General features: G+C 33.5%; 2 protein-coding genes across 5 annotated transcripts; both read left to right on the top strand.

The window, feature by feature from the left end:
* Nucleotides 1–10,942: 10,942 nt before the first annotated feature.
* On the top strand, nt 10,943–58,594 carry MFS18 (major facilitator superfamily transporter 18). The gene is made up of 13 exons (XM_076511967.1): nt 10,943–10,991; nt 15,728–15,780; nt 21,134–21,260; nt 27,288–27,504; nt 27,886–27,985; nt 30,966–31,039; nt 33,022–33,193; nt 34,133–34,229; nt 37,464–37,551; nt 40,612–40,646; nt 45,633–45,804; nt 52,933–52,962; nt 53,226–58,594. Exons 2-13 carry the CDS (start codon nt 15,731–15,733, stop codon nt 53,372–53,374), a joined length of 1,311 nt encoding a protein of 436 aa, XP_076368082.1. The 5' UTR covers nt 10,943–10,991; nt 15,728–15,730; the 3' UTR covers nt 53,375–58,594.
* A 12,326-nt stretch (nt 58,595–70,920) lies between these two features.
* LOC143255777 (neurensin-1-like) lies at nt 70,921–109,665 on the top strand. 4 transcript variants are annotated; one of them, XM_076511969.1, is made up of 4 exons: nt 70,921–71,120; nt 74,831–74,974; nt 96,755–96,897; nt 107,785–109,665. In XM_076511969.1, the coding sequence occupies exons 3-4, from the start codon at nt 96,808–96,810 to the stop codon at nt 108,610–108,612; spliced, it is 918 nt and encodes a 305-aa protein (XP_076368084.1). In that variant the 5' UTR covers nt 70,921–71,120; nt 74,831–74,974; nt 96,755–96,807; the 3' UTR covers nt 108,613–109,665. The 4 variants fall into 4 exon arrangements, with proteins under 4 accessions (XP_076368084.1, XP_076368087.1, XP_076368083.1 ...); XM_076511968.1 differs by lacking the exon at nt 74,831–74,974 and having other exon boundaries at nt 70,931–71,120; XM_076511970.1 differs by lacking the exons at nt 70,921–71,120; nt 74,831–74,974 and adding an exon at nt 95,370–95,598.
* The last annotated feature ends 12,171 nt before the right edge of the window (nt 109,666–121,836 follow it).

The raw sequence follows: 121,836 nt of genomic DNA, 5'->3' as shown, positions 1-121,836 counted from the left end.
TTTCGATTTCCCTTATTTAATTAGCAAGCTAAAGAATGTGTATCGTGTACACAGTTTTGATATTTCTAGACAGACACATTTTTAGCATGAAGGAATCAAGACATGATGTAGAAGATATATCTTTGCTTCCAATATTCGTCAATCTGCAGGTCACGTATTCTCAATACGGATCATATGGGTATTAAAACTTTTATTAAAGTAGAGAAGAACGTTTCGACCTGTTTTAGGTCATCTTCAGAAGGTCGAAACATTGTTCTCTACTTCAATAAAAGTTTTAATACCAATACCAGTCGCTTTGAGAATACATTTTTGCTTCAAGTGGGTTTCTTGTCATCACAAATCTTCAAGTCATGTACATTTTATTTTTAATTCATTTTCTAGTAAAGTTTATTTTCATTTACTTTTATATAACTACGCTTTCTTCGTTTAGTTTTTAATTTTATACAGATATATGTTTATTTAATTTTGACGTTACAATCTAATAGTCCTACAACTAAACGATCGATTTTTCATCTTTAATAAAGAAAGAGGTTATTTTTTATTTACTCTCACCTCACGTGTTCTTTCTTTCGGTCCACCTATGAAATATAAGTACTCGAAAATCTAGTTGTTGGTCAAAGCTACTTGAGGGCTACTAGCCGTCCCTAATTTAGCAGTGTAAGACTGAAATATCACCACCAACCGCCAACTCTTGGGCTACTTTACCAACGAAATTGACCGTCACATTATAACGCCCCACGGTTGCGAGCATGTTTTGCAGAAATGCCAGGCCCTCTAGTTATTGCAGAAATCAAGTAAATCTGGATTGGATTTATCCTTGAATAACCCCGTGTAATTTCATGATTGATCATGTACAGAGAATGATCTATGTTATTCGAAATAATAAAAAAAGTTCCCATTAGGTTAGCTTCGAGTTTAAAGTTTTGATTAAAACATAACTGGAAATGTTTTGTTTTATTTCACCTCTTACTAAAACGCAGTTTTAATACTTTTTTTTATAAAACAAAAGTAATTGCGAATTTAATCAATTGTCGAATCATTAGTTTCATATCAAACTATACCTGGTGAAATTATCAGTAGTATATGAGGCATGATCTTCAAATTACCGAACGATCAAATTAAGTTCAAAATCCTAGGTGTTTGGTCTGTATGAAAGTAACTGTATGTAGTTGTTTTATGTGTGAATAACGACCTTTATACTGAGCTTTAGATAAAAAATCTTATTCACTTCGATAATGAAAACTAGTTGTGTTGATGTAAGGAAAAATAACTGCACATAATTTCCACGTTCTTCATACTGTCATCGAAAAGACTTATTAATTGAACAAACTCAAAACTTTTCATATGCGAATAGATTTTATTTGCCTACCAGAAACTGAAATATTTTAATTATGAGAATTTCTTTATTTGACATGTCACCATGAAGTTAAATGGTTACAAGGCGTTAGAGTTAATTTAAATGTCAACTATTCTTAAAACTACTTTCGTTGGAAAGAATATTTTTGTAGCTTCTATATTAATATTGAAATCATATATTAGTCATCAGCTAGGATATTTTATTCCAACACTTTCATTTGCACTATCCCAAATATAAGTATATAAAGATATATGTGTGATTGTGTATGTGTATTTTAAGCTAGAACCGTGCGTATTTTTGTTCCAGTTATCAATCTTAAAAACAATGATCCTGTTCATCATTACCTATCGTGAATTTTTTCACAAACTGAAGTTTATTATCAGCTGGTATGTACTCCAAGTTAACCATTGCATTATTAACAAAACTTATATATTGAATAGTACTGAACTTTAAACGCAGACGAAGTATTTTCTTTTAGTTTAAAGATGAAATGATGCATTATAATTTGAAAAAAAACACCTGTAAGGAATGACCGGTAGGTTAGTTGTTAGGGTTCGGTTTTATCACCAGTTGCAAATAAATTTATTTAAGTCTAGGTATACAGTAATAAGTCGAGTGTACAAGTCACCAACTTGAGAAAGTTTGTAATTAAAATAAAGAACTGACTTGGAGACTGAGATAAAGGCAACAAATAATACTTTAATACACAATACTAAAATCCACATTCATCCATATCTGTATTAACAAAACTGCTTGAAAATAACGCTACAGTGGGTCAACAGTAAGTGTCTGGATTGACATTGCCAAAATTCGATGTTTGCTTCTCATGATGGACAGAGATCATTATTTAGTTTTGAGCTAGAATAAAATAACAAACACGTTATAAACGTTAGCACAGATAGCCGCAGAGAGAAAAACGATAAGATAAATGAAACAATACAAAAGCTGTCACATTCAATACAAGCCAAAAGTTCATTGGCTCACATAACTAATCAAATAATCAGTCAAAGACAGTAATTACAATGAATGAGCATATTCCCTCTTAAAATTATGTTTGGTGAACAGCTTATTCGAACTAAAGTTAATCTCGAAACTAAGAAAAGGAAAAAATGAAACGAACTTATACTGCAAATGTGAATTCACGTGTCTTTGTGATAAGTGAAGTTCCAATTACAGCACGAATACGTTTTTAAAAGTAAATACTTCCTCATTATAGCTTGAAAAAGTACTCATGTATAACTTATATTCATCTGTAAATGATATTTTTTAAGTACACAAAGTATTCCCTCTTTATAACAGTGATTAATTGTTTCATAAACTGTTTTTCGAATGTCAAATCCTGATTTGTATAAATGCGATTCCACGAACATACCAGAACGAAACTTAATGCATACCTTGTGGGCCAACTAATAATTTCATCCTTCTATAACTAGTTTAAAATGTACATTCAGTTAAGTATAGTCAACATTTATTTTCTAATATTCAAGCTCTGCTCATAATTATGTCATTTTCGTAAATCGTGTGTCGTTAAGTATGTGTTAATTTTCCAACTTAGGTAAAGTTTAAATATGGCAACAGCTAGAAGCGTGTATCAGTTTTTTCCTGTGGCTATTCTCTGATTGAGGTGTAAGTACATCTTAAGGGGTCATATGTATAGTTATTCAAATTACTATGAGTTGAGAGTTTTCTACTGTTTAAATTATTGGGAATAAGGACTTATGGTTATATCAATAGTTATGCAAATTGCTGTGACTGAGGTTTTTCCAGTGTATATATTATTTGGAATAATGTTTTAGGATAAAACAACTTACTCCAGCTCCAGTAGCCAGAAAACTCACAAGGAATTTAACAGGTTAAACTGCAACACATATTATCACGAATAAGGACTGATTTATCTATAACTGTTGTCCATTGCCAGTGCTCAGCCTATTTTTTGCATAACGTGTAAGAAACCTGTGTTTTGAAACAAACAAACAATCATATATACTTTTGATATTATAGATAATATCTGCGCATAAATTATGGAAATATATGTTAAATAAGTGATTTTCTTTAAGCCTAAATACAACATCTACTGGATCTCATTCTAATCCATTGCTGGTAACATATATATAAATATCAATATCTAGAGAATTTCATATAATCCGTTAGTAGAATGTCTTTCATAAGTATCCTCAATGGAGTTTCAAATATAATACGAATTATTATAGAAAAAAGCAGGCAAAATACATAAAGCTTAAGATGATTGTTCTTAAAAATTCTTATCTTTACTGTTCATTACACTTGCACAACTAACCATATTTAAATGAGGCATTTGCTAAGAAGGATTTAATTATACACTGTTGAATAAAAATAGATATTTCATTTTATGTAGATGTTACTATAATTTATTTCAATTTACAATTAAAATATGTGACATCCATGAAGCTGTTGTTTTGTTAGGTATTTTTTTATGCATTTTTCTTTCTCGCGATGATATAAAAGATAAAGGGCAATATTCAGGAATTGCAAAAATACGGTCTCCCACCTACCCGTACACATTCAAGTAAAGGATATACGCGTTTAAGGAACGAAAGTAATTACCACTTTCGATGTTCGTAACGCATGATCAAAATAACCATAAACTGTAGCTACTTGCTCAATACACCTTAAATTACATGAAAGGGAAAATCTGTCCGAACCATTTAAATACGTTGAAAAACATATACAAACTGTGTGAAGTTTTTCTTGCCGTGGGTTTATATATATACGTGTTTGTGTGTTCAGCATTGCATCGTATAAAAACCAATTAATCAAACATAGTTTTTACAGAACTCCACTGGACATTTCACTGTTTGAAAAACCGTTGTATCACAAGTAATTAAACAAAGCTTTTAAAGTATTGCGTTGAAACTGTTTAAAAACTGTGATTTTTCACAAGTAATAAACACATTTTTTACAGAACTCTGTTGAATATCACATTGTTTAAAACTGTGTTTTATTAAAATTGATCCACTTGGATATCGCTATTAGTGTACCAGATTTCTGTCTCTATAGCCTATTTACAACTCTAAAATCTACTAGTAATAACGCCTTTCTACGGACGACTGCTTGCACCAGTTATTACTAATCGTACTATTCATACCTCGTTGAAAGAGAAGAAAAAGTGAACATTTTTTGAAATAATTTTTTTGTGTTTGTGGAAAGTACTGCATGAGAAATGTGTTTGGACTGTTCTCTCTAGTCATTTGCAACCCATTGCATCAAAACGATTCAACGTACAGAACCTCAAATGTTCATAAGTTTTACTGATACAGACTGTAATGTTTTATATGTTAGAAGTGGTACCCTTTATTGAAAAAAATAATAGTTTTTTAAACATTCAAGTTTCACAGTACTGTATTTAAAAATCACATAAATAACGATATAATCAAACCCTTACGTATAATCCTAGTGAAAGTCGTGTTCTTGTTGTGAAGAGAGTACTTCTGTTTAAAATTATGTTCCGGTATGAAGAAACGGTTACTGCACATATTTGTTTTTTTCAATTGTCTGAATCTTGAAATCCCAAAATGTACTTTTGTTATGGATTTTTGTTTATGGTGCCATTCAATAGGTGGCAAAGGAGTTTTAGTTACATACATAGATAATGACATACATGATGCGCCTATCATAGTAAGATGCACAAATCTAATAATTATATGATAAGTTTATCCTTGAAATTACTACAGTTTAATACAGAATGGTTTTATAAAATGATACCTGATCAAAATAACGAGTTTGTTAATGATACCGAGAACATATTACAAGATATTCTATTCATATAAACAAATAACTGCATTTTGTCAAAGTGTTTGATAAAATATTCGCTGCTTAATGTAGTATGAACATAGCAATATTAAATATTTCTCATTTGATAACTCCTTTCATTTTCTGGTTATTTTTGCTTTGGAGACATACCCAGGCAGTTTCTTTATATCGTTAACTGATGTATGATCTATAATTACCAAACAATTATGCATTTGCTCACTATCTTGTTTTTTCATTTCGTAATTTTCATACAAAGTTAAACAAACAGAACTTCTCTTAGATCTCTCAATCTGTCAAATGAAAATTAGAGATAGCGATGAAGCAGGTAGCGCTTTGTCAAATTTTCACTGATGTTGTGAATGTCCACGACTACTTCGGATAGTGAATCAGTTTTTGTGAGGTCATTTCATTTATATTAGGTCTAATTTCAGACAAATAAATTATCATCTACTCATTAACACAAATAAACCTTTCTTTTTTCTGGTCTTTAATATTTGTCAGAGCTTAAAATCCCTGTTCAGAACAATATGTCGTGGAGAACTGTAGTAGAATGGATAATGCTCTTGGAGAGATGAGTGGATATTGTTTCTGGTTGTATATTCAAAAAGAGTCCAGTGACATACTCCCGTGTCGTGGAGAACTGTAGTAGAATGGATAATGCTCTGGAGAGATGATGGATATTGTTTCTGGTTGTTTATTCAAAAGAGTCCAGTGACATACTCCCGTGTCGTGGAGAACTGTAGTAGAATGGATAATGCTCTTGGAGAGATGAGTGGATATTGTTTCTGGTTGTATATTCAAAAAGAGTCCAGTGACATACTCCCGTGTCGTGGAGAACTGTAGTAGAATGGATAATGCTCTTGGAGAGATGAGTGGATATTGTTTCTGGTTATATATTCAAAAAGAGTCCAGTGACATACTCCCGTGTCGTGGAGAACTGTAGTAGAATGGATAATGCTCTTGGAGAGATGAGTGGATATTGTTTCTGGTTATATATTCAAAAAGAGTCCAGTGACATACTCCCGTGTCGTGGAGAACTGTAGTAGAATGGATAATGCTCTTGGAGAGATGAGTGGATATTGTTTCTGGTTGTATATTCAAAAAGAGTCCAGTGACATACTCCCGTGTCGTGGAGAACTGTAGTAGAATGGATAATGCTCTTGGAGAGATGAGTGGATATTTTTTCTGGTTGTATATTCAAAAAGAGTCCAGTGACATACTCCCGTGTCGTGGAGAACTGTAGTAGAATGGATAATGCTCTTGGAGAGATGAGTGGATATTGTTTCTGGTTGTATATTCAAAAGAGTCCAGTGACATACCCCGTTTCGTGGAGAACTGTAGTAGAATGGATAATGCTCTTGGAGAGATGAGTGGATATTGTTTCTGGTTGTATATTCAAAAAGAGTCCAGTGACATACTCCCGTGTCGTGGAGAACTGTAGTAGAATGGATAATGCTCTTGGAGAGATGAGTGGATATTGTTTCTGGTTGTATATTCAAAAAGAGTCCAGTGACATACTCCCGTGTTTCATTTTCAAGGTGCAATCACCCGAAATGTATGCTATTTCCTACTCCTCATCTAATGTCGGATCTGAACAGTTGGAATTCGTAAAGGGGTCTCTAACCTAGTCGATTTTTTCAGTAAGCAACGATGGGAAGTACTGATCAATCTTTTCTGCCAGTGTTGCAAGATGTTCCTGCATGAGGCCATACAATTCATTACTCGTTTTAAAACTTTTTACCAATGGGAACATCAGTGTTGCATCGCTCTTCCGAGCCAGAATTTAAGCTTTATTTGAATGCAGTTAACTTGTCTGTAGTGGTGAGAATATTATCATTGCAGCCTTGCATACTGGTTGAGGCTGCACACTCAACCAGGAAAAGATATAGTCCAAATATGCCAGTTTTACACATTAGTAATTCTCATCCAGGTTGTGGTACAATGGGTTCCCTTCTTGTTCCAAAATGCCTTTAACTCAATTCCAACATCCGGTTTAAAACATTTTCATGAGACAGCCAGCGAACCTTGGTGTGCAGAATTAGGCATTGGTAGTCTGATTCCACGTCTTTGCAGAGTTGAGCAAATAACAGCGCCTTTAGTGGTTTTGCGTTGATGAAGTTTACGATGCGCACAGCGTGATCTAGAACTAACTTCAAATCAGCAACAAAGGTCTTGCTGACTAATGCCTTTCTGTGTGAAAAAAACAGTTATTTGATGTTACAGCTGGATTTTTCTTTTTGATGAGTGATACAAAGCCTTTCACATTCCCTATAATAGATGGGGCTCCATCCTTACAAATTCTAACATGCCCCCCGCTAGTACAGCTGTAAGCCTACGGATTTACAACGCTAAAATCAGGGGTTCACTTCCCCTCAGTGGGCTCAGCAGATAGCCTGATGTGGCTTTGCTAAAATTAAAAACACACAAACACAAACAAATTCCAACACAAGGATCCCATGAAATCTCAAAATTTTCCAAATACTCAGACAAGGTTTAGAAAATATCTTTCCTCTGGTAACTTTAAACTGTGTGACTGTTTGTCTGTTTTCCAAATACTCAGACAAGGTTTGGAAAATATCTTGTCCTCTGGTAACTTTAAACTGTGTGACTGTTCGTGATTGGAAATGGATCTGGCATAAGCAAGCAGCTTCGCTTTTCCACTAATGTCACTCGATGCATCAACTTGAATGGCAAATTTAGAATTCTTCATATTTTTGGAAACACGCTTCTCAGTATTAGCTGAGATATCAACTATTCTTTTGCGAATTGAATTATCAGACAAAGGAATTTTCATAACTTCTTGCTCACCATCACCACCAAACAAAGTTTTCACAACCAAGCAGCTGGCAGGTAAAATCAATTTTTCAGCTATTATATGTGGTTTCGTCTGTTAAGTAATTAATTCAGCCACTTGGTAAGATGCAATCTACATCTTATCTGAGACTGACATTCGTTTTTCAAAATATGATCGTTGGAATTTCTTCTCTTCCAAAAGACTTTCAAAATATTTAACATCTTTGTTTGCCAAATTTCCATGTTTTGACAACAGATATCTTTTCATCTTGCTTGAGACCTTATTGACATTGAAAAGCTTCTCACCACAGCTGAAACACAAAGGCTTAGATGCGTTTTTACCTCCAGGCCATGTGAAACCGAGACTCAGATAGCTATCCATATATTGTCGACAAAATTTTTTTTTTTTTTAGGTTTGCTTGGACCTGCTTCTGTTGTCGAATTCAACGAACCTTCTTCAGCACTCTGTTCAACCTGCAGGTACGGTTTTGAAGATGGCAATTCTAGATCACAAAGTAGACTCGGATCTTTCTCATCCTCACTTAATGCTCTTGCTCTCACTTTAGAAAAATTTCTATCCGTGATATGCAAATAAAAAAATTCATGTTCATTTTTGGCACATGATTTTTTTTGAAAATGTCTCTATATTTTTTATTGTCTTTGAATCTTCCCACCACACCTGCCATCCTTTCGCTCTACATCGTTTGCAAACCACTGTTTTAGAGAATGGTATGGTCATACAACCTACACAGCTGATTGGTTTTCTGAATAACTGGAATTCATTTGATTTTAAATTTTTAATCCATATTTTTTGTTAATCATGATCCAATTCTTGACCCTTTTGATTATATTTGTTTTATTTAGCCAGTGGTATTTATCCAGTTTCAGTAAGTTAGCCTCTTTTCTTAATAATCATATGAGGAGACAAAACACGTTGAAGATTTGATGAGCATTCCAAAACCCATACGTTTGGTACCACCATACAACTTACCATACAGCTAATCCCAAATTTAAAGTAGTATTGCTAGAAAACAGCTGCAAAGTACAATCAAGACTTGTTGAATAAAAGAAACAACCTGCTCTCTTAATTGGAAGAAGTCAACCAGTTACAACTGGAGTTGACACAGAGGAAGAAAGAATTTGTCTGGGTTTGAGACATTATTCATATCAACATCACAGTTAGTCATTGGTCAACTGCTCCTACAGAGAATATCCAGATGAGGTTACAAAGAGGGAAATTGGCCTAGTAGTTGTTGATGGTCAAGCGCACATTTTGCATTTATCTATATATACAGTTTGGAGGGAGAATAACACAGAACCAGTAAGAGTGACTGTCCATCTACCAAAACAGTTACAAATACCTCATTTATATTTTAAATGAACATTGTTTGTTGTCTCCAGCCCCTTTACTTCTTTTCACGAACTTAGTTACTCAGAAAACTCAGAACTACGCTGTAATAAATATCCTGATCTTATTTCCAGTTATTTTGAGGAAGTATCTTATCACTCTTGAAAGAAATATGGAGGACCTAAAATTATCACAACACCAGCAAACTAACATATTCAAATCAAAAGTAACACCAGATATACTATATTGTGTTCAATGTTTTATTTTAATTATTTACTTCTCTTTGGTTTTGTTTTTTGCGTTTTTCTTACTGTGTGAGAAAGGTCATCTCTTATGATGAGCAACGTGTGCTACCACAAATGGTGACCACCTCAAGGAGCCTAAATCGATATTCTTGTTAATTTTACAGGAATATGGACGCAGAATACAAAGTTCACACAAGTCACAATTTTGCTTGCCTTTCGTGACCCCGCACTCCTTCTCTAAAAATGTGCTTTAGACATTTCCTCTTGGAGAGATTTGCGGGAAAATGGACCTTGTATAGGCCTCTTCTGCGCTCCTCCTGGACCCTTATTTTGCATCCCAAGGAGAACCAACACCCCTAGTCTACGAGATATTTATGTAATTAATAGAATAAACTGTTTTCGAATGTTTTAGAGTTTTTATTATATTTTTGAAAGTTTCTGTTTGTTTTTTTTTGTTTTTTGGAATTTCGCACAAAGCTACTCGAGGGCTATCTGTGCTAGCCGTCTCTAATTTAGCAGTGTAAGACTAGAGGGAAGGCAGCTAGTCATCACCACCCACTGCCAACTCTTGGGCTACTCTTTTACCAACGAATAGTGGGATTGACCGACACATTATACACACCCCACGGCTGGGAGGGCGAGCATGTTTTAGCGCGACGCGGGCGCGAACCCGCGACCCTCGGATTACGAGTCTCACGCCTTACGCGCTCGGCCATGCCAGGCCTAAAATAAAGGAAATAAAATAGTTTGTATGTAATCTATACAAACTATATATTATATAGGAGAATCATCGAGTGGGCCTTATTCAAAACAGTCCCGCTATGTCCCGGTGGTAAAGGCGATACTCGTAATTCGAATGTCATAGGTTCGAATCCCCGTCACACCAAACATGCTTGCCGTGGGGGTGTTATAAAGTCACGGTCAATCCCACTATTCGTTGGTAAAAGAGAAAAGAAGAAGCCCTAGTCTTACACTGTTAAATTGGCTATAAGAGTAGCCCTCGTGTAATGGTGATCAAACAAACAAACATGTAAACACATTTTTCCTTCGTTCTAGTCTTACACTGCTAAATTAGGGACGGCTCCCACTTTCGTTGGTAAAAGATAGCCCCTTGGCGGTGGGTGGTGATGTAGCTTCCTTCCCTCTAGTCTTACACTGCTAAATTAGGGACGGCTAGCACAAATTCAAAACAAACAAACAAACAAACACATTTTACTGAATTTCTTGAAATTAGTAGAATACATTGTTCTTGAATGTTTTAACGTTTTTTAAATATTATTTTATTGGGTTACCTATTTTTGTCCCATTTTATTTATTAATTTATTGTGTACTGGAAATTTTAATAACATTACTCAATCCTTGGCCGATTTTACTGAACTAACTGAAAAACTAGCCTCTCGGAGGGTTTACGTATGTAGATTATATAGGAGAATCAACAGGTAGGCCTCAGTTAAAACATGTATGCACATTTTGGTGAATATTTCTGAGTGATAAAACATTGACAATTTCTTGTATCCATCTTAAACATTAAATTTTATTTTTGAAAACAAGACATTTACATATTAATTTGAGTATTTTCAAAAATCTAAGACTAAATAATAAATTCAAGGTGTAAGTGTACTGAAATTGAAAGAATGAGTAACTGAGTAAAGCATTTTAAGTAAGGATCAATATTAATTTTTATATAATAATAATATGGCTGTGTAAAGTCTATTTTCTGAATCAGGGTAACTTAAATTTAAAATATAAAAGTTTTTTTTTTTTTTTTGGTAGGGATTCTATTTGTCTGGAATATGAGGAAATCTCTATCCATTTTCTGTAGCTAGACATCCAGTACGTTTTTGATATGGTTTCTAACAGTACATTAAGTATGTTAAATTATTATAGAATGGGGAGGAGGAAATAATCTCAAGAGAGCTTTAAATTAGAAGGGCAAAAAACGGCCCTGATTAGAAGGAAGGGAGTATGAGAAATAGAATCTCAGGTTAAGGCTGATTATAAGGTAGAATGTTTTTTCTTGTAGGGTCTTTAACTTTGGTATGACACATTTTGTGTGTGTGAAAAATAAATTCTTTAAGGTGTTGCTGGTTAATGTATGTCTGTCATGAATTGTATTTAGTCAGTACTGTAGTTGTGCTCTTATCGTGCATTTTACCTTTTAATTTTCTTATACATATTGGCAATATCTTTTATTTTTTATTTTACTTTTTTAATGTTTTCATTGATAACTTACTTTGGTTATTCTGGTTTTTTATTCAAATTTTCTGATGAATACTGAAATTAATGTTACCACTTTGGAGGTTCTACGATACACTATGAGCACAATTAAATAGGCTTCAGTTTGGGGCAATTTGACTGAGGAATTTTTAGCCTTAATTTGTCAGGAGAATAGACATTATCTAAGCTTACCTTCTTTACCTGATAGTGCTTAATGTTTTCTTGAACCTTTTTGTGATGATGAGAATTTTGACAGCATTTATATTATTCTTTCTCCAGATTATGCCATACCTTCCTACACATCTTTTACAGAATCTGCTAGGCCTAATTTTTTTTTAAATATGATTTTTTCAAGTTTGTTTCATTTCCCCAATTTCTTACACTCCTGTTCCTTCTTTCCAGTATTTAGATTTCCCTCCTTCTCTTGATGTTGAGGCTCATACTGAGCATTTTGTTTCTCAGTTAAAAGCTGGTGCTAGCTTGTGTTGCTCTCTGCAGGCCACAGATCAGTAAGCATGGGCTTCCCATCAGGTATATTATCCCTTTCTCAATTCTCAGCAGTAAGAATCACTATTGTTAACATGAAAGGATTGATCCTGACAATCCTGTCAGTTTATTCCAGGACCAGTTTTCTGCATTCATCTATTCTCTTACTATTCTCCTGTGGTACTTGTCCACCATCCACTTTCTTTTTAAAGCATTTCACCATTCTCCTGATGTAGTTTTGGAAGATACTTTCTCCCTCCTTATCTCTACATTAGTGCAACTGTGTTCCTTGGCTTTATCACTTCACACTTGGTTTTTTTCTGTTTTGACCTTTTGGAGAAGGACATTGTCTTGTCTCAAATTCATTTACTGTCTGCTTACCTTTGAGACTTGCAGATGAATCCTTTTCTCTGAAAGTGTGTATTTGGAAATATTCCTGAAACTTAGGAGTCATGTGTAGAGCCTATGAGGCACTGTTTGACTTTATTTTTGGTTGCATGTTTATTTCACTCTGGACCCTTGCAATATTCTGGTGCATGTCTGACATCCTCCTGCCCTTTTCCTGTTCCTCCTACTAGGGGTTCAATGTTTTATGTTTATCAATGAAGGCCTCAGTGTTGCCAGGAGTACTGGTGACTGTCCTGTGGGTTCTGGTTCAGTGAGGGCTCATTTTACCACTTTTGTTACCCTCTGATGGGAATTCACTACTGGTCTTTGGGTTCCACAGAGTATTGTCAGGATTCCTCATCTATTTCATTTCCCCACCCTGTTGTTTCCTATACCCATATCCTTTGTTACTTCAGGATTTTACTACCAATTATCACAGAGAATTATAGAGCCTGTCAGCCATCATTCCCTAGGCTTTCACTCCAAGCTGTTTGTGGTCCCCAAGAAAACCATAGTCTGGTACCCTATGATCGATTTGTCCTGCCTCAATCAATTTCTGAATCTTCCCTATTTTACATTAGTGTCTTTTCTCCCTTTAAGGAAGTCTTTCTCTCTGAGTTTATGGATGACAAAGATAAAGATCTTGAATGCTTTTCTACACATTCTTTGCTGCATGTGCTATTTTTGAGTTCACAACCACAGGGCTGTGTACCAGTTTTGCACCTTGCTTTTGCACTTGCTTCAGGTCAGTGTATCTTTTAACAAGTGGTTAAAGATTTTGCACAACTTGTACATGCTCAAGGGTCTGAACTGTTAGTACCCATGGACTTACAGGGATAAAGCAGAAGGAGATAGTTGCCCATCTTTTCCATCCCTTCAGTTGAATAAACTGGGGGCAGATTGTTTTTTAAAGTAGTGCTTTCATGATCACCCATTTCACTGTCTCTATTATGGTGTTCTTCCAAACTCTCCAATGCATTTTATTTCCACGTTCCTCGAGTGGTGCATTGGAACCTTTGCCACTTTACTATTCTGAGCTACTGGGGTGGTGGGCCATGGAGGTATTCTCCTGAATGTAGTTTAATGCTAATAAATAAATACATATCATTTTAACTGAGAGTGGGATGGTGGTGTTATGTTGGTGCAGATGATGCTGTTTTTCCATTCATGTGCTCCTTCTCTGTACAGTGGGCTCTGATGGTTTATGTTGAACTCAGCTTCTGTAACTATCTAGAGGATGCAGTTGCATATCATTTACCCAGAGTTGGTGGTGCACTTTAATTCTGCACGGTCCTGTCCAAGGAGATGAGTTCGCACCTGGACAATACTAAATGAGCTCTATCTATGTATGATAGGCTTCGAGGATTCATATTGAATCCGTCTTCTGTGATGATCTGGAGAATGCATTTATATGTGAAATTATAGGAGTAATCCACTTCTGTGCAGTGGTATCTGAAAGTTTGTGAAGTACTTCAGTGCTTTACAGTCCTGTACAAGGAGATGCTGCTGCTTTAGAATTGACCCATTAAGTTGCAGTTCATCCCTTTGATAGGAATTCCTTATCATTCCATCACATGGATGTTAGTTCCTGGTTACTGATTTTGGATTTCAATAAGGACCAATCGGTGTAAGCTCTCACATATTTGTTACCTGTGTTTTTCCACTTTCTCACTCAGTTTGTCTCATAATCACAAGAAGAGGGATAATGTTGAAAGAGATGATGGTTCTCTCTCTGTTTCTCTACTCAAGGAGTTTTTGCAGACTGAGGTTGCTGTTAACAGTGGAGTACCAATTGGATTCAGTTTCTTTATGATCTACTCTCCACAGGGGCACATCTCTTACTACCATCATTAGGATGTTGGGTTCTGAATGTTTGGTTAGTTGACAATTGTGCCCATGTACCCATTTTGTAGATCCATTTGCACAGTATATGTTTTTATTCTACTGAACTTGAGGTGATGATGGGATGGAACCTCCTAACTACCAGGGATCAGATGTTATATTTCCAATTTTGTTTGGGTTTGGACTGAAGTTGATCTGTTGCATGTAGTCTGTGTGTCTGCTTTACCCACTCTACATCTTGGAGCACATCCATTTTTCCTTTCATACATGTTAATGTTAGAGGTTTCATCTACTGTCTCTCATCATCAGTATTTAGATAATGATGTAATGTGATTTGGATTCCAATCTAACCGTCTTCTCTCCTCTTTGGTTGTGCTCCTTCACTTTTTTTGCCAGTGCAACTCTTCTTAAAACTGGGTGATGAGTATGCCTGGTACGGAAGTGACGTGGTCTCTCATGTATGATTCTATTCAGAGAGAATCATCACTATAGGGTGTACTTCAGACATTTTTGAAGGTTGCTAATTTTTTATATTTCACACTGGTCTTTCCACTCTCATCAACATAAGATTCTAGCTGTGTGAACGAAGGAATGTACAGTATTGAAAAATTACAATTTTTCCTATACTGGAAATATACACATTTCCCATCCATCCTCCCTACTGAAAATTTGTTCTTCCTTTTCTGCCTGCTTTTGATGGTTCTGTAGAATCAAACAGAGAGAATCATATGCAGTAGGTGGGTTTGCCACACTCTTATTAATGAAGGATTGTTAAATAATAATTTGCATGTAAGGTGCTGTTGAAATATAATAATTGTGGAGTTGTTGGGAGTGGAAGGCTTGGGGTATGTAAAAAAAATTTGCATATAGAGAGCAGCACTGGATGAAAATAGCTGTTATATGCAAGAAGATGCAAGTACCTGTTGGAAATATATATTTAGTGTAGGAAAATTATAACTTTTATTTTTGAGATGTTATTTTTTGTTTTAAAAATTACCCAAAGTGGAATGGAATGCTATACAAACCTGGGGTAAATTTAAATGGAGTTAAAATGGATAATTTCTTTGACTTTTCAAATTACAATTAATTAAAAATTGGGGAACTTAACTGTAAGTGATTTCTGTGAAAAAAATGGATCTTGTCTCATCAAATTATCTTATAAGCTTGTATGTGTACAATGAAATATTTTTCAAATAAGCATTTTATCCAAAAGTAGAAATGGTAAACATATTAGAAATGTAAAGTAGTTTTTGTTTTTTTCAGAAAATGAATGAAGTAACAAATGAGAAGAATGAAGGACAATCCTACTGGACACAGTAATGTTTTAATGGAATACCTATTTCACAATAATAAAAAAATATATATTGTAATGAGTGGTCTACAGACTGTGTATCTTGAAAGTAAATAAAAACAGCAACTCTACTAAAGTATTCTTTTATTATTATATTTGATATTTCTTGTTTATTTTATTCTGTATTTCTTATTAACTTAATGTAGATAAATCTAATGTATGAATGCTTGTTAAAGTTACAGACTTTGAATTTTGATATTTAATTTTTGTAGTTTACATGTTTAAAGTTGTTAAAAATATTGTTTTCTTTCAAATATATTATACTATAAATATTTTAGTCACTTTTAACTTTTGCAGTATTGTAAATATTGTTTCACATACAGGATTTTTCTTGGTAGTGATTTAAAAGAACATGGATGTATTCAACTATATAAAGTGAGTGAAGTTATTATAAACACTAGACTTTTTTTAACAGTGCAACTTTTGGTCACATTTTCTTTGGAAGACATGTATCTTATTATGCATTTTGCCTGTTTACTCTATATATACTTCTGTAGCTTTAGCTGAAGATTTCTATAATTGCCAAGAATAGTATACCAAACATAGGGAGTCTATTTAATTAAATCTTTGAATTTGGTATATATTTAAATTATGTGTACACATTATTTCTATGGTTGCTTCAGTAGATGGAAGTTGGACAATGATACTGACAATAAGGCATAAGTTTTGGTTTTATTCATTATTTTAAACAAAATGTTTAGTGTCATAAAAGTGTTATATCTATGTATAGCTTAAACCTTCACTCAATTCTATTTGTTACAGAGTTCTAGATATTTCAGTTTCATATTCCTTTCCATATTAACTGGCACAGTATTAAAATCATAGAAATCATGGTGTTTGTTTTGTAATTCTGATTGAGAATACTTTTCAAACATAGTTGGTTTTTTTAATCCTGGCATAATTTATTTCATTAATAGTCTGATATTCCAAAAATATACATATTAAACAACTGTTCAGTGTTGTCACCACCAATATGTATCACTTAATCCATATTAAAAAATTGTATTGGATATTGCAAAATGTAACACACACACACACACACACACATATCCAAATATTTTGTAAATCTACACTTCAGCTTTTGAATTTTTACTTTGGGATCTTCTGTGGAACCTAGCACACCAGTGGAGATTCTTTGTGATAGCTGTTTGAATTGTTTTAATCAACTTGAAGTTATCCTTTCTTTGTTGTTTTAAATGCATAAAATATGTACATTGTTGGACTTGAGTTACTTATGGAAAGCTTGTGCTTAGTTTTTGAGATGGCTGAAGTTCAGGCTCTTCTATTATGTTTTCATTGAGGTTTTGGTAACTTTTATTATATATGTAAATTCTAGATTTCAGAAATGAAACTTGTCTCTCTGCACCATTAAGAGCTGATACCTAACATGCAACTGCCGTGAAATTTCCTGTGCATGCTATAACCTTGAACAAATTTTTACATTCGAGGTCTGTTCAAAAAATACGCGGACTGACGTCATAAAACAAAATGTACTTTATTTAGAAGTTACAGGTCTGGGACCCCTTAAAAGTACTCTCCAATGCACACACTTATCCCAGCAGTGTTTCCACTTGTTGAAACAGTCCTGGTACACTTCTTTTGTAATGTCCTCCAGCTCCTTCATCGCATTTGCCTTAATCTCGGGAATCGTCTCAAATCTTCTTCCTTTCAAGGGTCTTTTGAGTTTGGGGAACAAGAAAAAATCACAAGGAGCAAGGTCAGGTGAGTAGGGGGTGGGGAAGAACAGTGATCGAGTGTTTGGCCAAAAACTCACGACTTCTGAGGGCTGAATTTCGCAGCAACGCGGTGCATCTTCAATTTTTCAGTCAAAATCTCGTAACAAGATCCAACTGATATCCCACACTCTTTAGCAAGCTCCCTGACAGTCAGACGTCGATTTGCTCGCACCAGGGTGTTGATTTTGGTGACGTGTTGGTTGTCAGTTGACGTGGAAGGACGTCCAGGACGCTCATCATCTTCAATGGACTGTCAACCATCCTTAAAACGTTCATGCCACTTGAAACATGCCGTATGCTTCATAGCAACATCACCGTAAGCTGTGTTAAGCATAGCAAAAGTTTCAGTCGCAGATTTTTCAAGTTTAACGCAAAATTTCACTGCAAGTCGTTGCTCCTTCAGGTCATTCATTTTGAAATCCGCCAAACGAAAAAATGGCACTTCACTTAAAACCGCGTAGCTAATACACAAATGAAGATATCTGCAATCGGGAAATGGTGTCGTAATCAGCTGATCTGTGCGAACCTAGCGACATCAAGCGGATTCCCCTGAACCAACTGGAGCCGTGCAATTCAAACAGTCCGCGTATTTTTTGAACAGCCCTCATATGTGTATTGTATAGTCTATGACATAATAATCATAATTATGTAGCTCTCCACCAATAGAAGAGTGACACAACCTCAATGTGCAGTAATCACCTAACACTTGCACATAATTATAGGCTAATTTTTTCCTTGGTGCTACTCATGTTCAAATATGATTTTCTGTACATTTAAATCATAATATCAAAGTGATAGAAAACTATACTTATGAAACGTCATCACAACTATCATTGACCCATAAATGTTCTTTGTATTGAAGATTCCCATAATTGCCAAAGATAGCATACCCAACACAGGGAATTTCATAATTTCATTAAATCTTTGAATTTGGTATGTATTTAAATTATGTGTACACATAATTTAAGACTTATATTTTAATATAATTTACTGAATAAAGTACAATCTTACTGGACACAGCAATGTTTTAACAGGATACTTTAACTGGCACACTAGTATGAGATTGTAAATGCTACAGTATGCATTTTGCCTTACTCTCAGTAGGAGACTAATTGGGCCCAACCCTCATTTGAGATGTAGGACTTGGGTATTACCTGGAATGTGTGGTTAGGACAACCCATTATATTTCTCAAACAGTTTCTGGTGGATATGTAGAATTGGGTGGAACTTTTTGCCCTGGAATGTGGATGATCCAGCTGGGGGTAAAGGGGTATAAATTAGTGCAAGTTTACTAGTTTGATTTGATGGTAGCTTTTACAATATGATTTTTTTAATGTGTTATCTCATTTGCTTATAACAAACTATTTAATTTTAGCTCAACCAGTTTAGGTTGCCTTTTTCATGAATATGGCATACATTAAATGAAGCTCAAGTTCTAGTATAATCAGATGATAACCTCAACCTTCTCTTGTTTATTCTGCCACCTATTTGAGTAATCTTCATTTCAGTATTTAATATCTGAGTATTTCATCCCTTCTTCCATACAATAGCTGTATAAATACTTATTCTGTAATCTAACTTTTGATGTACAGTACTACTTATATACTGACCATTTTGCTCAATTCAGTAATGTGATATGGTATTCAAATTACATTTCTGATTGTGAAAACTGATCCCATTTTATGGATTTAAAAGTACTTTCTCACACCCACTTATGTTTATCATATGTCCTTTGATATGATTTTTATATATGTAAAAATGGCTGCTATGGATAGAGAAAGCACTATGTAGAGGAGCAAACAATGTTTTGGCCTTCTTCAGTCATAGTGATTTCTCTACCCATACCAGCCGTTTTTACATATATAATTTTCTCTACAAGTGGGTTTTCTCATCTTCATGGATTAATATGATTTTTAATAACTACAAATATTCCTTTACTTGTTTCTACCAGAAATGTAACTATACTATTGTCATCCTTATCTAACATAGTGTAATAAACAGATGTGTACTGTTTGACTAAGCTGTGTAGTATGCAGCTGTTTAGTAATACCTCTGAACCTTTACTTAATTATGTTTTTATATTGCATGGTATATTTATTTGCAACATGGTAATGTTTGAAATGCATCATACGTGTGTACTGTTTGGAGAAGTGTTGCAAGAACATGTGATTCAAGTTGTTCAGTTTCCTTTATGAACAGGAAGGTTGTATTTAAAAATATTTTATACACTTCTTTCCTTTTACTGATTTAGATGGTTTTCTTATACAGCATAATTTTATATATCAGCACATTTTGTTTATCCTGTGCATAAAGACTGAGTTTCTGTTTTGGGGAAAACAGTTTGTAAAGTTTGAAGATAAGTATTAATGGTGTTCATTGTACAGACCTTAAACCACCTGATTTTTTATCCATAAACCAGTGATGGTGGTTGTCAGACAACTGTTATAAAGTCTCATTATCAGTTCCATCCCTTCTGATCTTTATATTATTCTGGCACTAAATTTTGGCTCTGTAGCCACTGACCATATAAATTGCTCAGAAGTGACCATTATTTCACTGCTTTTTCCCAGAAGTGGGATACATGTGTATCTCTAGTTCATCTGGTCTGGCTTTCATGTTTGAGTGGGTGTTTTAGCTTATGTTACAATATAAGGCATACATCCCTCTTTAAATTAAAAGTTTTGAAATTAGCATGGAAGAGGTGTACATATTATTATATATCTGTTTCTAGGTTGTGTTTGAGACAAATTTTATCAGATAAGGTAATGTTTACAACATGTAAAGGCTAAGTGTATGTGTATATTGCTTACTTATTTCTTCACTTGCAGCTAACTATATTTTTCTCATTCTTCAGTATGACACCTAATTATATATTCCTAGCTGTAGTACCCAGGATTCCAGGCAGTTTAAATTCTCAGATCAACAACTGTTGTACTGAATTAATCCTGATAATTAATACATTATAGCAGTAATAAAGTCCACAAAATATACTGGACAGTTACAATCATTATGAATATTTGAAACACTATAGTGAACCATGTCATACAGTTGACTTCTGCATACATGCACAAGGGAAAATGAGGAAGACAGCTATGGGAATACTTTTCAGTATAATACTATAATTTTTATTACTGCATCCATCTTGACTGTGATACTGGATATTACAACACCTAAAAATGTGTAACAGAAATGTCAAAACCTCAATTACAAAGACATCTTTTGGTTGAGGAATGACTGTTGGATTATACTGATAGACATACCTTCAGAAAGCCTCATAAGGAGTAGTCAGCAGGTGTGATGTCATGAGATGTGATCAGGCATAATGTAATGTATATTGCATATCAATTATTGTGAATCACTTAGAAAAGTAAGCTGAAACTTTCCTTGTATAAAATAAGTTATCATACTTCCTGAAGATAATGGTTTGTTAATTTTTCAAACTTAAATTAGTGAGTTAATATTAGGATTTTTAATACTAAAATTAAAGTTTTATTCTATGTAATCACTTTTAAGAGAAAAATAATATACTAAGCACTGTTTGAGTACATTGTACTGAGTTGATACAGACATTTATTTCTTAAGGTCTGAGAAGTATCTGTGGGTGGCATTACTCTTCAGTGGAACCTCCATTTTGTACTTTGCTCGTGTTGCTATGCCAATTACCATGCCAACTGTTGCTAGAGAATATAGCTGGAACAAAGTCAACTCTGTAAGTTTTAAACTAGTATCACTGTTTTTAATTAAAATGCATTGTATATTGCTTTTTGTTTTGTTTAACTGGTAGAAATATGATCGATAAGTGTCATCATTCAGCTTATGTTTCTTCATTATTTTCGAGACTTCATTGTTTACCCTGTTGTCATAATAAGCAATTTTAAAAATATGGAGTTTCTTAAGTAACTTAGTACAAAACTTATCAGTTTCAACTTAGTGAAATCTGCAACAAAAACTCGCATACAAGTTTATGTTTAATTTCAGGATGTTATTTAAACAATGTTGTCATACCAGTGAAATAAAAGTTTTATATTAATATTATTGATTGATGGTAATGGTGAAAAAACTATTTCTTAATAGTTGGATAATGTAATTAGATTAAAAATGTTTAACATCCAAAGGGAATACTAGTATGCTTATTTTATTACCAAATAGGATTATGATCATAATTCTTTAATCGTTCAACTACAGCATAATGTACACATGTATGAATTGATTATATAGTAACCCAACAAAACTTTGTGGGAAAAAATGGAAGTGTGATGGGCTTTATTACCTTTTATGGAGTTCTGTCATCAATTTTATGTAAGTTCGGAGTTTCTTCATCTACATTAAGTTGCTAGCTGACACTTATTTTGAGTTAGTTGCACTTCAGCTTGTGCTAGTCAGATATAAACTGTCATAGTAATTTTATGCTCTTTCTTCAATTCTGGGTACATTTTGGGTAAATAAAGCTGTATTCTATTTGTTGTTTTTCTGCCTCCTACTTTGTGTATTTATGAGTTGTTTTTTTTATCTTATGAATTTATGTATGTTTAAGTTTATGCAAAGCTGTTTACCAGCATCATAGTGCTCTCTTACCAATCTGCAATACAGCTTACATTTAGTTCTGTCTGGTGTTAAAACTCCTTATTTACTTGTATGTAGTTATATACTCAGCTTAGATATGAGTAAAAACATCAAGATCTTCTAGCTGTAGTATGAGGAGTGACTTGGATGTACCTTTATTCCTAAGTAAAAGGACTAATGAGAAGTTTTGAATTATTGGCATTTGTGACATTTATTGTAGTGCCAAGTTGTATAAACAGTTTGAATTGAGCAGGAATGGAGGGGAATATTGTTCCCATTGTTAAAATAAATAAATATATGCATTGTCTCTCTTGTAATATGACCATGCACCCAAGAGAAGATTTAGAGAGAGAGACTGAACTGTACTATTTAGTCTTAACAAAAACACATGTAGAGACAATATATGAGTTTTCCCTGTGCTAAATATCCATCAACCATTAGTAAAATTAGTTTTTGATTTGATCTTGTATTTTTTTTTTACATAAAATAACTTTCAATAACTTCATAGCTTAAACAAACTCTCTTAACCTTCCATTCTTCCTTCTGAGAGAATGTTTATTTTTATCTGTGCAACCAGTGACACCATTACTATCATACTTATCCAAAGATGTAACTCTGCTATGATTCTTGGTATAATATAGACTAACTATAATTCTTGGTCTTCTTCCTCTTTCCAGTAAATTGCTACAAGTGAATGGCAGGTTCAAGATTGAAGGTGTTCAGATTCTTTCCACTTAGCTCCACCATCATCAGGTCCATAAAATGTTGCAATATTAGTCTGTGCTTAGTCAGTGTTGGTTCTTTGCATGGGAGAGAAGTTCCTTTTTGCCTTTTCAGGTGGCTTGGGAATGAAATGACCAGAGCCAAATAGATAAGAACCAAAATGTTCCTGAGGTCCTGCAAAAATCTGCAAAAATTCTGAGCAGTCACTGAAGGTAAGACGTTTAGTCTTATCACCTTGTAGGATACTGGATTCAAGTAATAATGCAATGAGTTCTGTGTAGAATTTATTTTTAACTGCCATACTGGCTTACACGGATATTTTATCCATCCTGTCCAAACTTAGAAAGCTGTTCCTTTTCAGTTGGTCAATCTTTGAGTTCAACATATGGATTAAAGTTGAAGATTTGACATCTCTCCTCAACTGTATCATGAACAACTTTAGCAAAAATGTTTCCATCTTTGACCACCTGGGACATACATTCTATGCTTTTGCTGTTTGATGACTCTTTTTCTCCTACTACCTGTTTGTTGTTCAATGCAATGCCATTTTGAGACTTTTAGTTGTTTGTTGCAAAATTTAACATGTCTTTGTTTAATTGGTGATGTATGAGATTTAGCATTGTGCTTTCAAGTTTGAGCATAGCTTTCACAAACATTGATTGGTTTGTGTGATTATAATGAGGCTGAGAGATGATGGCTTAATGTACAATTTTCTACAATTGAAGAAACAGAATAAAGTTCATTTTAGGCTTTTAGCTGTTGGTGCATGATACCCTAATTCATCAAATGGGTAACTGGGGTTGGTCAGTTTTGCACAAGAACCTTGATAGCCCTTTCCCAATGAACAACTTAACAGATGCCTATGAAACTTGGTCTCCTTTTAAACATTAGTACCATAGACCTTACTTTAGTTTTAAAATGAATAATAATAATAAAAGTAATTTTTTAGTTCTTTTTAAATGGTGCTAAGCACTTGCATTATATAGGTCAGAAATTTATCTCTGTTCTTATACAGTCAGTTCTAATGTGTATGTTGTGTAGTAGAGGTCAATCAAGTGACTTACATCTTTTGTTGGGATACTGTATCATTTATTTTGCCTGTTGTAACCTTTTCTACATCAACTGTGCACACAAGGTTTTTTGCTCTATAGCAATCATTATAGTGTCCATTCTCAGTGATACTGTATGTATGTATATAGCTGCATCTTTGATGGCTATATCATCTTATTCACTTAGCTGTTTAACTGTTAATAAAGCAAAAGGTGTAATTGGATCATAAAGGGTCCTGGGGCTAAAATATTTACAATGTTACTATTCAAAATTTCAAATATATTCTTCCCACAAGTTGCAGTGCCATTGTATAAATCAGTATTTGTTTAATTACTATTGTATCAGTGGAAGAATCATTGGTGGTGGAAAAAGTTATTCAATTTTAATAGTTCCTGAATTTCTTGTCTATGAACTTCACAAATATATTAGAAACATGTGCATCACTGTTTGTCATTACCATAACTGGCATAATTTCTTTCCTGTAGTTTAAATATTTTTTGGAAATTGCCTTCTCCTAATGTATTTCTCATTTTGTTTCATATTACTGAATTCCCAAATAAAAGGGGTGTTTTCTGGTTTTACCATGCTAATTAAATGAGCATGAAAACTATTTAAAAGGCCTTTCAGTTTTTTCATACTTACATATAGTGGTATATTTAAAGATATTACAATCAACCACAAAATCCAGTTGCAAGACTACAAATACCATGTATGAATTTGTTCTTGAAATACTGACAAAACATAATATTCTTTTATTCTGTAAACTGGCCACTGGTCTTTATAATGATCATATCTAAAAATCATGATTCCTGAAATTTAATGGGATGATTTTTCTTTCATTTTTGGTGTGGAATTCTTCATGTGTTGATTTGTTTCCTACGAAGGACTGGCAGGATTTTTATTGTTGTATATATCTGATGAGCTGCAGGTTTATTAAGGCTCAGAAGGGTTATGTTTAACTTCATATTTGTCAATCTGGGTACTTTATTGAGATTCAGAAGGGATGAAGCTTACCTCAAAACTAGAAAACTGAGTATTCTTTTGAAGTCCAGAAGGCAAGATGTGAACTTCAGAAACTTATAGGTTGGCTTGCAAACAAATGGTAATGGATTAATATAAGAAGCAACAGGTCGGATGGTTTGTTCTGATTTTTGTGTAATAAAAATGGTGATTAATACTATTTAACATATTGTGAGGACAGAGATCTGAATTGGGTATAATTTTTCTTGTATGTTAAACATTTTTGATAGTCTTAGAAGGTTATGTAAAAAGTAGTTTCTAAATAGGCTATTCAGTGAAAACCACTAGTAACATATGTATGTATGTATATATGTGTGTGTTTCTGTGATAGATAACCACAGATGTATGTATGTAAGATCAGGTCAAATATCAGGCATGGAGGAGGAAAACTTTGAAACTATGTCTTAATTGTTTGTGATAAAATACATTATAAAACTTAGTGTTTAGTTGCTCAGAAATATGAGTGACTGAAGTAACAAGCAAGTACTTGTGATTGCTTTAAAAGTATGATGTCAACCTACATTGGAATGAGATCCAATAAGCAAAAACTCTTAGGCCAAGTCCCAGACGTTTTTCCAATATAAGTAACCTTTTAGCAGTATTATCTAGAAGCTCTAAGATTCAAAATGCATGCTAGGCTTTATTTCTTTTTCATACAATTGATTTTCTAAAAAAATGCATCCAAGGATAGAACAGAGTATTAAGTGGTGCTAGTACTTCAGATAAAAGGTGATTTCTTTGTAGGGAGAAACTTTAAATCATACAAATAATTACAAACTGGTAGTTTCTTTAGATAAACAATTTTACACAATTTTGGAAATGAGACTGCAGAGAAATCAGTGCATTGAGCAGTAAAATACTCTGAAAATTTAAGCTTAATCTCATGTAATTTAAAATTAAGTAATGTTGTATTGAAAGAGGACAGAAGCTGAGACAAAAATCAACAGCAACTGGTCAGTGAGAAATGTTGTAAGTATGCTGAGGATGTCATACTTTTCAAACTATCACATTTATATCCTAATTGCCAAAGTTCCTCACCCACTTTTGTTCCCATGTGAGTAGATGCAGTGTTAAGAAAGAAATTACTGGTACTATACTGTGCATGTTTAACATTAATATATGTTGTGCTGTCAGGTTAAATTTATTATAATTTACTGTTTTCTTCACTTAGTCATACTTACTTTACAGCACTTTCACTCCCAAAAGTTTTAACCTACTGACTGTTGATTTGTCTTACAGGGTACAGTCCACCTGCAGTAGTTGAAAGCAAGTGTGCTGTATACAGTGTACATCTTGCAAAATTTTTCACATGCATTTAAAACAACTGTAGTAAAAGGATTAAAGATTTTCTTTTTTTTTGTTTTGTTTTTTTACATATTATCATGCTTCTTGAACTTCATGCACAAGTGTTATGTGTAAAAATGTGAGATATATAAAAATATGAATTACAAGTGCTTATATCACATGCATCATCGTATAAAACTACACGTATGCATGTGATTTCGATTTCAACCTCATGGAACTTGTTGTGCTATGGATGTTTGTGAATACTTACTAGCTAGAAGTAGAATTTCACAGACCACTCCTTGTTTGTGAATAACAACAAATGGCAGTCAATTTCATAACTAGTGAACAATATAATTTTTATGTTTTTTCTGAAATATTCCTGGATGTGGGACTTCAGTACAAGGTGACATCTCACGTTATTTGCATCATGCAGTATTCCACTTGCAAAATGCAAGTGTTATGTGGTACATGTTGAGCCATAATTTATGTAACAATTTTTTTTATTGGTATTAGTTTCTAAAGTTATATTTAAAATGTATTCAGAGTATTGTGTACTTAAATTTTTGTATCAGTATTGTGTAAATTTTGGAACATTTAATGTAGAAGCTATCAGTTCAAAGTCATTTCAAGCTGTTGCAATTGTATTAACTTTCCAGCATGGTGAGGTAAATAATATTCTATTATTGCCATTTTAATTTCACATTTTAAAAGTGTAAAATGAAGATTAGTGATCCAGTGTAAAAAAAGGTAATGAATCTAACAGAATTTGCAAAATTATATGTATATTATTTATGAACATTGGTAAGTTTTGAAACTGTTATTTGTTGGATATTAGATTGATTTCTGTACAAGGTTTTTTCCCTTACATTGAGACATGATCCCACACAAATGGAAATTCAGCCTATGAGTTTATTCTGTATGTTTTATATACTATTAAATATTTCTTGCCATAAGTTTTGAGGTTAAGTTGTTTTTTTAAATGATTAATTTTGTGTATTTAATATTTGTAATTAAATATATATAGATATACACTGTTTTCTGCTTCTTTATTTTGGTAAATTGTTGAGTTGTTTTAAATTATTTCTTTTCATAGGGAATAATTTTATCCTGTTTCTTCTGGGGCTATGCTCTTACCCAAATACCTGGAGGAAACCTTAGTGATAGTATGGGTGGAGATTATATTTTATTTGTAGCAGCCATTGGATGGTCCTTACTCACTTTTTGTACACCTGATCTCATTCATGGTTTTGGTCCATTTGATGTTATTTGGCCTATTGTTTTATGTCGCTTTGTTCTTGGGCTTTGTCAAGGTAAAGTTTCAGCTTAATTTTACAATTGATTGTGTATCTGAATAAATAATGAAATATGTATTTTTGTAGATAAAAATTATGTAAATGAATATAGTGAATACATAAACAGGAATATATTTCCTACAGTATCTTCCTTACTAATTGGTCATATAGAATTCTGTTTACACAGCATTTGTTATTGTTATATTGTTTTGTGTATCTGACAATTAGGAATTATATCTTTTGATTCTGTGGATTTCTCACGGTTATATATATATACATATATATTTTAAGATTCATCCCACTCTTGAGTTTTAAGTGTGTAGACATTTAATATTTAGACAGATATTCAAATATTGCTTTAGAAGCATGGTAACATAGTATTACTTTTTGGTATTAAAGGTGTCCATTTTCCAAGTGTTACTTCTTTGGTGTCAAAAAAGTTAAGAACAGCAGAAAAGACATTTTTTGCCAGTGTTGTGTTTACAGGTGCTCCTGTTGGGTAAGTCTGATTTTTTCAGTTAAAAATATATCAACTATGTTGATGACCATGACTCAAAAAAAGTGTCCAAACATAAATCCTTATTAGAAAAGGTCCATATGCCAAAAACTAGGTTCTGTTTTTCTTTATTTTCTTTGTGTACTTACTCTAAAGTATATTTACTTCTGACTTCTTACTTTCAAGTAATATTTAATGTTTAATTACATATTCTTGTAAGCTCTTGATAAGGGTTGTAACTGTTGACCCAGTTATGAAATTTCAGACTACAGATTTAAGTTAATTATAACAAGGTACAGTATCTTTTTATCATTACTTCAGTTTTTATTACTTAACTTAGGTTTATTAATTCATTACTTAGGTTTTATAGTTAAATAACCTCTTTGATCTACTTAGTTGCAAGTTTTCAGTACATATACCATGCACTGCATAATAGGTACCTTACTATTAATTCAGCTCAAGGCTAAAGAATATATTGGTTATTTGAAATACTGAGGGAAATGCCTATAAGTGATCTTCTTTCCTACATATCTTTGAATCACTAGTTGTTATATAAATAAGTAGAAGATTCTTTAGAATGGTGGAGCATGGACAATTTCTTAAATAGTTTGTTTACTTTATTGCTTAAACTTTTTTTTTTAGTTAGATAGATTTATTTTTCTTTTTTAAAGGATGTGCATTTTGATTGTACATCTCGTGCATGTTCGATTAAACAAAAATATAAGTTATGAAAATTCAAATACTATGCTTGTACTGATTTCATTGAGTCAAGCGTTATGGTTATCAATCTTGTAGGTTCTAAACAAATGAGAATACCTTAACCATTTATATGAACCCAGCAGTATTTCTCATATACTTCATATCATGTACTGTAGACCTAATACTGATGCATTTTAAGATTGTAGACTCAGTTTAAGCTTTTCCTACTTCTTTAAATTTTCTTGATTAAACAAGTTTTAAAATGTGATATTAAATTTGTTTAGTGTTTGTGAATACTAGAATTTTGATTTGGCTAGTACTTTGTAAGTCTTCATTATAAACTACTAAACAAATGTTGATGTAGTTGGCTGAATTATATCTCTCATCATTAAACTGTATTAGTTATTTATGAGAAAATGTAACTGTGGAAGTAGTAAAAGCAACATTGCAAAAGATTCCTTTTTTTTTAGGCCTTATAAACCATAAGCAAATTATATTAGCTAGGAAATAGTCTGAAGACAATATAGCTTCCTTCTGAGTTTAACACTTGCTACATGTTAAATGATAGATAATAATAATAACAATAAAAAAATTTAACAATTGAATGCAAAGCAGAAACTAACCTTAAATTTGATAAATCTTGTTTAACAATTCTTTTAATTTTGAAACCCAACATTGTAGTTTTGCAGTTGTGGCTATTTATATTTGCTAGTTACTTTAACACACTATTGTTTTGCAGTTGGTGTTATTGTAATTTTGGGTATCATTTAGTGACTATTTATTAAGAGTGTGTTATGTCTGATAATTACTGTGTCACGATAACACATACTTTTATGTATCCAGCAAGAAATTAGCAAGTTTGGTTGATACATCAGAATGAAATTTGTACTGACAGTGTATAAGACTGTTTACTCCTTACATTGGATAACTTGCTACTCCATCTTTTTTATTCAAACATTGTTTTATACATGTTTATTTTTTTACATATTTCACAACTTATAGTGTTAGACTATGCAAATATTGGAAAATTATTTTTTATTCACTGAAAGGAACATTAAGCATTTCACTTGATAATGTAACATAATTTTTGTGAAGAGCAAGGGACTGTTTGATTCTTTGGGGCTTTTCTTATGTAACCACCCTTCAGAAAAGTAAAAATTTAAAACTATTTTTTTATATTTAAGGAAATTATTAATTTTCCATTCAAATGTCTCCACTACTGACATTCATGCCTTATTCTGAAAGCTAATTATTCTCTTGAAAGTAAAACTCTCTTAACCAGAACCTAACATTTCATTTCTAGGCTTTGAACTTGTGACTTCATTTTCATTTACTTTCAGAATACAGTATCCAAAGGTCCTTGTAAACTTTAATAAAATCACCCCTACCTTCTTTTCCTCAATACAAAAAATAACTTGAGTGTTAAACTTTGTTATAAAATAATCCTTCCATTCCAGAAGTCATCTTAGTAGCTATCCTAATTTTATAGAATAAAATACAACATATGGATTCCATATGTAGTGGACTATACAAGAACAATTTGATAATTTAAATATTAAAGAAAGTGAACCTAAACTGATATTGTTAATTTGCCATAAAGTATTAATTTATCTAGATAGATATTTTTACTTCAATTTTTAATTTGGTTGCTTGTACAATGCTTTTCCATAATTGTAATTATACTAGCTGATAGGAGAGTGGTGGCAAACAGTTTGTGTCATTTCTTCAATAAAAACAAATTCAAAAATTTGGGAGCAACAGTTCAGTGATATAATATTAAGGTACTACTTATAAGAAAGATGTGTTCTAAACTTTGACTTTTAGATGTGTTAAACTGGAAATCTGTTTTCATTATTTTGTATTTAAGTAAACCACAAGTTTCAGAAAAGCTAAGTAATATGTAGCTTATGAATGTTGGATTGCATAATTCAGTATTAGACTGTTCATAGTATTATGTAGCAGTTGCAGACCTGATTAAACTGTATTGTGGATTAACAATGTAAGAGAAACTTGCATGGCTACTGAAAAATTAGTTTTGCAATGGTTAGTAACATGCACATAAGAATCATCTTCTAAAATTTATTATTTAGATTGATGTTCACTTGTTTAGCCATTTCTAGCAAGATATATACATACATACTTCTAGCTTAAAGTTAAAAGAAACATATTTAGATAAACTTAAAGTGAGTGAATAATTAGAGTAAAGAGCTTAAAAGTAACTAACTAGTTTTAGTAATGTTTGTGTATCTTTGTAGCATATCCTAAATATTTTTTTTAACTGCAGAATGTTATTGAATGGCAGCTTAGGATCTTATATGTTGAATCGATTTGGTTGGCAGTCTGTATTTAGATGTGCAGGTAAGTTTGTTTTCCTCATTGTGTATTTCCAGCTGCTACCATGCTAGGTATGATAAAAAATGTGTTGTACTAAGTTTATAGACAGAATAAATTTAAAAGTAATAAAAATTACAGATAATTATTATTAAGTTTTAACATTGGAATTATGCACTAAATTATCCTTGTTACTTCCATATTTTGTACTATTTCATTCATTTATTGTTCAGCAACTGTACATATTCCAAAAATGTTAAAATATAAAAATTAGATATTGAAAGCAATCTCTGAAAATGTAACTATATTTTATTTATGAAAATATTAGAATTGCTAAGTCTAATGTAATACTCTTAACTGTAAAGACTGTAATCATTGCTTATAGTTTTGTGACACAAGACAAATTATCTAATCAAGTCAGATAATTCCTATTTAGGACATTGTACTAGTCTTAAAATTCAGTTACTAATACATATAAGTTTTCACTTCGAACCAAAGATGACAGTCAGTGATGTTGAGAAAACCCACTTGTAGAGAAATATATATGCAAAAACGGCTCGTTTGGGTTGAGAAAATATTTTACATAGAAAAGCGAACAACGTTTCGACCCTCTTCGGTCATCGTCAGGTTCACAAAGAAAGAAAGAGGTAACTACTGGAAGCTGACCACATGTTTGGAAGGGGTTGTGTAACTGAGTGTCGGAATGTAGAGGGCGGTGTTACATGTTTAAATATATAATTTTATATTATTTATAATGATCACAGTACGTTAGCTCTGATATTTATAAGTTGATTGCAGTACATATAATCTCAGTTTAAAAACAGGTTGTGGTAAATTGATGGTTTAAAAGATCTAATTATGAATGCTTGTGATTTTAAAATTGTAAATTTATAGTTTAAAAAGAATCTGTTGATATATCATATACTTTGTATGCTGGCTGTGACCCTGAATGATTATATGACAACTAAGTTTGTGTGAAAGAGATTTTTATACAACAGCATTTGAAACTTACAGACAATGCTGAGTTTTATATCCAGTCTAGAACTGAATGTTCTATTGACAGTCGATGTCCAATGTGACCAAATTAATCTTGAGTTGATATTGTTACACCTCACTTAATCTAGTTAGCTTTCTTGACTGACTTTTTATTGGTGAAGATATGTAATGTCCATGTAGAAATACTAACATTCGAAGTTAATTCACTGATGTCGAACAGTTTGTAATGCTCAAAATCTATAAATGTTCCTGGTCAAATTCTGTAGTTTTCCATTAACCACATTTATAGCTTATGAGGCTTATAGTATACTGTCCATAGCCAACTAATAATAATACTGTCTCTCAGCACATTTGTTTATATAGTATAAGGTGAGATTCTTGAAAGTTCAACAGTGTTCAAAAACAAGTAAACCACATATTGTTGGTTCTTACTCTCAAGAATCTTCTACAAAATTAGAGAAGATGCAGGACTTGTGCAATACACAGCCAACAGTATGTGTCACTTATATGAAATTGAAACACAAGTATAATAGTGAACTTGTATATGGGTAACTCATCTGTAATGAAATGTTATCATGAATATTCAGCTTGTGAAATATTATTAAACAGTTGTAATGGATGTGTTAGGACTAAGCTGTGCATCTAATTTCATAAAGATTATGAAAAAGAAATTATCAACTAATTCATTATAAGATAATAATGCAAAGTGTAGTTTAATATAAAATAGTAATGAGAAGTTTTACTGGATGTGTTAGGACTAAACTTGGTGGTTTGGTTAATGTAGACTAGTAATGAGATACTTTATTTACTAGTTCACTGACATGAAATAATAATGAATAGTCTTAACTGTACATGAGTGAAATAACTTTGGTTACAGTGGTTTCATTTTAAATTTGAACAAATATGTATTGACTAAGCTGTTATATACTATAAACATAAAGTTTTTCACCATGTGTGTTAAAACTGAGCTTAGTAACTTGTTACCTGTTAGATAATATCAAAATTTCTTTTAGGTGTGTTAGGATTAAGCTGGGCAGTAGTACTACGATATATTATGCTAACCTACAAGAAAACATCTTATTCTTCAAAAGAATGTGAAGATGGTAAAATTGACATTGAATCTAAAGTTCCTGTTATGAAAAATTCTGTTCCATGGGTAGTTTTATTGCAAAGTCCAGCATTTTGGTACGTATTTTGGATTATTAGTTTAGAATCAAAATTAATAAATTTATTTGTTATAGTTCATATTTGTAGCTCTAAACATTGAAATTTTACAATTTTTTTTACTAATAGTATACTAAATAAAATTTAAAAAAGTTTATATCAAATGTTCTTTGACCTGTTATGATATTGGTTTTTGTAAAGCTTGCACTAACCCATCTGGCCTGTATAATCATTAGTATTGTTGAAAAATAAATTTATATAGCTTAAAATATATCCTAAACTAAAATTTATAACAGCATTGTAACTTTTTATTAATCAAAACTGAATTCTGTGAATCATGGTACTAGGGAGTTCAAGATACAGTGGTCAGCTACATACTATTTCACATTGCCAGGTTCAAATGGATGGGCATTTACATTGAAGTGCCTTGAATATATAGTTTAAAAATGTTTATTTTTTTATGGGTAGTTACATTATTTTTCACACACAGTTTTCTCTTCAATATATAAAATCAGGTTTGTATTTTTATTCATAAAATTCAGTTGGTGTTATTCAGTAGGAGGAAATGTTCTTAAGGTTGTAATAATATTTATACATATGTAAAGTTCATAATACAGGCTTATACAATTTTACATAGGTTTGTGAAGCTTAAGATAACTGATATAGAAAACAAATCAGGTTTATAGATACTTGTATTTTTATTTAAAAAACAAGCATCTAATATATAATTAAAAGAGGAATTAGTAAAATATCTGACCATTCTTACATAAAACTCGTAAAAGTTAATCTACCCAGTGTTAATAAGAACATGATACTTGAGAAACTAATTGTAATAATTAAGAGTTATGATGTGCCTAAAGGTTATATCTCTTCTTGATAGGAACTAAAATTTTATAACTTAGAGAAAAATTTTAATTCAACAAAAATGATATCTTTATTATTCATAACTTCTATTTTTAGGTCTATGTTGTTTGCACATTTTGCAGAAACTAATACATTCTTCATTATGATGTCATGGTTACCAGTTTACTTCAGTGAAGTATTCCCTGGTGGGAAGGTAAGTCTTTGTTTATGTTTATTTAATAATACTGCTCAGAATGTAACATTTTAAAAATTAGAACAATCAAAATATTTGAGATACATAATATACTGTAATTCTGGGTGATGAGAAACCCGTGTGAAGTAAAAATATATCTTGGAACGGCTGGTATGGGTATTAACATTTTTACTAATAAAGCAAAGTAAAAGTGTTAATACCCATACTCTAATTGTTGCAATTATTAACATTTCTGCTCATCTGTTATTGTAGAATGTATGATCTTAACTCTTTCAACAGGAGCTTGGTCAATTTGACCAACTACGTGACCACTTTGTACTCATTTCAATCTTTACAGATTTTCAGTGTATTGTGTATGTCTTTACAAAATTTGGCAGTCTTTCATTTCAGTTAACATTATCAGTCTTTCACATACAAAAAATCATATTTTTAGTGAAGTTTTTTAATTAACTAAAATAAAGATTTGCCCCTGAATATATTGAGTATTTGTTTTGAATAGTCCATGTGTAAAGTAATTTCCACATTAAGATTAAAAGTGTTTTATCTCAAATTTCCTTTGTGTAATCCATAAGACCTCCTAAATATATTTCAAACATTTTTTTCAGTAAAATTTTGTTTTATCTGTTATTTTCTCTATGCTATCTCTAAATGTAATTGGTCAGTTTCACTGACCTCATAACCACCAAAAAAATTGAAATAAACCAAGTTACCTTTTTTTATTTCAAATTGTAACATGAAACCAAATTCATTTATCCTAAGTAGCTTAAAGCTTGTAACAGTATACATCTATTTATAAATATATTTTATTTTTTGATTGCCCTTTCAACCATGTCTAACTATTACCTGCATCATTATAAGTTGTATATTACCTGGGGCATGATGTGTAGCTTCTATCATGCTATCAAATTACATTTCCCATGAGCTACTTACTACAGGGTGTTCACATGTGTGCTTTGTAAAACAGTTTTATTATTATTAATTTTAACTAACCTAAAAAAATTCATATTTTTACATTTTAGTTACTTTTATAACAGTAAATAATGAATAAACATGAAAAGCAAGAAGAAAAAAATTTTCTTGCCATTGATTGTTGAAAACACTAAAGCCTGTTTTTATACTAATGGTAGTAATGCACTAAATAATTTTTTGTATTAAATAATACACCAAAGAACACAGATTATTAGCATGTAAGAAAGCAAATAATTTCTTTTAACATTAATATTTTTTTTTTCTTTCTAACTATGGGAACAGAGCCATTACAAATTCATCCAAGCTAGCTGTTGGTATTCCTGTGACAATCAAAGCATGAAATTGATGCTTATCTGTTGAGAATGCAATGTGTTATTTGTTAGATGAAAATCTTGATTTTATATTGGTTATAGGTAATATATGATTAAATGTAACAGAGAACTATTAACAAATCCTGAATGAAAGAGAGGGTGTGAGAGGAGGGTTCTGATTTTCTATTTGATAGTCCTATAATCAAACAAAATTGAAGGCTATAGAATTTATGGTTTTTCTGAGCAATGATGATTGTATAATGAGTAATTTGTTTAATTTTGTACTTTTTTAAGGGGTAATGGATAAAATAGAGAAGACAAAAATGTATTGCACTGGGAGAAATTCATGATTGTTTTTAATATTGCCTTATATAATTAAGAACTTAAAACTTACAATTAAAATTTGGATTAATTGCTGATATTTTATGCTGTAGCAATTGATGTAACATAAAAAACAGTAGTTTATTGAAATTTTGAACATGAGACATTAAAACTTTGTTATGCATAGTAAAGGATTTCTGGGCAAGAGAGTTAAGAAGTTAAAATAACATACAGACAACAAAGGATCATTTAGTCCTTCAAAGCTGTCTTGTATAACTCTCTTTTAAGAAAAGTAATAATTTAAACATTCCCTTTGTTTTTCAGCATATCAGTTTCCCTTTTAAGCTTATTTTAGTTGCTGGTCTTTACTACATGTAATAGCAACTTGTTCCATAAATTGATCACAGTGTCGGAAAAATAATTCTTAGTGAAGTGTAGCAGATCATTTTGAGATCTTACGTTTCATCCTATTCAGGATATGTAGCACAAAAAATCAGAGGTCTTTATTCTAATAAATTCCTTGGATAATTTTGGAAACTTTAGTAAAATCATTTCTTTCCCTTTTTTCTCAAGATAACTATTCCATCCCAAGAATTACCCTATTAGTAATTCTAGCAATTCAGTAGTAGTCTGAAGGCCCTCAAACCAGTCAACATCCATTTCCTGATAAGAAAACCACAACTGTATATTGTTGGTCATTGTAATACCTGCTATTTAAAATGTATTTTTAAAACACGAGTCCTTTTAATATTAGTCTGCCTTGTTTCTCATTTTGGACACAATTGAAAGACATTCACATAAACACAGTTCAAATATGCATGAGATTTTTTTTTATATTTATATATAAAGATTTTATATACTCTTGACAATTTAATTTTAGTTTTGATTATATATTTGTTAAATCTAGTTAATATAATAAACTTGAGTGGATATAAGTATTAAAATTTATTTATTATGGTATGTTTTAAAATATACAAGAATAAAATGTTAAAGGCAATGACATTTTTTAGGCACATGGTTTTTACTTTTACCCAGATAATAATCCTCTCATTTGATTTTCATGTATGTCTACTTATTATTTTTTAATGTTAATCAGATGTTTTCCTTGATTACCCTTTCTTTTGTTTGTTTAAATGTTAATTTTTCATTGTTATATTGAAAATCTTCCTGATTTTGTTGTAACTTAACTCAAGTATGTATGTAAACTGTTATGCTTTACATATTTTGCTTTTGAAAAAAAATTAATTTCTTTTTATTAAGTGTAAAGTTTGTGTCATGAGATTTAGACTTGTGTATGCTAATTAGTCTTCTACCTTTAGGTTACAATGTATTTCTGCATTGCCTTTATAATTTTTGTAGGAAAGACTTATTGCCAAAAGAGATGTTATGTTTGAAACATTTAAATCTGTTGATGAAGGCACTGGCAGATTAATGGAATTATATATAATACACCTAAGTCAAAACTCTTTTACTGAATTATAGGTTATTTTGCTGTTTAAAATATCCTGTGAAACTTAAATAACTTAAATGCATTTTGTTGTATTGAAAAGAAACAAATGTAGGTATTGTTTATTTATTCTTCTTTTTACTTGTAATGGCTCTTGAACATTATTGCCAAACATGTTTGTTTCAGGGTTGGGTATTCAATGTTGTACCGTGGATCATCTGTCCAGTATTTGGACTTACAGGAGGGTGGTTTGCTCAGAAACTAATTATAAAAGGTAATGGTAATTGTAAATTAAATTATAAAAGAATAACTGTAATTTGGTAAATAACCAGAAAAGAATTGAAATTTAACAAATTTATGAGAGGTAGGTTATCTTAACAAATACAGAATGATAGTTTTAACTATAAATCTTTAAACAGCGTATTTAGTTGAGTGAAACAAAAGCTGTACAATATTTGTATTAGCTTAACAAAGGCAAAATTATAATTGTTTTGTTAAACCTATTAAAAATGTGTATAGTTGCACAAAACAATAATTGAATCATAGTTATTTCATTGTGACAGTATTAATTTCAACAGAATAAGAAGAGATACAGTTATTCAGTTGAATAACTAGAGAATTGTAATTATCCTAGTTGACAGAATAGAAAGAAACTAATTCAGCTGCAGAGAAAAAGGCTGATTGTTTTAGAAAATGGACAAGTAAGATGGGTTGAATAGTTGAGCTGAGAAATGAAACATGTTAATCAGTTTATTTGAACATGTAAAGAATGAATACTTTAAAAACTAAACAAATTGAATAAATACTTAAACCTTAACATTTATTGAGCTGCCAAAAATCAAAACAGTTTTTACTTGGGCTCAGTGAATAGCTATCATTTCAAGTTTAAAGAAAACAATTCCTGTTTTAGTTCTCTCTATAACATTACTGTCATGTGAATGTTGAACATTATGATTATGAGAATGATGAGTACTCAGGTTAGAAATAATGTTAAAAGCTTTGTTTTATTTGATTGTCAGCATCTGTATAAAACTAAAGTAACTCTATCAATCTATATCAAGTATTTACTTGCAGTAGATAATAGAAAAGCATTCAAAGCTGTCTTTAAGTAGATAAATTAATCTGATTACATTGACAATGAGGTAATTAAAGGTTAACATTCATATATTAATAACTCCAAATTTTCAGTTGTGTGTCACAACCTTTTGTAACATTCACACACACACACACACACACAATAAATATTTATATTTGTAAGCAAAATATTGATTCATTTGAATATTTTTTATTTCAAGTGCACAGAAAACAATGACTCAGTATATCAACAGTTTGAATGGATTTTTGGAAAGAGATGGAAAACCAAAAATGTATTTAATTTTGACTTTCAAATAGGAATATTAGTTAAAAAAAAAGGCAAAGTGGCAAAAAGGCAAAAACATTCAGTGTTTTTAATGTGGTACAGTGATGTACTTTACAGCCAGGAACAGTTTTTATTATCCTTTTATTTTAATAAAACATCTCAGACTAATCCTTATTTAGTTATCAGGATGTTTGCTCCACTTGCATCACCAAGCAAGTTTTGCTTATCCTGACTAAATATCACAGATTTATATAGGAATTTAAAGTTTTATGGATCATTTCAGTAGGTTTCTTCATTGACAAACCATAAAATTTTTTATCTCACTTACTTTCATATCCCAGTATAACTTAATGAAATCTAAAGTGCTTACATTCAATTTGTGAATCTGTAATAAACAATTTCATCTTTATGTAAGACCAGCACATTACAAAAAATGTAAGTAGTGTAGATAATAATTCAGAATTAAAATTGAACAAAAGAGAATCCTCAATAGCTGCAGCACTTGAAATTATTTCAGACAATAATAGAGTAAATTTTTTTTTTTTTCCTTTTTATTTGCTATAGTTTTGTGCACCAGCAATACCATATAGAGGGTGCACATATGCCCAATATGATTTTAATACTATTCAGGATCTCTACCAATCTACCATCAAATTAAAATTATTTTAGGCAGGATTAGAGTAAATTTATACATGAGATCGTGAGTATGGTCAAATAATTAATTGACAGGGTGTGACCTCCTGAGTTCAAAACCATAATTACATCTCATGTTGGTCAAGAAATGATGGAACTGTGAGCTGAAAGTTAGTGCTTGAAAAAAAACTTGAAGCAATAACATGAGCCACTATACCACAGCTAACAATAAATATTGTTATGAGGTTTTATACCAAAATTAGATATAGTGTGTTCATTTTTCCAAAAATAAAATTGAATACTCTCTTTTTTAAATTCATTTTGTTAAAATATTTTATATGTAACTCATTTATAAATTGATGGGGAAGCTTATGTGAAACTTTGATTGGTTAGATTTAACTTGCATGGTTTTATGTATTGTATATCAAATTGGTAAAACATCAAAAGAATGTTAAGATAGTTTGAGAACATACTGTTTTAAATTTAATTTCAAGCATCACATGAATTAGTTTTGTAAAGAGGACACAAAGTGTTGTCTACACCACGAGGCTTAGGAAAGCAAATATTATGTGATAGAACACATCTTATGCACAACAATCATTCAGAACCAGTTTTAAAGTTCCAGTTATTGTTAGGATTTAAATGTAGTCAGGCACATTTTATTAGTAGGTGGAAAGAAGAATCAGAAGAGACTTTTTATTATAGTTTATTCAAAGGAATTGATAAACTATTGGTAAAGTAGGAATAATGTGTAGTGAAACAGATTTTTAATGTTGAGGTGTCTGTTATTTATATATATAAATATCATTCAATGAGACTTGGAGCCCAAAAAATCTAATGTGGTTTAATGAGATTTAGAAACTTATAAGGTTTAACACCATGATATGATAGGGGTCCTTCAGAATGAATAATAGGAGTCAGAGAACCTTAAGAAGTTGATCTTATAGTATATCACAATCAAACAAAAATATGTTTGGAGATGCAACAATAATCAGAGGGACCTGATCAATCAAATAATAAAATTTACAGTGTTGAAATAGTACAGTAAAAAAACAAGCAGTACCTAATATAATAATATAGAGTGGAAGTTGGAGAATCATAGGTGGTGTTAATATGGCTTTTCAGAGGTCACATAATTATTTGAGGTAGTGGAAAACAGAGAACTATGTATGTTATGTTTGTTGTCTAATCTATCAAAATACAATAGCAAAATTAGTGTAATATATAGTGAAGGTATGAATTTAATGTATCTTATGTTTATGTATTTTATTCTTTAATTTGACTTTAAAGTGCTAGTTGAAGTATTATTACATACCACTATTAATATTTGTGTATTAACAGGATGGGGCATAACACTAGTGAGGAAGCTATTTGAGGTAAGTAATCAGTTGTAATAATTGAAGCTGGAATTTGTTTATAAAAATTATAAACTTGAAAAGTGACTTTAAAGTACTTGGTGAATTTACTTAATAAAGATTTGCAACGGTGTGATATTCTCATGTTAACTGATTTCCAACATAGTATTAGATAGGTCTCTTATTAACAACAGCATCAGTTAGGATATTTGTATAGTAATCTGTTTAAACTATGAACTAAGTGTAATATTCTATAAGCAGGATTGATCTTTGCAGAACTCTTACACTATGGTCTTTACTTGAAAATCTTTTTTTTTTTTTAAGAATGTGCAGATAAATTCAACAAGTAAATTTGATCTTTTTGAACAGTTGGCAGTGTCACCTCTTGACCTTTTTTCTCTGTCAGCATTCACTGACTGTAACAGACAGACACAAGTCTGGTCTTTGTACTTAATGTGAGTTTAGTGTTTTCAGGCATAGGGATCCTCCTTGTAATACTGGGTTCAGGGTGACACTACCCTGTTCCTGCAGTAGAGGCCTCTCTTCTCATTAATTCTGTTTGTAGGAGGTCCTTTCCATGCTTCTATGGTTGAGTTTGGGGACTTTATCTCGTAATATTGGCAACTGGACGTACATGTACTGCTCCTACAGTAAAGTGAATGTTCCATGTCCTCTTCATAATTCTACATGCAAGATATCTGTTCCCTGTACTTACAGTTGAGTGAGTTATGGTTTTGCTCGTAATACTGTTTACAGATATTACCCTGTTCCTATGGTCGAGTTGAAGCAATGCTGCATTCTTTTCATGCCAGATTTGTTTTTTGTTCTTCTAGGTCCTTTGATAGTTTTGGGAGTTTATCCAGTTTCAGCTGAAAACAAACTTCCTCTTCAAAACTTTGACTACTTTGGGTACAACATTGTTTACTTATGGTTAGGATTGATGAGTATATGTAACATGATTCATATGCTTTAGCCATTAGGTACATGTTACAGTATATTTGTTTCAATCTTTTTTGATACTCAGCCTCTTAACACTGAGGGTAAGTTATGCAACTGTGTCTGTCCAATTGAAGTTGTGAATTTACACAGCTAATTCAATTTATATATTACTATGGATTGTACCTCTCGAAATAAAACACTTGTGCACTTCCATTTTTCTGTTCATATTAGGTTAGAAGTTGTGTGCTACACCAAAAGTGTAGTTTGTTTTAATCATGGAACACATCCATTCATTCTAGGCAGTTGCTTTCCACTTGGTTTCAGTGTTGCAATGTGGGATTCTAGCTTTTTGTAAGAAAGGTAAAACTGTATCAAAAGTTAACACTCTTACACTGAAAATGTATTTTCAATGAGTATTTACCTCACACACTTTGTGTATTTCTTCCCCACTGCCAGTGTTCTTTTCTCCAGACCTTGCAAATTCTCAAAGTGAGAATTCAGTGGGAATAACAGAGGGAACTAGCTGTATTAATATGGATGGTGCAATACTATTCTCTCTCATTCTTTTAGTGTTATTTATTCAGTACATTTTTTAACTTAATTAAAAGTTTTATTGAGAGAGCTCATCAGATATAGTCAAGTTTTACACTTTTCATTGATATAGAGTAGCATCTCTTCTTGTTTCTAAAATATGAATAATTGTATAGGTTTCAAACCAATTTTATGTTCTTTGTGAAAAAAGTTGTTTTTATGTAATGAAAGTTCAGTCAAGTGTCTTGTTTTCTCTTCAATCTCGGTTGCTTAAACATTTAAAACCTTTTTTAGTTAAAAATATTATAAATGTCTTTTGTTACACTTGTTCAGTTACTCTTATAATGTATAAAAGATTGGTTTACATTGACATTAAATGATGTGAAGCAGGAGGAAAATAATTTTTCAAGTAGAATTACTCAAGAAATACTTAATAGTGATAAAGTATGTGGCTTTTGTTTGGAATGTTAACTGACAGTGTTCTAAGGAGCAGTCATTCCTTTATACTATTTCTTACATTGTAAAAGAATTACCAGTTTAAAAAACAGTTTCTATAGAGTTTCAAGTCTAGTTTACTCAACCATTACTTTACCGTATAGTAATTTAAATTAATTTATATATGTGTTATACAATACTGTGTAAAAGTTTTAAGATAAGAGAATATTTCATCATTCTTTCCATTTTATGGGGCTAATTTTTCCATGTAATTATAGAATGTAAATTTCAACATTATGGTAATGCTTCACTGATCCCTGTTGACAACTGAATGACCCAGGGTGAGAATACTTACCAATCTTTAGAATTCCATTGTACTTGCATCAAGGGCATGTTATAAGGGTTCTGCTTAAATGAACATACTGAACAAACTTAGGATCTAAAATAACTGTCATGGTACCCCATACAGTGTCTTAACTATATAGCAAGAAGCAAGCATGTAGTATTGGTATGTGCTAGAAACAATCAGTTTAATAGCACTTCAGAAATAAATCTTGATGAAAACTTTCTAAAACTACATATTAAGCTTTGTTGTCATGCCATGGCTCAAAAAAGTGAGTTTGTCAGTGGAGCAGAGAGTTTGCATAAAAGGTTTACATGATGCTGGTTGGTCTCTCTGGCAAACTGCTGCAGATTTGAAATTCTCCTAAGACGTTGTCAAATATACTCTAGGTTGTGAGACCAAGACAGGTAAATTTGAAAATAGAAAATGAAGAGGTAGAACACATGAACTCAGTGATTCTGATGTTAAGTATCTTTCTTTGTGTAGCCTTCAGAACAGAAGGAAGACTGCCCATGATCTCAAACATGGGATAATCAACCATATAGATGGAAAAGCATCCAGATCTACAGTATCAAGAACACACTGTGAGAATGGAATATTTGGTCACGTGGCAGTTAAAAGATTTTCTGAGTATTGTCAAGAGACTGAAGTTTGCTAAAAATTGCAAAAAATGGACTGTTGATGATTGGAAAAGGTATTATGGACAGATGAGTCCAAATTTGAAATATTTGGTTTAAAGTGTAAGTTTTACATCCAGTGGAAAAAAGGTGAAAGATTCTTACCTCAAAGCATAGCACCTACCATAAAGTATGATGGAGTCAGTATGATGGTTTGGGAGTGTTATTATGCTGAGCTAACAGGAGATATTTGTAAAATAGGTGGAATAATGGACTGGCATAGGTACCATTAGTTAGTGATTTGTCATAATATATATATACACTTTAGTTTGTATATTCTTGGTAAAGGATTCTACAATCAAGAAGATAATGACAATAATAATGACTCATAGAATCTATGCAGAAATTACTTAGAAGTTACTGGAGTCACTCAAATGATACAACAATCTCCACAGAGCCTTGATCTCAATGCAGTTGAGCAGATCTGGGATTTGATAAATCAAAAACCTGACAAATCAAAAATTACTTCCCAAGAAACTCTATGGGAGTGTATTAGAGACATTTGGAGTAAACTCCCAAAGGACACTGAATAAATGTTACAACAATGGCTTAAAAACTATCTGTAGTTTTTAAAGTAAGAGAGGGACACAAAATATTAATTGTTTGTTGAACTTAAACAATTCCACTGAGTTTCTGTTGTACTAAATATAAAAGTTAATATAATTTTGATATTTCACCTGTGGTTTACTTTCCATTGTTATCTGAAAGTAGCCTAAAATCCAGTTTTTAACTTTATCCTGACACATTTACACAGTACCATGTAATGGTATTTGTTTGATTTGCTGACCCAAGAATGCATCAGGTATCTATACCACATATTTCACTTGTAATGAAAAAGAAACCTTTAATATATATATACTCAGTTTTAATATGCTTCATGTTTATACCTAGAGAAAAACTATAACTGTGTGTATTTTGTCTTGCATCTAGTGAATAGGAAAAGGGGGTTAATAAGTAATGTGGGACAGTTTTGGGAAATTTCAGGAAATAATTTGCTTTAAATGTAAAATGAGTTTTATAATAACAGGGAAAATCAGACCTATTGACTTCCTGAAGACGTAAAGTTTACGAAATTTGAACTGATATATAGAATTTAGCTAAAATTCCATTTGTGTGCCCAGATGCTTGAAATGAATTCTCTGCAGAAAAGATACATGCAATCATTAAATATTCAGGTGTTTAAAGAACAGTATGTATGTGCTTTTTGTTTATATTTACCTATACATGTGCCTTAAATTCTATGTTTTTAAAATTATATTTACTAAATAGATGAAAAATATATGATATTGTAAGGCTGATAAAAGATGTGTGTTTTTTTGAAAGATATTTTATTTTTAGTTATTCAAGTGGTATATTGTGGTTAATATCTCCCAGAATGTCAATTTAACTGATTCAAATATTATGTTGAGACAGGATTTAGCAATCTTATCAGTTATATTTACATCATTAAAGGTTGAAGGAATGTTATATTGTTTGCATAATATTTCTAAAGAAAAGACAAAACCATTTATTCCATTGGCACAAAATTGAATTTTAAGTGACATGATTTTTGATGGGTAAAGGAGCAAACTGAAGATAAAACCTGATATCATGTACTTTTCATTCTTTTATGCATATTATTATTAAATGAAAAATAATATTTTCCTTCATTCTTTTAATGAATTTAAATTAGTCTGGTAATGAATGTTTTTTGAAAGATATTTTATTTTTAGTTATTCAAGTGGTATATTGTAGTTAATATCTCCCAGAATGTCAATTTAACTGATTCAAATATTATGTTGAGACAGGATTTAGCAATCTTATCAGTTATATTTACATCATTAAAGGTTGAAGGAATGTTATATTGTTTGCATAATATTTCTAAAGAAAAGACAAAACCATTTATTCCATTGGCACAAAATTGAATCTTAAGTGACATGATTTTTGATGGGTAAAGGAGCAAACTGAAGATAAAACCTGATATCATGTACTTTTCATTCTTTTATGCATATTATTATTAAATGAAAAATAATATTTTCCTTCATTCTTTTAATGAATTTAAATTAGTCTGGTAATGAATGTTACTCTTAATTTTTGTTACAGGGATGTGGACTGTATCCTACATCTTTACTCCTTATTTTCATTGGTTACCAGAGTAGCTACATTGGTGCACTTGTTTCACTAGCTGTTGCCATGGGTTTGATCAAGCTAACATTAAGTGGAGTTGCTGCAAATCCCCTAGATATAGCTCCTACCTGTGCTGGAACTGTTTTTGGTAAGTTAGTGTGAGTTTGTAAAGTTTAGTTCCAAATTAAGCCTGTAGTGTTTGTTGTTACTTCTTGCAGACCAATGTTGTTAATCAATGTTTGTATTTGTTTGTGTTTTTATGTCTGAAAGTATTGCTTTATGTTTATGAGTTTCTTTTCTTTTCTTTTAGAATCTTTCTGCCCATCTTTAAGTATAGGTGATATTTACTTAGAAACTATAATCACATGAAAATATTGACACGCTAATTGTTACTCACAGAAGTTTTCTTCTCTGTTAGAGATTTATGATATGATATCTTAACTCATCTCAAAAATAGCTTTTCTTAACAATTTATACAGCCCTCTCATGTTCAAATTTCAGTTACCAGTAGTCTTGGTACTCCCACCTACCATTACATGTATTCATGTGAGACATCTGTAAGCTGTCATGCAAATGATCATGCAGCAGTCATCCACCACTAGGAGTGCTGCACAACTCATCTCAAAAATAGCTTTTCTTAACAATTTATACAGCCCTCTCATGTTCAAATTTTCAGTTACTAGTAGTCTTGGTACTCCCACCTACCATTACATGTATTCATGTGAGACATCTGTAAGCTGTCATGCAAATGATCATGCAGCAGTCATCCACCACTAGAGTGCTGCACAACTATCATTACACGTGCTCTCTCTACCATGCAGCTTTTTGTCACTTTTTGATTGGCAGTCATATTGCTAGGAAGTGTTTTTGCTTGTGCTTTCCTCCTGATTGTTTTTAGTGAAAAGTTCCATCAGGTTTCTGGCTAAAGTTTCAAATATTATTCAAGGCCCTTTTTCTGTGTTTTTTAATCCAGGTTTTTTCATGTTTCAATGTTTTTGAATTGTTTTTGACATTTCTTTTCTCCTTTACTATGTCAAATCTGCTTGTCATGGTCACTCTGTGGAGCGTATGCTCTCTGGTCTCAACTGTTCTCATTTCAGTACTGGTTCCTCTGCTTATTTCCATGCATCTAGTCAGCCCTCTACAGCTATTGATCTCTAAGTTTGCTCCTCTTCACTATTCTCCCACTTTTCGTGGAGGGTTAACAATAATCCACAAGGCAGTGATCATTTTCCTATAATTTTGAGAGAGACTGGCCGTGGTCAATGCCACCCAACCTGCATGCCCCGGTGGAAGTTGGATCATGCAAACTGCCCCTCTTTCACTGCTCTCGCAGAACTTGATCCTGCCATCATCTGTAAGCCATCAATAGACGAGTGTGTGGCAGCAATAACTGACTGTATTATACAAGCAGCTGCTCAATGTATTCCTAAAACCTAGGCACGTTTTCCATGATATCCTTGTCTGTGGTGGAATCTAGCCTGCCACATAGCACGGAAGGCTCAAAAACGAGCCTGGGATACTTTCTGTAGATATCCCATCCTCTCGAACCTCATTGCTTTCCAGCAGGCCTGTGTACGTGCTCGGTGGGTAATATATCAAAGCCAGAAGGAATCTTGGATTAAGTCACAACCAGTATATCTTCTACCACCAGTTCCAAAGTCATATGGGACAAGATCCAAAAGGTCAGTGGACAATATTATTCTGTCCCCCTCTTGATCTTGCTCTGATGGCCAGGAAGTAGCTGATACCCAGAGTATTGCCGATACTCTAGGTGAAAGCTTTTACTGTGTATCTAGCACTTCTGCTTTTTCCTCCACCTTCTTAGCCATCATGAATAGGGCAGAGTGATCACCTCTTTCCTTTCGAACTGATTGTCTCTATGACTATAATTGTCCCTTTATACTGGTAGAACTCAAACTGGCCCTTCATCAGTCTGGCAGTATATCAGCTGGACCTGATGGTATATGCTATGAAATGCCGCACCATCTGTCTCCTGCTTCTCATGCTCTTCTTCTGATTGTTTTTAATTGGATCTGACAGGAGAATGTTTTTCCTGATGCCCGGTGCCAGGCTATTGTCCTACCTTTCTCTAAGCCTGGGAAGGATCCCAAGATTCTTTCAAACTACTATCCAATTGCTTTGACAAGCTGTCTCTGTAAGACCTTAGAGAGGATGGTTAATGCTTGTCTTTTTTCGACTTGAAACATCAATCAGACAAGCCTTTCTCAAATGACAACATCTTGTATCAGTATCCTTTTATGATACAACATGGAAGTATGGCATTTTGCAAGACCTCCATATATATGGATTATGTGGCCATTTGCCCATTTTTATTAAAAAATTTTTTAATGAACAGGAGATTCCCATTATTTTCTAAACAAACTTGGAGTCCCTCAGGGCTGTGTTTTGAGTGTCACACTTTTCAGTATAAAGATTAATGCCATCACTGAAGAACTTCCTCTTACTGTTGCAAAAGGGCTCTATGTCAGCAACTTTCACCTCTCATGTCAGTCATCGAACATGAGGTATATTGAATGGCAGCTACACACTGCCCTCACTTGTTCACTGAAGTGGATCACAGCAAACGGCTTTAACTTCTCTTTCCCTAAAACCATTTGCATGCACTTCTGCTGCCATTGGGGTATTCACCCTGATCCTGAACCCCATATTGATGAAATTGTGCTGCCTGTGATTCCTGAGAGAAAGTTCTTGGGGCTTATCTCTGACTGTAAGCTGACTTTTATACCACACATCAAGCAGCTACGGGTCAAATGTACAAGAGCACTGAATATCTTCCTTGTCCTCTCTTCCCCCACTTGGGGAACGGATTGATGTTCTATGCTAAAGATATATTGTGCTCTTATTCAATCGAAACTCGACTATGGATCACTGGTCTATGGCTCTGCCAGAACCTCTGCCTTAAAGATACTGGACCCCATTCATCTTCAATGACTTCAGCTCTGCACTGGGGCTTTTTGCACTTTCTCAGTTTAGAGCTTATACATGGAGTCTCATGAACCTTCTTTGCACCTCTGCCGTTTGCAACTGTCTTTACTGTATGCTTCGAAACTTTGCTCCTTACCAAAGCATCCAACCTGGGGTTGGGTTTTCCTTCCTCGGTAGGCCATACGTTTTCAGAACAAACGATCTGCCATTGCTTCTTTTGGCCTTCCTATCCAGGTGCAGTTGGATGAATTGGGTTTGTCCTTGGATAAAATTGCTGTATTCACTGGTCAGCCCAATGTTTCCCCCCTGTTTTAGTAGAGTATGGGAATTCTTTCCATTTACCAGTTCCTAGCTGCTGAAGTGGTGGAGCCTGGAGGCTTCCTTTAGAGTGTGCTCAATCCCACTCAGTTAAGATTAGGGCAGTAGTGTTTTACTGGTGTTGATGGCATTGACACTCATTGTACTCAGATCTGATGACAATTCCAGGTGGTAGATGACGCATTTTGCCAACATTTCCTATTCTGACAGAGATGCTTTCTTTTCTACTCTCCCCTGGAAATTGGTTACCAGCAGATATGGTGATGGTTGGAGCTGAACTAGCCACCACATAAATTGTTACATGTGTGTGTAGCCATGTACCATTCTTCTACTGCAGATGACAATACAGTGACCTCTGGTGAAGGACTGGAGATACATTCCCATTTACTGGCCCTTGAATGTTAGTTCTTCACAGATATAGTGATTGTTGTGTTGGGTGTATGCACGTAATAATGCAGATCCTTTGTACAGAAACTCATCTTCCCTAGGAGCTGCTATACTCAAGATGAAAGGTAGAGGACGCTCTTCCTATCATGGGCTAAATATCCTTGTCAAGTTTTGACTAGTACTGGTTGAGGTTAATTCTCATTTATGGTCCAATGCATCCTAACCACTCTACGCTTTGGGTTGCTGTATTTCACGTGTGTGTGCCAGGTATCCTCTTCCTACCATAGACTGGATGATACATTCACATTGTGGCCTAGTGTTGCACTGGTTATGCATACCATTTTCTTTGCCAGATCCCCCCAGATATTAGTTCCTAGCAGATGTGATAGTTATGTCCAATGATGCTGGGGGATTTCTCTGTTTGATTTCACCCTCACTGTGACACATTTTAATGTGGACGAAGATGTACCTGGCTCAAAAGTGATAGTCTCCTCTGAGGGTGTTGTCTTTGGTTTATTTGCACACTCTATGGTCTTTCTTTTAACACTTTGGGGATCATATACTCACCAGATCTTCTGCCAAATCAGTGTGGGATTCTAGCTATTTGTGAGAGGAGGGGAGATATTATATCAGAAATCCACATTTTCCTATACTGAAAATTTATATTTGAGAGATACATACCTCTTTTAAAATTTCTGACTCAACCTCCCTACTTCTAGTGTAGGTTTTATATGTACTGTCAAATCTTGAAGTGATTTCAAGCCACATGGAAGAGAGGACACTGGTGAATACACATGAGGGTAGGTGGGAGTATCAAGGCTACTGATGAGCAAAAATATACACATACATGGAGCAGTATAAGTTGATAAAAGCTGTTTGTGAGAAGTATCTACAGGAAATATGTTGACAGTATTGGAAAATATTACGTTTATTGCCATACTATTTCATTTGCAGACCTTTAACCCTGTGTCAATTGGGGTTGGTCCACAACCTTGTGTTTGGTAATTTTTTTAAAAAAAGTAAATTCTTTTGAAATTAAGATAACTCAAATATTACGAAAAGTTGGATTATAAGCTATATTTAAGTTAAATTTATTGAAATAAATTGATGTTAAAATTATTTAGTTAAATTTTGAATCTAATTCTGTCAATGGTTGTGACATGCACACTTTGACCCAGTTGTCAGCTTATGGTTAAACAGTGTTTCACAGCATATAGACATAACAATGACTAATGAAGCTAATGTTTATAGATAGCTATAGCCAATGTTTAAATAGATCAAATATATGGTATGTATATGCATAGGTGTAGAAAAAAAAAAAGATGTATATGGTAATTTATAGTTTCTTAAGATATTGACCCCCTAAATCTCCTTTATGCATGAACAGAGTGAACTGATAGGAAATAAGATTTAAGTTACATACCATAAACCTTGAGTGTTTTTATAGTTTCTTTAGACACTCCTTTTTGTTTTAAATTATGTTTATTTTAACACTACAGAAATGCTCTTCTATGACAAAACATCAGGTAAAAATTGTTAGGTTTAGCAAGTACAATAAAGAGACTAAGGTCCTTTTGACTCAGATTGTGAATTATTGAATATTATTATAAAGTTTATTGTATTCAAACAATAAATGCAAATAAAACAACTTATTATTTATTGAAAATAAACCATTTATTAGACATAAGTTGTACTCGACTTAAAAGATATTTAGTGTGAAAAGAGTAATGGTGGTGTTATTTTGATACATCAGGTCCTAGGTCACTATTTTTGTTAATCAGGTTTTTATTATTTATAGATGAATATGGTGATTTGTGAAATCATGAAAATTATTTATCAAAATAAATGTGGTATTAAAGGTCAAATTAAAACTGACTCAGCACACAAAATGGAACTTTTTCATCAACAATAAAAATGTAATTCTATTAAAGACAAAAATATTTCTTAAAACTATGTGTCTCTCACAATGTAAGTTAAAATGATTGAAATACCAGGTTAAATTATTTAAGTTTTTAAGATGAAGCTCCATACTGTTTAGTTTGTACTAAATTAGATGCAGTTTGACTAAGTATATCTGCTGTGAGAAGGAAAACAAAATTGGGAGATATCAGTAACACCTTTCATTTCTGGTAAAGATGAAACTATATGTACAATATATTCATAACCCAACTTTTGTAATACTTTTAATAACAACTTGGTCAAACTTGAGTGATGACATGTATTGTAATTTAATTGAACTACAATTCTGAATATGAATTTATGTGATACTGTTTAATATAAATCTATTTGAAAGAATATATAGTAACTAACTTGTACACAGTATAAACATTCAACTTGCATCATACTATTTGTTGGTTAAAACCATAGTATACTACTTGTAAGATGCTTTGTTTGGTATTTAAATTTGTATTTATACCAGCATGTACATCAGATTAATGTGTTGTATAGATGCACAGTTAACAAATAAATACACACCTAGTGTTGTTATAATGTTACTGTGTTTCAAGTAGGTTTAATTTTATTCTTGACACTTGACTGTCTGCATTTTAAATTGACTGTGTGAAAAGATATGTGTGACCTCAACATTAGTTATTTATATACAGAGGTTGTAATGTGTTCACTAGCTTCTTTTTGTTTTATATTCTTTATTTATTCTTAATTGTATTATTAATGTGTAATGTTTATTACATAATATTACATTCACTTATGTCACATGTGCTTCTAGTACATATTATCTTCAGATTACTCTTAAAATGCCTGTGAAAGTTTTTCTTTTTGCTTACATCTGGTAGAGACTGTTTCTTGAATTGCATTATCAAAGTGTTTGGCAATTTTTAATATCGTATTGTTGTGGATACTTCAGTTTAACCAGTATTGAAAAGATTGGTTAATTGGGAAATAGTCTGACATTTTACTCTCTTCATAAGACTGATCATCCCCCACTCTCAGTTAGTTACTAATAGTTGACTTTTAGTATTTTTTCATTGGCAGATGCATTTGGTTTATATTGCAACTCTTAATAGACCAATGGCAGTTACTTTGGAACAACTTGTTAAAGAATTGATATTACAGTGTTTTTTGTTGTTGTTTTTTTATAGATGCATGGCCATTAATGTGTCCTTTAAAAGTTGGAAAGACTTTGCTGTTACATGCTAACTTGTAGACTAACCACATTTGTAACCACATATCTGAATATGTGCTATGTCACCTGATCAGTTAATTTTCTATATAAAAATAAATGCTGTGGTAGTCATATAATTGTAGTGTGTTAATAATGTTTTCAGTTAGTATGTATGCCTGTAATTTTCAATATGTAAAACATAAGTCATGTACAAGTGGGATTTTGATAAGGTTTTTAATCAGTATATGTTTGTTATTTCCAGTATTTATCAAGTTACTGACATACATGTTGGACCTTAATAAGGTGTTCAATCACTGTATGTGCTTGTAATTTACAATATTGACAAAGAATAGAGTGAGAATTTCATGGATTTTAATATTTTGAGAAAAGTATTTATGCATCTTAGCACAAAAAAAATTATAATATAAAAACAAAACTAGTTGTTTTTTTTATAACAGAATACTGTTTCAGCAGTTTGTTTTTTTGTGTGGTTTGTTTTAGGAATGATGAACACAGTGGGAGCCATACCTGGTAAGTGGATTAAATATTTCTTAACATTTATAATGAACTAAATAACCATAAGAAAACATTTTCAATTATCTGAAAATTTATTACAACAATTTCAGCTGTAGTACATAAGTCTGGAAAAACAAACTAAGAATATTTGATTAATGTGAAGGAAAAAGAAATGTGTAGTCATTGTTTGAACATAACAATGAAATGGTATTTACACATTGATATAGTTATTTTTTATTTTGTTATTATTATTACAGAAAGTATACTTTCTCTTCTAGGTTTCTTGGGTGTTTACGTTACTGGATACATTTTAGAGATCTTCCACAGCTGGAAAATTGTGTTTAACTTTACAGCAAGCTTAAACTTTATTTTCTGCTCTTTATTTTTGATATTTGGAACTGCCAAGCCTATTCTGCCAACATCTTGAGTAAGCTGAGTAGAATTATCTATTAAAACCACCTGTGGATGGAAATAAGTTTTTATAAAGGTGTTTTGTCCATAATATGGTTATTTCTGAATAAAAGAAAATAAGTAAAAAGATACTGAACTTTGCATCCTATACCTGTTTTTACCATTACTTAGAAAAGTTCTGATGGTTGATTTAAAAGATTTATAAACTAAGAGAGCTGTAGTGGGGTCAGAGGATCATACCAGATAAATTTTATTTCATTATTCAAACATTTTCCATTAACAAAAAAAACACACAAAAAAAACTCATTCAGATGTTTTATGTATATTTTATCATAATATTTTGATAAAAACCATTTTTTGTCTTCTGACTTTTAGCTTATTAATTAGACAACTTCATGCTGGTTTCTTAAAGCTTACAAAAAGGGAAAACAAAAGTGCATTTAATATATAAAAAGTAGTTAATTTTGGTTCTTAAAGATTGCAAAATAATTAGTAATATCATGATAAAAGGTCAAGAGCTTAAATTTTTATTCAAGCCAAAAATAAAACTGTGTGATAATATTGAATTATGTTATAAATATGGTATAATAATTGTGCCTTGTTAAAATAGGAATAGGTTAAAAAAATAATCCATTTATATTAAATTACTCGAAGTACAACAGGTGAAAATCAATGTACAGAAACTGAAAACAATGAGTTGAATCTATCAACTTCACAGTAGTGGGAATGTTTTAGAAACTGTGAATAACACCTCAAGTTTAATTTAGTACTGAGATTTGTTATTCAAATAATTTCAGAAGTGAGTTGTGAAGGAATGAGTAACTTTTAAAATTTGAAAAATAATTAGTTTTAACTTTTATAGGTATGCAAAATGGTTACAAATAACCTTGAATTCAGCATCATATTGGAGATTCCCTTAAATAATGAAACTTCTCAACTAGTTTTGATATTTCATGATAGCCCTAAGGTTAAATGAATTATTAATAACTTTAGTCAAAAGTAAACTAATTATTACTCTTTACAATTGTGATAAAAACTGAACTGCAGATGTTTTTATTTTCTCCACATTCCTTTTTCTGTTCCTCTGAAGTATGTGAGGTAGTTGAGTGAATTCTTTTGTATTTTATGAGAATTGAGGGTAAGCCATCTTCTTGCTCTCTGAAAATTTATCAAAAGCAAATTCTCAGCTTTTAAATTTCAACTGTGTGAAGAATAAGGATATTATTTCTTTTTCCTAATTTAAGAACAAGATTAAATCCTTTTTCAGTGCTAGTGTGTGAGGCAAGACTGTACTGTTTTATTATTCTGTTGTAATGCATTTGAAATAGATGTTGACATTTGTTTCTTCAATATAGTTTTCACTCTTTGCTCAAAAGGAGGCTGAACAGCCAACTAACAACAACATTGCATCTCAGATTGATAAATTTATCATGTTTGTTGTAATGTGTATTAAAAAAAATATTAATAGTAACAAATAAATAAAAACTACATTTTTCTAGTCATGAATTGTGTAAATATTTTTTGTGTTTTGTAATACACAAGAGATATTTATAAACTCTCATTAGCTTACAAGTGTCTGAGCAGTGTCAGTTATCATGTAAAGTCTGAAAGACACGAGTGAATTCTGTTCCTGCACATTTCTGGCACATAAGCCACTGCTTTCTGACTTATGTGTTGTATGTCACAAAATTTAAAAAAAAAAAAAAAAAAATTTTGAGTTTCAGAGTTTCAGGTTTTCTTGTACTACATATGAATGAAGTAGATCTTGTTCCCTTATCTTTCTATTTTCATGAAAAGCTAAAATTTCTTCTGTACTGTTATAGCATGAAATAATGTTGATTTTTTTTTGTGTGCATGAAATGCACTAGTAATTTAGTGTTATTATACAGGATACAAAGACAATTAATAAAGTCTAAATTTATCATATTAAGATGTGCTCAGGTAATTGGAAAGAAATGTAAAAATACACTTTTATTCTGTACAGATACAGTTTGTTGTAATGAAATTAAACCATGTTATTTAAAATGGGATATTTTTGATACAATATTTTTGAATAAAGTATGTGCAAGTGTTTTGTATTTATGTAATTTATATATAAATATTGTTTGTAAATATATATATATATATATATATATAAAATACAATGTACTCATTATTGTTGCTACTTTTATAAACCAGCATGAAATGTAATTCATGCTGTTGTATTTTTTTGTTAGGTATATTAGAAGATTATTTTACTTCTATATTAACGAACTTTTATTTCTTCCAAAGCAAAAGTGTAATTTAATTATAAAATAGCACTGTGACTGGTCTGTGTGTGAAACTTTTCATGTTAAGTAGGAACAAAATACAAAAAAAAATGGTTAGTTTGTGAAAATGAACATCTTAACAACAGTAACATCATCTAAACTTCATCATATTCTGTATCTATAGCATTTTAAATATTTTAGTTTATATTTTGAAAGACAATGGTATGAACAGGTTTTTTTTGTGTTTAATGTTCAAAAAGTATATGCAAAAATGTTTGAAAACATTTGAAAAAATTGCAATCTTACCAAAATCATTTATTTATTTCTTCCTACCTAAAAATTGTGACTTATACAAACACGTTTAAAATGTTAGCTTATTTCTCTTAAAAACGTACAACTTCAGTGTGCATTACAGTTTCAAGTAGTGTCTGGTAAGTGGAAATTGAAAAGATAAGAGCAGTATAGTATAGTATATTGTGATAACAGTCAAACAAGCTAGAAACAACATGAGAAAAATTAGGCTTGAGTACTGTGTTACAGTGTGACCTTTAAATATTATTATGCATGTTAGTTGTATATGAAATATTTTAACACAGTGAAGATAAACTGAGGAAATGTAAGTTACAGGTTTTTTTTGTATGATAAGGATTTTCAAACTAAATTTTCTGACTGTTTGATTAAGGTGTGTTATAAAGGATTTATCCACATGGTATTTGGTCTTTGTTATGAATTTATAATATATGAATAAAATTCATGGTTGTAAAGCACTTAAAAGTGTTACTGGAGGAATAGCCATGTGGTTTTTAAGTTTCCGTAAAGTGATAATATGGTGAATAGTGTGATTTAGTTTAAAATAATGTGTTGTATATACATTTAGAATAGTGACCATAGTATTTGGAATATATTTAAACATAGAGTTTGGAATACTGTAATAATTTCATGAGAGTGAATTTGAAAGTAGAGGAATGAGTGTTAAGGATTTCTGCTAATATGAAAGGACAGAAGTGATGGATTTCTTGTTTCAAAAATATCACTTGTGTGTGTTGTATACTTTGCCCTGCCACTAATACAGCAGTAAGTCTACGGAGTTACAATGCTAAAATCAGGGGTTCGATTCTCCTCTGTGGGCTCAACAGATAGCCTGATGTAGCTTTGCACACACACACACAGTACTTAGTGTATAAAACTGGTGAAGAATTTAAAAAGGTTTGTACCAAATATAAGCTTTTCAGTTAAGTTGTTTTTTTTTATTAAGAGTGGTCTTACTTATAACAGTCTTTCAGAATTGATTAATTATAATAAAGTTTCCTAGCCTAATTGTGCATTTGGTTTTATTTTCAGTTTCTTTAGTTTATTTCTTTTATGCCTGTGTATGTTTTTGTACGCAGTTCTTTAAACTAATTATTTTTTGTCCTGCTTAAGGATTGTTCCTAATTGATATTTGTACTCTCAAACCCAAGGGTAGGAACTTTTTCTTTAAAAATAATTTATTGGTCTTCCAGAAGAAACTTGGTAGAGAAATTTTTAAATTAGATCGTTTGGAGCTGTAAATTAACTTATTAATAAAAAAAAACTTAATATTTTGTGTTATGAGCAAATGATAATGCTAGAATTATAAAATCTTCTGTAATTTGTTTAAGAAGTGTCATATAATTATTTGTGTAACATTCATTTGTTGAAACTGAACTTTTTGTGAAATTGCAACATATTAGTTGTATTGAATTTTGTTTACCTTTAAGATATGAAAAGTGTTATTTTAAGAGCTTTACTGTATGTTAATAGCCAACAAAAAATGAAACGTATATTAGCAACTCTGCTAGAATATGGGATCATTTTTCATTTTTCTAAATTTATATGTTAACAATAACACTAAATCAGTGGCATACTACAACATTATTGTCTGTGAACATTTAATAACAAATGTTTTGAGTTTGTTTGGATTTTCTTATTTAAGACATTTAGTTTGTTCATAGAACAACAGCTTGTATATTATTGGATTATCCACACTGTAAGCTCTTCATTTAAGACCTTTAGTTTGTTCATAGAACAAAAGCTGGTACATAACTGGACATATCCACTCTCTAGACTCTCCATTTAACACCTTTAGTTTATTCATAGAACAATAACTTGCAGATAAATAAGTATATCCCCACTCCAGGCTCTCTATTTAACACTGTTTTAAATCTAAAAGAAAAAATGCTGTTATGAAGATTTTTGGGGTCGTATGTGACTGTCAGAAACTATATCTTGCTGTTATTTCTCAACTTAATACAACCTGATATGATTGATTAATATCAAAGGAATTGTTTGAGTGCATAACTTGATGATGGTATTGGCTAAAAGGGAAGAGGTTTGTGAAAGGTTGTAATTTATACAATGAATCAGAAGGTTAGTTTAAAAAGTCATTATTTTTCAATAGAAGTAATTTATTTTGAAAAGTGTACTAGTTATGGAACCATTGTTCATTCTGGCTCATTCATATCCTTTTATAAAAGATCTTAAGACTTATTCATAAATATGTTATATTAAATTTTAAGGTTTTTAAAAATTTTGGGGTGAAATATATTTTTTTTATAAATTAGAGTGTCTTTAGAGTTTGATAATGATAATGAACTTGCTCAATAAGTAGCATATTTTTAAAATATGTTTGGGTCTTCTCTAAAATTTTCAAGTAATATTCTGTTTGATTACTTGCTTTTAACTTTGTCATGTGAGATGCAACTTGATAGTAACTGAAATGTGAAAAATATTTTCTTCAACTTGAAAATAAAGTTATGATTCTGTTGGAGGAAACTTTATGGAAAATGTTTCTTTAATAAATTATTGTGGGATAAAAGGCTTTTTCTAGCAATTTTGATATATTTAATGCTTCAATTAATTGTGGTTTAGTATTTACAATGCAATTTGTATTCTTATTGCATGTTTGTATTCTTTGTTTGCTTCAAGTTTATCAAAATATAATTAAATAAAAATATTGCTAAATATAAGCTTGTATTCTACTTCTTTCACAGACTAGTTTACTTTCTTAGCTTATCTTAATAACAAGGAAAGATTGTAGAATATAAATTTCCCATGTATTAGTTATATTTACTTCTAGTATCTATACCCACACAGCGATTTCTATTACCAGTTAAAAAACTTGTAAAATCAAATAGCTTCTTATAGGCTATGGTCAAAATGTTATTCTTTCTTTCATTTCACCAAAGCAGTATGCATGACAAAGCCAACAAATATATAAAAGATTATGTTAATTCAGCTTCTAACCTTGTATGTATGTCCATCTAACTCCTACAGTTCTGGAACCAATAGGCTCAATCTTTGCAGGTAAACTTGGTTTGCCCTTATTTATATGATAAAGCCCTTTTACTTACCAAGGAGGACTAAAATGCTCCCAGAAGGTCACCCAAGCATTATGTGATTTAGAAAAGATTTCTAGCACCTCTGTAAATGATTCTAGCATTGACTTTGGTGTTTCTGTACCCCTCAGAGATCAGGGAGAGTTATGTTTGGAATTATGTTCATACCCTACCCAACCCCAACACACACAAAACAACAAAAGCTTGGGAAAACTAATGTATCTCAAGACAGCTTCTTAGATCATCTGGTTTATTCAGGTACAGAATCTTCTTTGATGAGTTACAGAATTAATTTAGAATAATGGAGGAACTTGATTAGTATGTATAAAGTGTTGTATTTATGGAGACTTGAACCCCACACAGAACCGAAGGTGTTTTATGCTAGCATGTTCAGTACAATAAAAACTAAATATTAAATGTTATTTTTAGATAATTTTGTTGTCCCACTGCTGCTGTCTGAATTTCTTTTCCTTTACTTTCTACTAGTTGCTTCCTGCTGTTTTACAGTACAAGTTTTCAGTTCTGTACTGCTTTTAAAGAAAACTATCCAGAGGTTGCAGCTGATTCCCTGCCACAAATGTTTATTATGAGACACCTTTAACATATGGTAGTATAAATTATATTCTAGCTTTTGTAACATTAACATTACAAGTAGACATTACAATGGAATGCTGTTTTATTTCTTAATCGATCAACTTAGAATTTGCAAGGAATTTGTTTGTACTATATTTCAACAATAGTTACATTTAAATTTTGTACAATGTTATAGGATTTTTCTCCTTTTCTTTGGATATGCCCTGAACTTGTGAATATACCTTCAAAGTTGTAAAGTGTAGTATTTGTTATACATATTTTGAAGAATTAACCTAGTATTCATAAAACACTGGCAATGTGATTTCGAAAGAATGTTTATACTACTAATCATGTTTGTACATTCGCAAGTGTAGACAGTGACAATTGATGTGTTAATCTTATAGTGTGAACGGCCTGGCATTGCCGGGTGGGTTAAGGCGTGCGACTCGTAATCTGAGGGGTTCGAATCCCCGTCGCACCAAACATGCTCGTTCTTTCAACCGTGGGGGTGTTATAATGTGACGGTCAACCCCACTATTCGTTGGTAAAAGAGTATCCCAAGAGTTGGCGGTGGGTGGTGATAACTAGCTGCCTTCCCTCTTGACTTACACTGCTAAATTAGGGACAGCTAGTGCTGATAGCCCTCGAGTAGCCTTGCGCGAAATTGAAAACAAACAAACTAATTTATAGTGCGAAGTTTAGAATGCCCAAAGTTCTGCCACAGGATTTCACAAACGCCTGGACTTGTTCGTATGCATACTTTATTATTCCTTTTAATTAAATAAGATAGTGTTCAAAGCACTGGCATAGCATTGAAAACACACTATCTACATGCTACTTCACAGTGTTTCTTACTAACTTGTAAACTTTAGTGTACCAAAGAGTTTTTGAAAAATAAATGCCTTAACAGGTGTGAGAGTGCAATGAATGAAGAATACAGAACAATGGTCCTAGCTGAGGCAGTAAACAATCTGCACAGACCTTTGCACAACAATATATAACAAAGTTCCATCCTTATATCAAAAGCCTAGTGTTAAATATCGTTACAAGCACATATAGTGGTGCAAGTAAAAGGGTACTGATTTAATTCGCACACTGCTAGCAAGTTATATGAAACGGAAAACAAAATGTTAAAAATGAGGAACAGCGGTAGATAACCTTTACTATAATCAGACTTGAAAGTTAAACTATCTGTATGATTTTGCTTGTAGGTATTAGTAATTAGAAGAGTATAAATAGAGAACAAAACTGATATAGTATATAGAACGTTTCTTCAACCAGATGCTTGAAAGTAATCGAACAAAAAACAGTAAGATAATTGGTAGAGGCCAGTTCGATTCTTTAAGTAATTTATTAGATAAAAAAAACACAAAAAACGAACAATGTGTTCTCTGTAATAATCGTACCTAAATATGAGCCCGGCATGGCCAGATAACTATATTTTGTGGTTAGGGTACTCGACTCGTAATCTGACGGTTGCGTGCTCGAATCCAATCACAACAAACTTGTTCGCCCTTTCAGCCGTGGTAGCATTATAATGTAACGGTCAATCCTACTATTTGTTGGTAAAAGAGTAGCCCAAGAGTTGGCGGTGGGTGGTGATGACTAGCTGCCTTCCCTCTAGTCTTACACTGCTAAATTAGGACGGCTATCACAGATAGCCCTCGAGTAGCTTTGTGCGAAATTCCAAAAACCAAAACAAACAAACAATGGAATGTTATAATTTGTCTTTAATGAAATGTTATAATTTGTTTTTAATCGCGTGTGAAAGTTGTTTACATACATGCAAAGTTATTGAAGCGAGATCATTAACGCATTGGTATGAGATGTTACGTGAGGAAAGAAAAAGAATGCATCGTGTTTGCGTTCAAAGTGTTTTATTAACTACTCTAATGTACTTGTAGTTAAGGAGCTAAAAACATTTGTATTACATCTCGACTGAATCAGTATATTCTGTAAGAAGCTCACCCATAATAACACAAAGAATAACACACTAAATATTTCAAATGTCACTTTCGGTTTGACAAATGTTTGTAATCAAAAACTTCGCCTGTAAATTATAGAGCAAAAGCTATAATGTACATGTTTTCTAGTGCTCATCACAAACCACGCTAGTAATTCATAATAGGGATCGTCCATCTGTTCTTCGTTATTACTTTTGTTTTGTCAGTCGAGAGCTAAAACGGCTGTGAGTATTGTAACAAAACCTAAGCAGTATTACTAAATGCATCATTGCCTATTGTGTGAAATAGTTTTAAGTTTATGTAACTGTCAGTAAAATAAAAGCAGCTGTATAACAGTTGACAACAAGTCGTTTTAATGTAGTCTATAGTTTATATGGAGCATCATAGTCTGTTACATGCATATGTTGTAATTTAATGGCATTCCATGTCTAAAAGCTGTAATATTTAGGATAGTCAAAATAAAGATTTGTAGCTTGAATAAATAATATTGACACTATGTCTCAAACCTTATGTTGTTTGTTAACTTTCTCTGTATTTTCACTTTAAGCTACCTGTATTGTTAACTTTCTCTGTATTTTCACTTTAAGCTACCTGTATTGTTAACTTTCTCTGTATTTTCACTTTAAGCTACCTGTATTGTTAACTTTCTCTGTATTTTCACTTTAAGCTACCTGTATTGTTAACTTTCTCTGTATTTTCACTTTAAGCTACCAGTATTGTTAACTTTCTCTGTATTTTCACTTTAAGCTACCTGTATTGTTAACTTTCTCTGTATGTTCTCTGTATTTTCACTTTAAGCTACCTGTATTGTTAACTTTCTCTGTATTTTCACTTTAAGCTACCAGTATTGTTAACTTTCTCTGTATTTTCACTTTAAGCTACCTGTATTGTTAACTTTCTCTGTATTTTCACTTTAAGCTACCAGTATTGTTAACTTTCTCTGTATTTTCACTTTAAGCTACCAGTATTGTTAACTTTCTCTGTATTTTCACTTTAAGCTACCTGTATTGTTAACTTTCTCTGTATTTTCACTTTAAGCTACCTGTATTGTTTCTGTAACTTTTTGAAGATTCCTATTCCACGTTTCAAGTTAACAATTTTTAATAATATCATAAATATACTGCAGACAAGAAATAGCACGTAATATTTGTGTAATTTATAAAGTACTCATACCCAAATACATAATTACAGATAAGAGAATATAATATCAGATATGATCTTTAGGATCCTTGTTTTGAAACTGTTATCGAAAAAAAAGCTTGAAATTTATATTTGTCTTAGTGTTCATGAATGTATATTACAATATGAAACAAAGAAACAGAAGAGGACAGTTATTTTAGGTCAGTTATATGAAAAACGCCCTTAACATTCTGCTAATACAAACCTGGAAAACCTCTGCTCGTGTTAGATTAGAATCTTGCATTGGCATAGTCAGAGCAAACGCAGGGTATAGTCAAGGGTGAGCTGGCATTCTTCGTTGCTTGTTTATTTTAGAGTGTTGGGGTTTTATATGTTGGCTTAGATTCTTTACAGCAGGTGTCTATGACTTGTTGATGATAAATTAGAATAATAAACAGATAACATACAATCCATTTGTTTTAAAATAGTATATTCAAACCAAGTCAAATGTATGTGCTGACATTTTTTATACTATAGGATATCACAATTGTATTTAACACTAGATATTTTTCATAGGATGATTCAATCACTTTAGAATCCAATCGACAATAATTATTTTTTTCTATATTATGTTTCTTACTGTGCAGTCTGCGATAGATTCACATACGTTATCCCCTGGGTTACCACAGTTGTATCCAGAACTTTAAATAATTTTCTCCTTTTTGTCAAAGTCCACATATTTTGACAAGACAATTTATTCTCCTTATTTCTGTTAAACTGTTTAACTCACTTTAAAATATCACCTGTTGTGGTTAATTTCAACGAAAAAATCATGCAGTCTAACTTCACTTTCTGTTACATTTTCTGACGTAATTCCACTTCACTTTTGTTAGTTACCGTAGTGTATCCAGAGCTTTAAATTATTACCTTATTTGTTTTGTCAAAATCCACACAATTTTGTGCAGTTACTTTAGAACCCAATTGACAAGATGATTATTTCTCAGTATCTGTTCTTACAATACAGTAAGACACACTACAGTATTCCCTCGCTATTCGCGGGGGTTACGTTCTTAAATAGCGAAAACCGCGAATATTGGATGCAGTTTTAAAACTTCTATGTATGAGATTATATACGGTACTAAATGCTTCCCAGACACTTTCTAAAGACACTCTTACTCATTAATACAGTAATAATGTAGTAATATTGCATGCAGTCATGTATTTCACTAATGTAGTAATGATAATGTAAACACATTTTAATTTTGTACTGCAACAATATTTTAATCAAAAAGAAACGTACATAGTATAGTTACCCATACTGTATTACTGTACCGTAAAGTCATTTTCTATGCGTACAACACGTATTAGAATTGACAGAAAGTGGAACAAATTTAAAGGCAAACTTAGACAGATAAATACAGTACGCACAGTTCAGGTAATAATAATACAGTACAGTACAATTCAGTAATAATTGTTCGATAAAGACGTCAATCGATAAAACTGCTTGAGAGAGTAAATATAGACATACCCTCGAAAAGTGCTTTTAGTCTCTATGACCTACAAAAACCCGGTTTACCGAGCATTCGTTTTTATGACGTTATGACGCTAGCCTGGTATACCGGCATACGATGCGATAGGGTTAAGAGCCTAACCCACGAATAGGTGAGGGTATACTGTATAGGAATAACCTGTTAAGGCTGGTCAATCACACACGCGCTAACTTCATGTTTTCTTTCGCTAACCTTTTTCTAACTGAACTCAACTGCGTTCGCTTTGTCGCGTAAATATATACACACACACGCGCGCATTCACAACTGAGGCCTGGAACTTTCTATACACTAAGCGACATTATGATGTAACAATACTCTCATAGCGAGAAAAACTTCGTGGTTTCGAGAAAGATGACTTCAACAATACTATAAGTATTGAATATCACACACGACGTACGACTCTTACCAAGTTACATAACCGCAGTTGTCATAACTATTGCTTTTAAAATAATTAACACTTGTTATGAAAACTAAATAACCATTAAATGTCAGGTCACTCTAACATTAAACACTTGTTTATTCAACATAGAGCAAAGCCACATCTGACTATTTGTTATGTTCTATTTCCAGAATTCAGTATTGTAAACTTACCTTAAAAACATTCCTGATTTTTCTTTCTTTTTTAACTGTTTAAATATAGTTTAGTCGAGTGACTAATTTTCAGTTAACGGTTTGTAGAACAAACCAGCAACAAACTAACAGATACATTACTCTTTTTAAAAATCCATTTTGCTTGAATTAGTTTCAATTTATGTAATTTTTGTAGTCGTTTAGGTCTACGTTATATTAAAACAGTTAGTAAACATTGGAATATAAATTTAAAATTTTGGACTATGTTTTGTTAAAATAGTAAACTGTGAATAGTAGTAGTTCATATTGTGAAGCATTAAACGCAGTACATTGGCGATTTTTTTTTATTTTTTTTTTTTAAGAAATCTTCTCCAACTTCGCTAGAGGGCTAACGTAAAAATAATTTTCCTCGGTCGTTTTTAATTTTCATTTTACATCTGGGTACGATAACCATCTCAACTATTAGGAAGTTGAAAGTATAGAAACCACTAGACGACTGAAATAAATTTTTCATTAAAAGGATAAACAATTTTCTCTGAGTAAAGTGCTTGGGAATTCTTAGATTTGAGCAGGTGGTATGAAGCAAATAGTGAATTATTGTGTCCTTAAATAATTCAGTCCTGATTGCTATCATATCATGATTCTTTGAGGCAGGTGCAAGGAAAATGGAACTGATGATACAATTCATTATTGACTAGTTTTGTCTTACAAAGTTTGATACTGGTAGTCGATGTACGCCAATAAAAAAGTTGATTTGACGTTTGAAAATGAAAGTCACCATTCTTTAGAACTATTGCTGTTTTTCAATGGCCCACAACTGGCTATAAAAATTCAAAATATACTACAGTTGAATTATGAGGAGCTAATCAATCAGTTCGTTGGCCATCAATTTATTAGTAACATCTTGTTGTTTACGTAAATCTAACTAGTTTTACCAAAATGCAATAAACTCACAAGTGTTGACACGAAATAGGCACACATGGAGTACGTGACCAATATCATTTCGAGAACAGCACAAGGAAATTGAAGCTTTAATAGCACGCCATATTTGCCACATGGTTACCAAGAATACAAACTAGTTAAACGTTACATAACTGTGCTAGACAACTTATGTGAAAAAAACTACTTAAACTAAAATAAAGAAAATAAAAAATTAAAACTGCTGATGTACAGTATCATTTTCATACGAACGATATGTTCAGGTGGTAAGATAAGAGTTCCATGAGAACTACATTTTCGTATGGTGAACCATCTTTTTCACCCTTTATGTTCTGGTAGTTAGATGAGTGTTTTACGTGAACCACATTTTCGTCCACTATTTTCAATGTTTTTGGTCCATCGTTTACACTCTTACGATATATTCTGATAGTCAGATGAGCGTTTTATTGGAACCGTATTTCTACGTAGTAGTCCTTCCTTTTCATATTATGCTCTGAAAGTAAATGAGTGTTTCATGAAAGCAACATTTTCATGTGGCGGTTTTTTCATTTTTACCCTTACAATATCTTCTGGTGGTAAGATGTGTGTTAGATTTATAATTACTAACAACAATAAGAGATCGGCATTTTCCAGTTCTAAGTTTGACTTATATTCACAGTTAACTCAGCTTTTAATACGTTTTCTTTTTCTTTCTTACACTTAATTTTCTTAAGTAATAACTTTATATATGTTATATATCTGGAAGTTTGTTTTTAATTTCGCACAAAGCTACTCGAGGGCTATCTGTGCTAGCCGTCCCTAATTTAGCAGTGTAAGACTAGAGGGAAAGCAGCTAGTCATCACCACCCACCGCCAACTCTTGGGCTACTCTTTTACCAACGAATAGTGGAATTGACCGTCACATTATAACACCCTCACGGCTGAAAGGGCGAGCATGTGTGGTGCGATCGGGATTCAAACCAGCGACCCTCAGATTACGAGTCGAACGCCTTAACCCACCTGGCCATGCCTTGTCATCTGGAAGTTAAAAATTGTAGTGGGGAAAATGATCTAGAAAAACTGTTCTCACCGCACAAACAGCAAAAACCACTTCACTTCCAGAACCCTTCATTCACTATGTTGAAACGTATCATCCACCACTTAAAGTTAATTGTCAGATTTCTATTCGGTATGTTAGCTTGTTAATAAAACTAATGACATTTCCACATCTATATTTACATACATTACAAACCTTCTGACAATCTTTTCTATTTAAACTTCAATTCTTTTCATCCATCCGAAATAAAACACGCTTATCTAGAAGAACAATCCGTGCGTTTGAGATATGTTCTTATAACGCTGTCGCCGGTTGTAAAGCACGCAACGACATTACTAGATATTTTAAAGAACAGAATTATCACGATAACGTCATTAAAGCTCAACTTGATACGACTGATCACAATCTGATTGTCTCCACTTTCGCGACAAACACTATCCTGACATAATTTCTTTAGCCCTTTACATACCCCCGGTGTTTAAGGCGCTCGAATCGTAATCCGAAGGTCGCGGGTTCGAATCCCCGTCATACCAAACATGCACGCCCTATCAGCCGTGGGGGCATTATAATGTGATGGTCAATCCTACTATTCATTGGTTAAAGAGCAGCCGAAGAGTTGGCGGTGGGTAGTGATGACTAGCTATCTTCCCTCTAGCCTTACACTACTAATTTAGGGATGGTTAGCGCAGATAACCCTCGATCAGGTTTGCGCGAAATTCAAAACAAACCAAACCTTTACATACCATCCATTAAACATACAGATTAGCACGACTGTTCAGTACAACTTTACAAACAAGACACGACACATTTGTTAACATATTTATAATCTTGCCCTCAATTTCTTTCGCATGCAAAATGAATTTACGAGACTATTTAGTACATTCTAATGTGACGGTCAATTCCACTATTTGTTGATAAAAGAGTAGCCCAAGAGTTGGCGGTGGGTAGTGATGACTAGTTGCCTTCCCTTTAGTGTTACACTGCTAAATTAGGGACAGCTAGCACAGATAGCCCTCAAGTAGATTTGTGCTAAATTCAAAAACAAAACACACAACAAACATTCTAAATTACAAACTGGAGTGACTTTTTCCGCACAAACCAACGGAACTCGACAAACTTTTTCCTTTGCATGCTGTTATGTCACTTGAGTTTGCATCTTTTGCAACTACTTTGTTTACGTTTCACGTAACAGGCCAATTCATCTGCACAATAGAGTATTATTTATTGCATTCACTATACCGAATGCAAATGTTTGTTTGTGTTTTGTTTTTGAATTTCGCGCAAAGCAACTCGAGGACTATCTGCACTAGCCGTCCATAATTTAGCAGTGTAAGACTAGTGGGAAGGCAGCTAGACATCACCACCCACTGCCAACTCTTGGGTTACTCTTTTACCAATGAATAGTGGGATTGACCATTACATTATAACGCCCCCACAACTGAAAGGGCGAGCATGTTTGGTGCGACCGAGATTCGAATCCGCGACCTTCGGATTACGAGTCGAACGCCTTAACACGCTTGGCCATGCAGGGCCTTTTACAAAATCTGTTGAAGAGGCGTCAAATGCAACAGAATCAATATCAGAGAAACACTACGCAAGAAAGGTCAGAAATTTCAGGAACATCTTCGACTTGTACGCAACGGCACCTTTGACCACCAGCCACCCCTCCTCCAAGCACTTTAAGTCATTAGCACCTTCATGGTTGTCAAGAACAGTGATAAAATGTGTGATTAAAAATATTTTAACGTAAGCTGTACTTGACAACTGACACAACTACTTTCTCAAATTCTCTATGAAAACTGTATCCATTTTTCTGTTATATTGTTTATTTATTTTTGTAACTGTATGGTTTTGTTCTGAATTTTCTTGGTCCTTTTTGTTCACAAGTCCTACGCTACACACGCACCTCGCGTTCTATTTTTCTCATGAGTTAATTTCTAATTGCATGTGTTTTTACGTAAATTCTAAACGTTCTTTATTACGTTGTATTTTTAGTAGCTAATCCTGACGAAGGTCATGTCCCCTAAGTGTATCAATTAAAAGTTTTCGTTATAGATGTGTATTGTAACGTTTTCCAGCTTGGCAAAATCTATTTAGCATAGTTTCTATTAAAAAAAGGCTCCGTTCTAATACAGTCATATCAAAAGCACCTTCATCTTTCCTTCTTGCTTTCCATAATTTATCTCGTGTTTGAGAACTATAGTTTAGTAGTTCCCATTTCAACAAATAGAAGTCAACAGTCAATATGCGTCACATCCAGCGACTTTTCTTATATGTCATGTGTATCAGTTTCATTCTCCAGCTGCTTGAGGTATGCCACGGTTGAATGTGGAGTATGACTGTAAGCCTTACTTTGATGAACTCATATCCTGTTGGTATAGTTTTCAGACAGATATCCTTTTTTATTATTATATTGCTTACTGATCCTTGGGACATGCGGACGACACTTGTTACTAACCTTTATGCTTGTGAATTTTTAGTTGTGAAAAGAGGCTCCATTTTGATAATAGTGCAACTTCTTGCACGTTCTTTTTGTGTGTGGTCCTGGTGCTCCAAGTTGATCCATATTCCTTTGTTTTCCAGTGCCATTAGTTAGAAAAGTTATCCTCGTCTTAAAAACTTTAAATATCTTATCTGAACATACCTTCATGATCTGAGTATATTAATATATTACGCCTTTTGAACTTTGGGCATTATGATATTCAATCCCACTTTTCGTTGATAAAGAATAACTTAAGAGTTGGCGGTAGGTGGTGTCGACTAACTGCACTCCTTCTAGTTCATCATTTCTAAATTAAGGACCTTCGAGTAGTTTTGCGTGAAATTCACCAATCAAAAACAGAAACAGTAAACCATTACGGCAGTGATAAAGAGTCTTCGAAGCTGAATACTTTAATTCAAAAGCAATTAAAACAAGTAATAGCAATAGAATTGATTTATGTGCTAAGTAAAACAAAAAAATTCACTCCTGAAAGCTAAGGCTGTGTGAATAAAGTTTGGATATCTCTTATTGGAACAAGAACATTCAGCTTGTTCACTGATAACCTATAATTTAAAACAAGGACGTCGAACAATGGAAACTACGATTGAGGAAGGTACAAGGCATGAGAACTATATAATAGCGTATAAATGGAAATAAATTGTATGGTGTAAGCACCCGACTCAAGACTTAAAATATCTATCTTCAACGCTATTGACTCGCGCACTGGCTAATACAGCTGTAAATAATAATATAATAATTTTTATTCAGTAACAAGCTCAACTAATAAGCTCAAAGATAAGACTTTATAAAATTATTTGTTTGTTTGAATGACATTTCATTCACACAACAGGCTAAACATCCAGATCAGAGATCTCCATCTTTCAGACTTAACTGTTCATAATTTTTGAACTGTGAACCAGATGAGAGAAAATCAGCCAATAACACCTGCTCAATGAAGTGTCTAGGCTGAAACGAATGGTGAGAAGGCTTTCTCTTATGGGGATTCCACAGCTAGAATTATGAAATGTATTTAGTGGGATAACGTCTCGAACCGGACGTCCTTGGAAAATAGTAGTTCTACTTAGATTATTGCTTGCAATTGATAACTGATGATATGTTAGTGACATAATTTAAAAATGTTACCCAATTGTATATACTGAAACTGCTTGAAAACGTGATTGGAAAATTGTTGAGATTAGAATTGCTTCAGAATGTTGAGACGGTACAAGCTAATAAGAAGAAAAAAAAAAGTCGCACTCTGTACTTTTGAGCCATGGATAATGCATTATAAAACTGACTTCCAAATTTCATTGTTCGATTATAACAGTCCATAAGCTGAAGGTGTGTGATGTACACTTTCTCCTTAGTTAACACAGAAAACAAACCTCATGGTCTTAATACCTGTTGTTGTATTTTCCTTGTAGCGTCCCTTCATTCAATCTTATTTTACTCTATAGATGGATTGTCTCGTTCTCAGTCGTAGTTGTTTTGGGAGGTTCCCCAGACAGTATTAAGTTTAGACATTTATTAATCAGCATAGTTTTAAATTTTAACTAAAATTTTAAGCTGATAATTAGGATCGGTTAATGTTTGTCGTTGTTCTTGTGATAGTAGTCTGTTTTTTGAGAGAAATCTTCTGCAGTAGTATAAAGAAAACATTTAGAGTTACCTTCTTCTGAGACATCGACTCTTTGAAACGATCGATTTATTGAAAGTGCGCATGTGTGAATGGTCGCCCACCAAGAAAATGGTAGAATATCAGAATTCTCGAGCGTTCAAGTCGCGTGGGCGCACGAAGTAAGAGGACTAGTCGTGTTTGTGACGCCACGAAGAGAAAGAGGGACTGAAAACGTGACGGGAAGAACTAGTTATCTCTAACTCCGAGTGAAAGAAGACAACATATTAATTCAATGACAACAACTATGTAAGTTATGTTATTAATGTTTCTTTCAACAGGCACCATTACCATATTGATAAACGTTAATTATCTCATGACAAACCTTTCAAACTGTGTCTTCTGCTGATTAAAGGGTTTATTGAATCAACAATTGTCGCAGCCTATGAAATGCGCACGGAAAACAATCACTGTGGTATCATGTATGGACCAGTTATTAACTTGTGAGGTTAAGCCACTAAATTAGGTAGTCATACATCAAGCAGCACGAAGAAGGATATACAATAGAATTTATTAGGCCTACATTTTATCTCCAAACCCTAATAACTATAAGTCTTTAAAAAGCACTGTATTTAATCAATGCTCCCTCATTATGTCTGCGAACTGACAACGCTAGAATCTAGGTTTCTATACACGTGGTGGGAAGAAAAGAGATAGCCCATTGTGTTGCTTTGGGCTTAACTTCAAACAAAAGAAAAAAAGCGTAATCAATAAGTGATTAATAAACCCATAAACCCGTACTTTAAAAACTACATATTAGATTTTAAAAATATTAAAACTATAACAAAAATTAAACATGATAAAGCTATCTAATTGCAGCAAACTGATGACATTGTTCGATCTAATTGATAGCTTGAAATACAAACTAAAGAAAGATCGACTTTGAATTATGGATTAGAATCTTTTACTATTGAGAACAACCACAGCATCTCAGAAGCATTAAATTTGTAATTTAAAAGTTGCATCAGATAGAATAAACAAACAATGAACTTTATACAAATTTTATTGAATGTAAGAAAAGAAGAAAAACTAATTATTGCTGTACTTTTTGTGTTCTTGCAGAGACCATTTCTGTTCAGTTTTGAACTTTGCGATATAACTCGATTTCAGTAATTTCAGACGACGAGTGCATGTTGTTTACACTTGTTAGTCTGTTATTTTTATCTCAGTACAACTTAACAGTTATATGTATACTCATATTTTCGGTTTTTTCTGTGTTGCTATGATACCATTGACGTAATTCTTTTGAGAATTGTTGTTTCCACAGTTGTTTCACAAGTCTTATAGTTAGCAATTATTGAAAACTATTCATTTTCAATTAAGTCTTCTTAAATGGTAAAGTTGTTATCGTACGACAAAAATATTCAAAGTGTATGAGAAAAGCGTGCTGTTTTAGCTGGTAATAAATATATACTTCTATCGGTAAAAATTCATTTGATTGGTTGTTAGCAAAGGTCATACTAGTATTATTTAAAGACCCAGACCTGTAATCAAACTGAACTTTTAGGAATATCACACTTCAGGTATTTGAGGGACGCCCATGCAAATGAACATGACATCTTTCGAAAAAATTCAATCCAAGAAGCCTGTCTAATGACAATAAAGGATATATTAAAATACTTCAGTATTTTCTCTTAAGACGAAAGATCTGATGTGCTGTTTACAAGATGTTCGTCTTTGATTAAAAAATAAATTAGATCATTTACACACAGACATACACATGTACCAGTCATTAGAACTTTCAATCACTTTTTTTATTATTTGTAATCTTATACGGAGTTTATACATTAATAAGAGGGAATCTTCAAAAGCCGCGGCAATATATTTTTAGACAAAATTGGGGTAAACTAATCTATGAGACCATGTTCTTCCTTTTTATTTGCTATACTTTTGTATGCCGGTAATATCAAATGTGAGGTGTGTGTATACCCGATTCAGTTTTATTACTCAACAGAATCACTACTAGCCTACCCTCAAACTGAAATTCTTTTGCGCAAGATTACAATAAATTAATCTATGAGACCTATGATGAGGTCAAGTAATCAAACGAAAAAGTTTGACCTCTTAAATCGTAAACTTCAATTACATCTCAAATTTGTCAAGAGATGACGGAGCTATGAGCTAAAGGTTTGCACTTGAAAAAACTCAGAGCCGTTTTATTAGTCATTAATATATAAATAGTCATTATTTATCAAAGGGGGCAGTAGAAGAAAAGAGCAGGAATTATGGAGTGAAGGGATCATCCAGGGATCTTCAGGAGCTGGAGTCTGTGTTCATTCATCAAGGATGTGATAGAAAAACTTGGGTTTTAGAGTAGCAAGGGAGTTATGAGAAATATAGAAAAGGCTTTAAGAGAGAAGGAAGAGAAAGATGTAAATAATAGCCACTAGGGTTCTGGTGAAATTGTGAAAAACAATTTATTTGCATAGAAAAAAACGATAAAAATAATATGTCAGAATAAACAAACATGAAATAGAACATTCGCGACATTATAGAAGGAAGTAAATGTTTAAATGCTCCAAACGATTGTAATACGTAATTTTTTTCATATGATATACATGGAGAAAATAATTTAAGAATACACTCCTTAAGTTACTTGTACTGTATAAATATTCAAGATATGTGTTATGGCCCATCGCAAAATAAGTCTAGGAAGTCGCTCTCCCATGACTGGGCTCGGCATGGTCACGTGGCTAGGGCGCTCGACTCTTAATCTGATGGTCGCGAGTTCGAATCCCCATCACACGAAGCATGCTTGCCTTTTCAGTCGTGTAAACGATATAATGTGACGACCAATCCCACTATTCGTTGGTAAAAGAGTAGCCCAAGGGTTGGAAGTGAATGGTGATGACTTCCCTCTAGTCTTTCACTGCTAAATTAGGGACGACTAGCGCAGGTAGCCGATTGTGTGGCTTTATATTTAATTTTAAAAAAATTCTGTGATCAGAATTCTGTGTTAAAGCGAAACGAATGCAAGAATGTGGTTATTCATCACATTATCCACAATAGTTTAAAGACATGTTTGTTTGGAATATTTACTCAGAGCTAAACAACAGATATCTTCATCCGCAATCCATAATGTTACACTGACAGCCTAGATCTAGTCAATATCTCCCATCGCCAGCCTTTAAAATATGTTTTAGAATAAGATTCATTTATAGGGATTTATGACCAATTAACATAAATCTTTAAAGAAGTGTTCAAAATAAGGAGAAAATACCGAGTCTCAAAACAGATCTTAAAAATTTGGAAAATGTGTGTAACAGAAAATAAAATAATATTGAAGTCTTAAAACAGGCAAACAAAACAGACATTTTAAGTTAAACTAAAACTAAGTTTAGATATTCTAGTAGATCTCAGGCTGAAAAATCTGTAAATGTTTCGCGGTAATCAAATATCGAAACAGAATCGCATATTTATACAAAGTATGCTGAGCTGAGATTTTACTACTATAAATTGATTCGGTAAATTTCGTTTTGAATTTTTATAAGTAGCTAAAACAATTAACGTGGGGAATTTTTGTGGACAGACCCACATGGTTTTTGTGGCATCCACTATTTTATATATAAATATTAGCCGACGGTCATATGTAAGTATTACGAAATAAACTTTACTAAGAAAATGGAATTTTAAACTTTTACGTTTAAAACATAGAACAGTGAGATTGCTTTTGTATATTTGCACGACACGTGTTTACTCCTAATCATTTGTTTTATTATTTTAGATATTTTATGATATATTCAGTTTTAATATGAAGATTAATTGCATTACCATTTAGAGTTAGAACTAATTTAAATCCTGTTATTTGGATTACTGTACCCAAGTGGTATTAAAAGACTTATAGTTATTAGGGTTTGGAGATAAAATTTAGGCTTAATAAATAATATTATACATGGATGAAAGCATTTTGTTCGTGAAAATGAAGAAAGCTATATTAAGCTAGCTATTGTAATTAACAGGTATGTGTTTTAGTTCTGATCCACATCAGAACTATTCTGGGATTTAATCAGACGTTAACGACAAACTGTGTAAAAGTAAAACTGACAGCCGAAACGAAGAACTCCAGCGGTATTACATATGCTATAAATGCGGGGAAAATTCAGGTATTTGTAAAGATAATACAAATCAATTAACTTATATTCACCGCTATTACACTTCACTAAATGTTAATTCATAAATAATATGACAGTGCATCGTTATAAGACATTCACACGAAGGAATTTTTTTTTTTTTTTAGTTAGTGGCATTATTGTAGAATCACCAACTTCATGTACTTGTAATGTTTAAATTAGTACACATGCATTTAAAGAAATATATTAAATCGTATCGAGAACACTTTTCATTAAAACAAGCGCTTACCACTGAGATCAGTCGACTCGTATTACGATGTTCTATTGTTGTTAATGTCGAAATTGATGCCGTAACATTGGGCAAGTATTATAGGGCTCTCAACGGTTTTAAGATCCTGCAGATAACGTCATTTTCGACGTCATCAAATCTTCGATCAACGTCACTATTGTTATCTTGGTACGATTGCGAAAATTTGTTTGTTTCTGTTAAAGATTCGCGCAAAGCTATCCAAGGGCTATCTGTGCTAGTCGGCATTAATTTTGAGTATTTAATATACTAGAGAGAAAGATACTAGTCAAAAGCACTCACCGCCAACTAGTATGCCTAATTTTTAGCTATATCTCACATCCTGAACCTTTTCTCAAGTGGAAAATGTTATGATTAATTTTCAGACTACATTGTTTGTATTGCGAATTGATATTTTACTGACAATAGTTTACAAGATTACTTTCTCTCAGTCCAGTTCTAAATCACAGCCTAAATAACGTTTAGCCCCCCCAGTGACTCAGCGGTATGCCTGCGGACTTAAACCACTAAAAACCGGGTTTCGATACCCGTGGTGGGCGGAGCACAGATAGCCCATTGTGTACCTTTGTGCTTAATTCAAAACAACAATCACAAATAACGTTTAAGATATCTTCCAATACTCAAAATTCCCGTAACTCAATCAAGCAACGCTGATCCAGTGTTGTTTTTTCTAGAAATTGAAAACTGCCGCCAGCTCAGCTTCCTAGTCGAGAAATAGGATTTCACCGTCATTCCTATAACGCATCAGTGGTTTAAATGCGAAGCTGAATTTTACAGTAATGAAACGCTGCAACCTTGGACAAACGTACCCATAGTTCTGAAACGCTAACAATTTCAACATGTCTGTTTCCAGTTGGGAGAAAAAAATACATTAAAAGTTATATTGGTCGTAGCAGTAGTTAGGAGAATTCAGTTGTTATGAAACACTGCGCTGTATAAACTAGAAACAAACTTTGGAATATATCATAATAGGATAATAGTGCTTAGTGAATATTTTAATATGTTCTTCTTGATTATAAGTATTCAGAATAGAAAAGTCAGTGTAATTGTTAACTATGGTGCGGGTAAGAATGGCGGAAACCATTAATATTTTGCTACGCAATAAATGTGTGCATTTATGCGATACGTGGTTTGTATTGCAAACATATTCAAAAGTTTCGAGTATTTATATTACTTAATATAACAAACCCATCGGAGACATTATAGCTAAATTATAGTCGGTTTTTTCATTGGGTGTGTGAATATATGATATGCAATCCAGTGTAAGCAAATGTCATTACGTATATGGGTTTGATCGTCTGTTATTTATAGTTTTCGGCATTTTTAAGAACTATTACTTTGATATAGCACAACTTAGTACCTTTAACAAAAAGGATCAAAGAATATGAGGGTACAATCCAGTTTTAAAGTTTAAACTTAAGTTAGCCCTTGCAGTGTCCAAATTTAGAAGTCTCACGTACTAAATATGAACTTTGCGTTTATAGACTTTGTATAGATCTTCTCTTCAGTTAATAACTGGAAAATGATTCTGGATTTTAATTTCTCAGATTTTTAATGATTACAGTAGTTTTTAATTTGTAATGTGAATTATACATCTAAAAGACTTGTTATTTTAAATTCGTACTTAGTATTACGGCCGTCCAACCTATAATGAATGTGCATATTCTGTTCTCGTGATCTTACGTTGCCATCTGGTGAAAGGCTAACAACACATTTACAATTGATCCAACGTTTGCTACTGTCTTAGAGAAGACGAGTTTTAGTAACGCCCAGACTGAACCGTTTGAGCGATGGAACCTTAACCCTTTTTGCTATTGGAATAAACTGAAGAATTACCCGGACTATTGAACAAGATAACATACAGCTGAGAAAATGTCTGAACGTTTACTTGTTGTAACTTCACGTGTTAGTGCTTTTGAACTTGGAATTAAAAAAGAGCATAAAAATATTTTTTCGCACTAATTCTTAATGCAACTCCTTCAGTTTATTCTGGTGTATTACATTAAACTTTCTCCCAAATAAATTGGTAATTTTTGCCATTATTATCACTACGACCGAAATTTTACGTGAAGTTGACCAATCTTTATATGAATTAATCTAAACTTTATTTATTAATAAAACTAAAAATTCATTTCCTACACTTTTTTCCTTTTAAAATGTTATAGTTTATTTGTTTTTAGTTAAGCACAAAGCAACACAATAGACTATCTGTCTGTGTTCACTACATTAGTTCACAGACATACCAATGATACGCCACTGGGGGAAGATAAGGATTATAGTTTCCATATTGATACCCTATTGGGGTGTGTGAGTGGCAAGAGTTACAGTATTCGTAACGATACCCCACTAGGGCAGGCAAATGTTATAGTGCTCGTGAAGAAACTCCACTCAGGACCCCTCCCACCCCATAGTGGAACAGTGGCATGTCTGTGGGCTTATATCGCTAGAAACCAGGTTTCGATACTCGTGGTGGGTAGAGTACAGAGAGTCTTTGTGTAGTCTTATGCTAAATAACTAACAAGGCACACATTAGAGTATTTATTCTTAATGATACATCGCTGGGGGTCAAGTGTTACAGCATTCATAACGAACAAAAGTTTAATTCTTAAACTTTAATTCTTTAATATAATAAGAAAATTCAATACTTCCACTCTTACCATTAAAACAAAACAAAACAACAACAAGAAAAAAACGGCCTGGCATGTCCAGGTGGTTAAGGCACTCGAGTCGTAATCCGAGAGTCGCGGGTTCGAACCCAAGTCACACCAAACATGCTCGTCCTTTCAGCTGTGGGGGCGTTATATATTTACGGTCAATCCCACTATTCGTTGGTAAAAGGTAAAAGAGTAGCCCAAGAGTTGGTGGTGGGGATGATGACTAGCTGCCTTCCCTCTAGTCTTACACTGCAAAATTAGGGACGGCTAGCGCAGATAGCCCTCGTATAGCTTTGCGTGAAATTCAAAACAAGCCAAAACTCAATGCACAGGGAAAATATGAATGGTCTATTGGGGAGCAACATCCAAACGCCGTGCGCTAAGATTATCTTCGAAGTTTGGTAGTGATTAACAGAACAGTAGCACGTGGAACATATAAAGACTCCCGAATGACACAGAGGGATCATATTCGAGTGAATACCCCTCTGACCTCCGTGTCACTTTCCATAGTTCTTAGAGTAACATGCAAAGTTTTGTTGAGATAGGAGAAAAGTTTTAAGCTTGTAAGGTGGAGACACGAGCACACAATGACTCTCGGTCGCTCTCATGGGATTGACATGAGGGTCAGACCGAATGCTAATCTCTCAATGAGACTCTTCCGTGAATCTAAGGCTGCATGTCAAGTTTAGTTGAGATCGTCAAAACTGTAAGTGTGAAACACGTCACAAAGATAAGACTTTAACTGTATAGGAACGAGAGTTGCAAGTCACAAGCGGATTATTAGTTTTGGCTTAAGAAAACTATATTTACATGAATAAAACTAATTTGAAACACTACTTTTAGTTTATAAATTGTATGTCGATGTCAAAACAACAATGTAAGAATTAAAATAATCGCTATTCAGATCATGAATATGTTATATTAAAACAATTTTTGAGCCTTGACGTCGTTTCAGTCCATGTCGCAAAGTCCGGTCATGCTAAACACCTTGCTTCTTGAAAATTATCTTGCAGTGTAATTTCCATTGCAAAACAGTACAACTTAAAGCTGTGAGATTAAATAAACTATCATGCTATGCATGCTTTCCATAATCCATATAGTCTACGAGGACAACAGTTTCTCAGGATATGTTTCAAATGTATAATTGCCAAGAAGCCGTAAACACTGCATTTGGCGATTTTATTAGTATGTCTTCGTGTGTATTAGCTTAAAAACCCATTTTATTTGCCAGATATGGAAGGAACATTTGTTTGCACGTGAATATCGCCTTTTCAGACAAAGTGTACATGGCACACTTATATTACTACGGTTAGGGTAGGATGTGTTACAATTCTTTCTATTGATGGTCGTGATACCCCAAATTAATCCACATTTCTTTGTTTTCCAATGTTACTAGGCACAAGGGATGCAAACATCTTAGAAATTTTAATCATAGATCTGAACGTATCTGTATAACCTAAGTGTATGAATATTTAACGTCGGAAATGGCTATTTACACATCTTTCCCAAATGTTTTCAGTATTTGGTGGTATCACAAAATCCATTTAACGACAAACTGTCAAAATAAGAGTTTCATACATTCCATTTTACCTCGAAATTATATCGGGTGTCCATGTCTCACGATTCACGTAATGAAAACCGTTTTAATATGATGTGCTCAGTCATCGTTATGTTAACGGATGAATAATTTCTCGATCTTCTCTTGTTGTTGTAACAAAATCAGAGGAAAGTTTTGTCCTTACTTCAAGAGTACGTTTACTGCTTATCTTTACACGAGAGTCTATTTTGATTTTCTGAGTAAATGAACAAAATTGTATTTCAGATTCATCTCAAATTATCTATAGCCTAATCATTTTAGAAATATTTTCATTTAAAATGCAGCGAGTAAGAAGATAAAGGAATGTTTATGGAAGTAGTGAGTAAGAGTTATTAGTAAGTAAAAAAAAAGAAAAGAAAAACTGAACGATTCTTTACTGCATGGTTTAATTTTGCCCTTACGTGTTTTCTCTTTCTTTTTTTCTCTACGTTGTTATCAACAATGGATAAGATCAATCACAAGAAAGTTGTTAACTTACATCAAATAATGTGATGAAATTACAGCAATGGTAAAATATCTAATGGTCTATTGGAATTTCCCCTTGGCGGACTCAGCAGATATTCCGGTGTGGCTTTGCTGCAAGATAGCACACACACTATTGGAATTTCAAAGATATAAACCAGACTAAGTTTTCCATTACAAAGTCGCTGGCAGCGCAGACTAGGCAAGCACAGTAAAGTATATAGGTATAACAAAAAATAACAACAACATTAATTTAACAGCAATAGGCAATTTTCAATTAAATACCAAACTTTGATTTGCTTCTCGGATTTCTGTTTTATCTTCTTCGCCTTAAAATAAGCTCGACAATAAAAAAAAAATATTGTATTTTTTTATTTTTCTACTGCATCATGTACAGCGCCCACATTATTTCATTCAGTTAGTAGTTCAACGAAAGAAGAACGTATTTGTTTATGCTGCAAAGGATAAACTTTGTTTTTTGAATTTAGCACAAAGCTACTCGAGGGCTATCTGTGCTAGCCGTCCCTAATTTAGCAGTGTTAGACTAGAGTGAAGGGACGGCTAGCGCAGATAGCCCTCGAATAGCTTTATGTGGAATTCAAAAAACGAAACAAACAAGATGCTAGACGTTTTTATCGCACTCAGTGCGAACACATTAATTAACACATTATTAATAATGTAAAAATTAGAATATTTATCATGTTCTATATCTCATGCCATCAATCCCTCATTTTTATTTCAGTGCGCATAAAGAAATATAAAAAAATTAATATGTATAAATTACAACATATTGAATGAAGACAGTATGCAAACCTTGTGGTCTGGCGAGGACGAGCCCTTAAAATAAATACCTTTTATCTTATATAAGTAATCAATTTTAATAAAATAAATAATAGTCCTTTTACCTATTATCATGCACTTAGATACGTACTCGACACGCACTACAAATATTAAAAGCAATCATTATGTTTGTCATTTTGGCGTTAGAAGAGGAGGTAATTTGAAATCAAGGGGGTAATTTAAAATCGATTTCGTGTTACTCCCCCGGTAGTCTGAAAACAATTTCATATTATTGGGAAGTAACTTGAAAACAGGGGTAATTTGAAATTACCACACCGGGCCGATAAACTTTAATGTCACTGTTTACAAGATAATAATTTGAAGGTTATTTGCGAACGATTATTCACGATTGACAACAATTTCTAGTCTAAAGAATGCTTGGCTCGGTTTTGTACTTTACAATTTAAAACAGCCTTATTCTGATTTTGAATGTCTGATAAATTATTTCATTCATTTCTCTTTTTTATCACCGTAATATTTTAATTGCGCCCGGACTGGGTATGGCTAAGAGTTTAGCATGCTGGTCTGCGTATCAGAAACTCCATGGTTGCTCCCGAGGTACAGATTTGAATACGTTCCCCACTTTTGCTTTGAAGGATGGACGCCTTATGAAGTACTGTATCTACAAGTTGTATTCAGTCACCTGAAAAAGTATAGCCATGTGGTCAATGGATATTGTTGACTGGTTGGCCTCTCTTTAATCAGAGATTCTAAATTAGGGACGGCTATGCCCGAACCTTGAAATCTGACCTGAACATTTAGTCCTACGTTGTTTAAGTGCCTTAAAAATTTGTTTGTTTGTTTTGAATTTCGCGCAAAACTACCCTAGGGCTATCTGCGCTAGCTGTCCCTAATTTATCAGTGTAAGACTAGAGGGAAAGCAGCTAATTATCACCATCCACTGTCAACTCTTAGGCTACTCTCTTACCAACGGATAGTGGGATTGGCTGTTACGTTATAACGCTCCACGCCTGAAAGGGCGAGCATGTTTGGTGTGACAGGGATTCGAACCCGCGACCTACAGATTACGAGTCGAGTGCCTTAACCACCTGGCCATGCCGGGCCAGGCCGATTGCTGTACGCGTAATACATACATATGGGTGAGAGTACTTAGACTCATTTCTATCATGTATGGCATAGCGGTTGAGTGAACTTGATACTTCATTTTTGTATATGTCTTCTGGAAGTAAGTCTATGATTTGCTCAAATAACTTCATATCAACTGCTTGTATTTCGTATAGTTGTATAATACATTTGACCTTCTCGAACGTGGGACTTTGTATATGTTAGTAGAGATTGAATTTATTACGTTAATAGTTATTTTTTGATCTTAGCACACTTAGCAGGCCTTACATATACTATTTGTATATATTTTGCTCCCCTCTAGTACAGCGGTAAGGCTACGGATTTACAACGCTAAAATAGGGGTTCAATTCCCCTTGGTGGGCTCAACAGATAGCCCTATGTGGCTTTGCTATAAGAAACACACACACACTTGTATATATTTAACATGTTTATTGACGACAATACCTTGTTTCTTTCTAGACAGACTTCTTATCTGATTCGCTCGCGACCAGATTTTTGTTGTTTATTTTCTTTCATCAGTATGAACTTACTACTGTTAATTTTGAATCATAAACCTAGAAATTTTATTGATACAGAATTTGGGAAGAAAGTTCGATAGAGATACATTTCTAGCTTGTTTCTGCGTGGTTTGTTTAATTTTGTAATTAATAGTATTTGTGATTTTGATGTACTAATTTTCATTTATTTATTTTGGCAGTATTCAGATATATATATATCGTTTAGCGCGGGTTGTAAGTTTGTGGCTACTGTACAGGGCGTATAAGAACTATTCAAGTTTGCTACATTATGGGATATAAAATGTATCCTAGGTTTTGATGGTGACTGCAGAATTAGGATTCAAATTTTAGCGTGTACCCTAGATATCCTTTCGATTGCAGCGTTTTTTATTTTTGTTTGTGCTTGGTTTTGCTTATAACAAATTATTATTAGCCAGAGGTTTGGATTTGCTGATTTAACTGCACAACAAAGTTTTTGCTTCTTGAACACTGTTAGGTGTTCCTTATAGATTTTTGGCTGCTGATCACAAAAAAAAAAACAACACACATCCAAATTTGCTCATCATGTACCGTTTCATCGAAATCTTCAGTTTCACCAGGACATTATTACAATGGAAAAACGATATCAGGGCAACTGGAATCCGTCAATGCTTGCTGACTGCAACGTGATGCACCGGACATTGAATACAAACGAAAATCAGGAGCAAAACACTTTTAATTATGTTGATCTTAATAGCATATTAGAAACATAAACACAATTAAATACGTTATTGCCGGTAAACAGTTAACTGTCTATTTCTCAGAGTTACTACGTGATGAAGAAAACCAAAAAGTATATTTGTGCATACCCACCAGGTACCTGCCACAATCAGCAAAAACTTTTCAAGAGGCAAAACTTTCCAAAAAAATTATTGTGCAGTGTAGCCTTCAGTTTATTTGTTTGTTTCCTTGGTTCGCTCAAAGTTACTCAGGAATATGTGCGCGAGACATCCTTAACTTTGAGATGATATATTAAAGGAAAGGCAGTAGTCAATACCACCCACCGTTAACTTTTGAGCTACTCTTGCCAGATCGTATAGTGGTATTTGACCGACACGCTTATAATGCACCCACAGTCCCAACGCTCATCTTGTGGCAGTAACAAGACACTATCCACGGATTCTCAACTCTAGTTCCCGCTCAATTCATTTTCTGATGGTTCAGAAGTAAACTTCAGAGCTTGTAACACTATAATTGTTGTTTTTTAACGCAGTTCTTCCTTTTGATTTTGTTTTATTTTACTTGGTTCTTCAGTATTAATATATATATATATATATATACACATACCGTCATACAAGCAAGTTTTACCTGTGTCTTGTAATTAGATTTTTAAAAATGTGAGTAAAGCTGTATTTCTTATGCTGATCTCTGTAAGTTCTTATCTTGTTCCGTTTCACTCATTGGGAAAGTGCCCAAAATTCACCTTTATTGAGAAGTGTCACCAGAAACAAAAAAAAAAAAATTACTTATCGATTTTATTTATTTTTAACCTAACTAAAGGAGGTATCTCTGAAGATCATGACACGTTTTCGGCAAAGGTTTAGTCTCAAAGTTTCGAAACTAGCCCTCGTATGTTTTAATAAGAATCGAAAAAAGTGATGACGAGCAGAAGACAAATTTGTTTGTGTGTTTTAGAGAAAATTTAAAAAATAATCACATGAAACAACGTCACTTAGATGTTTCAGTGCACGTTTAAAAGTGGCCATAGTAATAGGTTGAAGAAACTAGCAAACAAATTAATAATACTAAAGTCAACACAGTTTGTTTCATTAGCCTACATTGGGTTTAGCTGTTTGTTTTAAAATTTCGCACAAAACCACACAGGAACTAATTAAACTAGACGTCCGTAATTTTAAACTGATAAACAGAAGGAGAGGCACCTATTGTTACTCTTGTTCGACAAATATTAAACTTTAACCTTTTGTTTTATAGGGATCTTACAGCTCCAAGGTGTATAACGCGTATTTTGGGCATCGTGCCACGAACCATGCTACGCCCGACTCATTGTCACGAACTTATTGTTTAGAAAAAAATAAAGTGATTCAGGACAATATTTTGGATTAGTTCCGACTGCTATCGACGATAAGGTGTTGTAAAATGGAGCCGTGACGTCATTAAAATGTCGTGTGTATCATTCATCATATGTTTAAAATATTTTATCACTATGCAGAAATATTTTGCTTTTCCCTGTAACACCATTGACCACAACACAATTTTTCTCATCACATACTAAACAAGGATTATTTCTAAAAATAAATTTTACTGTTTCACCACCCTTCTCTTCATCATAATCATCATCACATTTGTCTTAGAACAAAACGCAAGGGGGTGGGTTAATACTTTACACTCAGTGGTTATTGAGTACACCTGCTCTTTAATGAAAATAGCCAAACAGCGAATCATGTAGCTGCAGCTCATTATATAAAGCATGCAGACATGGTCAAGAGGCTCAATTATTGTTCGACCAAATATTAAAATGGGAAAGATGCATGATCTAAGCGACTTTGACCGTGGAATGATTGTTGGTGCCAGACGTGGTGTTTCCAGCACCTCAGAAATTGCTGAACATCTGGGATTTTCATGCACTACAGTCTCTTGAGTTTACAGAGAATGGTGCGAAAACAACAACAACAACAAGTGAGCGGCAGTCCTGTGGGCGAAAACACCTTGTTCATGAGAGAGGTCAAAGGAGAATGGTCAGACTCGTTCAAGCTGACAGGAAGGTCACAAGTACTTAAGTAGCCACTCTTTACAACATTAGTGTGAAGAAGGCATCTCTGAACTCACAACGCGTCGAATCCTGAAGAGGATGGGCTATAGCAGCAGAAAACCACGTTGGGTTCCACTCCTGCTGCTAAGGACAGAACGATGAGACTACAGTGGGCACGGATCACTGAAACTGGATGATTGAAAATCAGAAAAAAATTGTCTGGTCTAACGAATCTTGATTTCTGCTGATATATGCAGAATTTAGTGTAAATAACATGAACCCGTGGATTCATTCTGCCTTGTGTCAATGGTGCAGGCTGCTGATGGTAGTGTAATGGTGTGGGGAATGTTTTCTTGACACACATTAAGCCCCTTAATATTAACTGAGCATTAGTTGATTGCCACAGCGTACGTGAGCATTGTTGCTAACTATGTGCATCCCTTTATGGCCACAGTCTACCCGTTTTGCAATAGCTATTTCTAATAGCTACAAAGCACACATCTTCTCAAGCTGGCTTCACCAACATGACAGTGTCTTCAGTGTACTCCAATGGTTTGCACATTCTCCAAATCTCTATCCAATACAAAAACTTTGGGATTGGGTGGAACGGAAGGTTCGCAGTGTGAATGTGTGGCCGACAAATTTGTAGGAACTATGTAATATTATCGACTTAGCATGGACCAATGTCACTAAAAAATGTCTCCATCACCTTAATGAATTCATTCCGTGAAGAATTGAGGCTGTTCTGGAGGTGTACCTAATAAAGAAGCCACTGTGTGCATATGCCATATTGAAAATGAAAATATCTTGTTCCAATTCACTCAATTAATCTGCTCGAATGTCGGGTTAACGTAACCCAGTTTCTCCTTATGAATTTTATGGATTACAGGTCAGTGAGTATTGGTGGCACGACAAAACATTAATTACGTTTTTGATAGATAGAAATCAATGTTACGTTACATTTATCTTCACCAGTAACTGTTTAGTTTTGTTTTTTAATAAATTAATTGTGCAGTTTATGAATAAGGTAGATGTTTGTTTGTTTAGAATTAAACAAAAAACTGCACAATGGATCATTTATGCTCTGACCACTACGGGTATCAAAATCCGGTTTCTAGCTGTGCGAGTCTCCAGACATACCACTGCGCCGCTAGGGCAGGTAAAGTAGAAGTAATTTCGTCTTGCAACTTACGTCACCTAATCTTCTTCTTCGGATATAAGATTTCTTGCAAGTTCGTCTAATACAGCTGCCACATACATCAGTATTAGATTTGTAGCTACATTTGTTGATGTCCAGCAGTTCGGATGTTCTGGAATTTTGTTTTTAGAGGTGAGATGCAGCAGTTGCACTTACAGTTTTGAAATGATGGGGAATAAATCTCATTTGCACAAACTTTTAGTTGTCGTGGAACCAATGTGTATTGGAACCAATAACGTATAGCGTGACGAGTCAACTAATGTTGAGCATATTATAAAGTTCTTGGAGAAAAATCTCCCAGATTTTGAAATAAATAATCAGTAGTTGATTAAATGTATATTTCTCTAAACGGCACATACCAACTAAAAATTGTGTGTGTTTATGCTGACACGCAGGACACTTTGTTATTTCTGATAAATTTCAACAATATTATCAAAGTGACATTTTAACTCATACCCCTCAGTAATACAGCGGGATATCTTCGGACCTACAATGCTAGAAACCGCTCATTGTGTTGTTTTTGTGCTTAACTTCAAACAATCAAACCTTAAAAACCACTCAGTTAATGGTTTGGTTTTTTTTGAAGTTCGCGCAAAGCTACACGAGGGCTCTCTGCGCTAGCTGTCCCTAAATTAGCAGTGTACAGGAATGGCAGCTAGTCATCACCACCCATCGCCAAATCTTGGGCTACTCTTTTATCAACGATTGACCGTCACATTATAACGCCCCCACGGCTGAAAGGGTGAGCACGTTTGTTGCGACGGGGATTCGAACCCGCGACCCTCAGATCGTGAGTCGACCACCTTAACCACCTGGCCGTGCCGGGCCAGTCAGTTAATGGTCAAGGCAATAATTGTATTGAAGTCTAGTGTTTTTTGTACCTCGAAATAGCTGTTTCTCCTTACTTTAGCCTGTGTTGATTTTGTTCAATTTTTAGTACATAATACATAAAAATGCAAAAACAACAAGAACAACATCTCTTACAGTTGTTTTCTATTTCAGTGGGTTATTCCGAATAGACTATTCAAGACACATTACTAAGACGCAAAGGAACATGAGCTGTTTATGTCACTTTCAGAGCGAAAAAGGATGGAAATTAAACAAAAAATTGGTTTAAAAAAGCGAATGCGAAAACCTTGAAATATTGTAGCAAAAATATATATATTTAAATGTAATTATTACAGTTGCGTGTTAAACATATACTGAAACTCTAAGAAATTGTGTTTAGATTCACAGAATAGCTGACGTGATTTGAACATATGAAGTGAGTAAAAATATTGAAACTTAACAAAAAATATGTTATGCTCGAATAAATAAATAAAATATTCAGAAAATTCTGTAAAACGAAAATAATGTAAGAAGCCTAGAAAATTAGAGAAAACATGCACAGCTTAATAGGCTATAAGAACAGAGCGTGTACTTTTTTTTTATAGGAAAGCTCTACCAAGCTTTACTACTTTGTATATGTAGTGGAATCGAACGCTTAATTTTAAGCTATATAAATCCTAAGACTTACCGTTGTCCCACCGGTGCAGAACGAAATATTGCATAATACTTGATGTTTTGAAAACTTTCACAGAAGTGAAAGAACACACATCAGAAATAAAAAAATGATGAATAAATAAAATATTTGAAGGGTTTTAAGATAGAAAAAATAATTAAACCTAGTGCGTTTCACAAGCAAAATGAGGAAAAACTGTTCAAACACAGACGAAGAAACATAATTTCTAGAATATGTAACAACAAATTGGACAAACAAGGCTTCAAGAAAAATTGAACTTTGAGAAGAATGAATAAAACAATCAGCTTCTTGTAAAAACAGATAAAGCTCACAGAATAAATTTTAAGGCCGGAGAAATATCTTGGACTAGTATATTTTTACAGATCATAAAGAAATGCTGTATGTCGTCGTCATACTGAATGTATAGGTTTTAGAACGAAATTGGTTTTCCTGAATTGCGTACATTATTACAGAATTACGGAGTGATATTTAATATTTGGTCTGATCTGACTGGCAGAGTGAAGTAACCACTTAATGATAGTGTAATACTGGGTCTGATCGTGCTTGAAGAGTGAAGCTATTCGCTACTCAAGAGCTCTCTTCTCTAACTGTCCGTAGTTGTAAACCGATATGCCAGAAAGGAGGCAGCTGGACTACAGCACCCTTCGCAAACTTTTGTGCTGCTGTTCTCTGACCAGTTGGTCAAACGTATAACGTATCCATGTACCCAAAGTGCGAAAAACGATTTTTCTTACGGTAACCGAAGACGAATGATGGATCCACAGATTCATAGTCCAGCATGCTATAACCACTGTGCCGTGCTTGACCCAGAAAATTACAACCAAATATGGACGTGAAAGGGAAGGAATAATCAGGTACCTTCAACGTTTCTTACAAACCTGTTTATGAAGTAACCAAAGGGCCTTAGAATAGGAACCGAAATAACTTACGCGTTTCGCGTGTATGTTTATGATGTACTTTACAAGCGTTAATGGCCTGGTGCGATGCCTGGTTGCTGGGAAAATTGTAGAAGCTAAACATTATAATTTAACAAGAAAATCATAATCTCACATTATGTAGAAACATTTGTACCAAGAAAATAAAAACACACACAGGCAAATATTAAGTAAGTAAAAACAATATGTTATTTCCCGTAGTGAACGAACGTTGTTTATATTCTTACATAAGAAATAGCACACGTGTATGTAACTAGAGGATCACAAATACTTACAAATATTAGAAAATTGTTATGTATCTGTACAGGTGCCAGAGTGATATGAGTAAAACGTTGTTCCTGCCTGAGAAGGAAAACCTTTAAGTAGTATTATACATTACTGTCTACACAAAATGAGTTTTTGTTAATTGACTACAAACACATGTACTCAGCTTGACGTAAATTTGTTAACAAGACTATACGACCAAAAGGAAAAAGTGGACTGAGTTATTTGTAGAAACTTCTCTTATTTCCAGTCCGACATGGCCAGGCGGTTAAGGCACTCGACTCGTAATCTGAAGGTCGCTGGTTCGAATCCCCATCACACCAAACATTTTTGCCCTTTCCACCGTGGGTGTGTTATAATGTGACTCTCAATCCCACTATTCGTTGGTAAAAGAGTACCCCAAGAGTTGGCGGTGGGTGGTGATGACTAGCTTCCTTCCCTCTAGTCTTACACTGTTAAATTATGTATGGCTAGCGCAGATAGCTCTCGAGTAGCTTTGCGCGAAATTCAAAAACAAACAAACTCTAACTTCCATGTAAGAAAGAGATAGCTAAAGAAACAATTAAGAGATGCAATCATATGAAAATAAATCTCTTATCTCAACCTTGAGTATTCTAAAATTTATCGAAATCATCACAATTAATTTCATATGATATTTAATGTTGTACCACTCTCGTGATCATTTCAAGATCCGTTCTTTGTATGCAAATACAGTTTGTTTGTTTATTCAAAAGGCATGAGCAGGATCGTCCTTGAAGCCTGAGGTATAAAACATAATGAGGGGTATTCTAATTCCATCTATGTTCATACCTTCATATAGCTGGCGTATGTTTCACTGTGAGTGCGCAGTGATGATGTCATCATAGCATGTCTTGATGTTCTATGGTGTAAAGGTAATCTACCACTTAAAGAGATAGTTTGCGAGACCCTCTTCTTGTGAGGCCCAGGACAAATGACTCCTCCTTAATTAAGTGGTAACTTTGGGTTTAAATAAGCTACGACAAACACCAACAAACAGAAAGCTTCATAACTAAATACCCGAACGTTTAAAAATACATACGTCATTTTTTTCTTTGTGAAACCAAAATGAAATATAATTTAAAATATTTCACAAGATGTGTGAACAACATTCACTACAGAGGAAATCTAGCCATAGTTTAAGTCAGTGGTTGCCAAACTCTTTTGATCTGAAGTTCTCTTGATGTGAATAAGAATGTTTGAGGCCTCCAACCTATAAAAATGCCTTAAAATGTGATTTTAAAATGTCTTCTCCCACTACTTAAGCATGGTGATTCAAAAACAGTGCTGTAATAAAAACATTAACATCTCCTGTCGAGATACTGTATTATTTAAATATTTCAAAATAATTATTAAAGGCTTATTATTTATTTAAAATTAAAATTGATTAGCATTTTTATTTTCGGCCTATTTTTTGGTGGCCCCTCAGAAGAAGCTTTACTGCCCTCAGGGTAAACCGTAGTTCCCACTGCAGAAAATATTAAAATATGTATTTCCTTTCTTCTCAAAAATTGTGAATTTTGTAATAGAATAATATATTATTGCATGTTGTAATTAACGAAAATGTTTTGGTTAGTTTACCTCTATAGTTTGAAGATCATAGGTTATTTGATTTTAAGTGATTTGAGTTTCGCCATTTTAAACAATCTATGTTTGGCAAGCTGGTAAATATTTTTACAACTTAATTAACTTTGGTGTGTAAACAAAATAATTAGTTTTTTAGCCTTTTCTGGGAAATTAAGAATAACCATTTTAGAAAGTGCAGTAGGAATCATTTCCGGTGTGTCGGTTATGAAAATATTGTTTATTGATGAGACACGTTAAGTTTTTACTTATTTTTACTAAAGGTTTAAACTGGCAAACATCGGTTTGTGTGTTTAAGTTTGCGCTAATCTACACGAGGGCTAGCTGTCCCTAATTTAGCAGTGAAATAATAGTCATCACCACTCATCATCAATTCCTCGGCTACAATTTTACCAACGAATAGTGGGATTCACCGTAACATTATTGGGCCTCCACTGAAAGGAAAAGCATGTTTGATGTGATGGGAACCCGCGATTTTCAGATTAGGAGTTCAGCCCCCTAATTACCTGGGTCCGCTGTTCCTCACCAACGTCGGGAAAATCATGTCAGTGAAAATGATTATTTTCACACTGTCTAAAGACTGTTCCATAGGCTCAAATCTAAAGTACGCCTTCTTTGAAATGTAACCTGCCTCTCTATAAAAAAGTTTTAGTTAATTAGGTTTGGCAAAGCCAAGTGGTTTGCGTCATCTGCATGTCGAGGGATCGAGATCCCTTACCTGACATAATCGCCCTTTCAGCCCAAATTCAACGAAACAAAACAAACAGGGTTTAGTATTAGCGTATAAATATAATATTTAGATAACCGCTAAAGAATTATTGAGCGCTGTTATTGGATAGATTATTTCTTGCTCTTTCGCTGGAACAATTGACAGAAAGAAAAAAGACAGGAAATTGCAAAATGTTGTTTATCTTGGTCGTAGACATTTCAAATTACGATCATGTTCCGTAAAGGATAATGCGCTCTAAATCAGCTGTCGAAAGATAACACAGGATTATATTGTTATTATAACTTCTAAACTTGTTGCACAATCTTTATAAACCAGTGAAAGTGAGATTAAAAACAAGTATTCTGAAGTCTTAACGAAGCTTATGTTTTTAAAATCTTCCTAATTTTGAAAGTGTTTTCTTCCATCGTTCTCAAGTATTATTTTTCTCTGAACATCCGGGTTCTTCTAATGTTTCAATAACTGTTATACCGGTTACGAGTATAATATAATCAAATGGCGAATTTACGCTTCAGTAGCTTTAACAGTTTGGTGTGGTATTGTTGTTAAGTCTTAACCGTTTACACTGTTTTAAATCTCGACTGAATAGTGCAGTTGGTAACTGCAGTGGACAATGCGCGGTATGGCTAGCTAGGTTAAGGCGTTCGACTCTTAATCCGAGGGTCGCGGGTTCCGAATCCCAGTCGCACCAAACATGCTCGCCCTTTCAGCCGTGGGGACATTATAATGTAACGGTCAATCCCACTATTCGGTGATAGAAGAGTAACCTCCAGCGTAAGGGGTGGGTGGTTAGGAGTAGCTGCCTTCCCTCTAGTCTTACACTGCTAAATTAGGGATGACTAGCGCAGAAAGCCCTTGAGTAGTTTTGCGCCAAATTCAAACAGTGGACATGTGAGGCTATTTTGTTTGAAAGGGAGGTAAGAACATTAAACAGAATGCACTGAAAATTCGTCTTTGTAAATAATGAAAAATTGTTTTCTTGAGTTGTGGAACAAATGAAAAAACGAATATCTAGTGGACTCCTCCACAAATATATATCCGAAGTGGCATCATACAAACCTGTTCTTGAAACTACACAGTTAAAATAAATCATCTTATAAATAGAATATACAGTCACTAAATAAATAAAGGATAATGTTTTAACCGAAACGAAACATGCCACTGTCCTATAATAATGCTTGTTGTCTTCTCAGGTAGATTTTATGCAATTTAGACATTTAATGATTTGTGATGCAACTGAAATGTATGTAATTGGCAAGACTACACTTGTAAATTAATATTTGGTAGAGATGGTTCTACGTTTTTACACTTTAACATCTCACTTCAGTATGTAATTACTTGCTATAATATACTAGCACAACTTGGCCAACGTTACATGTTATACGTTAAAGTCATAATATCGACAAGCTCAAAAGGTTCCCTTGACAAGTTTTCCGACTGATCTGTTTCCTCAGTATTGTTTGCATCTCTTGAAAAGATGTGACGTCTCCCAAGAACCATTTTGTGCTGTCAGGGCCCGACATTACCAGGTGGTTAGGGTGCTCAATTCGTAATCTGAGGGTCGTGGGTTCGAATCCTGTCACACCAGATATGCTCGCCCTTTCAGTACCTAGCAAGATTTACCTGTAAGAAGAACATACATTTTTGTGTTCTACTGTACACTTTCAGCTGTGAGGGCGTTATAACGTTACAGAGAGTCTCACTCTTTGTTAGTAAAAGAGTAGCCCAATAGTTAGCGGTGGGTGGTGATGACTATCTGCCTTCCCTCTAGTCTTAAACTGCTAAATTAGGGACGGCTAGCGCAAACAGCCCTCGTGTAGCTTTGCTCGAAATTCAAACCATCCATAAAATTTCTTTTAAGAGTAATTTCCCAAGATTTCACACGTTACCTAAGTTTCACAAAAGTCTTATACCATTTTTCTTGCGTATAATCTTGCTAAGTATTTTGGAAAATAATTACAACTCTTAAAGTTCTTATAAACATTCCACTGACTCGAAAGTTTATAGTTTAAACAATACGTTCATGGACTGTTTTGATGTAAAATAACTGTTTGTGAATGTCTAACCGCAGAAATTCAAGTTTAAAAAGCGTTTGCTGGAATTTGAAGTGAATAAAACAAAGGTTCAGGAAATATGTAGTTTCACAAAAGTTTGTGTGTGTGTTTTCTTATAGCCAAGCCACATTGGGTTATCTGCTGAGTCCACCGAGCGTAATCGAACCTTTGATTTAATGTTGTAAATCCGAAGACTTACCACTGCAGTTATAATGTGACGGTTAATCCTACTATTCGTTGGTAAAAAAGTAGCCCAAGAGTTGGCGGTGGGTGGTGATGACTAGCTGCCTTCCCTCTAGTCTTACACTGTTACATTAGGGACGGTTAGCGCAGATAGCTCTCGAGTAGCTTTGCGCGAAATTAAAAAACAAACAAACAATTTAGAAATATAGCTGCTTAAATGATACAATTATATGGATAGTTTGTAATATTCGCCCAGATGTTTGCCAAAAATTAAATCTTTGAGCAATATTGAATCTATTAGAGGATTTTGTTTGGTATCAAAAATAAAGCATTGTGTAGATGGGGTATTTGTGCTGTGCCCACCACGAGTATCAAAATTAAGTTTCTAGCGGCGTAAGTTTACAGACATATCACTGTGCTACTGGAAGATGATTCGAGGATACAAAAATATAATATCATGAACAAATATTATTATAAAATGAAAAAAATAGCTAAAAGTAAATAAAACGTTAAATATATGTTCAAATTATTGTCGCAAGGTTTATGATAAAGAGTTGTAATTTAAGTTAAAGAATATGGGGAGGTGGGTGAGTGGGTTTTTTTTGGTATTTCGCACAAAGCTACACGAGGGCTATCTGTGCTAGCCGTTCCTAATTTAGCAGTGTAAGACTAGAGGGAAGGTAGCTAGTCATCACCACCCACCGCCAACTCTTGGGATACTCTTTTACCAACGAATAATAGGATTGACCGTTACATTATAACGCCTCCACGGCTGAAAGGGCGAGCATGTTTGGTGCGACCGGGATGCGAACCCGCGACCCTCAGAATACAGGTCGTACGCTTTAACATGCTGGGCCATGTGGGAGAGTAGCTTTAAAACCTAGAAATAAAGGGAGAAGGAAAAGTTGAAATATAAAACTGGAAAAACAGGGAATTTATGAAACTTCTTGTAATTATGGTAAAATATATGTTGCGCAGACAAATGCTCATTGGAAGTAAAAATAAAATAAAAAATACAGTAAAAGATGGAGGTATGATAAACTGGCTGATATTGCTGTGACAATACATGAAGATCGTAGCATCAATTGGACTGGTGCCAAGTTGTTGCACAACTAAGCAAATTCAAACGTTAATTTTAGAAATATTAAAGATGTAAAAATTTGGTTATAAATTTAAATGACGGGTCGGAATATTTAATTGTGGAAGAGTTGTTTTTTCTCAGTGAAATAACGTTTTTATTTTTTACGCTGTTGTTATTTTACATTACAAAACTACATAATGTTTTGTCAACCTCGGAGTACTAAATCCTGGATTTAGCTTTATAAGTCTGTAAACTTCCAACTGACACATTGAATAATTATTTTTTGTATTCAAAATTTTGGTTCACACTAAACTGCCAATTCTAATTATGGTAAATCTGTGTAGCCGAAACATATCACGTCATTTTGATTTTTGTAAATTTATGTGTTATGACGTTCACCTCTTTTTATCATTTTATATAACTAACTGCTGCTGTTATAATTTGGAGATTTTAATAAGCATTATGGCGTCGTAATATTCTATAGAATAAACTAAGTAAACGGGTTGGAGAGTTTTCTAGATTAATACGTCTCGTTTCTTCAACACCCACTCGGCACGTTCAAATCTCAGGCGTGACATTTGAATCTTCTCAGCAGTTTCAGATAGTAAGGATTAAGTGTGGAAAATGATGATAACGTAGTAAAACGACAGGCGTGTGGGTGGCATGTTTATGGCTTTTTGCTAACTGAAGCAGGAGTGAAAAAGTGACGCTGCTCTATGTCGAACATTGTAAACATATCTACAGTAGATTGAAAAAATATTGAATGCTGTAAGTCAAAAGAACTGTTTCATAAAGCACCAGTTTCACATCTGACGAAAGCTTTGGCAAGAATCTTGACTACATGTGAGATAAAATCCTGGGAGAATTCTCTCAAGTAGAATGCATCTGAAGTTTAAAACGTACGTATTCAGGGTGATATATGAGCGAAAACAGATACATTGTGTTCAGTATTGACCTAACTGTATAACTGTGTACAGTAATGTTATCCAATTTAAAGTTTTATCCTAAAAAAATATAATTTTATTGTGAAGTCCAATGTCAAATAAACACAGAGATATTTTGGATGTTGTTTTATAACAGCGTCTTCTCTGTTTAATAAATATATCACGTTAATAACAACATAGCTAATCATCATCTTTTACTTTAAGGTGTGTGTGAGGAAGTAACAACTGTTTCATACAATTTTATAACAGCAATAGGCCTGGCATGACCAGGTTGTTAAGGCGCTCGACTCGTAATCCAAGAATCGCGGGTTCGAATCCCCGTCACACCAAACATGCTCGTCCTTTCAGCCATGAGGGTGTTATAATGGTACAGTCATTCCCACTATTTGTTAGTAAAAGAGTAGTCCTAGAGTTGACAGTGAGTGGTGATGACTAACTCCTTTCCCTCTAGTCTTACACTGCTAAAAATAGGAATGGTATGAACAAGATGCAAAATGAGGAAACGTTAGTTAATGTTATTAGTATTAATGAATATGTTTGAAATATATTTTTATATATGGAAAAGTATATTCTGTAAATGTGTTTAAAAACGTGTTCTATAAATATTCTTTTTATATGTTGAAAGGTATATTCTATAAATATTTCTATATGTTGTAGCAAATTAAACACAAAGTTACACAATGGGCTATTTGTGCTTTGCCCGCCACGGGTATCGAAACCCGGTTTTTAGCAGTGGGAGATCGCAGACATACTGCTGTGCTATTGGGGGGCTTTTATATACTGAAATATATATTCTATAAGTATGTTTTTATATATTTAAAAGCATATTCTATTAATATCTTTTTTTTATGTTGAAAAGTATATTCTATAAATATCTCTCTGTATATGTACGTGTAAATTTATTTCGCCTATATATTAACAATATAATACTCAAGAGCGAATTCCATCAAGACAGTTTTATTTAACTTTCTTTAAATTAAATCAGTAACTAGCTAACGCTGCAGTTTCAATATTTTTTTGTGAAATGAACAAATATGTAAATTACAAGTCGAGGATAAGAAACAGATTCGCTACTTATGTAGACTAAACCAGAGATCTGCTACTTTTTCAGTGGTGACGCCTACTGCTATCATCTATAGGTAAGCTTTGAAACTATATTTCGTCATGAATAAAGGTGGAGAAAGTAACCTTCAGCAGGAAGAAGCAGAAAACGACGACGAAGATCAGCCTAGCTGTAAAGAAACTAAAGTCACGGTAAATTAGATTTGGGTGTTTTATAATAATTGATGCTAAGTTATTGAAAAAAGGGTGAGGCATAGCCAGGTGATTAATGGGCTCAACTCGTAATCTGCCATTTCACGCCATTTCAGCCTTGGGGGCGTTATAATGCTACGGTTAAACCCACCTTTCGATGGTAGTGGAGTAGCTCAAGAGTTGGCGGTGGTTGATGATGACTATCTGCCTTTCTTCTAGTCTTACACTGCTAAATTAGGGACGGCTAGCGTAGCTAGGCTTCGTACAGCTTTGCGCGAAATTCAAAACAAGCAAATATTAATATATATTATAGTAACAGATATTTCTGTTTATAGAAATGGTTAGTTTGCATGAATCTTCCCGTAAGCATTAAATCAATCAACATGATAATTTAGTAATTAGAGGTACGTTTTGATAGTAGTAGTGTAGAAGTAAGCTGTAATTTTTTTATTCGTGATGCTTTCCGCACACCTTTGTCTCTCTCTCTCTTTTTTTTTTTTTAGTAACGCTTACCTCTAAAGAAAAAAAATAAATGTTTATATTGCTCTTATCTACTTTTAATAACAGCTTTCATTTCACGAAGTTTAAGCTTTACATTACATCTGCCTCTAACCACAGCTTATAGTCCATGAAAGTTTTAATGTTGTTTTACGACACAAAATTTTAGTTTCCTCACTTTCTGAGAACGCATTTTCATAAATACGGTGGTTCGATCTAACATTGCGCCTTACGTCCTAAGCATTATAAATTAAGGACAGATTTGAATTTCAAACGAAAGTTCGTTTATTGAAAATGAGAAATACCCCTCTCTTCATTCATTCAGAATATATATATATATATACATCTTTAATTTCAAGTTTTCACCCTCCTCCAGGAGACTTCTCAGGGTAAAAATCGATATTTCCAAAAATCCAATTATTTAAACCACTGAGATAAAACTGTGTGAAACAAACGTAACAATAAAGCCAGAAAAGCAGAAAATACAACGTAGTTGATCTTACAACTTGGGCCATAAATAGTTATGAGGTCACCGAGGGCATTTCCTCAGATCTTTTTTTTGTTGTTTGTTTTCTTCTTAACTCACTGACACACACACGGATACATTCATATATAATTGAAAATTAAAGCTTGAAACTCAAACTTGAATTTGGTGAAATGTTTATTCTGTTTGCGCTGATGATTACAAAAAACATATTACAGTAAATGGATTCTGAGCTTTTCGAGCTAAAGGGCATAACTCAAGCTGTCTTATTTCAGTGAAAATGAAACTTTCAGTTTAGCTGGTTAAAACATGTGCCGGCTGTCAGAGTTGAAAGTTTGAATCCCGCTCGATATCACAAAGAATCTAAGAAAAATATGTTGGTGGAACACCATGTTAAAGAACATTGGTAAAACTGCATCTGAAATAGAGTCTTATTTATTCAGGAACGTTCAGTTGATACACTGGAGTGGAAACAGATATTAAATAATTTTATATCAGAGCCATTATCCAGCTATTGAATCAGATTGAAAATGCTATTTGTATACAAGTCTTTAATCTAGCTAATGAATTTGGATATAAGAGAATCCTATGGGAAAGAAAAAGTAAACACGTTTCACAACTAAAGAATTAGGGACATCTAGATTTTGTAAGGCTGACATTTTACTCACCGTCAGACTAATGAAATGTTGTCCAATTGTAAACAACTTCACACTGTGTACAGGGTTTGAACTATTCCCAAAACAAAACAGATAATAACATTATTTATTGGAAAACCCACTTCGAACATTTGTTATAAATAAAGTTGGCTTATTACTGAAAACAACACTAGACAATAGATACTTATTGTCCCTGGCTAATCACCAAATGGAGAAAATTAAACTTTATTCCAGTCTATAGTACGTGAGCTGTCAACTAGTTGATCGACTTGCTGGAAACAGTTGTATCCACATGGCTTTTTATTAGTCGACAAATAGCATATTTTATGTAAGCGTGTGATCTTTAGATCTTTAAAACAGAAATAGATTTATAATTATATCTCCTACACAACTACTGTGGTTTGGACCTGTTCACAGATAATGGTTGCTTTGGTTTGTTTTGAATTTCGCACAAAGCTGTCCCTAATATAGCAGTGAAAGACTAGAGGTAAGGCAGCTAGCTAGTCATCATCACCTACGTCCAACTATTGGGCTATTCTTTTGCCAACAAATAGTGGAATTGATTGTAACATTATAACGCTCCATCGATGAAAAGGCGAGCACGTTTAGTAAGATGGGGATTCGAACTCGCAACTGGACCGGTATACGAATTAAACCATAAAGCCTCTATGATGTAACTAATAACATCTTATTTTTATTTGCTGAATTTCCTGAAATTTTACCCCTTTCGTACCTACACTTGAAACGTAAATTCATTTATGAAATCACACTCAAGCTGTGTGTGTTTTTCTTATAGCAAAGCCACATTAGGCTATCTGCTGAGCCCACCGAGGGGAATCAAACACCTGATTTTAGCGTTGTAAATCCGTAGACTTACCGCTGTACTAGCGGGGGGCCGCACTCAAGCTATTTTTAATAATATTTATGTAATGTACCATTTACCACAAAAGTACGTCTAAAACTTTAATGCAAAAGAATATTATGTTTACAGCTAGCACGTTAATTCAACCATAAGATATGATATTTGGACGATAGTAATGGAAAGAATTGCTATAAGTCTTTAGAATTACTGAGATAATTAAAAAAAGTCAAGCAGACAAAAGTAGAAAGGTTAGGCAAATTTCCTTGATTAAAAAAACTAGAAAGTCAAGTAATTAGAAAAAAAAATATGGTGAGTGCTTCGCCCCAGTCAAACAAGAACAGTTAGCATACAGAAAATCTAATTACTTGTAAATTTATAAAGCAGTGGCTTGGCTACAGAACCTTACCTGCAATCAAATTGACTAGTTGAGCTTCCTTGCTCGACATTCTACAGTAGGCGTGGCATTTTAAACCATTGACAAACAAGGTATAAAACAGCTTAAAATTTGGTATAAAAATAATAAAAATACGTCGATATTTCACAGGATTAAACATGACTATTCAAAAAAAAATTGTATACGCTGTAATGTTTCTACGGAAACATATATTTGTACTTAATATTGTGTGGAATGTAAACAGGGCGTATAGATAGAAACCATCAAGTCGTTATGATACGGGTAATAATTTATCTTATTTAATTTTATCAGATAAATTTCAGAAGATCTTATGTATTTTTTTACCTAAATTGAAAATGTAGAATCATAGACAAAATAACTTCTTTACGATGCTAGGTTAACGCCGATGAAATGCCAACGAATATTAACTGTTATTTTAAAACTTTTTTTCTAGCTGTTTTGTACGTTATGTGTTTGTTTGTTTTGAATTTTGCGCAAACCTAGACTAGGGCTATCTGCGCTTGCCGTTCCTAATTTAGCAGTGTAAGACTAGAGGGAAGGCAGCTAGTCATCATCACCCACCGCCAACTCTTGGGCTACTCTTTTACCAACGAACACTGGGATTGATCGTCACATTGTAACGCCCTCACGGCTGAAAGGGCGAGCATGTTTGGTGTGATGGGGATCGAACCCGTGACCCTTGGATTACAAGTCGAGTGCGTTAACCACCTGGCCATACCGGGCCACGTTATCTGTTACCAAACGTTATAGGATTTTTACGGCACGTGAAATATGTCAAACCAGTGTTTGCCATTTGCACAGCTGTCATGGGATTAAAACTGTCAGAGTCCGAGAAATAATCGATTATTCAAAACTCTAAGATTGAAAAAAACAATAACGATTTAAACTGTTGAAAAACAGTTTCGTTAATGAATAAATGAATATTTTGTGGATAGTGGTTTGAGTGTTAAAACCGAAAAAACTTACGTTGATCAAAAATATATTTCCTTTTCCTTTTAAATATAATTAAGCCTCGTATTTTGCCTGTTGGAAATGGCCTTCCCTTAGGCCGGCCATGACCTCCTAATTAAATGCTTAGGCTATGAATCCAGTGTTTCACGATTCACCCTGCGTTGTGTAGACTTTAGTGTTGCGGATGAACTGCAAGAGTGACAGTCAAATCCCACTATTTGGTCAGCCAATGGGATCTCAAGAGATGGGTGGTTACTACTGACAAGATGCATTCCCTTTTGTCTTTCAGTTCAATATATGCAGATAGTCCTTTTTACAACTGCGTGAAACTTTATAGAACAACGATAAACAAACGCTGGTCTTTTTGTCTCAAATTTTTGATATAAGGTTCGAATTGTATGAAAACTGGATAAGAACTAGTTTGATTTCCCACAGTGTTGAGACGTATGTATTGTCAAAATACTGGCTTTAATTTCATAGTATAAAATGTTTCAGAAAATACGTTAGAAAGAGTCGCTGTATTACTACTTTAAACCAATTTAGAAGGTTTGGAAAAATATATTTGATTAAGTTTAGCATTTCTGGAGGAATGTAAAAATAAACGGGGTTATACCAATAAAATTACGGTGTCTGATTATAATTATTATTAATAAATCAAGAACCACTATTGTCAAATTCAAATTAGGTTCTTGAATGTTGAAATGAAGTACATCTTACAGAAGAAATTGGAATTTAAAAACCCAATAAAAGTTGTGTTTCCTTTTCAGACTTCATTCACTGTGAGAATTATGTTAAGAACAAAGTAATAAAATTCTAACCAAAATATTTGTTAAAAATTGTATTGGTTAAATTTGTAAATCAAGTAATAATTTTCTTTTTAAGATGAACTGATGGATGTTATTATAGTTTGTTTGTTTTTAAATTACACCTTGTGTAAGATTTATATAAAAGAAAAGTTTTAGTTAGCGATCAGAAATTTTTATATTATTTCGTGAAATGAATTATTCGTCATGTGTCACCAGTTCCATATTTATTGTCCACCTGTGAGTCAACGGTAAGTTTACGGACTACAACGCTAAAGTCCAGGGGTTGATTCCCTTGGTGTTCAGAGCGCATATAGACTACTGTGTAGTTTTGTACTAAAACTACCAATCAACCGTATCTACTTACTAGTTAGAATAAATTAATAATATTAACGCGAAAGTTTCTCCCAATGGCTCAGCAGCGTATCCGCAAACTTATACCGCTAAAAATCGGTTTTCAATATTCTTGATGACTAAAACACAGGTTACGTAGCTTTGTGTTTAACAAGAAACAAATAAAACTTTTTATTTTATGTTTGTTTTTGGAATTTCGCACAAAGCTACTCGAGGACTATCTGTGCTAGCCGTCCCTAATTTAGCAGTGTAAGACTAGAGGGAAGGCAGCTAGTCATCACCACCCACCGCCAACTCTTGCGCTACTCTTTTACCAACGAATAGTGGGATTGACCGTCACTTTATACGCCCCCACGGCTAGGAGGGCAAGCATGTTTGGTGCGACCGGGATTGGAACCCGCGACCCTCGGATTACGAGTCGCACGCCTTACGCGCTTGGCCATGCCAGGCCTTTTTATTTTATAACTCTAGATATTGTATGGTTATTTTAATAAGATAAGATATTATCTTCTTTAAACTTCTGAATTCATCAAGTATACTATTTTAAAGCTCGGTAAAAAAGTTACACCAAAACGTTTTTCTTTTGCCAGATTGCTATAAATTTAAAGTTTTAGAATAAGCTCCGAATAAAGTAAAATTACAAAAACGTTTATCGAAGATTTGCAAACTGGTGTTAATATGAGAATAAATTTATAGACAATTAAATTAGCCCATGGTTACATTACAGTATTTTGTGCAGCCTTTTAAAAATACATAATAATCGGATATCGAAAGGTTTTTAGTTTAGTTTCTGTTTCTTTTCATGAAAACATAAACTTTATAGTTTCGATTTCTCAAAGAACACCGTGAAATAATTCGAAATTTGATAAATATTTTTATATGCCAAATTTGACATTCGAAGCAATCCAGTCATGTCAAACATCTAACAAAAAAGTAAAACGTTTGACCATTTTGACGTGTTTCCCAACACACCAATTTATTAATAGAGTAACTAAATCTGTGTTTGTTGAACTTTGAAACTTGCCATCCACTAGTATCATTTTGTTTTCAATGGAATATTTATGAGATTGATAGGGTTTGGTGCATTCAACGCTCGTCAGTGCAGTAGGGTTATTTGTTTGTTATCACAAAAAGAATAGACGAAACAACATTTCAAAGCAACTGTTTTTTTGTTGTAGCTATTTTTCATTTTTATTACAGTAATTTTATACCTATTATTCACAAAGGGAAAAATATATATTTAGTACATTAGGGTTATAATTCGATCCCTGATTTTTTTCAGATTTCATGAAGTGCTTGAAAACTTAAAGGCATGAGTGCCAACGTTGCCTACTAACAGTATCATAACGAACTATTTACCTGCTAATAGTATCATAACGAACTATTTACCTGCTAACAGTATCATAATGAACTGCTTACCTGCTATCAGCATCATAATGAACTGTTTAATCAGACTTTATATCCCTTCTCAACCACAGTTTGATGTGTCTAAACTACGTGCGTGTTTTTCTAAGCTATGTTCGGAAATTCTACAGTTTGAAGTTGATAAGAAACTTATAAGCAGGTTTTACAACCTGGTTTTTCTTCATTTTGGTGTGTGTTTGAACCTCAGTTGAACATAATAAACCATAAACATTTCAAACGACAGTGTTTTGTATAAAACTGAAAATGTAGTTGATTCTAGTGGTGAGATGTGTTCTTCAAATGTTAAATATACAACAAATAGTAGAATGACAAGTAAATAACCTGCATAACGAAAGAAACGTAGCTTACTTTGAAATGTATTGGTAGCGATCAGACTGTGAAAGTAAAAAATAAAAGTCGTAGACATGTACAACATAAACCTGAAGAAAAGGGAAAAAATAACATAAGAATAAAAGGCTGAATATTGCGTATTTAAAATCTGAAACTTGAGTGGAAAGTCCCATAGTTTACTTTAACAGCGAAAACGATTTTTGAAGTTCGGTAAAATAAGAGAAAAACAGTTAGTAATTATATGAGTCAAACTGTGCCAAGATGACAGCACAGATCTGTCTCTCTCGTTATTTGGGTATATATGTGTGTATACCCAGGAGGATCAGGTACACTTGACCTATTCTTCATTCCTATTCATTGTATGTTAATAATTATTACATTAGGGTTAGAGTAATTCACATCTACTCGGACTCCTTTCAAGGCGATGTCCACGTATATTGCACCATCAGTTCCTTCACTAATGTCTAGCTCATAGGTGGCCTGTTTTATTATAGCACTCAATTATTATTATTATATATGTATATTATATGCTTTTCATTTTATTATTTTAAATAATTTTATCTTAATAATCTAATATATAAATTAATCGGGGAGCAGTGTTTAGGACTATATTCATCATATATGCAGTATCTGTCGAGCTCGCATAATAGCTCATTTTTTCTCCAATTTTTATCAAAACATTTTATTGTACTATGTAGAAGTCTATCTGCATTTGTTTGTGTATTTCAGTATTTATGCATAAATTTTTAAGAGGTGGTTCTAGGTACTCTATATGTTGTCGTAAGTAGTGTATTTTGTAATGACTGTAATTTGGTTTTCAATTGTTCTTTACTTACGTTAATCCATGCTGGAGCTGCATAGTGTATTACAGGTCTTATATATGTTTGGCATATTTTAAGGATGTTTTCAGGTGTTGCTCCACTGTTTTTACCAGTTAGACTCCTAGCATAGTTTATTATTCGCCAAATTTTAGTTTTTATATTATTTACATGGTTTGTCCATGTAAGTTTAGAATCATACGTTAATCCTAGAAATTTTGCAAATTTAGCAGACTGGAGAAGTGCTCCATTCATGTAAATCTGTGGTTGTACTTTTTGATGTTTCCATGACTTTGAAAATATCACTAATTGTGTTTTTGCTGTATTTAATTTGGTTCTATATTTTTGACAATATTCGCATATTCTGTTTAGTTGCAGGTGTATGTTTGTGGCTGCTATTGCTGGTGTTGGGGCACTTTTCCAGATTGTTACATCATCAGCGAACTGTGATGAGTATCCATGATTTGGATCTTTAAGTGGCATATTGTACACATTTCACATACATGATGAAGAGAATAGGGCTTAACCGCCCCTCCTTAAGGGACGCCGTCTACTGGAGTGAAGAACTCCGGGAAAGTTCCTTCTAGGTTTACTCTACATTGTCTGTTTTCCAAAAGTTAGAGAGCCAGCGAATAATTCCACGCGATAGTCTCACTTCACTCACACGGAACCGTAGACCATTATTCCATACAGTGTCGAATACCTTCTCGATGTCGAGGAAGCAGGCGACAGTACATTATTTTTCATTAAATCTTTTTATTATTGTTTCAGTTAACCTAACTAAATGACAGATCTCTGGTTTGGTTTGTTTGTTTAGAATCTCGCGCAAAGCTACACGAAAGCTATCTGCGCTTACCGTCCCTAATTTAGCAGTGTAAGACAAGAGGGAAAGCAACTAGTCATCACTACCCACCGCTAACTTTTCGGCTACTCTTTTACCAACGAATAGTGGGATTGAGGGTCACATTATAACGCTCCCACGGCTGAAAGTACAAACATGTTTTGGTGTGACGGGGGTTCGAACCCACGACCCTCAGATTACGAGTCGAGTCCTTAACCATCTGGCCATGCCGGGCCGCACAAATCTCTGAACCCATGGCTGTGGAGGGACTCTTTGAGAGAGTAATAAATGAGAAACAAATGCAAGTCCACAATTATCATCGAGCTTTGTTATTGAATAATAAATTCATAGGATATTGTTTTGATTTAAACACAAAGCTACACAATAGGCTATTTGTGCCTTGCCCACCACGGGTATCAAAACCCGGTTTTTAGCATTGTAATTCGCAGACATACTACTGTACCACTGAGGGGCAAATTTCTGGGAAACGGCTTATACGAATAAAATATTAGCTTGAAATCCAATCGCATTTTCGTCCCTTAAGATTTGTAATAAACTGGGGAAAATGTATGTGTATTTTTTTATAACAAAGCCATATCGCCCTTTTTGCTAAGTCCCCTGAGGGGAATCAGACCCCTGATTTTAGCGTTGTAAATGCAAAGACTTACCGCTGTCCCAGCAAGTAACCGGGAAGAAGGTAATAAAAAAGTAACATATATTTGTGTACATATATATGGACCCAAAGAGTAGAACTCAATATTAATTATTCGTTTATTGAACCTAACAAAGTCTTTAATTATAGTGCATCTGGAAATTAGACAATAAATAAATTGGTCATTGGGAGAGGACGATAGCCCACTATGTTTAACCGAACGCATCCCTACACAGGGATTGCAGTCACAAAGGGCTATGTACTGCATTATGTACTGCAGTGCTCATGCCAGGACGTTGGCAAAACCCAACCAAAGGGACAGAGACGAAACGTCCTTTACTAATCAAGGCAATATTGCCTCTGAAGTTCGAGTAACCTTCCATCTAGAAATCAGGCGCAAAAACATCTGTTTTATTTTTATTCTCCGTCAGCTGTAACTCGAAACCCACAATATGCTCATGACCAGCTTACACCCCCAAACATTTCACTAATCCCCAGGACGTGCCTTTTCATACCTAGAGCAGCAAGTGATCCATAATTGGACAGTTACAGCCCATACTACTAATGACGGTCTCTGAACAGACAGTCATTATTTACGTTACATGGAAGTAGATAATCTACCATATACCCCTTATTGTGCCGCGCAGTATTTTCGTTAATACTATCTTGCTTCGTGAAGTAACGTCTATAAATTATACTATGGTTTTCTACGGAACAGAACTGAATGCGTTGATGTGAAATGATGGCTTCCACCTAAAAGTTACAGCCCTACTGGAAGCCAAGACTTCGACTCGTGAAAAGTACAGAAAAAAACAACTTTTGAAACTGTTGGGATAAAAAAAAAATCAGAAACTAGAGGGTACTTGGGATGAGAGGAAAATCTGCCTTGCCCATTGTCGCATTCCTCTCATCCCAAGTACTCTATTGGTTCTGATCTCTTTCTTACATCCATACGTCTGAACAATTATAAAATATTTTTGTTAGTAGTATTATTTAGATCTGTACATAAATTTTATGTTATATGTTGAGATTTGGTTGTTAAAAAGATATTGAAAGTTGTGCTTATTAATGTGAATAAGAAAAATATTATCTTAGATATAAACGAGGTTATAGAACACTGAAACTACATATAAAGCAGCTAGTAGTAGTTGATGATAACAGGAACAGTTATGTTTGTTGCCACAAAACTCTACAACAGCCGTACCAACAGCATCTACTGCTGAGGATAACTCTGCTTTAATCGAAATAGGATTTAACTTTCATTTTTCTAATGCACTTGCTGCGATTTGATTTGATTTATTGCAGTTGGGGGATAGCAGGACCCCAATCATTGGACTGCACTCAGCTCATTTAACGTAATGTTTATTCCTTTTCATGTTAGATAGTGAACCATTTTGTTTTCCAGTTGAGTCAAACTAATTTTTGACCGTATAAAAATACATACTTTGATAAAGTTTATTTTGACAAATTACCATATTTTGTACAGTAGGTTGACGAGCTTACATACAGCTTCTACTTCTAATATTGTTAAATTGTGATGCCTCAAATATTTTACTTGTATTCGGTGACTGAGTGGTTAAAAACAAAACAGATTCTCACATTGATAAGTGATGAATTCTTCATATAATCAGGTATAAATGCACTAAAAGTATCACTTTTTTAATCAAGCTTTATGTTTTTATTCTGACTAAGCTCAAGTAGGAATAAAAACACATCAAACAGTTATATATTTTTTGATAATCTACGTGTTAATTTATCACAGTACTTTTTGATAAAAATAAGCTTTCTTTTCCTGTAGCCCTCTAGCGGTGATTACAAAGGAGCTAGACCTAAAGTTCTAAATATTGAAGAAACTGAACAATTGCAAAAGATGTCAAAGGAAGTTCGGAAATCATCTGAAAAAGAAACGCAGAAAGATGGTGTTTATGCTCCAAGAAAACCCGTAAAAGAATCTCAAGCAGAAGATATTTCTAATCCAAAGAAATCAGGCACTGACCAGTCACGTACAGAAGGATGTGAACAAGAGCCAACAAGTGAGGACGATGTTAGAGAATCTTCATGTCCCGAGTTCTTTGGAGTTAGATCATATCTGCATCATTTCTACGAGACCATGACAGTGAAAAACCCAGATATTTACGAAGATTTTGACGAACATGATAATCGCTACTTGACTACCCCAGGAAAGAGACGTCACATTGGAGTTTACTGGAAGGCCACTCTTTATATTGGTTTTATCTTGCTTATTTGTGGTCTAATTCTTCTGCTCGTTGGCTACTACGTTCGCCAGAGAGACGTCGTTGTTGGATATAAAGAGGATCTAGAGATCATTGACCGTTCTTCGCTGGATTTTAACCGAAATCTCGACATCTGCAAAATACTTGGATTACTGGTCTTCTGTTTAGGTGGTGCTATTCTGTTGGCAGCTTTGTTACTACCTACCCTTGTCTCTAACTACTGCGATGATGATGACCAGGAGGCTTTCAAAGTCAAGGCTAGTTTCGATGACCCTGAAGAATCTCCCACCGAGAAAAAAATACCCGCTACAGAAGCACTGACCAGCGTTCAGCCGAAACGAGGAGAAGACCATATGGTTATTACAGAAGTCGGTTTATGTAAAGTGCCATAAAACACAACCAATCTTATGATCATTTTAATTAATTATAACAACAATATTACTAAATAAAATTACTTTTGATTTAAAATGACATCACATGAGTATATATATATATATACATATAAGTTGTTTTTTTTTCTCTCGTAAGAACGGTGTACTTATATGTTTTTTTCTTTACAATTTTATCGTGCAGGATATTAACTAATTCCAGTTTGTTTTTTTTTCCACACACTAGTATAAAGATTATGGAATTGTTACAGGTAAAAGGGTAAAAAGAAAACATTTTATCCGATGAAATATATGTTAATATTTTAACTGAATTCAGGAAACGTTTATTTTACAGCAAGCTATTATAAAAGTTACATGCGCTGTACTAGCTTGAGCCACCTTATAAGAAAACACCATGTGTGTGTGTGTGTGTGTGTGTGTTCGTTAGAAATTTCGTTCGGCCCGTGAAACGTAAATAGAAATATGACACGTTCGTTATTAATTATTGCAGTAGAACTATAGAATGCATCGTATTTTTGCCACAATTTTAACCTCAATTACTTACTTTAAAATTTTAGGTTTTACACAATATTACCTGGAAATAAAATGGCCAACATTAGTCCAAAGGCTCAACAAACAACCGAAAATGTTGTCGTTACTCGCTTGGCGTCACTACCCTGATAATTCCAAAATAAGCATGTATTTGGACGTTAATATTTAACCATATGTTGAAGACAGCATGCGCTTCTTTCAGTGACATACATAACAAAAGTTGTTTCGTTTTTTTTTATTTCGAACTGGGTTTTCAGTTCTTATAATCTAACAGTCCAATGGGTACAATGTAATAACTGCTACTGTAACAGAATTAAAATCAGTGACGAAACTTAAATTACATCGTCGGCAAAACTCAAACGTTTTCTTATGTGGATAAAAGAAAGCATTTTTATGGTTCTTGAGCTAAGTGGCTGTTTATTATGAATATTACTATAAAGTTTATCGTTGTTATTATATGGTTGCATGCAAAAACGTAAGAATGTATTTCTGTAAAATAAAACAGCTGAACATGTTGGAGTGTAATGTTAGTTGTAAGTGCATATTACTTCAAGAGAAATTATTTAAATCAGAAATTAGAATTATAAATGTGTGCATATATACATATAAGAATAACTCGAAATTGTGTTTGAAAACGTTAGTTTTCTGCATCGTTCGTTATAGTAATATATAGTATTAAAGAATTAACCGACTCAGTCGTATAATGTTGTTTACACTCACATTTTTAGAGCTTATGGCTAATCTTTGATAATGTATATATACATATATCATTTTATGCTTTTGGTATTAGTATTACAAGCAAAGAAAAAACATATAAGAAATCTTCGTGGAAACTACGACAGAAGTTAATTTACGGTTCTGATGCCTTAGAACGATTATCAAAGCATAAAAATTTTGCCATGCATAATAACTGTTATATAATATAAGAGTGTGAAAAGAGGGAAGGCTTCTTTTACGTTTGTGACATCATATGGTGACTTTTAGAGACAATTATATTTAAGTTTTAAAGATAGACTGTTTTATTTAACAATAAAGATGTGATTTACGCTAATAAGGAATGAAACAAAGTTTGACGATAATGTTTGTTACTTTAAACTAGGTGTGTCTTTAAGCGTCATTTGTTTTATCTACGGATGTGAAATAGTTATGATCACATCTTTAAATCTATTTATTGGTTCAGCTGTAAATCGCCATGTTTAAACATTTTTAAAATTATTTTTACTTTATCTTGAATTCCAGAATTAAAACTGGCAGATTGCAATGCACATAAACTTCAGTTTCGTAAGATGTTCTACTAAACATTTTTTTTCACAAAGTATCGTAGAAAACAAAAAGTCAACTTGATTGGAAATTTTTCTCATACAATCATGTATAAAACTTATTTTCTTACCGCTATCAGTAGGCTTAAGCTTCCTTCCCAACTTACCATTACTCCATTACGTTTTGTTTTTACAATAGATTAAGATAGGTGTTTTGTGTGAAGTGTGGAAACACCTTACTGATAAAGATTCAGATTCCAATTGATTGTTTCCATTGGCGTTTCACATTAGTTTAAAAAGTATCACATATTATTTGGTTGTTTATTTGTTTTTGAATTTTGTGCAAAGCTACTCGAGGACTATGAGCACTCGCCATCCCTAATTTAGCAGTGTAAGACTAGAGGGAAGGTAACTAGTCATCACCACCCACCACCAACTCTTGGGCTACTCTTTTACTAACGAATAGTGAGATTGACTGTAACATATAACGCCCTCACTGCTGAATGTTTGGTGTGTCAGGGATTTGAACTCGCGACCCTCAGATTACGAGTCGAGCGCCTTAATTACCCAGCCATGCTGAGACGTATTATTTGATGAAAGCTCTTTTTTCTTGTTATTGTTCTTTCATAATCATTTATTTATTACTTGTATACTGTCACCCAGTGATACAGCAGTATGCTTTCGGACTTATACCACTAGAAGCTTGATTTCGATACCCGTGGTGGGCAGAGCACAGATAGCCCATTGTGTAGCTTTGTGCTTAATCACACACAAAACAAACGATAGTTATATTTCGATATGTTAATTGAAAACAAACCCCTTCTCCCTCATTTTATGACCTCCATAGGGATCTGCAAAGTTAAAACGAAAGTACATTCACGTAGAAGCGAATAATGTCGGAATATTTAAGTTAAACGACCCAGCAAAAATATACACAACTCCTTCTAAAGTTTTTGACTTTTTATAAGTGTTTCCTCAGGGTGGATGCTATAATTAATTACTTAACGGGATATTATTTAAAGTAACAAGTGGTTAGTTTATCTGTGAATTCAGTGTGAACCATATACTGGAGACATGATCCAATTAGCAAGTTTGATAAGAGGATGTTTTGGAAAAATGTAAATACATTCAGTAAAGATTTACAGGAAAAATATTAACAATAGTCCTCACCCTGACCATTCTATGAAATGTACTGAAAATGGCCTGAACAAGTAAATGTTAATATCGCAGTGGTAAGTAGAAATATTAAGAGTTTACAGATGAAACAACAGGCCCAGACAATGTTTTCTCCAGGATTTTAAGGGAGGTTAAAAATCAGATAAGGGAGCATCTATCTTGAATTTTTTTTGTACGTTATTACACAGTGAGCAGATGTCTAAAAGTTGCAAATGTTACTGATATTCGTGAACGAGAGATAAGAATTGTTCTGGAAATTATACAACAGGTAGTATTACTTCCTAAGTTAGAAATATTCTAGAGCAGCTGAAAAAAAAACAACTTAAAACAATTGAGTAAAATATGAACTTTGTGTTCTGCTTCTTTATCAAATTATTCAAAAGGATCTAAAACAGAAACTGACATAACATGAGTGAAAGAAGTGGGATTATTTTGACAAAATTAAAGTCAAGAGGTAATATGAAGATAACACGAAGTTAAAGTGAAATTGAAAATTTGTTAGAAATCATCAAACAGAAAGAAGAAAGAGACAGAAAATTAAAAGAAGATTAATAACAAAGAGACAGAAATTTAACGCATACCCAGAAGAAATTTACAGAAAAATTAAAAGAAAATCGAAGGGGAAAGTAGCAAGTATATAGAAAAAACATTACAAGAATGACAAATAAGATTTACGGAAGCATTACAAACAAAAATCGAGTTCACCAAAAACAATTTTGAAAGTTTCATAGCACATCACACAAAGATTATTGCAAGACTTAACAGATTACAGGACTATAGCAGCAAAATTAAAAAATTCCAAAATTATATCAATGAAGTACAGAAACACACTAGCAACAAAATTTTAAAAATATACAGAAGGATTTAAACAACAAGATCAAGTAACGACAGAAGGAAATCAACGTCAGGATAAAATATTTCTAAACTCAATTGGCAAGTGCAAGAAGGAGTAAGTCAGTTACACCTTTCTCTTTGTATCTTCTAAAAATTCCAATATCAAGCGCCAATAACTATGAAATATGGAATAGTAAAATTTATATACTATACACTCTTTATCATTACTTTTGTATCAACTATGACTGCAGGACCTTACTAGGTTTTTCCAGCTGCATAATTACCTTAAGAATTTATGGAATTACTAGACTAGTTTAACAAAAGAATCAAAAACTGACAGATTATGACAGGGAAGGCAAATCAGGCACAGTTTGAAATAACTTCCAAGCTAAATCGGTGGAGTAGTGAACAACAAGCTATTTATCTTGTGTTGCTCATTTCAAAGGACAAGCTTGAACAACATTAAGCTACTTTCCAATTAAGAACCATAACAATTATCAGGCATTTGTGGTCATATTATTAAATAGATCTAAAATATCATATAAGAAACATTTTCTTCAGCAAAGTTATGAAACAGAGTTAGCAGGAATGGTGAAACGTTAGTCAAACTTCGTGACGACTAGAAACTCACTTGAAGTACAAATGTATTCTCGATACGACTGGTATGGGTATTAAAACTTCAATTAAAATAATATACAAAACAACGTCATCTTCAGGTTAAGAAAGAGAATTTGCAAGCTCTCTTCGTTAACCTGAAGATGACCTAAGAAGGTCGAAACGTTGTTATATACTTTATTTAATTAAAGTTTTAATACCCATATCAGCCGTCTTGAGAATACATTCTTTGTGAAACTTGCTTTAATGTGAGAAAATTTGCTCAATTATCTTATCCAGATGCTGTTAGAATATGATGGATTCATTAGCACGTAACCAGTTTATAGATGCCACAGTGGATTAAAGTATAATAAAGATGTCAAAACAAAGAAAAGTGCACGTCTCTAAAGGAAATTATTCAATTGGCGATGAAACTTTAATTAATTAAAGTTGCAGATAAAAAGCTAACACCAGCATTCAGGAGTTATTGGATCATCAGATCAAACAGTTTGTAAACAACTGAATACTCAGAATGGAAAAAGTAAACCAGAGGACAGTATATGTCTCAACTGCAATTTAAGAGAGCATGTTGCAAATAAATGAAAAAAAGGATTTTAAATAGACAAACTTTATTGTTCAGAAAGGTAAAAATATGTCTGAGTTACAAGTTAAAAAGATATATGGACTACAAATAAGAGTCTTCAGGAGATGAAAATTGCTCTCAAAGGATGACAGAAAAAAAAAACTGCTATAAATGTGTAAAACTTGGATATAACAACCGAACCTGTCGAACTAATTATTGATTATAAACAAAGGGATTCAGATGAGAATACCTTATCGCTCAACTAAAGTAAGGAGTGAAATATTTAAGAAAACAAAGTATGTTCATTAATAAGAAACCTTATAACATGTTGATTGAAATTTATTCCACAACTGCTATTATTCAACATGGTCTGGTAAGGAAAGGAGGAAAATTATGTTCAGGTATGATGCAAGAGGATAGTGTGATGCAAACAACAAATGGTTTTTAAAGTTCCAGCAGGAGAAACGTTATAAGTAACTATTATGTTGGGTAGTTTCTCCACACAGCATGATGTGTAGGTAATTGATATTGAAGACGATTGCAAACTATGAATAGATTTTTTGTAAACACATGAATGCGAGATTTGTTCTATGAGCAAGAATTCTCTGTAGACAACGTAATTACACTACAAGTACTTGTACTTCCACTGACAACAATGGCATAAACATAAGTAAGGAAGACAACCAATCTAACGCACACTGGAGCAAAACCCAGAAAGAAAAGGTAGTTTTAAACGAAAGATTAATCACTGCGATTATCTTTGGAAGTACATTAACAGGAGAACAACCAATGTATTAGCTTCAAAGATGTTTTTGTTAAGACCAAAGATGTAGGCAGCAATGAGGTCTTTCGAGTATTTACCTTGAAAGAACACATCTAGTTACAAGACAGAAAGTGTTGTAAACAGCATGAAATCATTCAATCTTTGTACCATAAGCCGTCAGTTATAAAACAGCCAAAACCATTTAGAATCTGGGCAGTAAATGAAACATTATTTATTTGTGAAGTTACGTATGTCGTTAGTTGCTGTAACTTATAGAAGTTGTAGAACATATAATTGAAGAAATAGCAAATTAAGTGGAATTATATCACATTCTTCTTTTTAACTAAATAACCAAAAAGAACCTACTCAACAAATAAAACAGAATAGAATGATGGCGAACTGTCTGCTAAGCATTATAAACAGGAAATAATTAAATTTTAAATTTGGGAAGTACTCCGTTTACTTTCTTTGATAATGCACCATCCTAGTAGTTCAGATGTGATTCTCAAAATTTATAACGCTAAAAATCGGGACTCGATAACCGTGGTTGGCAAAGCACAGTCTGTTGTGCAGCTATGTGCTTAACAGTAAACAAATAACCTATTTGCACACTCAAATTGCAAAGAGTGTGTGCGTTTTCTTATAGCAAAGCCACATCGGGAAATCTGCTGTGTCCACCAAGGGGAATTGAGCCCGTGATTTTAGCGTTACAAATTCTTCGACTTACTGTTGTACCAGCGGGGGGTAGAGAGCTACCGATTTGTCCAAGAATCATAAACTACTTAGACTTATCTCCGATATGAAATGGTTCACGAAGATTATGTTGCTGCAATAATTAAAATTATTGCAAAAACAACAACAACAACAAAATCAAATTGATCAATGTAAAATCTCTTCTTTATAAAAGGAACCTAATATATAAAAATAACACCATTAAAGATTCAGTCTCAACATTTGACAAATGTGACAATGATCCTTTTATGTATTTTTCATGCTTATATAGAGCCGTGGATTCTTTACAGTAGGTGTTTGTGACTTGTTGGTGATGCATTTGAACAATAAACGAACAACATACAATTCACTTCTTTTCAAAATAATATATACTGAAAAAAGTAAGACATGTGTACTGAAATTCGTTATACTATTGTTTACCAAACTTGAATCCAAAGCTTTGTGAAATAATTATCTTTTTTCTCAAAAGTCCGCATAGGCTGATTCAGTTACTTTAGAATCTAATTGTCAATTTATTTTATTTCACTCCATTTATTACTATACAATCTGCGATACTTGAGCTACTCTGTGGGATGCTACAGTTGTATCCAGAATTTAAATAATTGTCTAGTTTTCGTCAGTCCACATAGGCAGACACAGTTACTTTATAATAAAGACAAGGCAAATTATGTTTTCATCTGTTGTTACAGCACCTCTGTGAAAGTGACATTAAATATCTTCCATTACATCTTAAACTAATAATGATGCAGTCTCATTTCAGTTTCATGAAATTAACTTTCTGCATCCGCACGAAATTTATAACACGCAACAGAATAATCTAGAAATACGTAGCCTTTTAGAAGCAACAATATTAAACATAACTAGAAAACCTTGATATCTTCGAGTAAGATGACATCAACAATGTTACTGAAACCCAGTTCAACAATAAAACTATAGATACAACATACGTCTTGTACTGAGTTACGTAACGAAACCTTTCACAACTATCGTTTTTAAAATAATTACTTTTAACACTTTTGTCATGAGAACTAAGTGATCATTAAATATTAAATCCCAAAATAAACTAATTTTTAAACTTAATCTTGTATGTATAACAATGAGCCCCTCTTCAGGAAAAATATTTACAATATTTTTTTACTATACATAAAGATTATTATCAGATCGTTCAATAAGTTTCCTCGTGTAGCCTGCACCCGCATATGCAGTTTCCTTGTTGGCCTGTCTTCGCATTGGGCATCTTGTAGGGCTTCACCTTGACAAGTTTTTCAACCAGGAAAAAGTATACTAATCCAAGGTGAAATGAAAAAAAACAAGAAAATTAAAAATCTTATCCAACGTTCGATAAAGCAGTGCCAATATAATTTATCGATACTTAAAGCAATAAGAAATGTTGAAACTCAATATATTTATACTGTAAACATATAAGGTTTGGTTTGGTTTCTTTTGAATTTTGAGCAAAACTACACGAGAGCTATCTGCGCTAGCCGTCACTAATTTAGTAGTGTAAGGCAGCTAGTCATCACCACCCACCGCCAACTCTTGGGCTGCTCTTTTACCAACGAATAGTGGGATTGACCGTCTCATTATAACGCCCCCCGGCTTAAAGGGCGAGCATCTTTGGTGTGCGGGGATTCGAACCCGCAACCCTCGGATTGCGGACTGAGTGCCTTAACCACTTGCCCATGCCGGGCCAAACATATAAGGATTATCATAAAAAATGTAAATTACGTTATTTATTTTCTTGTCAATGGTGGTTACATTCCCTAAAATATTTTGTTTGTTTTTAATTTCACACAATGATCCTTTTGTTACCAACAAATAATAGGATTGACCATAACATTATAACAACCTGCGGCTGAAAGGGCGAGTATGTTCTATGACGGGGATCTGAGCGTACGACCTTCATATTGCACGTTGAGCACCTTAATCACGAAATCATGCTAGACCCACCCAAAAAAGAATTGACTTTAAACTTAACAAACTAACATCAAGCATGTTTTTACTGTGACGTACACATGTAAATGTATAGACTTGTGTATGTTTATGCATGTGAAACGTTCTAATTCTAGTTCAGACTCTCTTTCTTACATATAAATGGACCATCTACAAAATAATGAAGCTCATCTAGAAAGTAAACAGTCTGTGCATTTTCTGGTACAAACTAGTTCACCCGAAATATGAAAGAACTATCTAAACAATATTCAATATCTAGCATTCCTGCTCAAGCCCAAATTTTCGGTTATCAATTATGCTTAAAGTCTTGAATTAACTACTTGATATTTAATCTTAATTTACAAACTTACTCATATCCACAATCATGTTAAACCCTTAAAAATTATTTCGTTTCCTCACATCTTAATGCGGTCCGGCATGGCCAGATGGTTAAGGCACTCGACTCGTAATCGGTGGGTGGCGATGACTAGCTGCCTTCCCTCTAGTCTTACACTGCTAAATTAGGGACAGATAGCGCAGATAACCCTAGAGTAGCTTTACGCAAAATTCAATGCACAAACAAACAATCTTTTCACACTAATACAATTATGGAAGTAATAACAGGTACAAAACATAGGCTTACGTTTCATCGGTGACTAACAGCAAAAATTAGAGACGTCAAACATATGCCTTAAATTGGCCTGACATAACTATTGGAGCATTATTATCTTATAGTCCATCCCATTATTTATTGGTAAGAGTAGTACAACAGTTGGCGGTGGGTAGTTTAAACTAGCTGCCTTCAGTGTAGTCTAGCCAAATTCAAGATAGTTAGACCTCAAGAAGCTATATGCAAAATTCAAATACAAAGTTATAAATTTCTATTTCTAAAGCATAATTTTTATTTAATGTTATAAAATTAATTAAAACATAAATGCAGTGACTACTTTATTAAGTACACCTATTCTTCAACGAAAATAGCCAAACAGCGAATCATAGTCACAACTCATTATATAAAGCATGCAGACATGGTCAAGAGGCTCAGTTATTGTTCGACCAAATATTAGAATGTAGATGTGTGATCTAAATGACTTTGATTTTGTTTGTTTGGAAATTTCGCACAAAGCTACTCGAGGGCTATCTGTGCTAGCCGTCCCTAATTTAGCAGTGTAAGACTAGAGGGAAGGCAGCTAGTCATCACCACCCACCGCCAACTCTTGGGCTACCCTTTACCAACGAATAGTGGGATTGACCGTCACATTATACACCCCCACGGCTGGGAGGGCGAGCATGTTTAGCGCGACGCGGGCGCGAACCCGCGACCGTCGGATTACGAGTCGCACGCCTTACGCGCTAGGCCATGCCGGGCCAAATGACTTTGACCGTGGAATGATTGTTCGCGCCAGACTTGGTGGCTCCAGCATTTCAAAACTGCTGACCTTCTGGGATTTTCATGCACTACAGTCTCTAGAGTTTACAGGGAATTGTGCGAAAACAACAATAACATCCAGTGAGCGACAGTCCTATGGGTGAAAACACCTTGTTAATGAGAGAGGTCAAAGGAGAATGGTCAGAATCGTTCAAGCTGACAGGAAGGTCACAAATAATCAAATAACTTCTCTTTACAACAATGGTGTGCAGAAGGCATCTTTGAACTCACAACGCTTCGAACCTTGAAGCAAACGGGCTACAGCAGCAGAAGACCACGCCGGGTTCCACTCCTGCTGCTAAGAACAGGAAGATGAGACTACAGTGGGCACGGATAACTGAAACTGGATGATCGAAAATCAGAAAAAAATTGTCTGGTGTAATGAATCTTGATTTCTGCTGCGATATGCAGATGGTAGGGTCAGAATTTAGTGTAAATAACATGAATCTGTGGATTCATCCTGCCTTGTGTCAATGGTGCAGGCTGCTGATAGTGGTGTAATGGTTTGGGAATATTTTCTTGACACACTTTAAGCTCTTTAATATTAACTGAGCATTAGTTGAATGCCACAGCGTACGTGAGCATTGTTGCTAACCATGTGCATCTCTTTATGGCCACAGTCTACCCGTTTTACAATAGCTACTTCTAATAGCTATAAAGTACACATAATCTCAAGCTGGCTTCACGAACATGACCATAACTTTAATGTACTCCAAAGGCTTGCACACTCCTCATAACTCAATCCAATAGAGTACTTTTAAGATGAGGTGGAACTAGAGGTTAGCAGCATGAATGTGTGGTCGTCAAATCTTCAGGAACTACGTAATGCTATCGAGTCAGCATGGACCAAAATTCCCAAGGAATATTTCAAACATGCCGGAAAGAATTCAGCTTGTGCTGGTGGCAAAATGGGATCCTACCGTGCACTAGATAGGTGTACCTAATAAATTGGCCACTGAAGGTATTATGTTATATAACATTTGGTTAGCTAAGACAATTAAAAATTATAATAAATACGTGAGTCCGTAACGTAAGGGTTAAATCTCGCGAGTTTTTTTTAAATTTTGTGCTAAGTTACACAAGGACTATCTGCGCTTAGTCGTCCCTAATTCAGCAGTGTAAGATTAGAGGGAAGGCAACTAATCATCGGCACTCACCACCAACTCTTGAGCTACTCTTTTACCAACGAATAGTGTGACTGACTGTCACATTATAATGCCCCCACGATTGAAATGGTGTGCATGTTTGGTATGGCGAGGATTAGAACCCGCGACCCTAAGATTACGAGTTCAACGCTCTAACCACGCGGCCATGCCGGACCGCAAACACAAGTTTGATATTTGTCAAACACTACCAAATACTATCTGGATGGTAGAACGTTTACCATTTGAATGAACCATGGATCAGTGAAGTAGCTTATGAATCTTAAAAATTCAGAAGGGATAAATGCAATTTAAATCACAATGTTGCAGACATATGACTTTGTATTTTGCATTTCTGAGCCTGCAAAACGAAAATGCTAACACGTTGCTTTCCCACAGAGTGATACTTTGTCAGTTCATTGTATCATGCGGGAGTTAAATCCATTTTTGCCATATTGACATCAAGTCATATAATGGGAAATTCTACTGGAAATTGGATACAATGATGTGATGATGGTTTTACACGCTACATTTCAGTTGAGACTTTAAATACTGTATGGTATGTAGAGCCCAGAGGAAAGTTGTAGTAAACAGAGTAAAATATAACAGAGAATTTTTGGTTCTGCTTCGCAAAGAATAGCCCTGGATATTACTTGTTCTCTCACAGAAACATGTATATTTGTTAAATATTATACAAAGATACTTGAGGGATATTTGCTCTAGCCATCCACAGTTTTGAGGAGGCAAATAACCAACACCGCTCGTCATTAACTCGTGGATTATAGTGAAACTTGAAAGCCACTCATATAATCTACCAATAAGCCCAAAGTGTTCAGTGCAATGTTTCTGCCTTAATGAGGCGCGATCTTCGGATCCACAATCTGGCATACTAACCAGTGTACTGCTCTCGGCCCACAAATGGATCAGACTAGCTTGATAGTTTAGCAACTGGTGTTGGCAGCTTCCTCGAACAATAAATTTATTTTATTGCAAAATATTGTATTTAGCCTAGGATGATTCGAATATACATTGATATATATGATGTTATGACAGCATATTTTTAGTAACATATTTTTTATCTGAAAAGTCGTATATTGGTTGATTTATATTGCACAACAATTTTTTTTTGAAAAGTTTTGCTTCCTGAAAAGTTTTTGCTGATTGTGACAGGTACCTGGTGGGTACACACAAATATAGCTTTAGTTTTGCTTCATCACGTAGGAACTCTGAGAAATAGACAGTTAACAGTTTACCGGCAATAACGTATTTAATTGCGTTTATGTTTCTAATATGCTATTAAGATCAACATAATTAAAAGTGTTTTGCTCCTGATTTTCGTTTGTATTCAAATCAGATGCATCATGTTGCAGTGTCCAACAGTAGTCAGCAAGCATTGACGGATTCCAGTTGTCCTGATATCGTTTTTCCATTGTAGCAATGTCCTGGTGAAACTGAAGATTTCGATAAAACGGTACGTGATGAGCAAATTTGGATGTGATTTTTTGTGATCATCAGCCAAAAATCTATAAGAAACACCTAACAGTGTTCAAGAAGCAAAAACTTTGTTGTGCAATGTTATTTATTTTGAGATGCCGAGAAAATGTATTGAGTGTAATGGCGCATAGATGGCAGCACATTATAATACCACAACTCTCAAGTCGTAGCATGGCAACACTATATGAGTTGTTAGAAAATATAATGAAAAACACATAACAATATATATACTTGTGTAAATAAGTATGTGTGTGTGTGATGTTGCACATGTGTCTAGAGTTTTATAAAGTTATTTCTGAGTATTATGTTTCACGAATTAATCAACTACACTGAAAATACAGATGTCAAACAACGACATTATATCTTAAGTAAACTATGATAATCGCCCTGTAGTGCAACTGATATTTCATTGGTGCTGGTGAGACAATGTTCCACATAGTTTAATTGACAAATACAAGTTTAAGTATTATGCTAAAGGTAAATTTAATGTGCCCAGTGCTTTACCTGGCTATGATAGAATATTTTCACTGGTGCAAAATGAAATATTTCCTAAGCAAACGGTTTTACTAAAAATTTGTTGGCATTTTTTTGTTATGTAAGGCTCAATTGAAATACATGAACACTCAGACTGTGAGCATACATAAACAGGACGAAAGTAACACCCATGTGGTGGTTCTTTGGTATCACACCTATCATATACTGAAGCTGTATCTGAAATATTTTAGTAGGATTGTGATTTATTTGATAAAAGATTTCAA

Source organism: Tachypleus tridentatus, chromosome 7 (genome assembly GCF_004210375.1).
Source record: "Tachypleus tridentatus isolate NWPU-2018 chromosome 7, ASM421037v1, whole genome shotgun sequence".
In the NCBI taxonomy this organism is placed as follows: Eukaryota; Metazoa; Arthropoda; class Merostomata; order Xiphosura; family Limulidae; genus Tachypleus; species Tachypleus tridentatus.
Note: the sequence above shows the minus strand (reverse complement) of the source record. Positions and strands in the feature narration are given on the sequence as shown.

Bases quoted from the DNA above. Each gene is read 5' to 3' on its own strand.
- MFS18 (XM_076511967.1), top strand. From the start codon at position 15,731: ATGAATGAAGTAACAAATGAGAAGAATGAAGGACAATCCTACTGGACA. The intron at 15,781-21,133 runs GTAATGTTTTAA...TTATTTCTTAAG, and splicing joins GGACAATCCTACTGGACACA to GTCTGAGAAGTATCTGTGGG. The intron at 52,963-53,225 runs GTAAGTGGATTA...TTTCTCTTCTAG, and splicing joins CACAGTGGGAGCCATACCTG to GTTTCTTGGGTGTTTACGTT.
- LOC143255777 (XM_076511969.1), top strand. From the start codon at position 96,808: ATGAATAAAGGTGGAGAAAGTAACCTTCAGCAGGAAGAAGCAGAAAAC. The intron at 96,898-107,784 runs GTAAATTAGATT...CTTTTCCTGTAG, and splicing joins GTAAAGAAACTAAAGTCACG to CCCTCTAGCGGTGATTACAA.